Raw genomic sequence first — 112026 nt, 5'->3', positions numbered from 1 at the left:
AACTTCCGAACGAAACAAGCTATCGACTTGAAACTTGGTACAAGTAGTTGTTATTGATGTAGGTCGGATGACATGCAAATGGGCCATACCGGTCCACTTTTACGTATAGCCCCCCATATAAACGGGCCCCAAATTTGGTTTGCGATTGCTCTAAGAGAAGCAAATTTGATCCGATCCGGCTGAAATTTGGTACATGATGTTAGTATATGCGCGGATGGAAAAGACTGTTTTTCATATGTTTGGCTATAAACATTATATGTTTGGAACACAAATTTTTAAACACAATATTTTTGAGTGCAAGCATATAATGTTCATAAACTAGCATAACATGTTTGGGACATATATGTTAATATGTTAGAACATATTATGTTTGGGACATAAAATGTTTGTAAATATAATATGCTTGGATGCAAACATATATTAATTTAGAAATAGCCTATAAACATATATGTGTTTAGTAGCTTGGAGCGCTATTTAACAGGGAACGATATTGACTTAAGTTGGTGGTTGTTGCTTGTTATTACAAAATTAACATTTTATTTTTCCTTGGGCAATTGATCTGTTACTTCTTTGATCCTTACATACTGTGTGGTCCGCTGTTCGAATCCCCGTCTGGCAAAAGGTAAAATTAAAATAAAAAAAAATCATAAAATTGAATAATTTCTTCTACAATGTTTGTATCACAGAAAAAAGTGCTAAGAACTAAAAAATCTCGTGGAAGTGAGAAAGATGTGGGGGAATATACAATTAGGCAGAAACAAAATTTTGAGCATTCAGGTCGAAAACCTATGTTGTTAGCACCTATATTACCTGTTTATTTTCGTAATTCATTATGATTGTAAATATATAAATAAATAAATAAAATTTTGAGCACAATATTGTTTGGGAGAATTTTTTTAAGCATATAATATTTTTGGGTGCAAAATGCTTCCAAACATATTATATGTTCACATAATAACATATTATTTTTTGGAAGACAACATTATTGAATTTGGATGCAAAAATACAAAATGTTTGGAACTTAGACTACCCAAACATATATTTTTTAGACCAATATGCTTTCAAACATATTATATATTGGAAGAGATCAATACCCAAAAATGTATATGCTTGAAGCAAAATATGTTTGGGAGTATATGTTACAGAAGCGATTTTTTGTAAGGGTGTGGTCTCTAACAACCATGCAAAAATTGGTCTATATCGGCCCATAATTACATATAGCCCCCATATAAACCGATCCCACGATTTGGCTTGCGGAGCCTCTAAGAGAAGCAAATTTCATCCGATCCGGCTAAAATATGGTACATGGTGTTAGTATATGGTCTCTAATAACCACGCAAAAAGTGGTCCACATCGGTCCATAATTATATATAACCCCCATATAAACCGATCCCAAGATTTGACCTCCTGTGCCTCCGATCTGGTTGAAATTTGGTACGTGGTGGTAGTATATGATATTTAACAACCATGCCAAAAGTGGTCAATATCAGTCCATAATCATATATAGCCCCCATATAAACCGATCCCGAGATTTGGTTTTGGAGCCTCTTGGAGGAGCAAATTTCATCCGCGTTGAAATTTGGTACATTGTGCTAGTATATGGCCGTTAACAACCATGCCTAACTAGGTCCATATCGGTCTATAGTTATATATAGCCCTCAGATAAATCGATCCCCAATCACACAAAAATTGGTCCATATCAAGTTCATAATCGTATATAGCCCCCATATTTCATATTTCAATTTCCATGTCCATAATATATACCACGTATGGACTAACTCACAATTTAGAAAACGATGTTAAAAAGTTTTAAGATACCACAACCCAAGTAAAGGGTGATTTGTTAAGAGCTTGATAACTTTTTTTTAAAAAAAACGCATAAAATTTGCAAAATCTCATCGGTTCTTTATTTGAAACGTTAGATTGGTCCATGACATTTACTTTTTGAAGATAATTTCATTTAAATGTTGACCGCGGCTGCGTCTTAGGTGGTCCATTCGGAAAGTCCAATTTTGGGCAACTTTTTCGAGCATTTCGGCCGGAATAGCCCGAATTTCTTCGGAAATGTTGTCTTCCAAAGCTGGAATAGTTGCTGGCTTATTTCTGTAGACTTTAGACTTGACGTAGCCCCACAAAAAATAGTCGAAAGGCGTCAAATCGCATGATCTTGGTGGCCAACTTACCGGTCCATTTCTTGAGATGAATTGTTCTCCGAAGTTTTCCCTCAAAATGGCCATAGAATCGCGAGCTGTGTGGCATGTAGCGCCATCTTGTTGAAACCACATGTCAACCAAGTTCAGTTCTTCCATTTTTGGCAACAAAAAGTTTGTTAGCATCGAACGATAGCGATCGCCATTCACCGTAACGTTGCGTCCAACAGCATCTTTGAAAAAATACGGTCCAATGATTCCACCAGCGTACAAACCACACCAAACAGTGCATTTTTCGGGATGCATGGGCAGTTCTTGAACGGCTTCTGGTTGCTCTTCACTCCAAATGCGGCAATTTTGCTTATTTACGTAGCCATTCAACCAGAAATGAGCCTCATCGCTGAACAAAATTTGTCGATAAAAAAGCGGATTTTCTGCCAACTTTTCTAGGGCCCATTCACTGAAAATTCGACGTTGTGGCTCGTTAGTAAGTCTATTCATGATGAAATGTCAAAGCATACTGAGCATCTTTCTCTTTGACACCATGTCTGAAATCCCACGTGATCTGTCAAATACTAATGCATGAAAATCCTAACCTCAAAAGAATCACCCTTTAATTAGATTTTGGGGCTGACAGTCTTTCGTAGAAGTTTCTACGCAATCCATGGTGGAGGGTACATATGATTCGGCCTGGCCGAACTTACGGCCGTATATACTTGTTCTTATATTAATTATTTTTTTGCTTACTTTACCTTTCAACATGAAAAGTAATAGGCAACAATAAACCAGTCGTCAAATTGAAAAAAAAAACACTACTAACAGGTTGGCTGATAAGTCCCCGGTCTAACAAAGAAAAACACAATTTTTTTTGTCAAAATTCGTTTTTATTATTCAACATAGTTCCCTTCAAGAGCGATACAACGATTATAACGACCTTCCAATTTTTTGATACCATTTTGGTAGTACTCCTTCGGTTTTGCCTCAAAATAGGCCTCAGTTTCGGCGATCACATCTTCATTGCAGTCAAATTTTTTCCCTGCGAGCATCCTTTTGAGGTCTGAGAACAAGAAAAAGTCGCTGGGGGCCAGATCTGGAGAATACGGTGGGTAGTTCGAAGCCCAATTCATGAATTTTTGCCATCGTTCTCAATGACTTTTTTCTTCTTCATATGGGGCCGTTTTGCCGCGATTTCGACCCTCAAACGCTCCAATAATGCCATATAATAGTCACTGTTGATGGTGTTTCCCTTCTCAAGATAATCGATAAAAATTATTCCATGCGCATCCCAAAAAACAGAGGCCATTACTTTGCCAGCGGACTTTTGAGTCTTTCCACGCTTCGGAGACGGTTCACCGGTCGCTGTCCACTCAGCCGACTGTCGATTGGACTCAGGAGTGTAGTGATGGTGCCATGTTTCATCCATTGTCACATATCGACGGAAAAACTCGGGTGTATTACGAGTTAACAGCTGTAAACACAGCTCAGAATCATCAACACGTTGTTGTTTTTGGTCAAATGTGAGCTCGCGCTGTCCCCATTTTGCACAGAGCTTCCAAATATCCAAATATTGATGAATGATATGACCAACACGTTCCTTTGATATCTTTAAGGCCCCTGCTATCTCGATCATTTTTTCGAACATTTTAGGGTCATTCAATATTATTTTGTGGATTTTTTTTATGTTTTCGTTGGTAACCACCTCTTTCGGGCGTCCACTGCGTTCACCGTCCTCCGTGCTCATTTCACCTCGCTTGAATTTTGCATACCAATCAATTATTGTTGATTTCCCTGGGACAGTGTCCGGAAACTCATTATCAATCCAAGTTTTTGCTTCCACCGTATTTTTCCCATTCAGAAAACAGTATTTTATCAATACACAAAATTCCTTCTTTCTATTTTTTTTTTCACAATAACAAAAGTTGCTTCACAAAAGACGCTCTATCTCACAAACTAATTGACTTACAGACGACAAATTTTGACACGAAACTTTTGAAGGTTGGTACTATATAAAAATAATATGCATTTAATACTAGCAACGTCATCTATGTGTCAGACCGTGGACTTATCAGCCAACCTGTTAATGTACTCGATAGAATAGAATAAATACAAATCATGCCAAAAACACTTCTAATGTACTCGTTAGAATTATTTTTGTCTCCGTTAATCGCTTGTTTCGCTATCAGGCTAACATAAAAAGTATTAGGCAACGATGAGCCTACAGTCAAATAGGAAAAAAAAAACATTACTAATGTACTCATAGAAAAGAATAAATAAAAATCATGCCTTTGGACGTTAATTGCTTGTTTCGATATCAGACTACCATGAAAAGTAACAAGCAACTACGAGCCCGTCGTAGAATACCAAAAAAAAAAAAACACTTCTAATGTACTCTTTAGAATTGTTGTTGTCTCCGTTAATCGTTGTTTTTGGTATCAGGCTACCATGAAAAGTAATAGCCAACAATATCGTTGTAAAATATAATAAAAAAAAACATCTAATGTATCCGTTAGAATTTTTTGGTGTCTCTTTAATCAGGCTATCATGAAAAATAATAGGCAACCATGACCCTATCGTAGAATAGAAACACGACTACTAATGTACTGGTTAGAAATGTTTGTGTCTCCGTTAATTGCTTTTTTGATATCAGGCTACCATGAAAAGTAATAAGCTATAATGTCGTCGTAAAATAAAAATAAAAAAAAAAACAAAACACTACTAATGTACCTATTAGAATTTTTTGGTGTCTCCTTTAATCGCTTCTTTCGATATCAGGCTGTCATAAAAAGTAATAGGCAACTATGAACCCGTCGTAGAATTGAAAAAAAAACACTACTAATGTACAGGGTAGAATTGTTGGTGTCTCCGCCAATCGCTTGTTTCGATATCAGGCTAAAATGAAAAGTAATAGGCAACCATGAAGAATAATAGGCAACCATGACCCTATCGTAGAATAGAAAAAACGCTACTAATGTACACGGTAGAATTTTGGTGTCTCCGTTAATCGCTTTTTTTTCTTTGTTATCAGGCTTTCATAAAAAGTAATAGGCAACGATGTCGTCGTAAAATCCAAAAAAAAAAAACACTACTAATGTAACCGTTAGAATTTTTTGGTGTCTCCTTTAATCGCTTCTTTCGATATCAAGCTACCATGAAAGGGAATAGGCAACACTAGTAATGTACTCGCTAGAATTGTTGTTGCATCCTTAAAACGAGTTTCAGTAAAGGGCACCTTATACGGTCGGATAAACCTTGCGACACAACACGTTGCGGTGACAAATCCGATAGTATAAGGTCATGTTCGCATGTTGCGGGGTTGTGTTGGCATAAAATCAAAACAACTTTATTTTTTCTGGTTGGGTAGCACAAATCATTAGGTGTAAGGGGATGTTCGCCAAACATTGTCAAAAACAAATCTATTTATACCCTTCACCACTACTGTGGTACAGGGTATAATAAGTTTGTGCATTTGTATGTAACGCCAAGAAGGAAAAGTCTGAGACCCATAGTATACCGATCGTCTTAGAATTAAATTCTGAGTCGATTTAGCGATGTCTGTCTGTCTGTCTGTCTGTCTGTTGATGTATTTTTGTGTGCAAAGTACAGCTCGCAGTTTTAGTCCGATTGTCCTAAAATTTGGTATAGGGTCCTGTTTCGGCTCAAAGACGATCCCTATTGATTTTGGAAAAAATCGGTTCAGATTTAGATATAGCTGCCATATATATATTTCACCGATTTGGTCATAATTGGCGTGTATATCAACCGATCTTCCTCAAATTCCTTGCAAAATATCAGCCAAATCGGTTCAGATTTAGATATATCTCCCATATATAGCTTTCGCCCGATTTACAATCATATGACCACAGAGGCCAATTTTAGCTCCGATTTAGTTGAAATTTTGCACAGTGAGTAGAATTAGCATTGTTGCTATGCGTGCCAAATTTGGTTGACATCGGTTCAGATTTAGATTTAGCTCCCATATATATGTTTTTCTGATTTCGACCAACATTTTCCTTGTAAAATCGCCACTGCTTAGTCGAAAAGTTGTAAAAATGACTCTAATTTTCCTAAACTTCTAATACATATATATCGAGCGATAAATCATAAATAAACTTTTGCGAAGTTTCCTTAAAATTGCTTCAGATTTAAATGTTTCCCATATTTTTTTACTAACATTGTGTTCCACCCTAGTGCATTAGACGGCTTAAATTTTGAGTCTATAGATTTTGTAGAAGTCTATCAAATTCTGTCCAAATCGAGTGATATTTAAATGTATGTATTTGGGACAAACCTTTATATATAGCCCCCAACACATTTGACGGATGTGATATGGTATCGATAATTTAGATCTACAAAGTGGTGCAGGGTATAATATAGTCGGCCCCGCCCGACTTTAGACTTTCCTTACTTGTTTTACACTAAAAACAGGCATTTCTGCAATGAAATTAATGATATACTGCCAATTCTGGTTGGAAATTAAAGAAATATACAAATCTGAACCAGAATTATGGCAAAAACGTAGAAAAATTCCACTTCCATTCAATGGAAAACCAGGCGAGAGGTATTTTGAAATTCATAAAATAATTTGTAATATATTAAATTTGGATTACTTCAGGAATCATTGTTTTGCAACATATACCCGGATTATTATTAATTTCTTCCATTTTTTCAGTAAAAAACTGTTTCTCCTATAACTCTTCATACATCTTCGTTGCATGTTTATGCTTCTTCTTATTTTTCATGTTGTCATCGTATTTGTTCCTGCAGTGTAAGGGCAAAACTTGAACGAACACACAACAAATAGACGAACCTCTGTCGTAGTGTTTATCCGACCGTCTAAGGTCCGCTTAAGTTATCACAAATTGTTTTTGATGAGTAAAGAAACAAGGAGATGAACTCAGCAATGAATGGCCTCTCAAAATGGAATTGGCATTGTTGTTGCATTTGTGAAGTAACAACAAAATAAATTAATATATAAATAAAATAATTAAAATCATGCGTTTGGACGTTAATAGCTGGTTTTGGTATCAGGCGAACATGAAAAGTAATAGGCAACGGTGATCCCGTTGTAAAAAAGCAAAAACAATGTCTTCTTTTTTTAGTCAACAACAATTTGTGATAACTGTCTCAAATCTGGTTTTAAGGAGACAACAACAATTCTAACGAATACATTAGTAGGGTTTTTCCTATTCTACGATGGCCTCGTAGTTGTCTATTATTTTTCATGCTAGCCTGATATTGAAACCAGCGATTAACGTCGAAATATATGATTTTTATTTGTCAGTAATTTTTTATGTCGTTACTTCACTAATACAGCAACACGAATTTCATTTTTAGAGACCAACAACAATACTAGTAGTATTTTTTTTTTCTATTCTATGACGGGCTCATTGTTGCCTATTACTTTTCATGATAGCCTGATATCGAAAGAAGCGATTAAAGGAGACACTAACAATTCCACCAAGGACATTAGTAGTTTTTTTTTAATTCTACGATAGGGTCATGGTTGCCTATTATTTTTCATGACAGCCTGATATCAAAAGAAGCGATTAAAGGAGCCACCAAAAAAGTCTAACGGGTACATTAGTAGTGTTTTTTTCTATTCTACGACGGATTCATAGCTGCCTATTACTTTTCATGATAGCCTGATACCAAAAAAGCATTAACGGAGACACGTGTACATTAGTAGTGTTTTTTTTTTTGTACTCTATAACAGGCTCGTAGTTGCTTGTTACTTTTCATGGTAGCCTGATATCGAAACAAGCGATTAACGTCCAAAGGCATGATTTTTATTTATTCTATTCTATCGAGTATATTGTAGCGTTTTTTCTATTTTACGACGACATCGCCGCCTATTACTTTTCATGGTACCCTGATACCAAAAAAACCATTAACGGAGTCACAAAAATTCTACTTTGTACATTAGTAGTGTTTTATTTTTTTTGTATTCTACAACAGGCTCGTAGTTGCTTGTTACTTTTCATGGTAGCCTGATATCGACACAAGCGATTAACGTCCAAAGGCATGATTTTTATTTATTCTATTCTATCGAGTACAATAGTAGAGTTTTTTTTCTATTTTACGACAACATCGTTGCCTATTACTTTTCATGTTATCCTAATAGCGAAACAAGAGATTAACGAAAACAACAAAAATTCTAACGAGTTCATTAGTAGTTTTTTTTTGTATTCTACGATAGGGTCATGGTTGCCTATTATTTGTCATGATAGCCTGATACCAAAAAATGATGAATGGAGACACCAAACATTTTAACATTCTAGTAGTAGTGTTCCTTATTTTACGACGACATCGTTGCTTATTACTTTTCATGGTGGTCTTATTACTTTTCATGGATTTTTCTATTCTACGACGGGCTCATAGTTGCCTATTACTTTCCATGGTTGCCTATTACTTTTCATGTTAGCCTGACATCGAAGCAAGCGATAGACGGAGACACCACCAAAAAATTCTAACGGGTACATTAGTAGTGTTTTTTTCTATTCTACGACGGATTCATAGCTGCCTATTACTTTACATGATAGCCTGATACCAAACAAGGATTAAAAGAGACACCAAAAAATTCTAACGGGTACATTAGTAGTGTTTTTTTCTATTTTACGACGACATCGCCGCCTATTATTTTTCATGGTACCCTGATACCAAAAAAACAATTAACGGAGTCACAAAAATTCTACCGTGTACATTAGTAGTGTTTTTTTTATTCTATAACAGGCTCGTAGTTGCTTGTTACTTTTCATGGTAGCCTGATATCGAAACAAGCGATTAACGAAGACAACAAAAATTCTAACGAGTTCATTAGTAGTGTTTTTTTTTTTGTATTCTACGATAGGGTCATGGTTGCCTATTATTTTTCATGATAGCCTGATACCAAAAAAAATTATGAACGGAGACACCAAACATTCTAACATTATATTAGTAGTGTTTCTTATTTTACGACGACATCGTTGCTTATTACTTTTCATGGCGGCCTTATTACTTTTCATTGATTTTTCTATTCTACGACGGGCTCATAGTTGCCTATTACTTTCCATGATTGCCTATTACTTTTCATGTTAGCCTGACATCGAAACAAGCGATAGACGGAGACCCCAACAATTCTACCCTGTACATTAGTAGTGTTTTGTTTTCAATTCTACGACTGGTTCATAGTTGCCTATTACTTTTCATGACAGCCTGATATCGATAGAAGCGATTAAAGGAGACACCAAAAATTCTATTGGGTACATTAGTAGTTTTTTTTATTTCACGACGACATTGTTGCTTATTACTTCCCATGGTAGCCTGATACCAAAAAAAAAAAAAAAACAATTAACGGAGACACAAAAATTTCCAACGAGTACATTAGTAGTGGTTTGTTTTTTCTATTCTACGATAAGATCATAGTTGCCTATTATTTTTCATGGTAGCCTGATACCAAAAACCAATTAACGGAGACACCAACAATTCTACTGTGTACATTAGTAGTGTTTTTTCTATTTTACGACGGGCCCATAGTTGCCTATTACATTTCATGGTTGCCCATTACTTTTCATGTCAGCTTGATATCGAAACAAGTTGTAGGCGGAGACACCAACAATTCCAGCGTGTACATTAGTAGTGTTTTTTTTTTCTATTCTACTACGGGCTCATAGTTGCCTATTACTATTCATGGTACCCTAATATCGAAACGATCGATTAACTTCTAAATGCATAATATTTATTCATAGTGAATTTATGTTATTCGAGCTTTAGGGATTTACAGTTATATGAAGAGATAATGCACAGTGGTTCATATTTTGTAGTAATGGTTTGAAGAAAAGCCATAAAATATTGAATTCGCGGCCTCAAATGTGAGCTATCAATTCGGCAAAATTTTGCGTATTCCGATGGCTGGAACACGCCATATTCGGATGTTAGAACATGCCCACTAGATATTGTTGGTATTGTGCAAGATGGCAATAATTCCTTTTTCGAATAAAAACGGAAATTGTACTCATATATGAACATATTTAAAAAATTATGGGTCGAAAACCTTTGTAGTTAGTACCCTACATTCTGTCATTATTTATATTCATAATTTATTATGGTTATAAATATTAGAAATAAATAAAAAATAAACAAAATCTTTTTTTTTTTTTAATTTTAAAATTTTGTTTTTATTAAAAAAAAAAAAAAATCTAATTCTAGACACAAAAAAATATTTTATGATATTACACATAAGTCGAAAGTTCAAACTTATTCAATTCGAAATAAGTACACATTTATAAGAAAGTAGATAAAGTTGAATAACCAAAAAAACAAAAAAACAAAAACTCCCGAAAAGATCAACTACGATTAAATAGAGATATTTACATATGTATCAACTTATAATTAAAATAATAACAAAAATAAAATAAATCACACACAAGACAAAGGAGTATGAGCTCAGCTCTCTCCATTTTCGTTTTACAATTTGTATTAAAACCTAACCATTATACAAAAAAAAATTAGCATGACCTAAGGATTTGGGGAGGAGGTAGGACAGGAAAAATACACCCTGGAATAGTATAGCAAATATAACTAGACATTCTACTAAAGTTAAAATTTTCAAAAAAAAAGCTAACATTTACACAAATCTTTACCATACATTTTTTATATGATTAAAAAGTGGAGAAAAAAAAAATATATATATAAAATTAAAAAATATATATAATAATTAAATAATATTTTACATTATAATAAATACAACACACATGATTTATACTTTGATTTGTAATCGATATGGGCATTATTGCTTATATACGACGGGTGCCACAATTCGATTACTCCATGTGTAAATGTAAAGGCACAGCCTGGTTGTTTTTTCTTTGTTGCTTAGTTTGTTTTATATTCATAGAAAACTTTTAAAGGTTTCATGTTTCCGTTTCCACATAGCAAGTATGAATGTAACCGGTCGATGGTGATCCTATAGCAGCTACATCACCGATATTATTGAATGATCCCTTTTTGAGATTATTCTGTTCACTTTTATCCAAAATGCGTTCAAATACAGCATCCAGCTTACATCGATTTACCGCATAACGCACCGAACTGGAAACTTGTGGCAATGTACTCAAATCATGGAAAAGTTGTGACAATGTAAGACTTTCTTTTGTTGAGGTAGATTTTATAAGGGCATCATTTTCTGACTTTTTCAATTCTTCGGGTAAGTCGATACCATTCTGAAAGTAGTACAGGATTTTAGTTTTTTTCCCTTCATTGGAACTAAGAGAATTTTATTAGGTATTTACCTCCTTTTCCTTGCCATTTATATTATTTGGATTCTCAATTTTAATACTGAATTTGATGGAATGAGCGTACAATTGTAAATCCTTACCATGGGGGAATTGGCGGCGAATTTCCTGAAATTGAAAAAAAAATGTTTTTTATTGAAGCCCATATAAGAATTCCCAGCAAAAAAAAAATTGGAACTTGTTCCACAAACATTTCTTTTAAAGGGCATCCCGGAATCCCCCATCAAATTTTTCCTTATGGGCAGGTCTTAGAAAGTACGGAATTAGACCTTTTTAAGTGAAACTTTAAGTTTTGGACAATTAAATTTCGCAAAAACGAATAGAAAATCAATAAAAAAGTGAAAAAGTAAAAAAAAATCATCCACTCTGGGATTTGAACCTGTGCCGTTTGACTCTTTTCACTTCCATGGTAGTTCTTTTGAGAAGGTTTTGAAAATTACAATCATTTTTATTTTTTTATTTTTTTTTTTTTTGATTTTTAATGGAAAAAAATATTTATACAAAAATATATGCCGACAAAAAAAAGAGAAACAAAATAAAAACGACATATAACTTAAAAAACATTTGAATAGACGTTTTGATGTATCGTGTTCAATGGCGTTCTGTTATTGTGCCAACAGACCCAAGTTCAACTCTCGGTGGAAGCGAAGAAGTTTTTCAATTTGTAAGAATTAGATAATAGGAAAATAAAAGTGTAACAAAAATACTGATAACGAGTACATACGGCCGTAAGTTCGGCCACGCCGAATCTTATGCCCCCTTCATCATGGATTGCATAGCAATTTCAACTAAAGACTGTCATCCACAATTGAATTACTTGGGTTGCGGTAACACTTGCCGATGGCAAGGTATCTTAAAACTTCTTAACACCGTCTTCTAAATTGTAAACTAGTCCATACGGGGTATATATTAAACAACAAAAAAGGCCGATTAAATATGTATATAATTCAGTTTGACAAAATTTTCTATAGAAATAAAATTTTGACAAAATTTTCTATAGAAATAAAATTTTGACAAAATTTTCTATAGAAATAAAATTTTAACAAAATTTTCTATAGAAATAAAATTTTAACAAAATTTTATATAGAAATAAAATTTTGACAAAATTTTCTATAGAAATAAAATTTTGACAAAATTTTCTATAGAAATAAAATTTTGACAAAATTTTCTATAGAAATAAAATTTTGACAAAATTTTCTATAAAAAAAAAAAAATTTTGACAAAATTTTCTATAGAAAAAAATTTTAACAAAATTTTCTATAGAAATAAAATTTTGACAAAATTTTCTATAGAAAAAAAATTTTAACAAAATTTTCTATAGAAATAAAATTTTGACAAAATTTTCTATAGAAATAAAATTTTGACAAAATTTTCTATAGAAATAAAATTTTGACAAAATTTTCTATAGAAATAAAATTTTGACAAAATTTTCTATAGAAATAAAATTTTGACAAAATTTTCTATAGAAATAAAATTTTAACAAAATTTTATATAGAAATAAAATTTTGACAAAATTTTCTATAGAAATAAAATTTTGACAAATTTTTCTATAGAAATAAAATTTTGATAAAATATTCTACAGAAATAAAATTTTGACAAAATTTTCTATACAAAAAAAATTTTGACAAAATTTTCTATAGAAATAAAATTTTGACAAAATTTTCTATAGAAATAAAATTTTGACAAAATTTTCTATAGAAATAAAATTTTGACAAAATTTTCTATAGAAATAAAATTTTGACAAAATTTTCTATAGAAATAAAATTTTGACAAAATTTTCTATAGAAATAAAATTTTGACAAAATTTTCTATAGAAATAAAATTTTGACAAAATTTTTTATAGAAATAAAATTTTGACAAAATTTTCTATAGAAATAAAATTTTGATAAAATTTTCTATAGAAATAAAATTTTGATAAAATTTTCTATAGAAATAAAATTTTGACAAAATTTTCTATAGAAATAAAATTTTGACAAAATTTTCTATAGAAATAAAATTTTGACAAAATTTTCTATAGAAATAAAATTTTGACAAAATTTTCTATAGAAATAAAATTTTAACAAAATTTTATATAGAAATAAAATTTTGACAAAATTTTCTATAGAAATAAAATTTTGACAAAATTTTTTATAGAAATAAAATTTTGACAAAATTTTCTATAGAAATAAAATTTTGACAAAATTTTCTATAGAAATAAAATTTTGACAAAATTTTCTATAGAAATAAAATTTTGACAAAATTTTCTATAGAAATAAAATTTTGACAAAATTTTCTATAGAAATAAAATTTTGACAAAATTTTCTATAGAAATAAAATTTTGACAAAATTTTCTATAGAAATAAAATTTTGACAAAATTTTCTATAGAAATAAAATTTTGACAAAATTTTCTATAGAAATAAAATTTTGGTAGATTATTTTTGGCGATATGGACCAATTTTGTGAGATTAGCGATCCGCTATATATAACTATAGACCGATATGGACCAATTTTTGCATGGCTGTTAGCGGCCATATACTAGCGCAATGTACCAAATTTGAACCGAATCGGATGAATTTTGCTCTTCCAAGGGGCTCCGGAGGTCAAATCTGGGGATCGGTTTATATGGAGGCTACATATATAATTATGGACCGATATGGACCAATTTTTGCGTGGCTGTTAGCGGCCATATACTAGCGCAATGTACCAAATTTCAACCGAATCGGATGAATTTTGCTCTTCCAAGGGGCTCCAGAGGTCAAATCTGGGGATCGGTTTATATGGGGGCTATATATAATTATGGACCGATATGGACCAATTTTTGTATGGTTGTTATAGACCCTATACTCCACACCACTTACCAAATTCCAAGCGGATTGAATTTTGCAACTCCAAAAGGCTTCGCAAGCCAAATCTTGGTTTTATATGGGGGATATACGTAAAAGTATTCCAATATCGCTCATTGTGCCAAGTTTCAAGTCGATAGCTTGCTTCGTTCGGAAGTTCGCGAGATTTCAACAGATGGACAGACGGGCGGACGGACATGCTTAGATCGAGTGAGAATTTCACCACGACCCAGAATATATATACTTTATGAGAAGTTAATATACCCCCCATTCTATGGTGAAGGGTATACAAATTAACGGCCATTTTCATGTATCTCCGTTAGACTTTAACTCCCAGTTAACAGAAAGTAAAATCGAAATATCTTCTCTCCGGTTAACTTTAACTGAAAAATGTTTAGCAGTTAAGTTCCTAACTGGCATATGGAATATATAGACATGATGACAGACATGCCCATAGTACGGTTTAAAAGTTCGTTAGCTAGCGTAGTACTAACGGAGCTTCCTGAAAATGGGGGTAAAAGTGAAATTTGGAAAAGAAAAATGTTTTTTAGTTTTTTAAATTTCTTCATCCAAATGAACTTCCAATGCACAACTTCTAACGAAATGGAAATAATCCAAAAATGGAGATGACCCAAGTTTGCTCTACATCCGGATCACAAATTTGGGATCCGAACTACTTTTTTGGAAGCTCTTTTTTGCTGGTACCTAGTATTGTTTGCAGTGTTTAGTAGGCTAAACATCTATACGTGGAACTTGGAAATGTACAATAATCTAATTTGGAACAAATTTCATGTAAATGTACGCCCATACAAAAATAAAATTATAACCTTACTTACCTTTTCCAAATCGTTCATTTTATTTTGATCACAATAGACAGTGACATTGTAGTATCCACCAAATTGAGCTTTTAGGCTTTCCGGACTGCTGCATGTCAACATTTGACCATCCTTTAAAACTGCAATGCGATGACAAATTTGATCAATTTCCGATATCGAATGGGAAGTCAAAACAATAGCTCTCTTTTCGGCCAACAAATCATCAATGGTGCGATAAACAATGGCTCTGGTAACAGGATCCATATCACTGGTAGGTTCATCCATCAATACCACCGAAGTACGACCACAACAAGATGTGGCCACAGTTAATTTACGACGATTGCCACCACTCAAATTCTTGACAAGCACATCACGATATGACTCCAATTGAAAAGACTCCAGAATACCAGTAACTAACTAAGTAGGTTTAGGAATTAAAAAAAATAAATAAATAAGTAAATAAAAATTATTATTTTGAAAAGACATCATTAATCGAATAGAAAATTTTATTTTGTTTCCAAATTAAATTTTATTTCACATTCACTATAAATTTTCAAAAATGTCCCATCCATGTAATATTTGTGAAAATTTGCATGAAGAATCCAATGGCTCGGCACCTAATCGTCAAAATTTTCAGCAACCCACCATGTATGATCATTTTGCAAGCTATCAAAGTTTTAAACAACTCAAAGCGGTACAAACTAAAATATCCAGAGAATATGAAGAGAATTATACAGAAACCGTGAAACAAAAATTAAATCCTAGCAGTGACACAAAGGAAGTCTTAGAAAAGAAAATTCCATCCGATACCAAGAAAAAATCATTGCTGTCCATTATTCCAATACCTGTTCTGTGTCCCATAAAAGATTGTAACTGCTCTATAAGTTCTACATCACTGTTCCAACATTATTTACTGGATCATCATAAGCCTTTAGGTGTGAAATGTCAAGAGATTTATTTGGGTAATAGTATCCGTTTGATGTTTTATCCAAATGACATTGAATATGGCAAAAATATATGCTTGGGTATACTAGCCTATGGAGGCAATGCAGGAGATGGGTAAGTAAATAATGAGATTCTGAATTTAATCTGCACTTAACATAACAAATATTAGTACACACAAAACGACAATTTTGACACAATTTTCTACAAAAATAAAATGTTGACAATATTTTCTATAGAAATAAAATGTTGAAAATATTTTCGATGGAAATAAAATGTTGACAAAATTTTCTAAAGAAATAAAATGTCGACAAAATTTTTTTATAGTAAAATAATATTTTGACCAAATATTTTATAGAAATAAAATTTTCAAAAGAAATAAAATTTTGCTAAAATTTTCTATAGAAATAAAATTTTAATAAAATATTTTATACAAATAAAACTCTGACAAAATTTTCTATAGAAAAACTATTTGGCAAAATTTTTTATAGAAAAAATGTACAAAATTTTCTAAAGAAATTAAATTTTAACAAAATTTTCTATAGAAATAAAATATTGACATATTTATCTATAGAAATAAAATTGTGCAATAAAATTTTGAACTTATGTGTACGCTCATTGAACTTTATACTCATGTTTAGTTCATACAATTTTTGAGACATATTTACTTAAAAAAGTAAGATTTCATAATGCTGTGGAAAATTTCGATAAAAATGATAAAACTTAACTACAAGAAAATAAATTTTTTCAAATAAAAATAAGTTAAATGTATCGTTACAGAAATGTTTTTCTGTGTAGAAATAAAGTTTTGACAAAATTTTCTATAGAAATAAAATTTTGACAAAATTTTCTATAGAAATAACATTTTGACAAAATTTTTTATAGAAATAAAATTTTGATAAAATTTTCTATAGAAATAAAATTTTGATAAAATTTTCTATAGAAATAAAATTTTGACAAAATTTTCTATAGTAATAAAAATTTGACAAAATTTTCTATAGAAATAAAATGTTGACAAAATTTTCTATAGTAATATAAATTTGACAAAATTTGCTATAGAAATAAAATTTGACAAAATGTTCTATAGAAATAAAATGTAGACAAAATTTCCCATAGAAACAAAATTTTTCTATAGAAATAGAATTTTGCCAGATTTTCTATAGAAATAAAATGTTGACACAATTTTCTATAGAAATTACAATTTTGACACATAAATGTCAACACATAAATTAGAAATAAAATGTTGACAAATTTATCAATAGAAATAAAATTTTGACAAAATTTTCTATAGAAATAAAATGTTGACAAAATTTTCCATAGAGATAAAATGTTGACCAAATTTTCTAGAGAAATAAAATGTTGACACAATTTTCTATGGAAATAAAATTTTGACAAAATTTTCCATAGAAATAAAATTTTGACAAAATTTTCTATAGAAATAATATGTTGACAAAATTTTCTATAGTAATAAAATTTTGACAAAATTTTCTATAGAAATAAAATGTTGACAAAATTTTAGTAATAGTAATATAAATTTGACAAAATTTGTTATAGAAATAAAATTTGACAAAATTTTCTTTAGAAATAAAATTTTGACAAAATTTTCTATAGAAATAAAATTTTGACAAAATTTTCTATAGAAATAAAATTTTGACAAAATTTTCTATAGAAATAAAATTTTAACAAAATTTTCTATAGAAATAAAATTTAGACAAAATTTTCTATAGAAATAAAATTTTGACCAAATTTTCTATAGAAAAAAATGTTAACACAATTTTCTATAGAAACAAAATTTTGACAAAATTTTCTATAGAAATAAAATTATGACAAAATTTTCCATTGAAATAAAATTTTGACAAAATTTTCTATAGAAATAAAATGCTGACAAAATTTTCTATAGTAATAAAAATTTGACTAAATTTTCTAAATAAATAAAACTTTGACAAAATTTTCTATAGAAATAAAATTTTGACCAAATATTCTATAGAAATAAAATTTTGACAAAATTGTCTATAGTAATAAAAATTTGACAAAATTTTCTATAGAAATAAAATGTTGACAAAATTTTCTATAGTAATATCAATTTGACAAATTTTGCTATAGAAATAAAATTTGACAAAATGTTCTATAGAAATAAAATTTTGACAAAATTTTCTATAGAAATAAAATGCTGACAAAATTTTCTATAGAAATAAAATGTTGACAAAATTTTCTACAGAAATAAAATTATGACAAAATTTTCTATGGAAATAAAATTTTGACAAAATTTTCTATGGAAATAAAATGTTGACAAAATTTTCTATAGAAACAAAATTTTGACAAAATTTTCTTTAGAAATAAATTTTTGACTAAATTTTCTATAGAAATAAAATTTTGACAAAATTTTCCATAGAGATAAAATTTTGACCAAATTTTCTAGAGAAATAAAATTTTGACAAAATTTTCTACAGAAATAAAATTATGACAAAATTTTCTATGGAAATAAAATTTTGACAAAATTTTCTATGGAAATAAAATTTTGACAAAATTTTCTATGGAAATAAAATTTTGACAAAATTTTCTATGGAAATAAAATTTTGACAAAATTTTCTATGGAAATAAAATGTTGACAAAATTTTCTATAGAAATAAAATTTTGACAAAATTTTCTTTAGAAATAAAATTTTGACTAAATTTTCTATAGAAATAAAATTTTGACAAAATTTTCCATAGAGATAAAATTTTGACCAAATTTTCTAGAGAAATAAAATTTTGACAAAATTTTCTACAGAAATAAAATTATGACAAAATTTTCTATGGAAATAAAATTTTGACAAAATTTTCTATGGAAATAAAATGTTGACAAAATTTTCTATAGAAATAAAATTTTGACAAAATTTTCATTAGAAATAAAATTTTGACTAAATTTTCTATAGAAATAAAATTTTGACAAAATTTTCTATAGAAATAAAATGTTGACCAAATATTCTATAGAAATAAAATTTTGACAATATTTTCTATAGTAATAAAAATTTGACAAAATTTTCTATAGAAATAAAATGTTGACAAAATTTTCTATAGTAATATAAATTTGACAAAATTTGCTATAGAAATAAAATTTGACAAAATGTTCTATCGAAATAAAATGTAGACAAAATTTTCTATAGAAACCAAATTTTTCTATAGAAATAGAATTTTGCCAGATTTTCTATAGAAATAAAATGTTGACACAATTTTCTATAGAAATTACAATTTTGACACAATTTTCCATAGAAATAAAATTTTGACAAATTTATCTATAGAAATAAAATTTTGACAAAATTTTCTATAGAAATAAAATTTTGACCAAATTGTCTATAGTAATAAAAATTTGACAAAATTTTCTATTGAAATAAAATTATGACAAAATTTTCTATGGAAATAAAATTTTGACCAAATATTCGATAGAAATAAAATTTTGACTAAATTTTCTATAGTAATAAAAATTTGACAAAATTTTCTATAGAAATAAAATGTTGACAAAATTTTCTATAGTAATACAAATTTGACAAAATTTGCTATAGAAATAAAATTTTGACAAAATTTTCTATAGAAATAAAATTTTTGTTTTGTTTTGTTATTGTTGGTTTTGTTCTTTAAGTTGTTGTTGTTTTTTATTGCAGCTTAAAACCATACATTGACTAAACTACAAGTGTAGCTTAACCAACAGAGGAAAAGAATGTTTGTCAAATTTATTTGGGCAAAGCCCTACAGACTGCAAGATGGTTGGATGGACGCACGTTTCGGAATTACCACATTCCTCATCAGCATCCTCTACTTGCAGCAAAACTATCAACCAATTATCAGAATAAATTCAGGCAGTTTATTAAATCCAACAAAAACCACACTTGAACCCTCCGAAAAAAGGTTTTACATTGATAGCCGACTTATGCTGAAATTTTGACAAAATTTTCTATAGAAATAAAATTTTGACAAAATTTTCTATAGAAATAAAATTTTGACAAAATTTTCTATAGAAATAAAATTTTGACAAAATTTTCTATAGAAATAAAATTTTGACAAAATTTTCTATAGAAATAAAATTTAGACAAAATTTTTTATAGAAATAAAATTTTGACAAAATTTTCTATAGAAATAAAATTTTGACAAAATTTTCTATAGAAATAAAATTTTGACCAAATTTTCTATAGAAATAAAATGTTGACACAATTTTCTATAGAAATAAAATTTTGACAAAATTTTCTATAGAAATAAAATTTTGACAAAATTTTCCATAGAGATAAAATGTTGACAACATTTTCTATAGAAATAAAATTTTGCAAATTTATAAAAAGTCGAATATCTAAAATAATAACAAAATTTTTTAATCTTTTTCAGTGCCAGTCGTCCTGCCAAACGAGGCATCTGCCGTCCGAACTCATTTCTATCCAAAGAACATATAAAACTTGCAAATCATTTGCCTATTTTGGTAATGATGCATCGTACTTCATGGTCGGCTTTATTATCGCAAAAATCAAAATCGAAGATTAGCTATCCGGTCGAATTACAAATCTTAATAATATGGCTAACAAGTGCAGAGACGACAAAACCAATTCATTGTACTGTCACCGCTTATGATAAATTTATGAGTTCTTCACGAAGTTCTATAGTAATGATACGAAATTTAAATGGCTCTCAAATTCCCAAGGAGTTTATATTGAATGATATCGATTATTTGCGTCTCAATTATGGTGACATCGAAATTTTATCTTGTAAACGTAAAGAACCAATTTTCTTGGAATTTATTATGAATGAATATGACGATGATCTAAATGAACAAATATTGGAAAAATAAAATTAATAACATTACCTTTGGTAGATCATTTATACGCCTGAGTTTACCATAGAATTCGATGCATTCACGCACTGTAAGTAAATCATCCAAGGTATTCGTTTGAGGACAATAGGAAATTTCCGGCTGAAAAAGAAAAGGTAAAATTAAGAAATTAATATTGGGCTGATTACTTTAACATTTGTTTGAATATCTATTAAAATCCTAAATATTGACCACATCATAGGTTTTGAACACATTGTAGGATTCTCTTCAAAAATTGACTTTTAAAATAAATAAAAATTTTATCTGAACGGTAACATAGTGGTGATTCTATATGATGATATGATATGATATGATATGATATGATAAATGGAAATTGAAAATAAAAATTGGATAAATTGCATCCATTTCGACTAAAACTAGTGTTCAAACAAATGGAGATTTTTATGATATGGTTTAATGGCCAAATTGTTTAAACTACATGTTTATACTATATTTATTCGAGCTTATGGCACAAGAAGATTAAGAGAATTTATATTATAAAATTATTGAAAATAAAATGCCAGATACCCATCTACACAAGTCTGACTATACAAATGTTCCATCGCTGGTTAACTCGAATTTCCATAGCCTTTAATGTAGATTGTCTAAAATCTAAAAAAGAAAAGTTTTCTTTTAGTTGTACAAGGCACTGAAGTCTTTTAGTCTGATCTCTAGCATCAGTAAACAAGTATTTTCAGCGACCGAAAAATCGAGCTAGCATATAACATATGCGCCGGACATAATTAAAAACTGGCCTATTTGTTTTTGCAGAATCCAAATCACTAAAACAATTCATGAAATCCATAAAACACATAAACATCTTCTACTTACATTTTCGTAGACAATATGTCCGTCACTTGGTCTCAATTGACCCGAAAGCATTTTAAATATAGTCGATTTGCCAGCTCCATTTTTACCCAAGAGACCAAAACATTCGCCAGATTTAACGGCAAATGTAACATTCGACACAGCATACAGGCGACTCTTACCATAGCTCTTACTCAAATTATCCACTTTCAAGGCAAACATTTCATTTTTATCATTACGCTTCAATGAATTCTGAATTGAGATCACTTTTAATTCTTCGATGTGTTTGTGTTTCTGTGATCCTAGAAAACTGAAACGTTCCATTAGTTTTTCCTTCCAATCACCCAATAAACCACTTTCCAATAGGACATTTAAAACCAAAAAGAAAATGCCCACAATGGTCAAAGAGGTAAAGTGGACTTGTAAGAGATCACTATTGATTGGATTCTTATATGAATCGATACCATAGCGTCTAAATGTCAAAGAGACCATATAATTTTTACATAATTCCAAAAGACCATCGCCCAATGCATGTTGTGGGAAAATAATAAATAGTCGATGATTAAGAAAATGTCGCCAATCATCCCAGGCAGGGCTATCGCCTACAACACCCAAGAGTACTACGGTGGATAGAGTGAAGAGCGGAATGATGACGTTTATAATAAATATTCCCACAATGGCCACACTGGAATCATTAAAGCATTTCTCGAAGACATGAACAGCTGGTATGCAGGCAAATCTGAAAAGAGGAAATAAGTGAAATAAATTAATCGATTTGTTAGTTATTATTTTGGATACCCTGGTTTATAGATTCTGGTAACCCTAAGAGTCGATATTCAACCAACCTCTTTAAGAAATATCTTAATCATAGGTACAAGGCGAAATGTAACCTCGCCTAGATACATTTATTCATGAGAGGAGTTTCTCCTAGGGATACGAAAGTCCAAGTCGACTTTTTACAATCTTCAAAATCACATTTTCATGCTGGCCAAAATTGACTTTCAAGAAAAAGTAGAAAGTTGAGATGTTACCTGTGCCTTAGGTGGAGGGAAGTAGTCCATGAAGATGACCATCATCAAAAACAGAGACAAACGGGATGTTTGATGGGAGAAGGGCATGTCATTCTCTTATCAATCTATCTTCTATGAGAAACGCAAACTTAATGATATTATAGTGACAGAGACCTCTGGTTCTTCAGTTTTGTTATGAAAAAACTGCGTCTTCTTCTATATTGTTTTTGTTTGGCCTTAGAATCACGGTTGCAAAAGTTGGTAGAATTCTACCCAAATTGGTAGATTTTTTACTGTTTGGTAGATTTGTAGAATTCTTGATGTTTTGGTACTTCCCAAATTTTCTATAGAACAAATTTTTTATTTTCTATAGAAGTAATATTATTAACAAAATGTTCTATAGAAATAAATATTTGGCATAATATTCTATAGAAATAAACTTTTGGCATAATTTTCTATAGAAATAAAATTTTGGCAAAATTTTCTATAAAAATAAAATTTTGACAAAATTTTCTATAGAAATAAAATTTTGACAAAATTTTCTATGGAAACAAAACTTTGGCAAAGTTTTCTATAGAAATAATATTTTGGCAAAATTTTGGCAAATTTTCTATAGAAATAAAATCTTGGCAAATTTTCAATAGAAATAAAATTTTGGCAAATTTTCTATAGAAATAAAATCTTGGCAAATTTTCTATAGAAATAAAATTTTGGCAAATTTTCTATAGAAATAAAATTATGGCAAAATTTTCTATAGAAATACAATTTTAGCAAAATTTTCTATGGAAATAAAATTATTGACAAAATTTTCTATAAAAATAAAATTTTGGCAAAATTTTCTATAGAAATAAAATTTTGGCAAAATTTTGTAAAGAAAAAAAATGTTGACAAAATTTTCTAAAGAAAAAATTTTGAAAAAATTTTCTAAAGAAAAACATTGACAACATTTTCTATAAGTTTGACATAACTTTTTATAGAAATAAAACTTTCTACAGAAATAAAAGTTTCTAATTAAATAAAAGATTGACAAAATTTTCTATAGAAATAAAATTTTAACAAAAAATTCCTATAGAAATACAATTTTGGCAAAATTTTCTATACAAATAAAATTTTAACAAATTTTCTTTGGAAGTAAAATTATTGGCAAAATTTTTTATGGAAATAAAATTATTGAAAAAATTTTCTATAAAAATAAAAAGTTTGACAACATTTTCTATGGAAATAAAATTATTGACAAAATGTTCTATAGAATTAAATAATTGGCATATTATTCTATAGGAATAAACTATAAAATTTTGGCAAAGTTTTCTATAGAAATAATAATTTGGCAAAATTTTCTATAGAAATACAATTTTGGCAAATTTTCTATAGAAATAAAATCTTGGAAAATTTTCTATAGAAATACAATTTTAGCAAAATTTTCTATGGAAATAAAATTATTGACAAAATTTTCTATAGGAATAAAATTTTGACAAAATTTTCTATAAAAATAAAATTTTGGCAAAATTTTCTATAGAAATAAAATTTTGGCAAAATTTTGTAAAGAAAAAAAAATGTTGACAAAATTTTCTAAAGAAAAAACATTTTGACAAAATTTTCTAAAGAAAAAAAAATTTGACAAATATTCTAAAGAAAAAAATTTTGACAAAATTTTCTATAGAAATACAAGTTTGACAAAAATTTCCTATAGAAATACAATTTTGACAAAATTTTCTATACAAATAAAAATTTAACAAAATTTTCTATGGAAATAAAATTATTGACAAATTTTCTATGGAAATAAAATTATTGACAAAATTTTCTATAGAAATAAAAATTTTGACAAAATTTTCTATAGAAACAAAATTTTGATAAAATTTTCTATGGAAATAAAGGCCGATTAAATACGTATATAATTCAGTTTGACAAAATTTTCTATAGAAATAAAAATTTTGACAAAATTTTCTAAAGAAATAAAATTTTTGACAAAATTTTATATAGAAATAAAATTGTGAAATAATTTTCTGTAGACATAAAATTTTGCAAAATAAGTTTTTTTGTTTCGTAGTTTTTTTGTAAAATTTTCTTCAAGTTTTGGTATATAATCTACCAAGTGGCAACCGTGCTTAGAATTCATTCAAATTTAAAAATGTTGTTACTTTGTTTCTTGATCATAACCGTCATCGAGGTAAGTATCGAAGATACTCCCAGTCACTACACATCAGAGCAACGTAAGAATTAAAGCAGGATACGATGTTCCCAAGTTAGGTGCACAGTATAATCAAAAATCGGTACTTTTATCACATCTTGTAGTTGTAGATAGGTATATCCCCATACTTCAAGTTCATTGTCTTCATTTCATTGTCATTATCAATTTTTTACTTACCCAAAGAATAAGGCCAAAACAATAACACCCCATAATTGCTGGAGATCCGTAAACACTGGCATATCAAAGGCCAAAATCACAGAGCTACAAACCATAATACCCAATATAAGGATCTGTCAATAAAAAATTATTCAAATTTAAAAACAAATTATTCAAGATTATTCAAAAAAAAACTCATACCAAGAAATCCCATATAAAGGCCACAGCCCAATAAGTAACGGAATCAACTCCACACAAACGTTGTTGCAGTTTTTCTCCCTTAACACGTTCATTGACCAAGTAGACAGAGGCAACAGCAACAATCATGGAAAAGGCAATCAGTAGGATAAAGGCCAAACAAGAATCTCCAGCTTGACGTAATCTGAAACGGAAACATGTAAAATTGCTGAATGATATAAAAAGATTGCAAAAATACCCGTCAGACTTACATAGATGTGGTACTCAATTCCAAAAATCCCAATTCCCATGGTTCATTGTATGATGTAATTTTGAAATTTGTATCATTCATTTCCACTTGCATTAAATAGCTGTTCATGTCATTCAACCAAGCCAACATGGCATGATAGCCTTTATTATTATACCATACCATGGACTTGGTGTCGTTAAATGTGAAACCACCATAACGCTTCTCCTGATAATCGTTGAGCGTTTTCAATACCCAATAGAATGATTTTTCGGTATTGGGGAATTCTTTGCAACTCAAATCGGCTCCTCCACTACAATCCTGTTTCATGTTGTCATAAACCTCTTGGGTAAATGTTAGAGGTTTCTCCATGCTCAACAATTGAGTAGTTTTGGGATATAATTGTCGCGATAGATTTATGGTTTTATCGAAATCATCCTCCAAACGTTGAGCCACAAACCACATTGCACAAATTTCGAAGAGGGCTGGCAAAACTATTACACACAATAACATGCGATAGTTTCGACTGAAATGGACCAAACGTTTCCAGAACAGTTGACGTATGGCAGTACATTTGTTTAAGGTTCTTTCGTTAACCATATCCCAACCCAATTCACGTTTCAGTTTAACATTCTTCATCGAATCAGTGGGGGCAATATGACCATTATTTTGTGTTGTACCATTGACATGTTTGTCTAGATTTTTGAATACATGCTCCAGATTCTCCGATTCTATGCACAAGTCTTTAATTCTACCATCACCTTGTAATTCCTGTAGATATTCCAAATATTCCGATGAATTGTAATTTTGTTGATCATAAGATATTCGAAGACTCAGATCGGTAGGTGATGTCTTATCCAATTGTCTGAAGTTGGTCAACAGCTTATTCGCCTTGTCCACTACCATATCTGATGTTTGGGAATCGCAACTATTCATGCTTACTTCATAGAAAGAAGTGCAATGGTTTTTCAATGTTTCCGGATTATGTTTGGCAATAATTTTACCCTAAAATTTGAGATAAAGATGAAAAGATTCCTACTCCAGTTGCATACAGGGAAAACTTACATTCTTCATAATTACAATCACATCACTTAAGTATTCGGCTTCATCCAAGAAATGTGTAGCAAAAATTACAGCTCTTCCTATGCGTAGACGTTCAATTAAATCCCAAATATCCTTGCGAGCCTTATTGTCAACACCGTTACAGGGTTCATCGAGAATGACAACATTTGGAGATGCTGAAAATAAACCAATCAAATGAATTCAGGAATGCCTCTAAAAATAAATTTCGATTTGTTGCTGCATTAGTGTAGTAATAAGTAAATATACGGCCGAAAATTTTATTTCTAAAATTTTATTTCTATTTATTTCTATAGAAAATTTTATCAAAATTTTATTTCTATAAAAAATTTTATCAAAATGTTATTTCTATAGAAAATTTTGTGCAAATTTTATTTCTATAGAAAATTTTGTCAAAATTTTATTTCTATAGAAAATTTTGTCAAAATTTTATTTCTATAGAAAATTTTGTCAAAATTTTATTTCTATAGAAAATTTTGTCAAAATTTTATTTCTATAGAAAATATTTTCAAAATTTTATTTCTTTTGAAAATTTTTTCAAAATTTTATTTCTATAGAAAATTTTGTCAAAATTTTATTTCTATAGAAAATCTTGTCAAAATTTTATTTCTATAGAAAATTTTGTCAAAATTTTATTTCTATAGAAAATGTCGAAATTTTATTTCTATAGAAAATTTTGTCAAAATTTTATTTCCATAGAAAATTTTGTCACAATTTTATTTCTATAGAAAATGTTGTCAAAATTTTATTTCATTAATTTATTTATTTAATATTGATTTTAATAACCTGCACAACAAGAATTGATTCTTATATTTAATTACAATACAGGCATTTAGTGCCCAACAATAACATCCTTATATCCCTATTACATTTTGTCAAAACTTTATTTCTATAGAAAGTTTTGTCAAAATGTTATTTCTATAGAAAATTTTGTCAACATTTTATTTTTATAGAAAATTTTGTCAAAATTTTATTTCTATAGAAAATTTTGTCAAAATTTTATTTCTATAGAAATTTTTGTCAAAATTTTAGTTCTATAGAAAGTTTGGCCAAGATTTTATTTCATAGAAAATTTTCTCAAAATTTTTTTCTATAGAAAATTTTTGTCAAAATTTTATTTCTATAGAAAATTTCATTTCTATAAAAAATTTTGTAAAAATTTCATTTCTATAGAAAATTTTGTCAAAATTTATTTCTAAAGAAAATTTTGCCAAAATTTTATTTCTATAGAAAATTTTGTCAAAATTTTATTTCTATAGAAAATTTTGTCAAAATTTTATTTCTATAGAAAATTTTATTAAAATTTTATTTCTATAGAAAATTTTATCAAAATTTTATTTCTATAGAAAATTTTGTCAAAATTTTATTTCTATAGAAAATTTTGTCAAAATTTTATTTCTATAGAAAATTTTGTCAAAATTTTATTTCTATAGAAAATTTTGTCAAAATTTTATTTCTATAGAAAATATTGTCAAAATTTTATTTCTATAGAAAATTTTGTCAAAATTTTATTTCTATAGAAAATTTTGTCAAAATTTTATTTCTATAAAAAATTTTGTCAAAATTTTATTTCTATAGAAAATTTTGTCAAAATTTTGTTTCTATAGAAAATTTTTGTCAAAATTTTATTTCTATAAAAAATTTTGTCAAAATTTCATTTCTATAGAAAATTTTGTCAAAATTTTATTTCTATAGAAAATTTTGTCAAAATTTTATCTCTAAAGAAAATTTTGTCAAAATTTTATATCTATAGAAAATTTTGTCAAAATTTTATTTCTATAGAAAATTTTGTCAAAATTTTATTTCTATAGAAAATTTTTGTCAAAATTTTATTTCTATAAAAAATTTTGTCAAAATTTCATTTCTATAGAAAATTTTGTCAAAATTTTATTTCTATAGAAAATTTTGTCAAAATTTTATCTCTAAAGAAAATTTTGTCAAAATTTTATATCTATAGAAAATTTTGTCAAAATTTTATTTCTATAGAAAATTTTGTCAATATTTTATTTTTATAGAAAATGTTGTCAAAATTTTATTTCATTAATTTATTTATTTAATATTGATTTTAATAACCTGCACAACAAGAATTAATTCTTATAATTACAATACATGCATTTAGTGCCCAACAATAACATCCTTATATCCCTATTTCATTTTGTCAAAACTTTATTTCTATAGAAAGTTCGTCCAAATTTTATTTTTATAGAAAATTTAGTCAAAATTTTATTTCTATAGAAAATGTTGTCAAAATTTTATTTCTATAGAAAATTTTGTCAACTTTTTATCTCTATAGAAAGTTTTGTCAAAATTTTATTTCTATAGAAAATTTTGTCAAAATTTTATTTCTATAGAGAATTTTATCAAAATTTTATTTCTATAGAAAATTTTGTCAAAATTTTATTTTGATTACGATCATGTGCCTACAATAAAATAATACTATTCTAGTGAAAAACTTACCAATAAACGATATAGCCACACAAAGTCTTCGTTTATATCCTCCGGACAATTGGCTAGCCTGATAATTCTCATGCTTTCCAAAATTTAAATCCCTGAGAGTTTTTTGAACTTCACCTTCATAGTTACGTTTCAATTTTATCTTAGCATAGAGTTCCAAATGTTCACGAGCTGTTAGATTAGGTATCAGAATATTATCCTGGGCACAAACACCAACTTTATCGTATTCTTTGCTATTAGACATAGAGTGGGCCAATATTACTCTACCGGTACTCTGAACCACTTGACCAGTTAACATTTTGCTGAAATGTAGAATGAATATGACAAAATCTAAATAAGATTGAAAGCAAATTTGAAATGGTCACTTACATTATTGTACTCTTTCCAGCTCCATTACGACCCAGAAGACAAGTGACCTTATTCCTTGGGAATGAAAGGGAAATGTCAGTGACAGCATATTTCGTTTCATTGTAAATTTTTGTAACATTTGTCAGAGTGGCACCGACACTTGAATCCAGCTCCTCTCGTTGGACTTCAACAAAGCGATTGTCATCTGTAAGGGATGAAAGAGCGTTAGAGCAAATTTGGTACAACAACGAAAAATTCAAAATTCTATTTTTGTTCCAATTATTTTTTAATCAAAACGGAAAAAATGAAGGGAAAACCCGAAACTTTTATTTATTTCAATTAACAATTTAATTGACTATCAAATTTTTAAATGAATTAAGAAATAATCACCAAATATTTATATCAAAAATTTTAAAAAATTTTAAAAAAATTATCAAAATTTTAAAAATTGTTGAAGCTTTTCAGGTAATACAGGTTAATGCGATCGTATTTGCGATTAATTAGATTAACAAATGTTATAATCAAAGTCTCTCACAAAAATTATTTTTAAAAATTATCCAAAAATTTAACAATTAAATACTTAAATATCCATACATAACTTTTTTCATATACAATTAAAATTTTAATCCATAAATGTCTGCTGATATTTTTCTGTCTGTACACGACGAGCAATTCATATCTTACCATCTTTAAATCTTTGATGCACATATCCTACTACACCATATATGATTGTATCCAAAATTATCATGAAAAAGGCAAAACCATATTCGCCTCTTAGGCCCTCACGAAATACAGCATCAAAACTCAAACCAATTTCTTGCAATTCCATACGCATTATATGACTCCAGCCATGCGAATAGGCAGTAGTAAAGGACAAATTAATAAGGAAATTTTGCAGCGAATTCAATTTCGAATCAAATATCAGCACAATAATATATGGACAAAAACTAATGAAGAAAAGCACAGTGGTGGCAACAGCTCCTATAGTTGCAGTAACGAAGAATGTCGAACACATAAAACTGGAAATTTAAAGTTCAGCATTAATGGACCAATTTATTCGTACACAATTTTCACTCAAAAATCTTACCAGAATGAAATCAAACAAACTCCAAAAGCACACAAATAGATCATTGTAAATATCCATTTGGTATAAACGACCATACCACCTGTATAGAGAACTATGGACACCATTATAAAGATAGCCAACAATTCCAAGAAGGTAACTAAACACCAAGAGGTCATTTCAGAACATGATTTAAGGCCCATAGCACGCATAATCTGCAAAAAATCAAATTTAATAAAGGTGAGATATAATTTCGCATAGAAAACTTATCGCAAATGAGACATAATTTTTGTATTGAACATTTGTCGCAGCTGAGATATAGTTTTCGTATAGAAAATTTGTCGAAGCTGGGACATAATTTTCGCATAGAAAATATCTCGCACCTGAGACATAATTATCGTATAGAAAATTTATCGGAACTGAGACATATTTTCGTATAGAAAATTTGTGGCCGATAAGACATAATTTTCGTATAGAAAATATCTCGCAGCTGAGATATAATTTTCCCATAGAAAATTTGTCGAAGCTTCGGCATAATTTTCGTATAGAAAATTTGCCGGAGCTCAAATATAATTTTCGTATAAAAAATTTGCCGGAGCTCAGATATAATTTTCATACATAATTTTCGTATCCGATAAGACATAATTTTCGTATGGAAAATATCTCGCAACTGAGACATACTTTTCGTATGGAAAATATCTCGCAGCTGAGACATAATTTTCGTATAGAAAATTTGTCGACGCTGAGACATAATTTTCGTATAGAAAATTTGTCGACGCTGGGACATAATTTTCGTATAGAAAATTTGTCGAAGCTGAAACATAATTTTCGTATAGAAAATTTGTCGAAGCTGAGACATAATTTTATATTATATATAGAAAATTTGTCGACGCTGAGTAGGGTTTTCTTATTCCCGGACTTTTTGCATTCCCGGGAAAGCGGGAATTTTTTTCGAATTTCCCGGGATCCCGATCAAAGGGAAACCTGCTTTGATGTGGAATACATTTAGATATTTGAATAAATTAGAAATCGCCTAAAGCTAGGTTATAATGTCGGTTTAAAGAAATATTACAATCATAAATTAGGAAGTGCAAACTTCTTTTTAACAATTGGGAGCCCGTTGAATTCTGGATTAGAACCCACGACTATGTATGTTCCACAAGGCAACTACTACTACTTGGTTCCATAGTTATTCACATTACACTTCCAAAATCCACTTTAACTAGATTTCAACTGTCATTTGCCATATAAAACCCTCTATTATACATAAAATATTGTAAAGAAAATTTCCCGGGAATTCCCGCACTTCATTCCCGGGAAAGCGGGAGCGAAAAAATAACAATTTCCCGGGAATTCCCGGGATCCCGTTCCCGGGGAAAAAACCCTAACGCTGAGACATAATTTTCTTACAGAAAATTTCTCGACCCTGAGACATATTTTCTTACAGAAAATTTCTCGCAATTGAGACGATACATATTTTCATAAAGAAAAATTGTCGCCGATGAAACATAATTTACGTATAAAAAATTTTTCGCAGCATAATTTTCGTATAGAAAATTTGTCACAACTAAGACATATTTTCGTATAGAAAATTTGTCGTAACTGAGACACACTTGAGTATAGAAAATTGGTGAAATCTCTGATACAAATTTTACATAGAAAATTTGTCGCATCTGAGACATGGTTTTATATATAAAATTTCTCGCAGACACAATTTTCATATAGAAAATTTATCGGAGCTCAGACACAATTTTCGTATAGAAAATTTGTCGAAGCTGAGACATAATTTTTGTATAGAAAATTTATTGGAGCTCAGATATAATTTTCGTATAGAAAATTTGTAGCCGATAAGACATAAATTTCGTTTAGAAAATATCTCGCAGCTGAGACATAATTTTCGTATAGAATATTTGTCGAAGCTGAGACATAATTTTCGTATAGAAATTTTGTCGAGGCTGGGACATAATTTTTGTATAGAAATTTTATCTAGGCTGGAACATAATTATCGTATAGAAAATTTATTGGAATTGAGACATAATTTTCGTATAGAAAATTTGTCGAAGCTGAGACATAATTTTCGTATAGAAAATTTGTCTGAGCTCAGACATAATTTTCGTATACAAAATTTGTAGCCGATAAGACATAATTTTCGTATAGAAAATTTGTAGCCGATAAGACATAATTTTCGTATGGAAAATATCTCGCAGCTGAGACATAATTTTCGTATAGAAATCTTCTCGAGGCTGGGAAATTTAGAAAATAGAAAATTTATCGCAACTGAGACATATTTTCGTGTATAGAAAATTCCCGCAGCTGAGACATATTTTCGTAAAGGGCGATACGAAAATTTATCGCAACTCAGACATATTTTCGTATATAGAAAATTCCCGCAGCTGAGACATATTTTCGTAAAGGGTGATACGGTCAAAATTTGGTCAAGGGAAAACGCGTGTAAATCGGTGAAATCGTTTATTTAAAAAATCAAATTAAATTTCTTTTTCAAGTTCAATTAGTATAAAATTTAGGAAAAATATTCAGTTAGGCTTTCGCTTTTCCAAATCCGAATTGCCGGTCCTCACGCTTGACACCTGCTATCAGATTTTGTACAGCCACCTTGTCCACCTTCTTCGCCGCAGAAAGCCAGTTTGCCTTGAACTGATGCTCGTCCTCAAGGCCGTATTCAGGGGGGGATGAAGGGGATCAAAAAAAATTTCAACAAAAATTTCACTGGAAGATTATTGTCAAGAGACTGAATTTTAAAGAAAATAAAATTTTGAAAAAATTTTCTATATAAATAAAATTTTGCAAAATTTTTTCTACAGAAATAAAGTTTTGCAAAAATTTCCTATAGAAATAACATTTTTACAAAATTTTCAATTGAAATAAAATTTTGACAAAATTATCTATAAAAATAAAATTTTGCAAAAATTCTATATAGAAATAAAATGTAGACAACATTTTCTACCGAAATAAAAAATTGATAATATAGAATCGCATTCTTTTTTCGACTAAAACATTCTTGAAGTTCAATAAAATCCTGTTTTTTGACTATATCTTTTACAAAATCGAGATTTTCTTCCCACATGAACATGGCTGTTTTGCCATATTTGTAAAAGACTATTAGCAAATAAGGTTGATAAAGACTTTCTCAATATATTAAAATATTTTGTCAAAGTACTAAATCATTCGCGGGGGTACTACGGTACTGACCGGGGTGAAAAAGTATTGAAAAAAGTACTTTAGTACTGCATTTTCCATCCCTGCAGTTACTACGTGCTCATTCGAGCGTTCATTTTCAAAAATGAAGAGATTCAAGACGTATCTTAGAAATTCGACTGGCGAGAGTAAACTCAATGGATTGGCATTAATGTCGGTTCATCGCCGAATAAATGTGCCGACTGAAGAAGTCATTGATCAATGGCTCAATTTAATATTATAAAAATATTGTATACATACCTTTGCATAAATAACATTTTCTACACATGAAATTATATGAATATTTTTTTAAAGTTGAACCAGATATTTCTTTGCGAACTTTGACAGTTTTATGTGCTTGAAAATATCTACTACCTTTCCCCTTCCTTTTGCCGTATAAAACTCCTGTCCCGGAAGCTGCTTGTAGTCGGCTTTGACGTAGGTTTCGCCGTCCATTACCACGCAGTCAAACTTCGTCAGCATCGTCGTGCACAGCCTCCGGGATCGCGCTTTGGTCGTCGTATTTTGTTTATCATCGCGATTTGGAGTCACTACCTTCTTGTAAGTCGATAGTCCGACTCGTTTTTTGGCTCGATGCACGGTTGTAGACGATACACCCAGCTTATTTGCGGCATCTCGGAGAGAGAGGTTAGGGTTTCGCTTGAAACTACCGGCAACTCTCTTTGTCGTCTCAGCGGCTTCCGGTTTTCGATTTCCCCCCGATCCATTCTTCCTGGCTGTCGACAAACGTTCCCCAAACACTTTAATTACATTTGTAACGGTTGATTTGGCAACTTTTAGCGAGTAGCTCGGATTTTCGCGATGCGCGAGCAAAATTTTGATACGATGCTCTTCTTGCTTGGACGCCATTTTGACAACTGAAGAGTGAATTCCAAAATAGGAGCAACATTCTACACACACACACCTTCAAAATGAGGGGTGTTCAGGTTTTTTAAATGCAAAATTGAAAGAAATACGTCAAGTTTATATTGACCAAATTTTGACCGTATCACCCTTTACAGAAAATTTGTCGCTGCTCAGACATCATTGTGGCATAATTTTCTTACAGAAACATCATCATATTCGTAAGAGAATTTCTCACAGCTGAGATATATTATCGCATAGTAAATTTCTCGCAGCTTCGACATAATTTTAGTATAGAAAATTTGTCGCAGCTGAGCAATATTTTCGCATAGAAAATTCCCGCAGCTGCACGCAAAGAAAAAAAACGTTTGGAAAACGTGTACCGAAAACGTTTTTCTTTTGTTAGAGTTTTTTGAATTGCTTCCAAAATTTTAAACTTTTATCACCAAAAAAATTCGTTTGTTACAAAATTTTTATTTTTTCAATAAAAAAAGTTATTTTTGAAACAACAACACAGTCCATTCGTTTATATCAAACACTGTTCTTTTCTCACTTTAGGTCTTTAATAAGACACATTTTACAGTTTAAAATTTAATATACTACAATGGAATGTTGAACATTTTTTCGGAATCTTCCGAACATATCTGGAATATATGTAAAAAAAAAAAAAAAACTTTGGTCGAAGCAGGGATCGAACCCACGACCCTTGGTATGCAAGTCGGACGTAGCAACCACTGCACCACGGTGACAAACTAAATGTTTGTTTCTGTTAAATAAACTTTGTTTATTCGGTGGTTAGTGTGTTGGCTTACAAAGTGCATGGTCCGCGGTTCGATTCTCCGTCCAGGCGAAAGGTAAAAAAAATTTTAAAAATTTATAAAATCGTATAATTTCTTCTACATTGTTGGTATTACAGGAAAAGGTGTTAAGAACTAAAAAACATCGTGGATGTGAGAAAGATGTGAGGGAAAATGCAATTAGCAAGAAAACAATGTTTTTTTTTGTTTTTTTTTTTGAGTTTGTCCTTATGAAATTGTTTTTACATCCTGGAAAAGAATAAACGTTTATCACAAAAAGTATATACTTTTCTCCCAAATACACTTCCTTACAGCGAAAAGCAAATGAGAAACGAACTTTGTTTGTCTAAAATTTCGTTTGGGAGGAAAGAATTATTTTTTTGCGTGTGTGACATATTTTCGTATAGAAAATTTGTCGCAGCTCAGACATCATTGTGGCATAATTTTCTTACAGAAACATCATCATATTCGTAAGAGAATTTCTCACAGCTGAGACATATTATCGCATAGAAAATTCCCGCAGCTAAGATATATTTCCGTATAGACATTTTCTTGCAGCTGGGACATATTTTCGTATAAAAACAATTATTTTGTATATCGAACATTTTTTTGATTTACTTACCATAGAATTTTTCGATTCTCTCATCCAAATTAAATGTCTAACACTGGATGCAATTTCCGCTACCAGGCCAATGAAGAAAGCCAGCTGAATAGCTTGGGCCAAATAAATACCAGTTTTGAAGCTAAGAGTGTAATATGAAGTAAGCAAATATTTTTCGTAAATTACATTCCATACTTACTCATCTCTTGTATAGGCTGGATAGGGGAATTGCTTAGTGAAATATTTCAATTTGTCTATATCATATTTATTCGTTTCTTCGATTTGATTGCTAAAACTGCTAAATAAGTCTGCTAGTCCCTGTCGTTTTTGTCTGCTCAGTATTTCTCTGGTATCCAACAAGGAATCTGGGAGTTCATTAGGAAACAGTGTAGTTTCATCTTCGCTATCCATGGGTTCGGTAGTTGTATCGAGAGGTAGATTTGTGGTTGTCTCTGAAGAAACATCTTGTTTGGGTAAATCGGTAGAAGATTCTGACATTGAGTCATCATTAAGTGTCATGGTAGTTTCTTCGGCAGTGGGTTTATCTGTAACATTTCCAACATCTATTCCAAGACCCGATACTACTGAGGATATCAGTGTTTGATTTTTGGGTTTGGTCGCACTAACAGGTCCCGTGGTGCTATTGGAATTTGTAAACCATTCATCATCATCATCGTCTTCCTCATCTTCATCTCCTGTGTCTATTTGCACAGTAAATAATGGACGTGGAGGCCTTGGTGTTGCTGGAGGTTTCAAGATACCAAGTTCCCTTAGTTTATCCTTTTTATGGCGAATAATACCCAAATCCAATGAATGTTTAATCTGTACAAAACCTCGATGGTATTTCAAATCCAACAGCATAGATCCCGAAGGTCCCGGGAACCAAAATCTATTTCTATTTTCAATTGTGGGCTGTGTATTTTGGGTATCCATATGAAGTTTATAGGCAACATTATCACTTTTGGTATCATTAAAATAGATTGCGGCATAGAACATTTTCTTCTGATTCATTTCGAAGGCATGGTGTCGTAATTCATCTTCGGTGTCAAAGGGTATGAAACGATCAACAGAGAAACACTCTAAAAGTTTTCTCACAGTGGTGATAACATCTTCCACCACAGGATCCGTACGAATTCGATGAATCACAGCTTCAACTTGATCAAGATCGATTTCATCACCAATAATGCCACGAACAAAGGGTGTTCGTGCCAAGTCGAGTAGAGAATCAAAACCTTCTTGAAATTCTCCGGGTGCTTTTAATTTCAGAAGAATCTGTTCGATGGCAACGGATAACATTTTCAGACGATTTATTTCATGGAATGTTGAATTCGACTGCAAAGAAAGGAGAACTTGTGTAAGCTTATGGTTTTACATAAAATATCCTGAAAACAAATACACCACCGCATGATGTGGGCGATTTTTCCAGAACTGTTCAGGGAAACTTTCTAATTCCAGCTGGTTGGGAGCTGTACTCCAGGTCATAGCCCGTATACAGAAACATTAAATTATATGGACCGATTCAAATAAAGATTTCAAAAAAAATTTTTTTTTGAATTCTATGCAATTCTTTCTGTTTTAGCTCTTAAAATTCCACCCACATATTCAAAAAAATTTTGGTTTATAATTAAAAACTGTAGACAATCGATTTCGCCATTCTCTTTTAAAAACTTCATAAAATGTGAAACTAACTTACCAACGACATAATTGAATTTGTATCCTCGTTGTTGGGAGCGAATAAAATCTTTCCTTGTATGATAGGCTTAACGGATTCCCATGTAATTTTACCATAATTTGATCGGGTTACATCTAGATAAAGCTTTTTACAATAAGGAGCTGAAATTAAAATAAAAAACATTTTTCATTTCCTAAAAAAAAATAATACAGCGTTTCAATAAAACTTACTTGGCATAGAATTAATTTCATCATCATTAGCTTTGGAAAAATCTTGTGATTCCAAAATATCAGAAACTAATGGTATGGTATCAATGCTAGGGAATGGATAACCACAAATTAAATTGCCAGCCTTAACGAATGTTTGACGATCTATAAAACCAAAAACAAAGATGACAAATTTCAAGTGGTTTTTAAAAAGGAATTAAAAAAATCAAAATCCATAGAAATGAAAAGAATTTTTTAAAATAAATATAAAAATTAAAAAAAATCTATTTTTTATCCAGATTTTGAGTAATTAACATACTTGAAAATAATTGTTTTATGTCGAAGGTGCCATTTAATGCTTTCTCCACTTCAGGGATCATATCCACTACCTTTTCGATATTAGCTGAAAATATAATTTATATTATTATTATTATTTTAAATATATTTAATTTGGTTAGTCCATAACTTACCTCGTATTTCACCAAAATGTGAATTTGTTACTAACGTTGTTACTGCACTAATAAAGTTAGCCTTTTGTGGTAATTCAACTAAAATTTTGAACAATCCTTCGTCATTGATGAAAATTTGAACGATATCGATGATAGGTTTCACCCTGTAATTAAATTTGATTAATTTGTTTGTAAAATAAAAAATGGGCAAAAATCAATAAATAAAAATTCGTTAAATAAAAAATGTAAACGCATCAAAACGTTAGTTTTTCTTTGTAGCTCTCCGAAAAGTTCAAGCTTTCATCTCCAAAAAAAAAAGTTTAAAATAAAATGATTATTTAAGAGCTTTCTAGATTTGTATCTGGCGTTTTCTTTTCAATGATCCAATTGATAAAGTTCCTTAATCTTCGTTATCCACAAAACTCGTATAATAATTAATTATAAAAAAAAAATTATTAAATCAAGAGATGTTCTTTTCTGAAGAACGAATATCACACATCTTGTTATTTCGTATTAAACATTTAATATAGTTTTATACAATACGAAAACATCCTAAATTTTCCCTTACTAAATTGTATACAAATTTTTTGGAATTTGTTGGAAAAAACTACTATTTCTGTTCTTTATTTTTGTTCTACCCAAAAGTTTTATCGTTTTTAAGAAACGGAAACATATGTTTGCAACTCATGTTGTTTGTTTTCTTTAAACGAAGTTTCTTTAAATGTGTTTTGTGTGTGCATTACACACTGGTCTATAAATAGATCTACTTGGCTGTATGCGTTACTTGAGTTCTCATGACTATAGCGATATTTATGTGTTAGTGAAAGATCTACAGAACGCAGTGGATAGTCTGTTCGCTTACAAAGCGAATGGTCCGTTGTTTGATTCTCCATCCGGGCAAAAGTAATGAATCCTTAAATATGTTTCATGAGGATAAGGTTTTTTTTAGACGGAGAAGATGGAATATTTTAATTTCAAAAATATTGTTTCCTTTCCAAACATAAAACATTTGCGGTAATTATATTACATGTTCCCCTCCACATATAACATTATGCTCTTGAAACATGTTTGAGATATTCATATCCATTTTCATGGTGAGGTATTCTAGGTTTAAAATACTGAGCCCCCTTTCAAAAAATTGGGCAAAAAAATTGTCCGGTCCATATCCACAGTTGCCACAGTTGGTAGAATTCTACCAAAAATGGTAGATTTTTTACTTTTGGTAGATTGGTACAATTCTTGATGTTTTGGTGGATTTTCAATTTTTTGCAGAAATAAAATTTTGACAAAAATTCCTAAAGAAATAAAATTTTGAAAAATTTTGTAAAGAAATAAAATTTTTAAAAATTTTGTATAGAAATAAAATATTGAAAAATTTTGTATAGAAATACAATTTTGAAAAATGTTGTATAGATATAAAATTTTAAAAATAGAAAGAGGAAAGAAAGAAAAATTTGAATTTTCTTAAAGAAATAAATTTTGACAAAATTTTCTATAGAAATAAAATTTTTGGCAAAATGTTCTTTTTCGTCCACAAAAAAACACCCAATGTGAATAACAATCCTGAACACGGATTCCACAGTTGATAGAATTCTACCAAAAAATGTAGATTTTTTGCTGTTTGGTAGATTCTTAAAATTCTTGATGTTTTGGTAGATTTAGGAAAGAGGTATTTCATAAATTTTCTATAGAAATTATAAACTTATTATAGAAATAAAAATAAAATTTTGACAAAATTTTCTATAGAAATAAAATTTTGACAAAATTAGAAATAAAATTTTGACAAAATTTTCTATAGAAAAAAATTTTTGCAAATTTTTCTATAGAAACAAAATTGTTGGCAATATTTTCTATAGAAATAAAATTTTGGCAAAATTTTCTATAGAAATATAATTGTTGGCAAAATTTTCTATAGAAATAAAATTTAGAAAAAATTTTCTATAGAAATAAAATTTTGGCAATATTTTCTATAGAAATAAAATTTTGGTAAAAATTTTCTATAAAAATAAAATTTTGACAAGATTTTCTATAAAAATAATAAGGGAGCCACCGTGGTGCAATGGTTAGCATGCCCGCCTTGCATACACAAGGTCGTGGGTTCGATTCCTGCTACGACCGAACACCAAAAAAGTTTTTCAGCGGTGGATTATCCCACCTCAGTAATGCTGGTGACATTTCTGAGGGTTCAAAACTTCTCTAAGTGGTTTCACTGGAATGTGGAACGCCGTTCGGACTCGGCTATAAAAAGGAGGTCCCTTGTCATTGAGCTTAACATGGAATCGGGCAGCACTCAGTGATAAGAGAGAAGTTCACCACTGTGGTATCACAATGGACTGAATAGTCTAAGTGAGCCTGATACATCGGGCTGCCACATAACCTAACCTAACCTAACCTATAAAAATAAGCTAACCATTGCACCACGGTGGCTCCCTCCACCATGGATTTCAAGAAACTTGTACTAAAGACTGTCATCCACAATCGAATTACTTGGGTTGCGGTAACACTTGCCGATGGCAAGGTATCTTAAAAATTCTTAACACCGTGTTCTCAATTGTAAGTTAGTCCATACGGGGTATATTAAACAAAACAGGCCGATTAAATACGTAAATAATTCAGTTGGACAAATTTTTCTATAGAAATAAAATTTTGACAAAATTTTCTATAGAAATAAAATTTTGACAAAATTTTCTATAGCAATAAAATTTGAAAAAAAAATCTATAGAAATAAAATTTTGACAAAATTTTCTATAGAAATAAAATCTTGACAAAATTTTGTATAGTAATAAAATTTTGACAAAATTTCCTATAGAAATAAAATTGTTGGCAAAATTTTCTATAGAAATAAAATTTTGACAAAATTTTCTATAGCAATAAAATTTTGGCAAAATTTTCTATACAAATAAAATTTTGGTAGATTATTTTTGGGGATCGGCTTTATATAACTATAGACCGACATGGACCAATTTTGGCATGGTTGTTAGCGGTCATATACTAGCGCAATGTACCAAATTTCACCACGAACCAAATTTCAACAGGGTCGCATGAATTTTTCTCCTCCAATAGCTCCGGAGGTCAAATCTGGGGATCGGTTTAAATGGGGGCTACATATAATTATGGACCAATATGGGCCAATTCCTGCATGGTTGCCAGAGACCATATACTAACACCACGTGCCAAATTTCAACCGGATCGGGTGAATTTTGCTCCTCCAAGAGGCTCCGCAAGCCAAATCTGAGCGTCGGTTTATATGGGGGCTATACGTAAAAGTGGACCGATATGGCCCATTTGCAATACCATCCGACCTACATCAATAACAACTACTTGTACCGAGTTTCAGGTCGATAGCTTGTTTCGTTCGGAAGTTAGCGTGATTTCAACAGACGGACGGACTGACATGCTTTGATCGATTCAGAATTTCACCACGACCCAGAATACATATACTTTATGGGGTCTTAGTGCAATATTTCGATGTGTTACAAACGGAACACATCGAAATATACCCTCCTCCTATGGTGGAGGGTATAAAAATTGAAATTATGAGACCATTTTTCTACTATACGTCTCTAATAAATGGACATTCGTACAAAAACTATAGTTGATTTAATTTAGGATTTTTTTGTGTTTGTTTTTTCTCACACTTCGTAAACCCATTTGGTAAAAATCAAAAACATTTGTTTAAATATACTTACGGTGATTTTGGCAGATATTCATATTCATCATAGACATCTGTAGATTTACACTTATTTTCAAGTGTGCAAAGGTATGACAGCATACCAGGAAGCGTTTGATGAACTGTGGGCAATTGACGTGTGGGAAATTGGCATGAATCTTTGTGAATAGGAGTAAATTTGAGACGAATCAAATACGGGAGAAGGAATATTACTAAGGGCCACAATAATTGCAAACCCATTAGCCACTGAAAAGAACAAACGGACCAATTGATATAAGGATAATAAAAAAACTAAAAAAAAACGTCTTACCTTTTGTCTCCATCTTACTAGGAAATCTTTTCGTAAGATAGCCTGGATTTGACTCCAACTTATGTTGGCCTTTAAGTATTTCATGGTTTAACAGAGAGTCAACCAGCCTTTGGTATATTTAGCAGATTTTATAAAAAGTCTTTGGTATAGTTAATGATGTATTTATCATATTTTCGGAATCGTTACGTTGATGTGGGGACCATTAAGATCAATTTGTTGCTATAGTTGGAAGATGTCTGGAATGAAAAACAAAGAAGATTGTCTTTAATAAAATTGTTTGAGTAAACATATAATATATATGGCTCCGAATCAACACCAAAACCCTTAAGGGAAGGTCAAAATCTATGGATCCAAGTAAACTTGTTTTTGAGTGGATAGTTCGCTCTGCCCGAGTCCGAACGGCGTTTCACATTGCTGTGAAACTACTTAGAGATGCTTTCCAACACTCAGAAATATCACTAGCAGTACTTAGAGGGGAGCCACCGTGGTGCAATGGTTAGCATGCCCGCCTTGCATACACAAGGTCGTGGGTTCGATTCCTGCTTCGACCGAACACCACAAGTTTTTCAGAGGTGGATTATCCTACCTCAGTAATGCTGGTGACATTTCTGAGGGTTACAAAGCTTCTATAAGTGGTTTCACTGCAATGTGGAACGCCGTTCGGACTCGGCTATAAAAAGGAGGTCCCTTGTCATTGAGCTTAACATGGAATCGTGCAGCACTCAGTGATAAGAAAGAAGTTCACCAATGTGGTATCAGAATGGACTGAATAGTCTAAGTGAGCCTGATACATCGGGCTGCCACCTAACCTAACCTAACCTAGAGGGGATAATTCACGGCTAAAAAAACTTTTTGGTGTTTGGTCGAAACTGCACTGATAAAAATATTTACGTGATATTAAAGATTATGCAACCTAAATTTTAGAATGCACAATTTACAAAATATTAAGGATAAATTTAATTAAAATAAAGACATTTTAATTGAAACAAAGTTTATAATCTTTACTTCAAATATTTTTTTTCATTAAATTTAGGACACAAATTTTGTAAATTTGAGTCCCTCCGTTAAAGTCCCATGTCTTTGAACTAAGGCTAATTTTCCTTAAAGTAAATAAACACATTTTTGATTTAAAGATATTGTCCTTAAATTAACTGAAATATTGAATCTTTAGATTTAAGATAAAAAAGCTTCAAATTTAGGCTATGACTTATTTTGAGGATTTAGCATCTTTGGTTTAAAGTTTTTTTTTTTTGAATTAAAAAACTGTTTTCTTTGAGGTATCCGTTATAATTTGAATTGTTAAACTGGCATTTGTTTGTACGTAAATAGCTTTTTTAATATAACGCGAAAAGAAAATGAGAAATCGATAAATGAGATCTGAATCCAAATTTTAATTTTTTAATTTTATTGATCCTAGATTTTAAGGCCACATATGTCGCTAAAAATGTCTTTATTTTAAAGAAGCCGCATCTTTGGATCGGAATCAATACCACAATGCTTAAGAGAAGGTCAAAATCTTTGGATCCAAGTAAACTTTTTTTTGAGTGTGGTATTGAACCCATGACCCAAATTTTAATTTTCTAATTTTATTGATCCTAGATTTTAAGGCCACATATGTCGCTAAAAATGTCTTTATTTTAAAGAAGCCGCATCTTTGGCTCGGAATCAATACCACAATGCTTAAGAGAAGGTCAAAATCTTTGGATCCAAGTAAACTTTTTTTTGAGTGTGGTATTGAACCCATGACCCTTTGTATGTAAGGCGGGCATGCTAACCATTGTATCACGTTTATGAAATCACATGCAAATTAACTACGTTTATAAAATCAAATGCCATGTTTATGAAATCAAATGTAAATTAATCGGTAACTGCGATTTTTCGGTTCTAAAAGAAAAATGAAAATTTTTAAAGAGGCCGCATAGAAAACAATATCAAAATCCTTAAGGAAAGGTCAATATCATAGGATCCAAGTAAACTTCCGATATTTACATTTTATGTATGACCAATAATTATTAATAACCTAATATAGACGCTTTGCAAACCAATCCCTCAGTTTTGACTTTATGAATATTTCTTTAGGCGGCCCCATTTTCATAAAATTTCATAAGTCAAGAAGTTCTCAATTTCAATGCAATCTAAGTCAAGAAGTTCACTTTTTTATCTGCTAAAACTTTTGGCTGAAGAAATTCTTAATATGTCAATAACATATTAATTGAAATAGTTGATCATTGTTAGAACATCCATTCCACGTTACGAGTTGTACAATAAATCTTTAATTCAATTTGGCATAGCATACTTCTGGGCTGATTGAGAATTATTCCCTTTGTTATTCAAATTGCATGCGTAAATCTAAAATTCTGATAAGCTTGGTTGTTTGAGAATAAAAAGTATTTGATGATTTTTAGCTGATAACATAATTTGTTCATTATATTATTCATATAATCTGCAGTTAGGGGACATTGACATATAAAGGAAATCGAGATTAATATTAAAGAATATTTGTAACAGTTTGAAATTCAGTGTTGTCAGTATATTCCTAACTCTTGTCCCCAAATCAAAACGCTTTCGTCCACAAATTAACACCCAATTTGAACCGAATAACAATCCGGAACACGGTTTCCACAGTTGATAGAATTCTACCAAAAAAGGTAGATTTTTTGCTGTTTGGTAGATTCGTAGAATTCTTGATGTTTTGGTAGATTTCGGAAAGAGGTATTTCTTAAATTTTCTATAGAAATACAATTCTGACAAAATTTATTATAGAAATTATAAATCTTTTATAGAAATAAAAATAAAATTTTGACAAAATTTTCTATAGAAATAAAATTGTGACAAAATTAGAAATAAAATTTTAACAAAATTTTCTATAGAAATAAAATTTTGACAAAATTTTCTTTAGAAATAAAATTTTGACAAAATTTTCTATAGAAATAAAATTTTGACCAAATTTTCTGTGGAAATAAAAGTTTGACAAAAGTTTCTAAGAAATAAATTTTTGACAAAATTTTCTAAGAAATAAAATTTTTACAAAATTTTCTAAAGAAATAAAATTTTGACAAAGATTTCTATAGAAATAAAACTTTGACAAAAATAGAAAAAAATTTTGACAAAATTTTCTATAGAAATAAAATTTTGACAGAATTGTCTAAAGAAATAAAATTTTGACAAAATTTTCAATAGAAATAAAATTTTGACAAAATTTTCTATAGAAATAACATTTTGAAAAAATTTTCTATAGAAATAATTTTTTTTTTCTGTGGAAATAAAATTTTGACAAAATATTCTATAGAAATAAATTTTTGACAAAATTTTCTATAGAAATAAAAACTTGACAAAGTTTTCTATAGAAATATTATTTTGATAAAATTTCCGAGAACAGCAACATATCAATAAAAAAAAGTAATGAAAAACAACAACACCAGCATTTTCCATTAGTCCATGACCTCAAGCCAAACGAATAATCCCAAAATTATAGAAATAACATTTTGACAAAATTTTCTATAGAAATAAAATTTTGACAAAATTTTCTATAGAAATAAAATTTTGACCAAATTTTCTGTGGAAATAAAAGCTTGACAAAATTTTCTAAGAAATAAATTTTTCACAAAATTTTCCATGAAATAAAATTTTGACAAAATATCCTATAGAAATAAAATTTTTTCAAAATTTTTTATAGATATAAAATTTTGACAAAATTTTCTATAGAAATAAAATGTTGACAAAATGTTCTATAGAAATAAAATTTTGACAAAATATTCTATACAAATAAAATTTTGACAAACTTGTCTATAGAAATAAAATTTTGACAAAATTTTCAATAGAAATAAAATTTTGACAAAATTTTCTATAGAATTAAAAATTTGACAAAGTTTTCTATAGAAATAAAATTTTGACAAAATTTTCTATAGAAATGAAATTTTGACAAAATTTTCAATAGAAATAAAATGTTGACGAAATTTTCTGTAGAAATAAAAATTTGACAAATTTTTCTTTAGAAATATTATTTTGATAAAATTTCCGAGAACAGCAACATTTCAATAAAAAAGTAATGAAAAACAACAACACCAGTATTTTTCATTAGTCCATGACCTCAAGCCAAACGAATAATCCCAAAATTGTAGAAATAACATTTTGCCAAATTTTCTATAGAAATAAAATTTTGACCAAAATTTCTATAGAAATAAAATTTTGAAACAAAATTTTCTATATACGTCTTGATTTGATTATATGTGCACATATCACTTTATTTTGTATTCAATCATGAAATTTATTAATCCAATCAATTTGAATTTTAAAAATTAATCGATTTAATTGAAAAAGTAATTGATACATGTAAAAGGAGCCACCGTGGTGTATACATAATTTAAATCCCAGTTTCGACCAAACATCAAAAAAATTTTCAGTTGTAGATTATTTTTCAAATTTCAATTAAATATCAATAGGAAAAAATTTCGTAATTTTTTTTCTATGTGGTGTAAGATAACATCAAATAATAATATTTAATTTTTGTTCAATATTTTCTAAAAATTCAATCAAAGTATTAATTGGCAAAATTTAAAAAAAAAATTCTATGTGTTGTAAGGTATAATAACATCAAGTAATACACTTTTTATAGTCATCGATTTTATTTCCATGCTTTACGCTATAAAACTTAATTCCAAACCCGAAATATTATAATGAAAATGGCCCATATATAAATATCAGTTTAGTATAATTTTCGAAAGCCACATGTCTATATAAAGGGTGATTCTTTTGAGGTTAGGATTTTCATGCATTAGTATTTGACAGATCACGTGGGATTTCAGACATGGTGTCAAAGAGAAAGATGCTCAGTATGCTTTGACATTTCATCATGAATAGACTTACTAACGAGCAACGCTTGCAAATCATTGAATTTTATTACCAAAATCAGTGTTCGGTTCGAAATGTGTTTCGCGCTTTACGTCCGATTTATGGTCTACATAATCGACCAAGTGAGCAAACAATTAATGCGATTGTGACCAAGTTTCGCACTCAGTTTACTTTATTGGACATTAAACCAACCACACGAATGCGTACAGTGCGTACAGAAGAGAATATTGCGTCTGTTTCTGAGAGTGTTGCTGAAGACCGTGAAATGTCGATTCGTCGCCGTTCGCAGCAATTGGGTTTGTGTTATTCGACCACATGGAAGATTTTACGCAAATATCTTGGTGTAAAACCGTATAAAATACAGCTCGTGCAAGAACTGAAGCCGAACGATCTGCCACAACGTCGAATTTTCAGTGAATGGGCCCTAGAAAAGTTGGCAGAAAATCCGCTTTTTTATCGACAAATTTTGTTCAGCGATGAGGCTCATTTCTGGTTGAATGGCTACGTAAATAAGCAAAATTGCCGCATTTGGAGTGAAGAGCAACCAGAAGCCGTTCAAGAACTGCCCATGCATCCCGAAAAATGCACTGTTTGGTGTGGTTTGTACGCTGGTGGAATCATTGGACCGTATTTTTTCAAAGATGCTGTTGGACGCAACGTTACGGTGAATGGCGATCGCTATCGTTCGATGCTAACAAACTTTTTGTTGCCAAAAATGGAAGAACTGAACTTGGTTGACATGTGGTTTCAACAAGATGGCGCTACATGCCACACAGCTCGCGATTCTATGGCCATTTTGAGGGAAAACTTCGGAGAACAATTCATCTCAAGAAATGGACCGGTAAGTTGGCCACCAAGATCATGCGATTTGACGCCTTTAGACTATTTTTTGTGGGGCTACGTCAAGTCTAAAGTCTACAGAAATAAGCCAGCAACTATTCCAGCTTTGGAAGACAACATTTCCGAAGAAATTCGGGCTATTCCGGCCGAAATGCTCGAAAAAGTTGCCCAAAATTGGACTTTCCGAATGGACCACCTAAGACGCAGCCGCGGTCAACATTTAAATGAAATTATCTTCAAAAAGTAAATGTCATGGACCAATCTAACGTTTCAAATAAAGAACCGATGAGATTTTGCAAATTTTATGCGTTTTTTTTTTTAAAAGTTATCAAGCTCTTAACAAATCACCCTTTACCTCTCCATTATTATGTACACATATCTATACATTTCTATTTCAATTTAGGTTAATTCGATGGAACACTTATTTTCGGTATAAATTCTTGCCTATCATCTCACATGGCAATAGCCAATGAAATTGTAGTACAAATTATACAAAATTGCTAACAACATTTTTGTCACGATAAACAGATCAAATATCCGTAACCTTTGCATCTGGTTTTAACAGGTAGACCTGGATTGATGCGGTGATTTATTTACGTTATTTTAGTATATGACAGGTGTGATCTAAACAACAGTTTTAAATTAAGCGATTATTTGCAATCTCAATTTGATGCGTCAAACGAGGTCTACCTGTAGGTATATGAACATATTTTTTACTGTTTGTTTGGTAAACAATATTGACGGGAGAACAATATTGTTTTAATTTTATACACGAGTTTTTCATATTTTAATCCATATTTAATTGTATGCTTAAAACTATAACAAAAAATAGTTCAAATAGAATCTAAAGAAGAAACCTCATATTGTTTTTTTATGGTTATGTCATTTAAGAAATTTAGGTCCATTGCACACTGAAAAAAATATTGACGTGAGGCCAAAGATTTCAAGTCCTTAAAATACGAATGCAAATTTTGCTTAGCATAGAAGACGCATTTCTATAATATAAAGTTTTCTTTCTTGTCCAAAAGTCAATGAACTTTTCATTGAAGTCATGTTGTCCTTATAATTAAGTAATTTGACTTAAAAATGGGTATCACAATACGAAAGAAAACTTTTTTGGGGTAAGGTCAACTTGACTTTAATAACTAAAAAAAAATTCTTTAAAATTAATGAAATTATCTTTAAATTTGTTGTATTTTTGCATCTTGACTACAAAGCAAAAAATCTTTAAAAAATGGTGCATGTTTTTCAACACCTTATTTTAAAGACGTTTTTTACTTGAAACATAGCATAATTTCTACTGGAAGTCGAGTTCGCATTTGGAAAATATAGTTGTCGTTAACTCGTTTTTAAAGGACTTTGATTTTAACCAAACTCTGTTACAAACGCAGATGTCACGTCGATTTTGCAAAAAAGTAAATAGTTTTCCACAAATTAAAGAAAATGTATTAGACATATTTTTTCACTTTGAAAAGAAAATCGTAGTGTGAAGGAAAAAATTAGAATACAAAATTTCAAAAATGTGCCAAACTATGGGCGATTTATATTAGTAAAATTTACAAATTTTAAAAAAATTCTGAATTATTTTATGGGAGATATAATTTTAGTAAATCTCTATACAAATTTTTTTTGTTCAATCACGAAATTAATTGAACCATTTCCATTTATTAATTAAAATGTCTTCAATCACAAAAATGATAGTATCAATCGCAATTTGAATTGGGCATAAAATACTTGATTAAAATATTAATTTTCATAAAATTTCATAAGCAAATTTCATTTAATTTTTTAGTTGATTCAATTACAAATTTTATTGATGTTGATTGCAACACTCAATAAATTGTTTAATTAAAAACGTAACTATTTTCAATTACTTTATAAACGGACTTTATGTCTTTAGTTTGATTAAAAAATTGATTGCTTTAAATAAATTTTGAATTAAAAATTAAAAGAAACAAGTATATACGGCCGTAAGTTCGGCTAGGCCGAATCTTATGTACCCTCCACCATGGAGGGTACATGGCTAGGCCGAATCTTATGTACCCTCCACATTGGATTGAAACTTCTACGAAAGACTGTCATCCACAATCGAATTATTTGGGTTGTGGTATCTTAAAACTTCTTAACATCGTTTTCTAAATTGTGAGTTAGTCCATACGTGGTATATATTAGACAAAAAAGGTATGTATAGGTAAGTCTACAAATAATCACGAATCGATATGGACTTTTGCACGGTACGTAGAGAGCCAGAATTCAAACATGGGGGTCGCTTATATGGTGGCTATATACAATTATGAACTTGATATGGTACAATTTTAGTGTGATTGGGGATCGATTTATCTGTGGGCTATATATAACTATAGACCGATATTGACCTCGCTAGACATGGTTGTTAACGGCCATATACTAGCACAATGTACCAAATTTCAACTGAATCGGATGAAATTTGCTCTTCCAAGAACAAATCTCGGGATCGGTTTATATGGGGCCTATATATATGATTATGGACTGATATGGACCACTTTTGGCATGGTTGTTAAATATCATATACTACCACCTATATCTATATCTATCTATCTATATATAAATATATATATATATATATATATATATATATATATATATATATATATATATATATATATATATATATATATATATATATATATATATATATATATATATATATATATATATATATATATATATATATATATATATATATATATATATATGATTATGATTATGGACTGATATGGACCACTTCTGGCATGGTCGTTAGGTGAGGTTAGGTTATGTGGCAGCCCGATGTATCAGGTTCACTTAGACTGTTCAGTCCATTGTGAGTGCTGCCCGATTCCATGTTAAGCTCAATGGCAAGGGTCCTCCTGTTTATAGCCGAGTCCGAATGGCGTTCCACATTCCAGTGAAACCAATTAGAGAAGCTTTGAAACCTTCAGAAATGTCACCAGCATTACTGAGGTGGGATAATCCACCGCTGAAAAACTTTTTTGGTGTTCGGTCGTAGCAGGAATCGAACCCACGACCTTTTGTATGCAAGGCGGGCATGCTAACCATTGCACCACGGTGGCTCCCTTGGCATGGTTGTTAAATATCATATACTACCACCACGTACCAAATTTCAACCGAATCGGATGGATTTTGCTCTTCCAAGCGGCTCCGGAGCAGAGAATGAAGCCGCCGAGTCGCGCCGCCGATTTTAGCCGCCGCCGACCAGTTTCTTCCAGCCGAAGCCGCCGCCGAATATATCGACTCATCTCGACTCATAATTAGCCGCCAAGTAATCAAAATTATTGATTTAAATCAGAAAAATTTATTAATAATTGTTGTATTTTTTGTTAAAATGTTTAACTTTCAACCCAAAATCCATCAGTATCATGTTTCTATAATAGCTTTGCAACCATTTAGCTCAGAAAATGTAAATGAAATGAAAATTTGATTGTAAGTTTGGTTGTACAACTAATCTCATTACCATTCGGATTACCTCAAATCGATTTTATAATGGATAATTGTCCGCCGCCGAATAGACGAATTTATATCGGCTTAGTCATCAAGCCGCCGCCGCCGGAGGCAAAAAATTAGTGTCAGCCGCCGCCGGCAAAAATGGGTCGGCTTCATTCTCTGCTCCGGAGGTCAAATCTGGTGATCGGTTTATATGGGGGCTATATATAATTATTGACCGATGTGGACCAATTTTTGCACGGTTGTTAGAGATCATATGTTGACACCATATACCAAATTTCAGCCGGATCGGATGAAATTTGCTTCTCTTAGAGGATCCGCAAGCCAAATTTGGGGGTCCGTTTATATGGGGGCTATATATAATTATGGACCGATGTGGACCAATTTTTGCATGGTTGTTAGAGATCATATGCTGACACCATGTACCAAATTTAAGCCGGATCGGATGAAATTTGCTTCTCTTAGAGGCTCCGCAGGCCAAATCTGGGGATCGGTTTATATGGGGGCTATATATAATTATGTACCGATGTGGACCAATTTTTGCGTGGTTGTTAGAGACCATATGCTCACACCATGTACCAAATTTAAGCCGGATCGGATGAAATTTGCTTCTCTTAGAGGATTCGCAAGCCATATTTGGGGGTCCGTTTATATGGGGGCTATACGTAAATGTGGACCGATATGGCCTATTTGCAATACCATCCCACCTACATCAATAACAACTACTTGTGCCAAATCTCAAGTCGATAGCTTGCTTCGTTCGGAAGTTAGCGTGATTTCAACAGACGGACGGATAAACGGACGGACGGTCATGCTCAGATCGACTCAGAATTTCACCACGACCCAGAATATATATACTTTATAGGGTCTTAGAGCAATATTTCGATGTGTTACAAACGGAATGACAAAGTTAATATACCCCCCATCCTATGGTGGAGGGTTAAAAATTTTAAATTGTAAATTTTATTGTATAAATTAATTTATTAATTGAAAAATTTGTCATCTTGAATCAATTTTCACTTGTGTATAATATTTCCCCTTTTAAGTTCGTTTAACGAACGTACGCAAAAAATTATTACAGTCAAGAAAACTTTTTCAAAACATAATTCCATGAACTAAAATATAATTAAATTGGCTTTAGTGCCATATAGGGTTTACTTTTTTTGTTGAGTGTATGATACCTTAATCTTATTTTCGGTTTGTTACTACACTAATGCAATAATTAGTTGCATGATTTTCAATTCAAATTTATCTTTATTTATATATGCTTTAATTCAAAATAAATTTTAAAATATAAAAATGCACATTTATTTAGTGACCTTTCTATAGATATTTCCGTTCAATTTTGTTGGGTCTTCTGAAAAAAAAACGTGTTTGTTCGAAACTACTCTCGCATATTTGATATGCAGACCAGTTTAAAAATCAAGTATTGACTGATTTCCTTTACCATAATCGAATCGATATCAAACAAAAACCTTAGAGCTAAAATTTTAATAATAATTCTGTAAGTATTTATGTGGAGCACGATATTGCTTTGAATATTAAATCGCCAATCAATTAAAAAGTTTGAAGAAAAGAAGCCATGATTTTAATATCAGGCATCAATGCCGCATCAATACAAATCTCACGAATTCACAATCATTTCAAAAAAAACACTAAATTTTCCAAAAATAAGATACCAAACTAATTTTATTTACGAAAATATGAGAACTAATAGCACACAAAATGAATTTGCATTATATCACGTTTCTAACTGAAAAGTCACGACGTTATGACGTTTTCCCCTATTCACTGTGTGTGTTTACTGTCTTTGAGAGGCCATAAATTCAAATTCCAATTTAAATTGATGCAAATGTCATAGCTACTGCAAGCAGCAACAACAACAACAACGAATATTGGTGATGGTTGTTTAGATGGGTTTTGGCAAGGTAATCTTTGATACTCATGTATGTGTTTATAAATGTTTCGACCATTTATACTATAGCTCTCTCCATTAAAATTTAGCGAGAACAATAGATGTTCGGCCTAAGATAAGTCGAAATGCCAACGAATAATAATCGCGTCTCTTTCAGTTGTTGTTGTTGTAGCATAGATGTTAGTTACGCTCCAACAACACTGTAATCAGTTAGTGTGGGAGCCTTTTTTCATCACTGTCTGTTATTCGGATTTTAAGTTAACATTTACAGTTAACGACCGGAACTATGTTTGGCTTTTGCATGAAAAAAAAGAGTAAGACGCTGTCGACTTAGAGTCACGCCAATCTACAATATGTATAAAACTCTAAAAGGCAAAATTGGAATAGTTTTTTTTTGTTCTGGAGCACATTTTTTTTAATTATGTGTATAAATCAATCTCCCGACATATCGTTTAGGCACCTAAATATGCAATTTTGTGGAATGTGTCAGGCATTTGGAATAGAGTCCACTTTTGATGTAGACCGATATGCCAATTTTACTTCTTGAACATATTTATTTATATCTGATTAAGCTGAAATAATTCTGATTTATCGTAGCTAGCTGGCCCGATAAGTTCTTAGCATATAAAAAATGTAATAGTGGCGATTTATGTACACTCTTTAATTTCTTATATCTTCTTCAAAATGTTTCGGTAGAGATTCGGTGGCCAGATTTTTGCTTCCTCTATTATTGTAGACAGCCGAATCGCTGTCAATAGAACCGAATGCAAGGCCGGCAAATCGGCCGTATCAAATAGTTACCATGTTGTCGTACTAGCAATAATTAATCACATTTCAATTTACACTAACACTGGCAAAACGACACCTTTACAATAATAGCCGCCTATCTATTGTGATAACAAAAACAAAATATGATTAAATTGAATAGATGTTGTTTTTGTTGTTGTTTATTTTTGCTACTGCTAATCGAAGTAATTAGAAGAAGAAAAGAAAAAAATAGACTCTAGATGAATGATTAGAGATCGGTATTATTCTGTTCGAATTTTGCTTAGTCAAAAACCAGTTTCTATTCAGCAATTGCAAGCATTAAAATAAAAACAAATAAATAAAATACAATAGCTTAGTATAAAACTAATAAGCTTATAGTATTAAAAAAATTACAACAATCACACGCAAACGTAAGTGCCAAGAAATATTTACTAAGCACTTCAATAACTCAAGCGCATTTACCGCAATAGACAATAATTTCCTGACTCAATTTTTTTTTTTGCAGCCGCTAAACATACTAAATAACATCGTGACAGATTTGTGGATAGAATTACCTGAAGTTCCTCTGTAAATTATTAGGCTATTAATGTCTCCATAAAGGCAGTAAATATTTGAATAACAAATTGTTTAAGGAAAAGCGTATGGGTAATTTTTGATTACTGCTTAGTATTGGACCCACAGCAATGGAGTACCATGATCAGGTCTTCTATGTTATTAGATTTTGGTATTGGTTCACACGTTATATCTTTCTATAGAAAATTTTGTCAAAATTTTATTTCTATGGAAAATTTTGTCAAAATTTTATTTCTATAGAAAATTTTGTCAAATTTTTTTATAGAAAATTTTGTCAAATTTTTTTATAGAAAATTTTGTCAAAATTTTAATCTTCTAAGAAAGTTTTTCAAACTTTTATTTCTATAGAAAATTTCGTCAAAATTTTATTTCTAAAGAAAATTTTGTCAAAATTTCTTAAAAATTTTAATATTCTAAGAAAGTTTGTCAAAAATTTATTTCTATAGAAAATTTTGTCAAAATTTTATTTCTATGGAAAATTTTGTCAAAATCTTATTTCTATGGAAAATTTTGTCAAAATTGTAATTCTATAGAAAATTTTGTCAAATTTGTTTTATAGAAAATTTTGTCAAATTTGTTTTATAGAAAATTTTGTCAAAATTTTAATCCTCCAAGAAAGTTTGTAAAAATTTTATTTCTAAAGAAAATTTTGCCAAAATTTCTTATCTATAGAAAATTTTGTCAAAAGTTTTTTTATAAAAAATTTTGTCAAAATTTTATTTCTATAGAAAATTTTGTCAAAATTTTGTTCCTATAATTCTATATGTTATTAGATTTTGGTATTGGTTCACACGTTAATCTTTCTATAGAAAATTTTGTCAAAAATTTATTTCTATAGAAAATTTTGTCAACATTTTATTTCTATGGAAAATTTTGTCAAAATTTTATTTCTACAGAAAATTTTGTCAATTTTTTTTTTTTTAAAGAAAATTTCGTCAAAATTATATTTCTAAAGAAAATTTTGTCAAAATTTCTTAAAAATTTTAATCTTATAAGAAAGTTTGTCAAAAATTTATTTCTATAGAAAAATTTGTCAAAATTTTATTTCTATGGAAAATTTTGTCAAAATTTTATTTCTACAGAAAATTTTGTAATTTTTTTTTTTTTTTATAGAAAATTTGTCAAAATTTTAATCCTCTAAGAAAGTTTGTCAAAATTTTATTTCTATAGAAAATTTTGTCAAAATTTTATTTCTAAAGAAAATTTTGTCAAAATTTCTTATCTATAGAAAATTTTGTCAAAAGTTTTTTGTATAAAAAATTTTGTCAAAATTTTGTTTCTATAGAAAATTTTGTTCCTATAACAATTTTATTTTTATAGAAAATGTTGTCAAAATTTTGTTCCTATAAAAATGTTTCTCAAAATTTTATTTATATAGAAAATTTTGCTCAAATTGTATACTAAAACTAACTAATTTTCGTTAACTAAAATAAAGTTATATCAGCTTAGAAAGTTGTGTTAACATTTTTTAGGGTAGCGTAAAATTAGGCTCTAAAAAATTAAAACTAGGACATAGAACTAATTCATGGAATTTTCATTGAAATATCGATTTCGAAATATGTAAAGTATAAATATTTGTGATCACGCTAAAGCCTTCAACAATGTCAATATCGTCCACCGTGGTGCAATGGTTAGCATGCCTGCCTTGCATACACAAGGTCGTAGGTTCGATTCGTGGTTCGATCGAACACAAAAAGTTTATCAGCGGAGGATTATCCCACCTCAGTAATGCTGGTGACATTTCTGAGTGTTTCAAAGCTTCTCTAAGTGGTTTCTTTTTATAGTCGTTCGGACTCGGCTATAAAATTGAGTTTAACTTGAAATCGGACACCACTCAGTGATAAGAGAGAAGTTCACCACTGTGGTATCACAAAGGACTGAATAGTCTAAGTGAGCCTGTTACATCGGGCTGCCACCTAACCTAACCTATCGTCCTGAAATTGACTGACATATCCATAAGGGGATATTTCAAATTTGGTGTTTGATATACTCTTCTATACCAGACAATGAAACCGACCCATTTTTGTCGGCAGCGGCTAGCACTAACTTTTACCTTCGGCGGTTTGACGGCTAAGCCGATATAAATTTGTCTTTTCGACGGCAGGTATAAAGGTTTGTCCCAACTACATACATATAAATATCACTCGATCTGGACAGAATTTGATGGACTTCTGCAAAATCTATAGACTCAAAATTTAAATCGGCTAATGCACTAGGGTGGAACACAATGTTAGTAAAAAACAAGTAAGGAAAGTCTAAAGTCGGGCGGGGCCGACTATATTATACCCTGCACCACTTTGTAAATCCACATTTTCGATACTAAATCAAATTCGTCAAATGTGTTGGGTGCTATATAAAGGTTTTTGTCCCAAATACATACATTTAAATCTGACTCCATCTGAAAAAAAAAATTATAATCTATAGACTTAAAAATTAAGTCGGTTAATACCCTGGGATGGTACACTATGTTAGTAGAAAACAAGTAAGGAAAGTCTAAAGTCGGGCGGGGCCGACTATATTATACCCTGCACCACTTTGTGGATCTAAATTTGCAATACCATATCACATCCGTCAAATGTGTTGGGGGCTATATATAAAGGTTTGTCCCAGATACATACACACAAAGAAAATTTCATTAAAAGTCACCCAACGAAAAATGTTCATTGATATAACGAAACATGTTCATTAATACAATGAAAATATTCGTTAATAGTACGAAACGTTACGTTGATTGAAAGAAAATTCGTTATAATAACGAAAAATTTCGTAGTATTAACGAATTTGTTTCATTGGCTGACTTTTAACGACACATTTCGTTAATATAACGAAACTTTTTCTATTAGTGTACATATAAATATCACTCGATCTGGACAGAATTTCATAGACTTCTACAAAATCTATAGACACAAAATTGAAGTCGGCTAATGCACAGTGTTAATAGAAAATATGGGAAACATTTAAATCTGAAGCAATTTTAAGGAAACTTCGCAAAAGTTTATTTATGATTTATGGCTCGATATATATGTATTAGAAGTTTAGGAAAATTAGAGTCATTTGTACAACTTTTCGACTAAGCACTGGCGATTTTACAAGGTACTTTGACCATTTTTGTCGAAATCAGAAAAACATATATATGGGAGCTATATCTAAAACTGAACCGATTTCAACCAAATTTGGCACGCAATGCTAATTCTACTCCCTGTGCAAAATTTCAATTAAATCGGAGTAAAAGATTGGCCACTGTTGTCATATGAGTGTAAATCGGGCGAACGATATATATGGGAGCTATATATAAATCTGAACCGATTTCATTAAAATTTGGCACACTTGACACTACACTACCAATTGTACTCCTAGTGCAAAATCTCAACCAAATTGGGGTAAAACTCTGGCTTCTGGGACCGTATTAGTCCATATCGGGAGAAAGATATATATGGGAGCTATATCTAAATCTGAACCGATTTTAATAAAATTTGGCACACTTGACTATAGTACTAATTGTTCTTTTTGTGCAAAGTTTTAAGCAAATTAGGCTAAAACTCTGGCTTCTGGGGCCATATAAGTCCAAATCGGGCGAAATATATATATGTGAGCTATATTTAATTCTGAACCGATTTCTTCCAAAATCAATAGGGTTCTATTCTGAGCCAAAACACATACTTGTGCCAAATTTGAAGTCGATTGGACTAAATGTGTTCACGGACAGACGGACATGGCTATATCGACTCAGGAGCCCACCCTGAGCATTTTTGCCGAAGACACCATGTGTCTATCTCGTCTCATTCTGGGTGTTGCAAACATATGCACTAACTTATAATACCCTGTTCCACAGTATGGCGCAGGGTATAAAAAGAGGAAGCACGCTCAAAATAAACCCAGCCAACTTCACTCAAATCGATGATTTGATGGTGGCAAAGAAAAAGAGAGATGTTTGTACGAATTTATTTCGGCATAAGCCGGCTATCAATGTAAAGCCTTTTGTCGGAAGGTTCAAGTGTGGTTAACTTTTGGGTTTAGTGAACTGCCTGAATTTATTCTGATAATTGGTTGATAATTTTGCTGCAAGTAGAGGATGCTGATGAGGAATGTGGTAATTCCGAAACGTGCGTTCATCCAACCATTTTGCAGTCTATAGGGCTTTGCCCAAATAAATTTGACAAGCATTATTTTCCTCTGTTGGTTAAGCTACACCTGTAGTTTAGTCAATGCATGGTTTTAAGCTGAAATAAAAAAAAAACAACAACAATAACTTTAGCGAAATTTTTAAGATTCCAGTGAAGACTAACAAAAATGGTTTTTATAAATCCACATAAATCTGATGTAGTCTCCATATATAGAAACTTTATTTTTCAATTCGAAAAACGCCCCATTTGAACAGATCTTGATGAGACATGTAATGCAAAACCAAATAAAAAATTTTAGAGGCATTCACTTGATTGGTGAAATATCATGCCTTGTTTCTAAAATTGGATTTAAGAATACAACAACAACTAACGACATACTTTAAACGATGAGACTTACTAGTCATTTGTTACCATTTTTAGACAAAAAATTCTTCAGTTTAAAGGTAATTCAGTTAAAAGGTAATGCCAATGTCCTTTACAATCATTTATCCCCAAGCAATGGTTACAATTTCTGCTCTAAATTCAGAGGATTCTATACTACGATTCCAAGCAACAACATAAATTATTCCAGGTTAGTTTACCCCTAAAATACCATCTGGTTAGAAATACATTTCTTTTGTAAAATGAAATTGCAACAATTAGGATTCATATAGATTTCGAAATGTATTCAGAATTTGTAATGTAATAGCAAATCTTATACAATTATATCCTAAATAAACAGTAATCGGGAAATAATTTTTAAAACAACAAAATATTTACATTAAAACATGAAATAGTAACCTTTGTACGCACTTAGTAGTAATGCCCATTTGCAACATTTTGACAATGAAATTGGATTTAAATTTGTATGTACAGTAAAACGCTGATGATCATTTAAAATAAAATCAAGCAGCAGGAAGTAAATCTTTCAGCCTCAATATGCCGTTGATATTAGTCACTAGCAATTAGAATAATTGTATTACGATTTGTAGAGTATTGTATTATTATTATTAACAATAAGAGTTCAAAACAGTGTAATTGTAGTTCATAAACTAATGTTGAACTCTATACGGTGATTGACTTTGTGTTACGCTGAAGCTGATGCTGCCGTGAGAACGCTTCAGTAAAAATTATACGCATACACTAAAATTTTCCACATTAACCGGTTCAATATTAATATTCATAATATTCTAGTTACTTATCAATATGGCGAAGCGAACATGTAATGTAATAATAAACTAAGATTTAAAAAAATAATTCAAGTCACTTAAATACATGCAGAAAAAAAATGTTTGCGGTCGTCATGTTCGAAGAAAAATAAGAAGAACTATTGAATACATTTCCACATTAAAACACTTTAATCCCCATTCCCTTAAAATCATTCCTTTAAATAGACAAGAACGATTTGATTACATTTACCCATCACCATTTGCGTAACCAGGGGGTGCTGGGGCCACCGCCCCTATAGAAAAATTTTAATCCCCACACAGAAAAAAAAGTGTCTCGTAAATTTAAGAAGATTTTTACAATAATTTATTACTAGAATTTTCCAGAATTTTAGTTCATTTTTCGTATCTTTAACGAAAATTAACTACTCGAAAGGAAATTTTACAAATTTTAAGTAGCAATCGTTTAGTTCATACCCTACAAAATACGATAGAAATTTCCTTAAAAATTTTCTTAACTGGTAGTTAAAAAATCTTTCGTCATACTATAAAACTACTAATGAAATGTAAAATACTTTCTAAATAATAAGTGTAATTTACTATAAAGAGTTTTTGTATGAGAAAATATTTTTTTACGAAAATTGAACTTGAAAGCGGATAGCAATTTCTTACTGGCAATTCCTATAGCTAATAATAGTTGGTACAACATTTCTCAATGAAATATTTTTAGTTCACATGTAATTAAATTTATAGACATTTTCGTTAAAAATGTGTAGATATCATTTCATGAAGTTTTTGCTAATTTTAAGTAAAACGTTTCATCGTTCTTATACTGATATGCATTTAAGAGTATTGTTTTTAGAGTAAATTGTGGACAGATGCGATGAACTAATGCATAGTACAGAGACCTTTCTCGTCAAAGTGGAATATGTTTAATGTAAAGATGATGTTACTTGAAATTTTTTTGAGAGTGAGAGCATGCAATGCAATAATGAGAAATGGTAGCGAGTGATGGGGATGTTGTGTATATCTGAGCGTGGGGTTGTTTTTATTTTTGTTCATTCAGTGGTTTGTGTGTGTGCGTTTTTTATTCGCGAATTGTTTATTTGGCTGGATGAGGTGTTGTTTTCAATGAAGGCACATGTGTTTTTGTTGTTGTAGAAATGTTTTGGTTTTGCTTGGTTTTGTTTTGCATGCTTCAGTTGTATAGTTGGCGTTGGCGTGGGCTGTTGCACCTTTTTAGCAAGTATGTAACAAGGGAATATAAAGGTATGGACTATTTTGGTTTATTGCGACATATATTGGTGTTTGTTTATTAAAACTTTTAAATGAAAGTTATTAATATTTTAGCGATGAGGTGTACAATGGCGAAGTGATGATCGGTAGCTTAGAAAGAAGTTATTAGGAATGTTCAATATTTAAGAAAAAATGCTGAAATGGAAAGTATATTGAAATTGTTTTATCTAATTTAATTTTTATTATTCAATGTAAAAAATAAATATTCAAATTCAGAGTAACTCCAGATGAATTTGGAAAATTGTTTGTTACACCTCAGCGTATAGTTTAATCATAAATAGGTAAGTGTTCTTTTTTCAATGTGGTTTTCTTTTAAAAAATTATATTCTTTATGAATATTTTTATTTGCTAATTATTTTTAATATTTTTTACCAGTTTCATGATTTTCTTTGTTGTAAAAAAATATTTAATTTAAGAGCAACCCCAGATGGATTCGGGCAAATTTTTATATTTCTCCTCAGCGTATAATTTAATAGAGAAGTGGTAAGTTTTCTATTAAAAATTGGCTTTCTTTTCACTAGAATATTTACGTTTTTATGACCTTTTTATTATCAAAAATACAGGTTTTTAATACCTTATTTTAGTCTTACTTTAATCAAATATTTTTGGAAATCAATTTAATATTTTTAATGTAAAAAACAAATATTTAATTTCAGAATAACAACATTTTTATGAATTGGTAAGCTTTAACATTCTTTTAACCAGAAATTTACTTTTTTTTGCATATTATTTCTTTAAATAGATTTTTTGGAAACAAATTTAATGTTTTTTATTTAATGTAAAAAATAAATATTTAATTTCAGAGTAACCCCAAATGAATTTCGATAACTTTTTAACCTCAGCGTACAATGTAATAGAGAATTGGTAAGTTTTATATTAAAACTTTGGCTTTCTTTTAACAAGAATATTTATTGTATTTTGTCCTTCACATCGATAACAACACAGTTTTATGAGTTAATATATTACTTAATTCATTATTTCTCTAATTGTTTCAGGTACAAACTTTAAGAGGTACGTTTATTCCTTACACCATTTAATAAAATGCCCCCAAATATGGTAAGATACAAGCAAATTTAAAGAGCTAAAAAATTATATTTTATTACATGTTAATTTTTAAAAATTTTCATTATTCCTTCCATTTTTTTCAGCAAGATATGTGAAAAATATACTTACGATGAATAAAAAACTAAGGAAAAGTCAAAATGTCCAAAAAGCGAGTTAAAATAAACTACTTTCTTGTTCCACGTGGTCATAATTTTTAATCACAAAAACATTGTATTAAGAACTTTCATCATAAGTTGTTATAATAAAGTACTTTTGCTTAAAGAAAGTTTAATTTTATTGTATGAAAATTTTCATAATAGTAAAACGGTTTGTTGTTCCTTTAATTATTTAATTTCTCTGTACTGTGGAATGATTGATTTAAAAATAGTTTAGTCGTCGACATTTTGAAGAGACTGTTAACCAATTTTTATTATAGGGTTTCCCAAAAAATAAGCAAGTAAACCAAAATAATACTGACTTTTTAACTTGGTAGGGGTATATAAATCTGATGGTGTTGTAAAAATGAACTAAAATACAATGTTATAGGTGAATTAAAATTTAAGAGAATTATAAACTAGACAAGTTGAAAAAAATCTTAAGGGCTAAATCATGGTCAATATTACTACAGTTTAGTTCATTTTGCAATGGAAAAGGGTTCACTGTTTTTTCAGTGCACAGAATATTTATCGGTACAATTTGTTTTAGTCTTCATACCTTAAATATTATCCGAAGAGAACTTTCAAATTTCTATATATGTTTCTGGCAAAAGAATTTTTAGACCAAAAAAGTTTTCATTTATTGTTAGAATTTGAAGCCAAACAAAGTTCATTAACGGTAAACGGGTACCATGAACAAAGATATGAGTCATGCTTGATTTATTTCTATAGAAAATGTTGTCAAAATTTTATTTCTATAGAAAATTTTGTTAAAATTTGATTTCTATAGAAAATTTTGTCAAAATTTTACTTCTATAGAAAAAATCTTCAAAATGGTATTTCTGTAGAAAATTTTGTCAACATTTTATTTCTATAGAAAATGTTGTCAATATTTTATTCCTATAGAAAATTTTGTAAAAATTTTATTTCTATAGGAAATTTTGTCAAAATGTTATTTCTATAGAAAATTTTGTCAAAATGTTATTTCTATAGAAAATTTTGTCAAAATGTTATTTCTATAGAAAATGTTGTCAAAACTTTATTTCTATAGAAATTTTTGTCAAAATTTTATTTCTATGGAAAATTTTGTCAAAATTTTATTTCTATAGAAAATTTTGTAAAAATTTTATTTCAATAGAAAATTTTGTCATAATTTTATTTCTATAGAAACTTTTGTTAAAATTTTATTTCAAAAAAAATTTTATTCAAAATTTTGTCAAAATTTTATTTCTATAAACAATTTTGTAAAAATTTTATTTCAATAGAAAATTTTATAAAAATTTTATTTCTATACAAAATTTTGTAAAAATTGTATGTCAAGAAAATTTTATAAAAATTTTATTTCTATAGAAAATTGTATCAAAATTTTATTTCTATAGAAAATTTTGTCAAAATTTTATTTTAATAGAAAATTTTGTCAAAATTTTATTTTAATAGAAAATTTTATCAAAATTTTATTTCTATAGAAAATTTTGTCAAAATTTTATTTTTGTAGAAAATTTTGTCAATATTAAAAAAATTTGTCAAAATTTTATTTCTATAGAAAATGTTGTCACAATTTTATTTCTATAGAAAATTTTGTAAAAATTTTATTTCTATAGAAAATTTTGTCAAAATTTTATTTCTATAGAAAATTTTATCAAAATTTTATTTCTATAGAAAATTTTGTAAGAATTTTATTTCTATAGAAAATTTTGTCAAAATTTTATTTCTATAGAAAATTTTATCAAAAATTTGTAACTATACAAAATTTTGTCAAAATTTTATTTCTATAAACAATTTTGTCTAAATTTTATTTCTATAGAAAATTTTATTTTACAGAAGATTTTGTCAAAATAAAATTTGTAGGATATCTTTATAAGGATCATACAAAAGAGTTCTGATATAATCTGTATAGCCAATGAATCTTTCTGGTTCAAAAAATTTTGTCAACATTTTATTTCTACAGAAAATTGTGCCAAAATTTTATTTCTATAGAAAATTGTGCCAAAATTTTATTTCTATAGAAAATTTTGTAAAAATTTTATTTCAATAGAAAATTTTGTCAAAATTTTATTTCTCCAGAAAATTTTGTCAACATTTTATTTCTATACAAAATTTTGTCAAAATTTTATTTTGTAGAAAATTTTTTCAAAATTTTATTTCTATAGCAAATTTTGTCAAGATTTTATTTCTATAGAAAATTTTATCAAGATTTTATTTCTATAGAAATTTTTGTCAAAATTTTATTTCAAGAGAAAATTTTGTCAAAATTTTATTTAAATAGAAAGTTTTGTCAAAATTTTATTTCTATAGAAATCTTTGTCAAAATTTCATTTTCATAGAAAATTTTATTTCTATAGAAAATTTTGTCAATTTTTTTTTCTATTGAAAATCTTGTCAACATTTTATATAAATTTGACAAACATTCTGTTCCTCTGTTGGTTAAGCTACTCTTGTAGTTTAGTCAATGCATGGTTCTAAGTTGAACTCAAAAACAACAACAAAATTTTATGTCTATAGATTTTTTTTTTTCAAAATTTTATTTCTATAAAAAATTTTGTCAAAATCTTATTTCTATAGAAAATGTTGTCACAATTTTCTTCCTATAGAAATTTTTGTCAAAATTTTATTTCAATAGAAAATTTTGTAAAAATTTTATTTCCATAGAAAATTTTGTTAAAATTTTATTTCTATAGAAAATTTTGTCAAAATTTTATTTCTATAGTAAATTTTGTCAAAGTTTTATTACTATACAAAATTTTGTCAAAATTTTATTTATATAAACAATTTTGTCAAAATTATATTTTTATAGAAAATTTTGTCAAAATTTTATTTCTATAGAAAATTTTATCAAAATTTTATTTCTATAGAAAATTTTGTAAAAATTTTATTTCTATAGAAAATTTTGTAAAAATTTTATTTCTATAGAAAATTTTGTAAAAATTTTATTTCTATAGAGAGTTTTATCAAAATTTTATTTCTATAGAAATTATTGTCAAAATTTTATTTCTATAGCAAATTTTATCAAAATTTTATTTCAATAGAAAATTTTATCAAAATTTTATTTCTATAGAAAATTTTGTCAAAATTTTATTTCTATAGAAAATTTTGTCAAAATTTTATTTCTATAGAAAATTTTATCAAGATTTTATTTCTATAGAAAATTTTATCAAGATTTTATTTCTATATAAATTTTTGTCAAAATTTTATTTCAAGAGAAAATTTTGTCAAAATTTTATTTCAATAGAAAATTGTGTCAAAATTTTATTTCTATAGAAAATTTTGTCAATTTTTTTTTTCTATAAAAAATTTTGTCAACATTTTATATAAATTTGGCAAACATTCTTTTCCTCTGTTTGTTAAGCTACACTTGTTGTTTAGTCAATGCATGCTTTCAAGCTGAAATCAAAAACATTAACAAAATTTTATTCTATAGATTTTTTTTTTCAAAATTTTATTTCTATAAAATTTTTTGTCAAAATCTTATTTCTATAGAAAATGTTGTCACAATTTTCTTTCTATAGAAAATTTTGACAAAATTTTATTTCAATAGAAAATTTTGTAAAAATTTTATTTCAATAGAAAATTTTTGTCAAAATTTTATTTCTATAGAAAATTTTGTCCAAATCGTATTTCTATAGAAAATTTTGTCAAAATTTTATTTCTATAGAAAATGTTGTCAAAATTTTATTTCTATAGAAAATTTTGTCAAAATTTTATTTTTATAGAAAATTATATCAAGATTTTATTTCTATAGAAATTTTTGACAAAGTTTTCTTTTTATAGAAAATTTTATCAAGATTTTATTTCTATAGAAATTTTTGACAAAATTTTATTTCAAGAGAAAATTTTGTCAAAATTTTATTTCAAAAGAAAATTTTGTCAAGATTTTATTGCTATAGAAAATTTTGTCAAAATTTCATTTTCATAGAAAATTTTATTTCTATAGACATTTTTGTCAATTTTTTTCTATAGAAAATTTTGTCAAAATTTTATATAAATTTGACAAACATTCTTTTCCTCTGTTGGTTAAGCTACACTTGTAGTTTAGTCAATGCATGGTTTTAAGCTGAAATTAAAAACAACAACAAAATTTTATTTCTATAGAAATTTTTTTCAAAATTTTATTTCTATCAAAAATTTTGTCAAAATCTTATTTCTATAGAAAATTTTGTCAACATAGTATTTCTATAGAAAATTTTGTCAAAATTTCAATAGAAAGTTATGTCAAAATTTTATTTCAATAAATGAGATTTTGATTTTCTCAAAATAAAACTTGTAGGATATCTATATAAGGATCATACAAAAGAGTTCTGATATAATCTGTATAGCCAATGAATCTTTCTGGTTCAAAAATGTTTGTCAAAATTTTATTTCTATAGAAAATATTGCCAAAATTTGAATTCTATAGAAAATTTTGTCAAAAGTTTATATTTATAAAAAATTTTGTCAACATTTTATTTTAATAGAAAATATTGCCAAAATTTTAAATCTATAGAAAATTTGGTCAAAATTGCTTTTCTATATTGCATTTTATCAAAATTTTATTTCTCTACGATTTATTTCGGCTTGAGATTTTTTCTAATTGTTAATTGTCAACTAACTCTCTTTAGGAACAAAGGACAAAAACATTGTCTTCTTTTCTTCTTTTTCTTTATCTGTGAAAATGTTAATTCCCCCTTAATTTAAAAATTAAGTACAAAAATATTCTTATTGTTATGAAAACACACTTTGTTTGCTTTAGTAATTCTGAAAAAATTCTCAAAATTAATGAAATCGTCTTGTTTATTTGTTGACTTTTTGTATCTTGACCTCAAAGCTAAAAAACGTTCAAAAATAGGAGTTGTCGTTAACGCGTTTTTAAATGTTCTGATGGCACATAAAGAAAAAAATCAGAAAAAAACTTATGAATTCTAATTTGTCTCCTAGTGACATGTATTCCAAACTCAAATTTAAATGTGTCATAATTGTATCCTTCTTTCGTTTCTCTTTTTCTTTGAATCGGAAAAATATTTTAGGGTAAAGATAAAATTGTTAAACTCGTACGAGTTTTTTCCGTGTACAATTTTATTAATCACTGCTTTCATTTGCAATTTTTGAGTAGAAAATTTCAATGCGTTGGCTGGGGTAGGGGCTTAGGCCCCCCAGAGAAATTTTCTATCTCAGCCAAGGCCCATCTCGAACATTTTGATTACAACCATAACACTTTTTTTTTTGCGTAAAAATCTCTTTTCAGGAAGACCAAATAGACGTTCTTTGACATGTGCATTTCTCTAAATGTAAATTTTAATTTTTGTTTACAGAATATATATGAATAATACTATGCTTTCATATCATATACTACAGTTTAGTCTCTAAACGAGAATAAGAAATTCAGATTATTAAAGACAAATTTATGAATGAAACATTTCTTGTAAAGAGTTTTATGGATTTGAAACCATCGCCGTTTATATAGGAAACCTCCTAACAACTTTGTAATTCATAAAACCTAGCAAAGTTCCACGTTAATTAATTCTATATTGAAAAAACTATTACACTATTATTTCTGAACTCTTCTTCGAGATAAACAATTCCAAGAACTAAACAATAATTACTATATATGCAAATTTTTTATAAAAAAACAACTTCTCAGCTTTGAGTATGTAAATAAAAACAAACATAGCTAATTCCATCAATAAAATTAATATTGACCTTGAATTTCTAATGATTAGCAACTAAAATTGAGCGATTTAAACCAAGATGTTAGCAATTTTAATTAGCACCTGTTTAATACATTTGGCCAATAGGAGAAGTTTCGTGACGATCGATGGATGATTATCTCAATTTTTTTTTTAATTATTTTAAATACAGTGTAAAGGAAGGAAATCGTAAATAAATGTCTATCAAAACGAGAAAAACTCCCCGATACGTAATAGAGCTGTGAAGAAGTTTTTATACCTTCCACCATAGGATGGGGGTATATTAACTTTGTCATTCCGTTTGTATCACATCGAAATATTGTTCTAAGACCCCATATAAGTAGTTAGTTGTTATTCATGTAGTTCGGATGGTATTGCAAATGGGCCATATTGGATCACTTTTACTAGCCCCCATATAAACCGATCTCCCGATTTGGCTTGCGGAGCCTTTAAGAGAAGCAAATTTCATCCGATCCGGCTGAAATTTGGAACATGGTGTTGATATATGGTCTCTAACCACCATGCAAAAATTGGTCCACATCGGTCCATAATTATATATAGCCCCCATATAAACCGATCCCCAGATTTGGCTTGCGGAGCCTTTAAGAGAAGCAAATTTCATCCGATCCGGCTGAAATGTGGTACATGTTGTTAGTAGGTCTCTAACAACCATGTATTTAATACTAGCGACGCCATTTATGTGTCAGACCGGGAACTTATCAGCCAACCTGTTATGATACCCATTTTTAAGTGAAATAACTTAATTATAACGACAATACTACTTCATTAAAAAGTTTATCGACTTTTGGACAGTATGCCCTAAATACACTGGTAGTAATGTATGCCCTAAATACACTGGTAGTAAACATTTTAATGAAATTTTCTTTGTGTGGATATATTTTTAAGGCGCCAATTGGTTACTTCCATTATTTTACTTGCAGCATACTCTCTAGTTCTCTCTTTCTAAACACATATATGTTTATATTTCCAAATTAATATATGTTTGCATCTAAGCATATTATATTTACAAACATTTTATGTCCCAAACATAATATGTTCTAACATATTAACATATATGTCCCAAACATGTTATGCTAGTTTATGAACATTATATGCTTGCACTTAATAATATTGTGTTAAAAAATTTGAGTTCCAAAAATATTATTTTTACACCCAAACATATGAAACAAATTCTTTTTCGTCCATGTATATAAATAAATAAAACTGTATTTAAAATGTATGTAAGCAATTCTAATTTTGAAGTAATAGGTTAACCACAAATATATAAGATTTGTCCACATGAATGAAAAAAGTTCAACAAAATCATTGCATATATGAATTCAATTCAGTTATTTTTTTTATTCTGTAGTATAGTGTTTGTGTACCACTATACTACAGAATAAAAAAAATAACTGAATAGGAAAATCTTTACTAATATATAGAACACATTCTTCCTAATTTCTACGAAAATTACATCGTTCAAACAAATAAAAATGTCTTTGGCGCTATACAAAGTTCAACTTTCTTCAAAATTAGTTCATTTTAACTTAATGAAGGACCAGTGTTGCCAGTATTGGGGATTTTTCCCCAAATCGCGGATATTTTTTCGTGGATGGGGACAAAATTTTTGAATTGGGGACTTGGGGATTTGGTGGGGAAATTCCACAAAATTGGGGATTTTTGTGGGGAATTCTGGTCAGTATAACAAATCACGTTTTGAGTTATGGTTTATGTTATATGAAATTCTTTACTTCTACACTCAAAAAAAGTGAACTCTCTATTTCACTAAAGCCAATTTAACTTTATTTTAGTTCATGGAATTATTATGTTTGGAGAAAGTTTCCTTTACTCTAATAATGTTTTGCATACGTTAAATAAATTAACTAAAAAACAGAAAAAATTATACATAAATTAAGCAGAAAGATTTTCTAAATTCGTATTTCTTACAACATAGTTCATTATTTCTTTAAATTTGTAAATTTTAATAGAAATGCGTTCATTATGAACTTCGTATGTCACTAAAGACATTCTTGCAATTTTGAGCTCCATTTTTTTCCTTCAAATTACAAAATTTTCTTTAACAAGTGAAAAAACTTAATTATGTCTAAAAAGTTTTATTGAATTTGTCGAAAAATATTAACTTATTTTTTTGATATCAAAAACTGTATTGGGGATTTCTGTGGGGAATTTTAAATTAAATTGGGGGTTTTGGGCATGAAAGCATCTTATTTTTGGGATAAGAGCCAAAAATACTGGCAACACTGTGAAGGGCTCACTTTTTTCTGGGTGTACGAGGGGATTGATCGTTACCACTTCGTTTACCATTGAACACCCACCCACCCAATTCAACTCCTTGTTGGTCAACAGGCACAGGTTCAATCGCCTTGGGAAATTTTTAATTTTATTTGAATTGTTTTTACTTTTTCCTTTCCTTTCCTTTCCTTTTTTGTGGCATTTAATTGTCGTAAATTTAAATTTTGACTTTTAACCAAAAAATAGCGTATTTTCTAAGACTGGTCCAAAAGAACTTCATGGGAAGTGGAAAAAATTTATGGGGTACACAAAAAAAAAATTCATGAAAATTTTTCCAATTAAAATCATAATTGAGTTTGAAAAAATATTCAAATAGAAATTTAATTGAATCAACAAATTTGTTAACCCTTTCGACCCTAAAGTTGCCTGTGGGCAACTTTTTGTGTTTTGAGACTCACTGTCAGCGTTGTTTTTGTTTTTGTTCATAAAACTGTAACGGTATCGAAAGCTACAAGTGTTTTCTTCAAGTTGAATGAAAAATCAGCTAATTTGGTTGTCAATTAGCAAAAAATTTTTCATTAATACACACGTACCTCAAGAAAAAAATATTTGCGAATTTAAAAAGAAGTTTTTATACATGTGACTTTTTTCAAAAATTACAACTAAAATGTTGAAAGTTGTTATTAAATCTATTGTAGTACATGGCAAATAAAATATTTCTGGAAGTCAAATCTTAGAATTGCAAAAAAAACAACAAATGGAAAATTTTTAAAATTGAAAAGTTGCCTGTGGGCAACTTTGGGCAATTATGGTAGTAAAATTACATATTTTTGAACATAAGACCTGGAGAAAAAAGGTTTGAAAAACAATGATTATGAAAAAATTTTGAACTTCAATTGGGATGTCCCAGTGACGAGAAATGCGGCGATGATGTGGAAAACATATCTGCAGTGCAGTGGGGAATTTGGAAGGAATCGTAAAAAGGGAGGAAGCCACTTCTTGGCAACATACTAGTGGATTAGCACGAATATTGACGCTTTATAATACTTTGATTTTTTACACCGCCAGTTAAATTGACATGGGTTAAAAACAAAAAAAAAACAAAACATTTACGTGAGTCACGCGTGATTCACGAGAAGCCGTGAATGAAATTTAAACGAAACCTCGTGAATGTCCGTGAACGGGATTAAAGAAAAATGTGTGGCGCGTGAGCGTGAGTAAAAATCAAATTGTGTTCGTGATTGTAAGTGAGTAAACTTTCTCCGAAATCACGCTCCCGATAAAAATTTACTTTCACGATCCAAACCACGCTCACGATCCAACGCACGCTCAAGATAAAATTCACGTTAACAATAAAATTCATATTCACGATAAAATTCGCACTCACGGTAAAACAGACACAAACAGTCACAATCACGAACAAATTCACGTTCACGATTAAATTCAAGCTCATCGATTTTAATAATCTTTACATATTTAATCACGCTTAAGATTTCAATAGCATGAGTCACTAGAAATTTCGTTAATTACCAGAATTTTATTGAGCCACTAAAATTGTCGTGTTCCGAAAATATTCGTGACTCACGAGATTTGTCGTGAATTACGAAAATTGTCGTGAATCGTGCGAAAGCGTGAGACATAAACGTTGTTCATGTGTGAACGTGCGCAAGTATGACTTTTCATTTCGTGACCGTGAATTCCTACCCACATGACATGCGTGAGTACAAATATTTCTTCGTGAATGTGTTTGAGCGTGATTGAAATTCCACTCACGCGCGCATCTAAGTATATATTTACTGTAAAATAACAAAAAACTTAACAAAAATCCAATAAAACGTAATACGTCTATCATTACAATACAAACTATTTTGTAGTCACAATTGCCCAAAGTTGCCCACAGGCAACATTCTCTACCGCCTAAACGAATGGACGTGGCGACCCGAAATTTTGGCTAGACGCTTCTTAAATGACTTCAACATGATTAAAAGTAAAAAAAAAAAATTTAGCGATACCTATAAAAATTCGGGGTCGAAAGGGTTAATTGAAATAAAAATCAATCACACAAATTAATAGTATCAATTAATTTTTTAATTGGGTCAATTAGTTTTTTAATTGATACTATCATTGCTGTGATTGAAGACATTTCAATAAAAAAGTTAATAGGATCAATTAATTTCGTGATTGAATCAGAAAAGCATTTGTTGTATGTATCACGGGATGCTCTTGAAAAGAAATATTTGTGGAAAAACTTTAATTTTTTTCCTGGAAACGTAATACTTATACTAGACAAATTAATAAATACTAGTAGTCTTTGAGTTTACTTATTTCAATATAAAATATGTTACAAGTCTTGTTTGCTTTTATATGCACATGTCCTATGATTTTGGTTTTGTTTTTTTTTTTTTTTGTGTTTAATATCAATTTTAGAGCATATAGTATTTTGCACTTTGTAAATCGTATCAGTTTTTATTTTGTGCAATCATCATCAAATATTGCTTATTAAACATGTACTTAAAAAATGTAATTAAGAACTTAGTAATTAAGTCCAGAGTGGTTGACCATATGGTTCGAAATTTTGTTATTTTTCTCTTTATTTTTCAGTTGACTGATTTCGATGAAGGTTACATAATTATTTCACTGGCTATGACGATGACAACAACAAACCATAACCAGTAATCAGAAATATTCAATGACAATTTTAATATAACACAAAAAAAAACAAAGTTATGCACAAAACGTTTGCAAATATAATATTTAAAAAATATACATATAACTTTTTGCCACTGTGTGTCATTCTACGGGTCCTGTACGAAACTAAACTAAACTTTAAAAAATTTAATTGAGTGAGAAAACTGCATGGAAATAATCAGTTCCCAAAATACCAACATTTTCCTTGTAAAATCGCCACAGCTTAGTCGAAAAGTTTTAAAAATGACTCTAATTTTCCTAAACTTCTAATACATATATATCGAGCTATAAATCATAAATAAACTTTTGCGAAGTTTCCTTAAAATTGCTTCAGATTTAAATGTTTCCCATATTTATACCCTGCGCCACACTGTGGAACAGGGAGACATTACGATATGTTATCACTTCCCACCAAAAAAAAAAGCGTTGCCAAAAAAGTAGTGAAAATGTTCTTCTTTGATTCGGAAGTGGTGCAAAATTGCCGTAGAAGCGATGAATTTTACTTGGGCTTGTCATAAGATGGATGCCCACCATTTCAACAGCCGTTGCACTGAATATGTATCAATTCTTAATGTGTGATCCGAATTCACTGTTTTGGATGTGAACTAAAGAATTTTGTAAAATTTGGTAAATAAATAGTTTTTACAATTTTTTATGATTTTTAATGCATTCTGAAACGCTTAGAAAACGCTTCGCAATTTTTCTAAAATCGATTTAGAATTTTTTTTCGGGAGGTTCAAGTGTAGTTCACTTTGGGTTGAGTGAATTACCCGAATTTATTCTGATAATTGGTTGATAGTTTTGCTGCAAATAGAGGATGCTGATGAGGAATGTGGTAATTCCGAAACAGCTCTACATCCAACCATCTTGCAGTCTATAGGGCTTTGCCCAAATAAATTTGACAAGCATACTTTCCCTCTGTTGGTTAAGCTACACTTGTAGTTTAGTCAATGCATGGCTTTAAGCTGAGATCAAAAACAACAATAATAATTTTTTTTTTGACAAAATTTAAATAATTTGTACCATTTCATTAATCCTTACTCTATTTTTAACCTATTTGAAACAAAAAAAAAATTTAAAATTACACTTTAAAAATATAAAAAAGCGAGTTATAAAAAAATTAATTAAAAGAACTTCCTGAGTTAAAACATCTTTGGGAGGACATTTTTGGAAGTGTTTTTGAAGTTGTGAATTTAGAAGTACTTCCAAATTTTTTTGCTGGGTTGATGACCTGTTTGTTTGTAATTACATGTTATTGTTTTTTTTTTTTTTTTTTTAATTTTCTACAACTTAATGGAATCTTTCTCTTTTTAAGTATGTCTCAAAAATTTTTTTGAACTGAACGTGGGTATAAAGTTCAATGACCGTACACATACCATAAGTTCAATAGAAACTAAAGCAAAAGAAAGAAAAGTAAAAATTAACTACGGTATAGTTAAAACGGTCATGATTTGGCGCCAATGTTTTCCTTCTATACATTTAGTTAATTTTTCTTCGTGAACTGCAGTTGAAAAGTACAACGGGCATTAAAATCTCAAATTTTCAATTTTCGCACGAGTTACTTCATTCCTCCCATAAAACAGTTTAATTAATTTTCCGCACTCAAAAAAAGTGAACCCTCTATTTCACTAAAGCCAATTTAACTTTAATTAAGTTCATGGAATTATATGTTTGGATTTATAATACATGTAAACATGTGTGCGAGGTGGTAAACTTTACCACCACGTGGACAGTTAAAGGTTAACTGTGCCCACAATCGCTGTAGAGATTATTATACCCTGCGCCACACTGTGGAACAGGGTATTATAAGTTAGTGCATATGTTTGTAACACCCAGAAGGAGACGAGATAGACACATGGTGTCTTTGGCAATAATGCTCAGGGGGGGTCCCTGAGTCGATATAACCATGTCCGTCTGTCCGTCCGTCCGTCCGTCCGTCCGTCCTGTCTGTGAACACATTTTTGTGATCAAAGTCTAGGTCGCAATTTAAGTCCAATCGCCTTCAAATTTGGCACATGTTTCTAATTTGGGTCAGAATAGAACCCTATTGATTTTGGAAGAAATCGGTTCAGATTTAGATATAGCTCCCATATATATCTTTCGCCCGATATTCACTAATATGGACCCAGCAGCCAGAGTTTTAAACCGATTTGCTTGAAATTTTGTACAAACATAACTCTTAGCCGTATAGTCAAGTGTGCAAAATTTGATTGAAATGGGTTAAGATTTAGATATAGCTCCCATATATATCTTTCGCCCGATATGGACTTATATGGCCCCAGAAGCCAGATTTTTGGCCGAATTTGGTTGAAATTTTGCACTAGGAGTACAATTAGTAGTATAGTCAAGTGTGCAAAATTTGATTGAAATAGGTGTAGATTTAGATATAGCTCCCATATATATCTTTCGCCCGATATGGACTAATATGGTCCTAAAAGCCAGAGTTTTGGCCCAATTTGGTTGAAATTTTGCACAGGGAGTAGATTTAGCATTGTAGCTATGCGTGCCAAATTTGGTTGAAATCGATTCAGATTTAGATATAGCTCCCATATATATATATTTCGCCCGCTATGCACTTATATGGACCCAGAAGCCAGAGTTTTATACCGATTAGCTTGAAATTTTGCACAAGGAGTACAATTGGTAGTATAGTCATGTGTGCCAAATTTGATTGAAATCGGTTCAGATTTAGATATAGCTTCCACATATATTTTTCGCCCGATATGGACTTATATGGCCCCAGAAGCCAGAGTTTTGGCCCAATTTGGTTGAAATTTCGCACTAGGAGTACAATTAGTAATATAGTCATGTGTGTCAAATTTGATTGAAATCGGTTCAGATTTAGATATAGCTCCCATATATATGTTTTTCTGATTTCGACAAAAATGGTCAAAATACCAACATTTTCCTTGTAAAATCGTCACTGCTTAGTCGAAAAGCTGTAAAAATGACTCTAATTTTCCTAAACTTCTAATACATATATATCGAGCGAAAAATCATAAATAAACTTTTGCGAAGTTTCCTTAAAATTGCTTCAGATTTAAATGTTTCCCATATTTTTTTACTAAAATTGTGTTCCACCCTAGTGCATTAGCCAACTTAAATTTTGAGTCTATAGATTTTGTAAAAGTCTATCAAATTCTGTCCAAATCGAGTGATATTTAAATGTATGTATTTGGGACAAAACTTTATATATAGCACCGAACACATTTGAGGGATGTGATATGGTATTGAAAATTTAGATTCACAAAGTGTCGGCCCCGCCCGACTTTAGACTTTCCTTACTTGTTCTTTTTTGAAAACTGTCAAGAAAAAAGCAAACTTTCAAGAAAAATTTTATTTATTAATATTTAATAAGAATAAAAAACCAAAAATAATAATTTTAAAAATGGAGGGTCTCAGCAGGATTTTGGTCTACACAGGTAAGTTATTACTTTTTAAATCCCGGGTAATACTACAAGTAGTAAATTTTTGATTACCAGTATTACTGGAAGAATGAAGAATTTTCTTGAATTTGACGAAAAATATTTACTTATTTTTGTGATATCGGCGTGATATTAGCGTTTGCAATACTCTTTAGTTAAAATTTTCTAAAATTGACCGAAATTTTTTCTTCCTATTTTTTGCATCGCTGTTTTTTCAGTGCGGTGTGCGTAAATACAAGGACAAGAAGAAACATATTTCCCCATGTTCCGAAAATCGCAATAGCAAATGTTCGCAAAATTTTCATTTTGACCTTTTCTTAACCATATATACAGTAAAACCTGAAACTTTTTAACGTCTCTTTAATGAGAAGTTCAAATTAAAATTGTATTGGAGTCCGATAGTGTCTCTATTTTTTCGTTACAAGAAAAATAAATTCTTGCGATTTGCGATTCCTAATAAAAAAACTTTAAAAGCACTTCCAAAAATGACCTCCTAAATATGTTATTGTTTTAACTACACTGGAACTAGTTTTAATTAAATTTTTTACAACTCGCTTTTTTTTCATATTTTTAATGGGTAATTTTAAAATTTTTTGTTTAAATAGGCTAAAAAAAGCTATATATATTCTAGAAAAATTAGAAATTTTCGAACATATTTGAGAACAAACGTTTCAGATAGGCATTAGAATGCATTAAAAATCATAAAAAATTATAAAAGTTATTTATTAGACAAAATATCACAAAACGTTTTAATTTACATCCAAAACACTCAATTCGGATCACACCTTAAGATATGAAGAAAATTTAGCGGAACGCCTGTTGAAATGGTGGACATCCGTCCTATAGCAAGTCCATGTTAAATTAATCGCTTCTGCGCAAATTACGGATCCAAAAAGAACATTTTCACTACTTTTTTGGAGACACTTTTTTTTTGCTGGAATTTAGTATTTCGTCAAATTATTTATTTTAATTTCATTTCATTATTGAAAATATGTTTTTGTTTCACCATTCTAAAATATTTGTGCGGAAACTTATATTTCGATTTATCACCTACACTGGTGAGTTAAAAAACTCGTGTTGATACAATATAGTCAATGCATTTAATTAAATCATTTTGCATCATTTAAGTTTGTTTATCGTTACTTTATCTTTATTTATTTTTTTAATTGCAATTCATTAAGAATATAAATATGTATTAATTCCAAACTGAGACTCTTAAGTGATGGTTATGTACGTTTACGATACGGTTAATACAGTTTGAACAAACGAATAAAATCAAGTGTTATAATTTTTTTAAAATTATTTTTCTTAATCTTGGAGTTTGATCGAAAAAACAAGCCGCTGAATCAAGTCGTTTAAAGACACCTAATATTTCGATTTACGTCTATCCGCAAATACATCTGAATTTATTTGTTTAAAACTTGGGAATTGCTCTTACACCCTCAAAAAACGCTTCTGTAACATATACCCCAAACACATTTTGCTTCAAGCATATTATTTTCAGGATTGGACCAAACAAAATATTGTTTGTATTGCTCAAATATATTATGTTTCACCTTAGGGCATACAAAAATAAATTTAATGCAATTTTCTTTGTGTTGATATATTTTTAAGGCGCCAATTGGTTACTTTCATTATTTTACTTGCAGTACACTCTATAGGTTTGGGAGCGACCGTGGTGCAATTGTTAGCATGCACGCCTTTTATACACAAGGTCGTGGGTTCGATTCCTGCTCCGACCGAACACCAAAAAGTTTTTCAGCGGTGGATTATCCCACCTCAGTAATGCTGGTGACATTTCTGAGGGTTTCAAAGCTTCTCTAAGTGGTTTCACTGCAATAAGGAACGCCATTCGGACTCGGCTATAAAAAAGAGGTCCCTTGTCATTGAGATTAACATGGAATCGGGCAGCACTCAGTGATAAGAGAGAACTTCACCAATGTGGTATCACAATGGACTAAATAGTCTAAGTGAGCCTGATACATCGGGCTGCCACCTAACCTAACCTAACATATATGTCCCAAACATGTTTTGCTAGTTTATGAACATTATATGCTTGCACTTAAAAATATTATGTTAAAAAATTTGAGTTCCAAACGTATAATTTTTACACCCAAACACATGAAAAACATTCTTTTTCGTCCGAGTAGCATCACAATGAATTTGAAGACATTTGACTACAAGCAAACAAATGTTTAGAAAATGGAATTAACTAGCCTCCAAAGGCTCCAGAAGTCAAATTCAATTTGGTTGAAATTCGACATTCCCTATCGGTATAACATTGTATAATTGTATATTGTGTATGTATAACAGGTTGGCTGATAAGTCCCCTGTCTAACAAAGAAAAACACATTTTTTTGTCAAAATTCGTTTTTATTATTCAACATAGCTCCCTTCAAGAGCGATACAATGATTATAACGACCTTCCAATTTTTTGATACCATTTTGGTAGTACTCCTTCGGTTTTGCTTCAAAATAGGCATCAGTTTCGGCGATCACCTCTTCATTGCAGCCAAATTTTTTCCCTGCGAGCATCCTTTTGAGGTCTGAGAACAAGAAAAGTTGCTGGGGGCCAGATCTGGAGACTACGGTGGGTGGGGAAGCAATTCGAAACCCAATTCATGAATTTTTGCCATCGTTCTCAATGACTTGTGGCACGGTGCGTTGTCTTGGCGGAACAACACTTTTTTCTTCTTCATATGGAGCCGTTTTGCCGCGATTTCGACCTTCAAACGCTCCAATAACGCCATATAATAGTCACTGTTGATGGTTTTTCCCTTCTCAAGATAATCGATAAAAATTATTCCATGCGCATCTCAAAAAACACGAGGCCATTACTTTGCCAGCGGACTTTTGAGTCTTTCCACGCTTCGGAGACGGTTCACCGGTCGCTGTCCACTCAGCCGACTGTCGATTGGACTCAGGAGTGTAGTGATGGAGCCATGTTTCATCCATTGTCACATATCGACGGAAAAACTCGGGTGTATTACGAGTTAACAGCTGCAAACACCGCTCAGAATCATCAACACGTTGTTGTTTTTGGTCAAATGTGAGCTCGAGCGGCACCCATTTTGCACAGAGCTTCCGCATATCCAAATATTGATGAACGATATGACCAACACGTTCCTTTGATATCTTTAATCATTTTGTGGATTTTTTTTTATGTTTTCGTCGGTAACCACCTCCTCCTTCCGGCGTCCACTGCCTCCGTGCTCATTTCACCACGCTTGAAAACCAAGCGTCATTTCACCCACATGAAAACTAATCCCCAGTTTTGACTTCCTGGGGGGAAATTTAATCTGATCGGGCTTCTGGGCTAGCAAATTATAAATTCGTAGTTATATATTGTCCGATCCTCAAATTTTACTTCTTGAGCGTGCTGGAAGCTGATATGAATCCGATGCTCCCGATACTCATCTTCCTACAACAACTCAAAAAAAAAAGCAAAATCACTGTATTTCTACAAAATAAAACTATCCATAATAATTTAATAATAAATTGGATAACGATCGTTAGAAGAACTTCTAACGTTATCCATAGTGGAACGTACATAAAATTCGCCCTGTCGTACTTGAGTCCTGATATAACTTGTTCAAATTTCTTTCCATTAACGCCCATTTTCATGAAGCTCCGTTAGTGCTCCGTTAACTAACGAAATTTTAAACCGTATTATGCTCCATATATACTCCATATGCCAGTTAGGATCTTAACTGGCAGTTAAAGCATAACAGAGCTACATGAAAATGGCCGTAACTCTACTTAAAATTACAGTAAAATTATATCCAAGTTTTTGGCATTGACAAAGAATAAAATATAAACAGGTTGGATTTTATTATATGCGAAATTTCAATCGAAGAAAAAACCAAATTACCAAGAAAAATATATTATTTATTCAAATGTCTTTTTTTTATACGTGATCAGTATTTTGTCGTTCATATCACCAGATACATTCCTGTAGAAAACTTACTTCGAACACGTTTTTCAACCAAATTTTAAAAAATGCATTTTATTACAAAGAAAGCTATTAAGTATCAACAATCTTTTGCCGAATTCAACATGTATCGAATTCCAGTTAAAACAAAAAAAAAGTGTATTTATATATAGACCAGATTATTTGACGACAGGTTTTGGTTTGTAATAAGAAAGAATAGAATTGGAAAATCCAAAAATAAAATATAAACTTTCAAAAAGCTGTTGTAACAACTGAGAAAACATAGCAATTTTGTAGGTCAGGGTCAATGCTAGTGATGATGTTAAGACGTAAGTTTACTTTGAAAATTGTTTACTACTTACCAAATATGATATATAAAGTTGTTGTTAAAAATAGAAAACAAATAAAAATAAAATAAATGCGAAAATTCTTACAATAATGGAAATTATTTTTAAAAGCAAAAAAGAGCTAAATCCAAACGGAGCCAACTATGCCATATAATCACGTTTGTCACTCGAGACAAAATAAACTACCAAAATTTGGAAAAAAATATACTAAAAAACAATCAAATAAAATCTTATTTATATAGAAAATTGTATCAAAATTTTATTTCTATAGAATCTTTATTCAACATTTTATTTCTAAAGAAACACTGGTCAACATTTTATTTCTATAGAATCTTTTCTATAGAAATAAAATGTATTTCTATAGAAAATTTGGTCAAAAATATATATCTAAATATATTTCCATAATTTGATCAAAATTTTATCGCTATAGAACATTTTGTCAACATTTTATTTCTATAGGAAATTTTGTCAAAATTTTATTTCTATATCAAACTTGATAAAAATTTTATTTGTATAGTAAGTTTGGTCAACATTTTATTCCAAGAGAAAACTTTGTCACAATTTTATTTCTATAGAAATATTTTTCAAAATTTTATTTCTATTTCTATTTGATTTTGTCTAAATTTTATTTCTATAGAAAATGTTGTAAACATTTTATTTCTTTAGAAAATTTCGTCAAAATTTTATTGATATAGAAAATTTGGTCAACAGTTTGTTTCCATAGAAAATTTTGTCAAAATTTTATTTCTAAAGTAAATTTGATTAAAATTTTAGAGAGTTTTGTCTATATTTTATTCCTAGAGAAAATTTTGTCAAAATTGTTATTTCTATAGAAAATGTTGTCAAAATTTTATTATACCCTGCTCCACACTGTGGAACAGGGTATTATAAGTTAGTGCATATGTTTGCAACACCCAGAAGGAGACGAGATAGACACATGGCGTCTTTGGCAAAAATGCTAAGGGTGGGCTCCTGAGTCGATATAGCGACGTCCGTCTGTCCGTGAACTCATTTTTGTAATCAAAGTCTAGGTCGCAGTTTTAGTCCAATCGACTTCAAATTTGGCACAAGTATGTGTTTTGGCTCAGAATAGATCCCTATTGATTTTGGAAGAAATCGGTTCAGATTTAGATATAGCTTTAATATATATATATTTCGCCCGATATGGACTTATATGGCCCCAGAAGCTAGAGTTTTACCTTAATTTGCTTAAAATTTTGCACAAGAAGGACAATTAGTACTATAGTTAAGTGTGCCAAATTTTATTGAAATCGGTTAAGATTTAGATATAGCTCCCATATATATCCTTCGCCCGATATGGACTAATACGGTCCCAGAAGCCAGATTTTACCCCAAATTTGATTGAAATTTTGCACAGGGAGTAGAATTAGCATTGTAGCTATGCGTGCCAAATTTTTGCTGAAATCTGTTCAGATTTAGATATAGCTCCCATATATAGCTTTCGCCCGATTTACACTCATATGACCACAGAGGCTAATTTTTTGGTCCGATTTAGTTGAAATTTTGCACAGGGAGTAGAATTAGCATTGTAGCTATGCGTGCCAAATTTTATTGAAATCCGTTCAGATTTATATATAGCTCCCATATATATCGTTCGCCCGATTTACACTCATATGACCACAGTGGCCAATATTTTACTCCGATTTATTTGAAATTTTTCACAGGGAGCAGAATTAGCATTGTAGCTATGCGTGCCAAATTTGGTTGAAATCGGTTCAGATTCAGATATAGCTCCCATATATAACTTTCGCCCGATTTACACTCATATGACCACAGAGACCAACTTTTTGCTCCGATTTAGTTGAAATTTTGCACAGGGAGTAGAATTAGCATTGTAGCTATGCGTGCCAAATTTGGTTGAAATCGGTTCAGATTTAGATATATCTCCCATATATAGCTTTCGCCCGATTTACACTCATATGACCACAGAGACCAATTTTTAACTCCGATTTAGTTGAAATTTTGCACAGGGAGTAGAATTATCATTATGGCTATGCATGACAAGTTTGGTTGAAATCGGTTCAGATTTAGATATGGCTCCCATATATATGTTTTTATGATCTCGACAAAAATGGTCAAAATACCAACATTTTCCTTGTAAAATCGTTACTGCTTAACATAGTCGAAAAGTTGTAAAAATGACTCTAATTTTCCTAAACTTCTAATACATATATATCGAGCGATAAATCATAAATAAACTTTTACGACGTTTCCTTAAAATTGCTTCAGATTTAAATATTTCCCATATTTTTATACCCTGCTCCATAGGATGGGGGTATATTAACTTTGTCATTCCGTTTGTAACACATCGAAATATTGCTCTAAGACCCTATAAAGTATATATATTCTGGGCAGAGAATGAAGCCGCCGAGTCGCGGTCGACGCCGCCGCCGAATATGTCGACTCATCTCGACTCAAATTTAGCCGCCAATTAATTTAAAATATTGATTTATATCAGAAAATCGACTTGAAACTTGACACAAGTAGTTGTTATTAATGTAGGTCAGATGGTATTGCAACTGGACCATATCGGTCCACTTTTACGTATAGCCCCCATATAAAGGGACCCCCAAAATTTAGCTTGCAGACCCTCTAAGAGAAGCAAATTTCATCCGATCCGGCTGAAATTTGGTACATGGTGTTAGTATATGGCCTCTAACAACTATGCAAAAATTGGTCCACATCGGTCAATAATTATATATATCCCCCATTTAAACCGATCCCCAGTGTTGACTTGCGGTGCCTTTTGGAGAAGTAAAATTCATCCGATCTGGTTGAAATTTGGTACGTGGTGGTAGTATATGACATGGCAAAAGTGGTTCATATCAGTCCATAATCATATATAGCCCCCATATAAACCGATCCCGAGATTTGGTTCTGGAGCCACTTGGATCCGTGTCAGTTGAAACTTCATAATTGTATATAAGCCCCATATAAGCGACCCCCATATTTCAATTCTGGCTCCCTACGTACCGTGCAAAAGGCCATATCGATTCGTAATTATTTGTAGACTTACCTACACATACCTTTTTTGTCTAATATATAAAACGTATGGACTAACTCACAATTTAGAAAACGATTTAAGATACCACAACCCAAGTAATTCGATTGTGGATGACAGTCTTTCGTAGAAGTTTCTACGCAATCCATGGTGGAGGGTACATAAAATTCGGCCTGGCCGAACTTACGGCCATATATACTTGTTTTTTACTAACATAGTGTTACACGCTAGTGCATTAGCCGACTTAAATTTTGAGTCTATAGATTTTGTAGAAGTCTATCAAATTCTGTCCAGATCGAGTGATATTTAAATGTATGTATTTGGGATCGGATCGGATGTGATATGGTATCGAAAATTTAGATCTACAAAGTGGTGCAGGGTATAATATAGTCGGCCCCGCCCGACTTTAGACTTTCCTTACTTGTTTATTTCTATTTTATCAAAATTTTATTACTATCAAAAATTTTGTCTTAATTTTATTGCTATAATAAATTTTGTCAAAATGTTATTTCTATAGAAATAGTTGCCAAAATTTTATTTCTATAGAGGTCTACATTTTATTCCTAGAGAAAATATCGTCAAAAGAATATTTCAATGAAAAATTCCGTCAAAATTGTATTTCTATAGAAAACTTTGTCAATAGTTTATTTCTATTGAAAATTTTATCAAAATTTCATTGCTACCAAAAATTTTGTCTTAATTTTATTGCTATTGAAAATTTAGTTAAAATTTTATTGTTATAGAAAATTTGACCAAAATTTTATTTCTATAGAAAATTTTGTCATAATTTTATTTGAAAGAAAATTTTGTAAAATTTTGTTTCTATAGAAAATATTGTTAAAATTTTATTTCTAAAGAAAATTTTGTCAAAAATTTATTTCTGTAGAAAATTTTGTCAAAATTTTATTTCTATCGAAGTACTACTTTTATGCAAAATCTATTTAAAACATTACAAATTCCACCAATCTACCAAACAGTAAAAATTTTACCATTTTTGGTAGAATTCTACCAACTGTGGCAACCGTGATCAAAGGGCGATTCATGCAGTAGGTATATTTTAGCTTTCAGTGTAAGTCACAAAAATTTTTGTGTGTCACGTGCACACCTCTAATTTTCTACACAGTTGTTGCACCCCAACAACATAGTGGTTTAGATTGTAAACAGATATTGTTTATTTGATTTATTGCTTCTCTCCAACTACTATATTTTACATTATTTACTTAAATCATAAAGACAATTATATGATTTTCGTAAATGCAAATGCATTTTGTAACCTTCATACCATGGTTTCTCTGTAAGCCATGCGATTTGGAAATGACTGTAGATAACACATGGAGATGTATTCAAAGACAAAAGATTTTCACGCTATCCGAAATCAATAAAAGGTTATCTAATTAGCCAGGAGATATAAAATTTCAATTCAAAAATTTTCTTTCGTATCTAATAAAAGATCTATGTTCATGAACAATAATCCACTAAGATGTTAAATTTTCTCACAATTAACTGCTATAAAATAATAAAACAAAAAATTCAGAAAAACTTGCAACAAATGAAGTAAATAAAAAATTTGGAAATTCATACTCCCACCATGCACGTTGTTAATTTACACTCAATGGTGTTGGGTAAAATACCAGTGGGATAAAAAATACAATTTGTTTATTTTATATTCATATATACCGTAACAATTTGTATATAGGAAATTTTATATTCGATTTAATGAGAACAAAGAAAAAAATTTTACGAAAATTTTTCCAATTAAAACCTTAATTGAGTTATTTTTAAAATTTTTTTTCTTAATTTTTTAATTGGACGAATTAATTTTTTAATTCACTCAATGAACTTTTTAAATGATACTATCGTTATGTGATTGAAGACATTTCAATTAAAAAATTAATTGGATCAATTAATTTTGTGATTGAATCAGAAAACAAAATTTGTGTGAAGTTATAAAGGTAGATCTCTTCCCTTCCATTTCATCAATGAGTGCTGCGCCATTCTATGTTTCTCATAGAGGTCCCCCTTATTATAGCCGAGTTTGAACGACGTTTCGCTTAGAGAAGCTTTGTTCGGTCGAAACTGGGGTTGAACCTACTACGCATGAGTGTATACATCGCAATGACGGCCAATGGGCTCTTCAATATGTGGAGTTGGCAAAACAGATAAGTTGAAAGCAAAAGAACGTTCGTTCGTGAAATCGAGAACTTTGATGAAGGTTTTTTTCGATTTGATGGACATCCGTTCACTGCATTTCGTTCGTTGATTCATTCGTGTGAACGGGCGATTACATTTAAAGAATATTGTAAACGACAAAAATGGCTCCTTACATGATTGGGAGACATCGTGGTGCAATGACTTGAACCCAAAGGTTCGTGGGTTCAATCTCAATTTCGACCAAACACCAAAAAATTTTTCAACGCTGAACAATCCCCTCCCAGTAATGCTGGTGCATTTCTTAGTGTTTCTAAGCTTCTCTCGGTTTTTGAAATGTCGGACTCGGCTATAAAATGGAGGTACCTTGACTTGTGCTAAACATAGAATCCGGCTGCATTCAGAGAAATTTACCACGTGTGGTATCACAATGGATTTGCTTCAAGCATATATATTTTCAGAATTGGTCCAAACAAAATTTTGTTTGTTTTGTTCAAACATATTATGTTTCATCTTAGGGCATAGACTGGTAGTAAACATTTTAAATAAATTTTGAGTGGATATATTTTTAAGGCGCCAATTGATTATTTTCATTATTTTACTTACAGCATACTCTCCAGGTCTCTCTTTCTAAACACATATATGTTTATAGGCCATTTCCAAATTAGTATATGTTTGCATCTAAGCATATTATATTTACAAACATTCTATGTCCCAAACATAATATTTTCTAACATATTAACATATATATTCCAAACATATTATGCTAGTTTATGATTGCACTTAAAAATATTGTGTTAAAAAAATTGAGTTCCAAACATATAATTTTTTGCACCCAAACATATGAAAACAGTCTTTTTCGTCCGTGAGTGTAAGATCTGGATTTTATGTCATTCTTAATAATTTTTTATTAGAGTTCTAAAATTTTTATTTGATTATTTTTTCTTTTATTTAAAACATTCCAAATTTTATTTTAAATTTTATAATATTTGTATTTAATCACATCTATGATTTAACATTTATTTAGTTTTTTTTTTTTACCTGCCAAAAAAATATCCATAAATTTACAATTCTTTCCAATAATGTTTTTTGCCAGAAAGATGAAATAACTTGTTAGAAATTGAATCAATATTCGTACCCTGAATTTAAAAACAAAATTGACGTATAATGTAAATATCAAACACTATCACTAGTTTCCACGAGTTGAACCAAACGTCAATGGACCTTAGGTTTTTTTCTAAAAAATGTTGTTTGATACTTGTGTAGACAATGAGGTGCTATGCAATTTCCCTGACAAATCAATAATTTATAATATAAAGGGACAAGGAATTCATTCATGCGATAAGACATAGAAATTCTGAACCCGAGAGATAAATCTTTTTTCTTTATTAAATAATATTTTTTCAAGGTTAAATTAAGTTAATTAAATTAATTTAATCAAAATTATGTAAATTATTCCATATAATATAATCAATACAAATTATAATCTAATTAAATTTAACTTAAATGAATTAGTTCATATAAAGAAAATACAATCATATTAATAGCAATTTTTACATAATAATTTCCTTCATAAATAATATTGTTGCGCAATCAAATTAAGTTAAATTTAAAAATTCAAATAAATCAAAATTTACTATCTACTTTTAATGCCATTAAAATTACTATTGTAAAAAAACAATTTTAATTTTTTTTTACAAATCCACTGTTAAAATGTTCTAATTACTTTGTTAAATTAAAAAACAAAATAATTCAAAATAATTTTTGGATGTACATTGAAAAAAATTCCAAATTTGTTTGCTGGGTATGAAAAAAATTTGTCCTATTTGTAATATGGTATAAATTATGATATGCAAATTCCATGCGAAATCGTTGACGTAGTTATTGATAAACATCCTCTTAGGAAAATGTCATTTGTAGTCGATTAAATCTTATTTTAGTTCATGTATTTCAAAAATTAATTTATTTAAATTTGTCTAAATGTGGGAAAATTACCTTACCTTAATGACTTGAAGTAAAAATGAGAAAAAAATAAATAAAAATGAAATACACAACTGTACTAAATTTTAAATTCGAAATTCGCACAAAATAGTTCATATTTCATTGAGTAAAATTTACTTAAATTGTTACCCTCTAGTTGCAAATAGGTGCCCGTATAAATAAAAATGTATTATAATTATTATAATAACTAATAATTAAATTACTTAAATTATGCCTTTCTTGATCTTTATATAGCGCTAAAGACATTTTAACTATTTTTAACTCCAATGTTTTCCTTCAAAATATGAAATTTTCTTAAACAATAGAAAAAATTGTATTTAATATTCTTCAATTTGACAAAAAATATTAACTTTTTTGTAATATTTTGGTTAAGATTTTCAACCAAAACTAAATGTTCTGGGTGGATTCACTTTTGTAATCTTTTAATATGTCACTCTCAATTCTCCCACAATAAGAGAGTAAAACACTGACGTTCTATCATCTTCCTACAAATATATATTAAATGCATTTTATATTCACAAATAAAGACCAAACAAATTAACATTTAAATTTTTTGAATTTATAACCACAGCCTTAGTCATTTTGCAAATTTTCCACATAGTCTACCAAAGTCAAAACAAAATGCTCAAGAATTAAAAATTCATCAGAGTGTGTATACGGAAGTTTTTCTTGATTCCTTTTTAACATTGTAGACATTCTTCATAATAAAACACAAAAAAACCAATAACTAACATAAAATAAATGATATACAATATACACTTCGAAAAATCTCAACATAATTCTAAGTGAACAGCAGAAACGTAAGGGGAAAAGAACTGACGAAAACAACTAGAGGCAATGGGGGCACGGTTGACACTCGATACGAAAATAATCTACCAAAATTTGGAGAACATTTTACCAAAAATAAAATACCCAGCAACAAAATCTTCTTTTGCAAAATTTTATTTCCATAGAAAAATGTGTCAAAATTTTATTTCTATAGAAAATTTTGTCAACATTGAAATTCTATAGAAAATTTTATTTCTATAGAAATTTTGTTAGAATTTTATTTGTATAGAAAATTTTGTCAAAATTTTATTTCTATAGAAAATACTCGTATTGTCAAAATTTCATTTCTATAGAAACTTTTCTCGAAATTTTATTTCTATAGAAAATACTCGTACTGTCAAAATTTCATTTTTATAGAAAATTTTCTCAAAATTTTATTTCTATAAAAAATTTTGTCAAAATTTTATTTCTATAGAAAATTTTGTGAAATTCGAATATTTTATTTCTATGAAAATTTTGTAACAATTTTATTTCTATAGAACTTTTGTCAACATTTTATTTCTATAGAACTTTTGTCAACATTTTATTTCCATAGAAAATTTTGTCAAAATATTATTTCTATAGAAAATTTTCTCAAAATTTTATTTCTATAAAAAATTTTGTCAAAATTTTATTTCTGTAGAACATTTTGACAAAATTTTATTGCTATAGAAAATTTGGAACAAATTTTATTTCTATAGAAAGTTTTGTCAAAATTTTATTTCTATGGAAATTTTTGTTAAAATTCTTATTTCTATTTGGTCAAAATTTTATTTCTATAGAAAATCTTGACAAAATTTTATTTCTATAGAAAATTTTGTCAAAATATTATTTCTATAGAAAATTTTGTCAACATTTTATTTCTGTAGAAAATTTTGTCAAAATTTTATTTCTATAGAAAATTTTGTCAAAATTTTATTTCTATAGAAAATTTTGTTAAATTTTTATTTCTATAGAAAATTTTGTCAAAATTTTATATATATAGAAAGTTTTGTCAAAATTCTGATTTCTGTGGAAAATTCTGTCAAAATGTTATTACTATAGAATTTTTTTTCAAAATTATACGTCTATAGAGAATTTTGCCAAAATTGTATTTCCATAGAAAATTTTGTCAAAATTCTAATTTCTATCGAAAATTTTGTCCAAAATTTTATTTATATTTTGTCAAAACTTTCTTTCTATAGAACATTTTGTCAATATTTTATTTTTATAGAAAATTTTGTCAAAATTTTATTTCTATAGAAAATTTTGTCAAAATTTTATTTCTATGGAAATTTTTGTTAAAATTCTTATTTCTATTTTGTCAAAATTTTACTTCTACAGAAAATTTTGTCAAAATTTTATTTCCATAGAAAACTTTGTCAAAATTTTTTTTCTATAGAAAATTTTATTTCTTTAGAAAGTTTTGTCAAAATTTTATTTCTATAGAAAATTTTATCAACATTTTATTTCTATAGAAAATTTTGTCAAAATTTTATTTCTATAGAAAATTTTGTCAAAATTTTATTTCTATAGAAAATTTTGTCAAAATTTTATTTCTATAGAAAATTTTGTCAAAATTTTATTTCTATAGAAAGTTTTGTCAAAATTTTATTTCTATAGAAAATTTTGTCAAAATTTTATTTCTATAGAAAAATTTGTCAAAATTTTATTTCTATAAAAAAAATTGTCAAAATTTTATTTCCATAGAAAATTTTGTCAAACTTTTATTTCTATAGAAAATGTTGTCAAAATTTTATTTCTATATAAAATTTTGTCAAAATTTTATTTCTGTGAAAAATTTTGTCAAAATTTTATTTCTATAGAAAATTTTGTCAAAATTCTGATTTCTGTGGAAAATTTTGTCAAAATGTTGTTTCTATAGAAAATTTAGTCTTCATTTTATTTTTTTATAGAAATTTTTTTCAAAATTTTATTTCTATAGAAAATTTTGCCAAAATTTTATTTCAGTAGAAAATTTTGTAAAAATTGTGTTTCTATAGAAAATTTTGTCAATCATCTTGCAGTCTATAGGGCTTTGCCCAAATAAATTTGACAAACGTTCTTCTCCTCTGTTGGTTAAGCTACTCTTGTAGTTTAGACAAAGCTGAGATCAAAAAAAAAAAAAAAAAAAACAAATGTTAATTTTATTGCTATAGAAAATGTCAATATTTTATTTCCATAGAAAATTTTGTCAAAATTTTATTTCAATAGATAATTTTGTCAAAATTCTGATTTCTGTGGAAAATTTTCTAATTTGTCTATTTTGTCAAAATTTTATTTCTATAGAAAATTTTGTCGTTTTATTTGTTTTAGAAAATTTTGTCAATATTTTATTTCTTTAGAAAAATTTTCAATCCTCTATTTCTACAGAAAATTTTGTCAAAATTTTATTTCTATGGAAAATTTTGTTAAAATTCTTATTTCTATGTTGTCAAAATTTTATTTTTATAGAAAATTTTGTCAAAATTGTATTTCTATAGAAAGTTTTGTCAAAATTTTATTTCTATAGAAAATTTTGTAAAATTTTATTTCTATAGAAAATTTTGTCAAAATTTTATTTCTATAGAAAATTTTGTCAACATTTTATTTCTATACCCAGGAAACAAATTTGGAAGTTCTTCCAAAGGTACAACTTTAAAAGCACTTTCCGAAGATGTACTCCCAATGATGTTCGTTATTTTAACTACACAGGAAGTTCTTTTCATTCAATTTTTTATAACATGCTCTTTTCATATTTTTAAAGGGTAATTTAAACTTTTTTGTTTTAAATTGATTAAAAACAGTTTAAGAATTCATAAAATGGTACAAATTATTTAAATTTTGGCGAAAAAATGCTAAAACCAATCTGAAAAAATTGTGCATTTTTGAAAATATTTGAGACCAAACATTTCAGACAAGCGTTAGAATCCATTAAAATTATAAAAAATTACAAAAATTATTTATTGGACAAAATATCACAGAATTTTTTAATTTACACCCAAAATATTGAATTCGAATCACATTTAAAGAAGTGATGCAAATTCAGTGCACCGGCTGTTGAAATGGAGGACTTCCGTCCTATGACAAGCCCATGTTAAATTCATCGCTTCTGCGTCAATTTTGCACCACTTCCGGATCCAAAAAAAAAACATTTTCATTACTTTTTTGGCGACGCGTTTATGTTTATCAAAAGTTTATATATATTTATATTTAATCGATGTTTACCAATAAAACCCAAACAAGAAAAACGCTGTAGAACTACTCTCGGAGACTAGGACAACAGCCAGGAACACAACCTTGGTCTCCGTCCTGCCTTAGTAAAGGCGAAATAGTTAACCATATCGCCCTTAAAATAAAGTGTTAAAAGACATCTCCTATTTTTGAAGTTAAATTTATGAAGAAATTTAAAAAATCTATAGACGATTTCATTAATTTTCAAGAGCTTGGTCAAACAAAATGTTCTTTCATGTAAAAATGACAATTTTTAAGACGAATCAATTAACTTAACTAAAAGTACAAAAGGACTTCATCGAATATTGGAAAAGGAAAAACTTTATATCAGAGAAATGAGGTTTCTATGCTAAGCAAAATTCGCATTCGTAATTTAAGAACATGAAATCTTTGGCCTCACTGCAATATATTTTTCAATGTATGTTTTTCGTGGGTTGTATATACAGTAAAATTCTGAAAGGTGTGGGTGTCACGGTCGCCAAAATTTTGTCCATCTTTGAGAGGTGTCCAGGTATGAGGGGTTAATTTTAATGTGTTAATATAGCAGAGTTTCCAAGTTTGAGAGGTTTCATTGTATATCTAATTTTATTGGCACATGTAATCCTTTTGAAAATATCTTTATGGCGAATTTTCTTGCCTAATTCTTATTCACTTAAAAAAATGGCATTCGTATTTTATTTTCCACAATAATTATTTCTCAGTGTATGCACACATGGTATCGAAATACATATAAAAAAAAAACAAACAAACAAAGGTATATTCCCTCCATCACCTTCTTATTGTAGTAATGAGCAAAAATAATCGCTTAAAACCAAATTCATTAAATATGCTCGAATGAACTTCAATATCTAAACCTAAGCACGTTTACTTTCAAATGAAATATTGCATATGAGAGACGAAGGTAACCATAAAGAATAAACGACTTTTGAATTAATCCTAAATAGTAATTAAAAACGATCAAGAGAATGCAAAATATAAAATTTTAACTACATACACGGAAAATAATGTTGGTTTTTAGGAATGTGACTATGGCCTAAATGCAACAGCTAACAACTTTCAGAAGCTATAACATTCCAGCATTTAATAATAATTGAATACATTAGATAGATTAACAATCTTTACTAATAGGATATAATGTGCATATCTAATCATATGTTCCAAGATAAATATATTAATGGATGCAACAAACTGATAAACTTTGTTTCTATTTTAAAAGCCATTGTATGACATACTCGTACACCCATGATCTGAAAACATAGTGGTTACGAATTTATTATCAGGCAGGTACACTGAAACAAAGGCTTGCCCGGTTCCAAAGTTTTTGTCTTTACTTTAATGAAGATATTGATTCCGAGCCAAAGAAGCGGAGAATTGAATTAAGGATACATTTGAGAAACAATTTGAGTTTGCATACTTGATTGTAGGAAACAAATTTTAATGTATTCAATTTTCAGACTTATTAAATCCAAGTTGGCTGAAGTCAAACAAAATGTTCTTTCTTGTAAAGTTATGCATTTGTAAGCCGAAAGTTTATCGACTTTCGGTCAAGAAAAATGCGTCTTCTACGCAGAAAAAAATTTCACGAAAAATTTTAATTGAGTTTTAAAAAATATTCAATTAAAAATTTAATTGAATCAACAAATTTTTTAATTGAAACAAAAATCAATCACAAAAATTAATAGTATCAATTAGTTTTTTAATTGGATCAATTAATTTTTTAATTGACCTTCAATTAATTTTTTAATTGATACTATCATTTCTGTGATTGAAGACATTTCAATTAAAAAATTAATTGGATCAATTAATTTCGTGATTGAATCAGAAAAAAAAATGTTTGTGTGTATGCAAAGGGAAAACGCATTGGTATTTTAATGATTGGTCTCACGACAATTATTTTGAAAAAATGTGAACCCTATATATCACCCAAGCCAATTTAATTATATTTTAGTTTTGATAAATTTTCGTTGACTTGCAGTTTTGAACTCCAATTGTTTCCTTCAAACTACGAAATTTTCTTTAACAAGCGAAAAAAAAATAATTATAATAAATTTTCTTAAAATTGTCCAACAAAATTTATTTGTGTTTGTGAAATCGGCTTGTCATCTGCGTTTTTAATACAGTTTAGTTAAAGTTTTCTAAAATTAACCTAAATCTTCCTTTTGGTGGGTTCACTGTTTTTTGAGTGCAGTGGAAAACAAGAGCTATTGAGACGCAGGTTCGTCTCGGCCAAGTTTTTTATTACTTATTTATTTTTATTATTGTATTTTTTTTTCACTTTTTTAGCTTTTTAAATACTAACAAGTAAGGAAAGTCTAAAGTCGGGCGGGCCGACTATATTATACCCTGCACCACTTTGTAGATCTAAATTTTCGATACCATATCACATCCGTCAAATGTGTTGGGGGCTATATATAAAGGTTTGTCCCAAATACATACATTTAAATATCACTCGATTTGGACAGAATTTGATAGACTTTTACAAAATCTACACGCAAAAAAAATAATTCTTTCCTCCCAAACGAAATTTTAGACAAACAAAGTTCGTTTCTCATTTGCTTTTCGTTGAAAGGAAGTGTATTTGGAAGAAAAGTATATTTTTTTGTGATAAACGTTTATTCTTTTCCAGGATGTAAAAACAATTTCATAAAGACTAACTCAAAAAAATTTTTTTCTGGCTAATTGCATTTTCCCTCACATCTTTCCCACTACCACGAAGTTTTTTAGTTCTTAGCACCTTTTTCTGTAACACAAACAATGTAGAAGAAATTATACGATTTTATAAATTTTTAATTTTTTTTTACCTTTCGCCTGGACGGAGAATCGAACCGCGGACCATGCAATTTGTAAGCCAACACACTATCCACTGAGCCATGTAGCCGTTATTGTCATCAATAGACAATTACCAATATAACTAAGTTATATTTATATAGCATAACTTGCGGCGCCCACGAGCCGATTAAACAAAGTTTATTTAACAGAAAAATACATTTAGTTGGGCACCGTGGAGCAGTGGTTGCTACGTCTGACTTGCATGCCAAGGGTCGTGGGTTCGATCCCTGCTTCGACCAAAGTTTTTTTTTTTTACATATATTCCAGATATGATCGGAAGATTCCGAAAAAATTTTCAACATTACATTCTACTATATTAAATTTTTACTATGAACTGTCAAATGTGTCTTATTAAAGACCTAAATTTAGAAAAGAACAGTGTTTGATATAAACGAAATGGACTGTGTTGTTGGTTCAAAAAAAAACTTTTTTTTACTGAATAAATAAAAATTTTGTAACAAACGAATTTTTTTGGTGATAAAAGAGTATACTTTTCGAAGCAATTCAAAAAACTCTAACAAAAGAAAAACGTTTTCGGTACACGTTTTCCAAACGTTTTTTTTTTCTTTGCGTGTATAGACTAAAAATTTAAGTTGGCTAATGCACTAGGGTGGAACACAATTTTAGTAAAAAAATATGGGAAACATTTAAATCTGAAGCAATTTTAAGGAAACTTCGCAAAAGTTTATTTGTGATTTATCGCTCGATATATATGTATTAGAAGTTTAGAAAAATTAGAGTCATTTTTAAAACTTTTCAACTAAGCAGTGGCGATTTAACAATGAAAATGCTGGTATTTTGATCATTTTTGTCGCAATCAGAAAAACATATATATGGGAGCTATATCTAAATCTGAACCGATTTCAACCAAATTTGGCACGCATAGCTACAATGCTAATTCTACTCCCTGTGGAAAATGTCAACTAAATCGGAGCAAAAAATTGGCCTCTGTGGTCATATGAGTGTAAATCGGGCGAAAGCTATATATGGGAGCTATATCTAAATCTGAACCGATTTCAACCAAATTTGGCACGCATAGCTACGATGCTAATTATACTCCCTGTGCAAAATTTCTACTAAATCGGAGCAAAAAAATTGGCCTCTGTGGTCATTTGAGTGTAAATCGGGCGAAAGCTATATACGGGAGCTATATCTAAATCCGAACCGATTTCAACCAAATTTGACACGCATAGCTACAATGCTAATTCTACTCCCTGTGCAAAATTTCAACTAAATCGGAGCAAAAAATTGGCCTCTGTGGGCAAATGAGTGTAAATCGGGCGAAAGCTATATACGGGAGCTATATCTAAATCTGAACCGATTTGGCTGATATTTTGCAAGTTTTTCGAGACTCATAAAATATTCGGATGTACGGAATTTGAGGAAGATCGGTTGATATACACGCCAATTACGACCAGATCGGTGAAAAATATATATGGCAGCTATATCTAAATCTGAACCGATTTTTTCCAAAATCAATAGGGATCGTCTTTGAGCCGAAACAGGACCCTATACCAAATTTTAGGACAATCGGACTAAAACTGCGAGCTGTACTTTGCACACAAAAATACATCAACAGACAGACAGACAGACGGACATCGCTAAATCGACTCAGAATTTAATTCTAAGACGATCGGTATACTAAACGATGGGTCTCAAACTTTTCCTTCTTGGCGTTACATACAAATGCACAAACTTATTATACCCTGTACCACAGTAGTGGTGAAGGGTATAAATATGGGAAACATTTAAATCTGAAGCAATTTTAAGGAAACTTCGCAAAAGTTTATTTATGATTTATCGCTCGATATATATGTATTAGAAGTTTAGGAAAATTAGAGTCATTTTTACAACTTTTCAACTAAGCAGTGGTGATTTAACAAGGCAAATGCTGGTATTTTGACCATTTTTGTCGCAATCAGAAAAAGATATATATGGGAGATATATCCAAATCTGAACCGATTTCAACCAAATTTGGCACGCATAGTTACAATGCTAATTCTACTCCCTGTGCAAAATTTCAACTAAATCGGAGCAAAAAATTGACCTCTGTGGGCAAATGAGTGTAAATCGGGCGAAAGCTATATATGGGAGCTATATCTAAATCTGAACCGATTTCAATCAAATTTGGCACACTTGACTATACTACTAATTGTACTCCTAGTGCAAATTTTCAACCATATTCGGCCAAAAATCTGGCTTCTGGGGGCCATATAAGTCTATATCGGGCGAAAGATATATATGGGAGCTATATCTAAATCTGAACCGATTTCTTCCAAAATCAATAGGGTTCTATTCTGACCCAAATTAGGAACATGTGCCAAATTTGGAGGCGATTGGACTTAAATTGCGACCTAGACTTTGGTCACAAAAATGTGTTCACAGACAGACGGACGGACGGACAGACGGATATGGTTATATCGACTCAGGGACCCACCCTGAGCATTATTGCCAAAGACACTATGTGTCTATCTCGTCTCCTTCTGGGTGTTACAAACATATGCACTAACTTATAATACCCTGTTCCACAGTGTGGCGCAGGGTATAAAAATGGGGAAAACATATTTTTAAACATGTTTCTTTTTTTGGGGTTTTTTAATCCTTCAAATTTAATTTTGTTTCCTATAATTTAAAATCATTTCATTCAATCCTTTGGCCTGGCGTGATTTTTACTATAAATCGGCCTGTGTATATTGAGATGCTCAATGATCCTGACCTACAATATGTGTTAAAGATGCGTAATAATTCTTTGTGATCTATAAACACTTGTTCAGAATTATCAATGGTTTGATAGCAAAATTGTCATGCAGCTATAAATGAACACTTGTACAAAATGCGTCATTTTCATGAAATTAGGTCACTAAGATGCAATAAAAATATTCAATGCTAATGTGAGAAATTATGTTATTTTTCCTATGTTTAATATACTATTTGATGTTAGTATACAAATGTTACCATTTGTATACCCTGCGTCACACTGCGGAACAAGAAATTTTTTCTGGACATTTATTTAAATAATGTATGCAAAAAATTTATTGGAAATGAGCTAAATTAAAGTTATAACTTTATATAGTTATAACTTATATATAGTGGCTTTAGTAAAATAGAGAGTTCACTTTCTTTTTGAGTGTATACGGCCTTTAACAACCATGCAAAAAATTAGTCCATATCGGTCCATTATTATGAATATAGCCTCCATATAAACCGATCCCCAGATTTGACTTACGGAGCCTTTTGCTAGAGCAAATTTCATCTGTTCGGGTTAAAATTTGGTATGCGATTTTAGTATATGTCCTCTAACAACTATCCATAAATTGGCCCATATCAATCCCTCATTTATGGCGAACGCCATAAATCCGTCAGGGTGTTGTAGGATATCACATAGTGTAACAATAATAAATCAAATTATGTTTTATATAAAAAAAACTCATGGACCATAAAGTAGATACTAATATTTTAAATTTTATCTAAATTCTCTTAATAATCTTGTAATAACAATAGGAAAATACTAAATTTATTATTATTTATAGTCGAAAAATATCATTTATCAAAGTCAAGTTTTAAATTTATCAATAATATCCATCAATCAAGCACTATAATTGAATATGAATAATTTTAGTATTATAAAGTTTTAAAGGGCATTTTATGAATAATAAACACTGAACTTTGTCCAAGAATACTAAACCACCTGTAATAAAAATATAAACAAATCGAGTAAATCTATCTATCTATCTATTTATATCGATCGTCAAACCTATTAAAAATCAATATTTCAATTGTATGTTAATGGTAAATGAAAGTTCAAGACTTTTATGAATTACATATACTGAAAAAATACTGACTTAATGGGAAATATTAATTAATTGGGATTTTAATGAGAATAAAAATTCGACATTTGGAAAAAACGACATTCGAAAATCGACATTTTTAAAATTTCTGATGATGCACTGAAAAAAAAGCATGCCCGGTTCCAAAGATTTTGTCCTTACCTTAAAAAATTTGGTATTGATTCCGAGCCAAAGAAGCGGAGAATACAATTAAGGATACTTTTAAGAGACAATTCTCTTTTAAATTTGGGTTTTGTGTACTTGCTTCTAGGAAGCAAATTTTAATTTTTCGCTTTCTCAGCTTTTTTCTCCATATGCTATCAAAGTCCTTTAAAAACGAGTTAACGACAACTTTATTTTCCAAGTTAAGACTCGACTTCCAGTAGAAATTATGCTATGTTTCAAGTAAAAAGCTTCTTTAAAATAAAGTTTTTGAAAAACATGTCCTATATTTGAACGATTTTTTGCTTTGTAGTCAAGATGCAAAAAGACAACAAATTTGAAGACAATTTCATTAAATTTAAAGAATTTTTCTGAATTATTAAAGTCAAGTTGACCTTAGCCCAAACATTTTTTCTTTCATGTTATGATACCCATTTTTAAGCCAAATCACTTAATTATAAGGACAATACGATTTCATTGAAAAGTTTATCGACTTTTGAACAAGGAAAAAAACTTTATATTAGAGAAATGCGTCTTCTATGCTAAGCAAAATTTGCATTCGTATTTTAAAGACACGAAATCTTTGATCTCACGACAATATTTTTTTCAGTGTGGTGATGTAACCATTCGACTTTTCAAAATTTAAAAAATCGATTTTTTTAACTTTTAATCATATAATTTTACACATTAATATTCACCGTATATATCTATTATTATTTTGAAGTAAAAGAAACTCGATGTTTTTGCTTTAAAAATTTTTCATGAAATTTAAAAAGTCAGTATACAAAATTCTCTTGATGTAAAGAAAAACATGTTTCTTCATAACTTGTAGTTTAAGTGAGATATTGAATGTTTGGAGTAAAAATAGTACAGAATATTAGGTTAAGATTTATTTGCAGATCCAAGTAATTTTTTTTTAATTGTTTGAACTAAATTAACAAAATAAATTACAAAGATTTTTCTTAAATCGGATTCATTCACTTTGCAACTACCCGAGTGTACTTAATACTTAACAATAGATTACTAGTTATTATTTTAATAATTTATATATTTTTCGTAAGCGCTTAAGGTGCCTCGTTTAAGGTTAGGTTTGCAAATGAAGTGAATATTTTTTAGCACCCGCCATTCCAGTTTTGAATCTTTATTCTAATGCCAAGGTCATTTAAAAAATTAATAATAAACAATATTTACATATAAATTAATATGAAATTGCGTAAAAGTTTTTATATATTATCCTCACTGAAAAAAATACGTGATATTAAAGATTGCGCAACCTCAAATTTCTTTAAAATAATGAAATTTCTTTAAAATAATGAAATTTTAATTAAAATAAGGTTTAAAATCTTTGCTTCATTTTTTCATTAAATTTAGGACACACTTTTTGAAAATTTGCGTCCCTTCGTTAAAGTTACATGTTTTTAAACTAAGGCAAAATTTCCTTAAAGTAAAGAAGACATTTTTTATTTAAAGAAATCGTCCTTAAAGAACTGAAATATTGAATCTTTAGATGTAAGATAAAAGCGCTTCAAATGAGGATTTAGCATCTTTGGTTTAAAGTTTTTTTTAGAATTAAGCAAATATTTTTTACTTCGAAGTATTCGTCATAATTTGGATTTTTAAACTGGCATTTGTTTGTACGTGAATAGCTTTATTAATATACTGGAAAAATAGAATGAAAATTCGATAAATGAGATCTGTATCTTAATTTTATTTTTATAGATCCTAGATTTAAAGCCAGATAGGTCGCAAACAAATTTCCTTATTTTAAAGAACCCGCATCTTTGGCTCGGAATCAATACCAAAATCCTTTGGATCCAAGTAAACTTTTTTTTTGAGTGCTCCCAATATTTTAGCAATTAAGAAGATCTCAAAATTTTCAGTTAAATTTAATCAAAAATATTTTATTAGCAATGCGCAATAACAACTGTTAAACAATCCAAGCAAAAGCTCTCATTACCGAATAATCTTGGAAGTAACTTAGTTCAAAATTGCACCGAGAGAAAGAATATGATAACCTCAAACATATTTCAAGAGAAAAATGTTATTTTTGGTCGTCGCAAACATGCTATTTTCTCGAAAATTATGTATCTGTATATTCTGAAAAAAGTATTGTCGTTAGGCCAAAGATTTCATAGAATAGAAGATATACAGTTTTTTTCCTTGTCCAAAAGTCGATAAACTTTTCAAGCAAGTTGTTTTGTCCTTATAGTTAAGTGATTCGACTTAAAATTGAGTATTCTAAAATGGAAACTTAGTAATTCTGAAAATTTCTTCAAAATTAATGAAATTGCCTTAAATTTGCTCACTTTTCACATCTTCACTACAAAGCAGAAAAGCATTTTTAAGATTTTTTCAACCCTTTATTTTAAAGATTTTTTTGCTTGAATCAAAGCACAATATCTACTTATAGTGGAATATGAATTTGGAAATTTAAGTTGTCGTTAACATTATTTTAAAGAACTCTGATAGCACATGAAGAACAAGGATATACGGCCGTAAATTCTGCAAGGCCGAATGTACCCTCCACCATGGATTGCATAGGAACTTCTAATAAAGACAGTCATCCACAGTCGAATTACCTTGTTACCTTGTCATCGCGGGCATATATTACACTGAAAAAAATATTGTCGTGAGGTCAAAGATTTCATGTCTTTAAAATACGAATACAAATTTTACTTAGCATAGAAGACGCATTTTTCTAAAATAAAGTTATTTTCCTTCTCCAAAAGTCGATAAACTTTTCAATGAAGTCGTATTGTCCTTATAATTGAGTGATTTGACTTAGAAATGGGTATCTCAATATGAAAGAAAAAATTTATAGGCTAAGGTCAACTTGACTTTAATAATTCAGAAAAATTCTTTAAATTTAATGAAATTGTCTTTAAATTTGTTGTCTTTTTGCATCTTGACTACAAAGCAAAAAATCGTTCAAATATAGGACATGTTTTTCAAAACTTTATTTTAAAGAAACTTTTTACTTGAAAAAAAGCATAATTTCTACTGGAAGTCGAGTCTTAATTTGGAAAATAAAGTTGCCGTCAACTCGTTTTTAAAGGACTTTGATAGCATATGAAGAAGAAAGCTGAGAAAGCGAAAAATTAAAATTTGCTTCCTAGAAGCAAGTACACAAAACCTAAATTTAAAAGAGAATTGTGTCTTAAAAGTATCCTTACTTGTATTCTCCGCTTCTTTGGCTCGGAATCAATACCAAATTTCTTAAAGTGAAGACAAAATCTTTGGAACCGAGTATGCTTTTTTTTCAGTGTAAGCAAAAAAGGCCGATTAAAAACGTATATAATTCAGCTTGAAAACATTTTCTATAGAAGTAAAATTTTGAAAAAATTTTCTATAGAAATAAAATTTTGACAAAATTTTCTATAGAAATAAAATGTTGACAAAATTTTCTATAGAAATAAAATTTTGACAAAATTTTCTATAGAAATAAAATTTTGACCAAATTTTCTATAGAAATAAAACTTTGACAAAATTTTCTATAGAAATAAAATTTTGACAAAATTTTCAATAGAAATAAAATTTTGCCGAAATTTTCTATAGAAATAAAATTTTGACAAAATTTTCTATAGAAATAAAATTTTGACAAAATTTTCTATAGAAATAAAATTTTGACAAAATTTTCTATAGAAATAAAATTTTGACAAAATTGTCTATAGAAATAAAATTTTGACAAAATTTTCTATAGAAATAAAATTTTGACAACATTTTCTATAGAAATAAAATTTTGACCAAATTTTCTATAGAAATAAAATTTTGACAAAATTTTCTATAGAAATAAAATTTTGACCAAATTTTCTATAGAAATAAAATGTTGACAAAATTTTCTATAGAAATAAAATTTTGACCAAATTTTCTATAGAAATAAAATTTTGGCAAATTTTTCTATAGAAATAAAATTTTGACAAAATTTTCTATAGAAATAAAATTTTGACAACATTTTCTAAAGAAATAAAATTTTGACCAAATTTTCTATAGAAATAAAATTTTGGCAAATTTTTCTATAGAAATAAAATTTTTACAAAATTTTCTATAGAAATAAAATTTTGACAACATTTTCTATAGAAATAAAATTTTGACCAAATTTTCTATAGAAATAAAATTTTGGCAAATTTTTCTATAGAAATAAAATTTTTACAAAATTTTCTATAGAAATAACACTTTTACAAAATTTTCTATAGAAATAAAATTTTGACAAAATTTTCTATAGAAATAAAATGTTGACAAAATTTTCTATAGAAATAAAATTTTGACAATATTTTCTAAAGAAATAAAATCTTGACCGGATCGGCTATATATAACTATAGACCGATATGGACCAATTTTGGAATGGTTCTTAGCATTCATATACTAGCATAATGTATCAAATTTCAACCGGATCGGATGAATTTTGCTCCTCCACGATGCTCCGGAGTTCAATTCTGGGGATCGGTTTATATGGGAGCTATATATAAATATGGACCGATATGGACCAATTTTTGCATGGTTGTTCGATACGATATACTAACACCACGTGTTAATATATGGGATCGGATGAAATTTGCTTCTCTAAGAGGCTCCGTAAGCCAAATCTGGGAGTCGGTTTATATGGGGGCTATACGTAAAAGTGGTCCAATATGGCCAATTTGCAATACCATCCGACCTACATCAATAACAACTACTTATGTCAGGTTTCAAGTCGATAGCTTGTTTAGTTCGGAAGTTAGCGTGATTTCAACAGACGGATGGGCGGACGGACGGACATGCTTAGATCGACTCAGAATTTCACCACGACCCAGAATATATATACTTTATGGGGTCTTAGAGCAATATTTCGATGTGTTACAAACTGAATGACAAAGTTAATATACCCCCATCCTATGGTGGAGGGTATAAAAAAAGCTGAAAAAACGAATAAATTTAATTGTGTTTCCTAGAATCAAGAACGCAAAACTTAAATTTAATTGTGTCTTAAATTTGTCCTTAGTCCAATTTTCCTGCCTTGGTGAACTTCTCTCTTATCACCGAGTGCTGCCCGATTCCATGTTAAGCTCAATAACAAAGGACCTCCTTGTTATAGCCGAGTCCGAACGGCGTTCCACATTGCAGTGAAACCACTTAGAGAAGCTTTGAAACCCTCAAAAAAAAAAAATTAAAAATGTAACCATAAAACTCTACTCACATTGAAAATAGTATTGACCTAATATGAAAGATTATGCAACCTAAATTTTAGGAGAGGCAATTGACACAATATCAAGGATAATTTTTTTTTTTTTTAAATAATGAAATTTGAATTAAAAAAAGTTTATGATCTTTGCTTCTACATTTGTCTTTTTAATCTCGCAAATTTGCGTCCCTCCGTTAAAGTCGTATAACTTTTAATTAAGGCAAACTTTTAATTAAGGCCATAAAATAAAAAAAACACATTTTTGATTTGATGATTGGTATTAAGTTCGAATTTTTCGGCTAAAATCAAAAATAAATAAATAAAAGCAAAATGTCAATTTTATTATAACTTTGAGGGGAATGATCCAAAGCATCAATTGAAAAAGTTTATTCCCTTTAAAATGAATTATTAAAGTAAAATAACCTAAAAAATGGCAAGTTTAGCGCCAGTGTTGCCAGTATTGGGGATATTCCCTCAAATTGGGAATATTTTTTCGTGAATGGGGACGAAATGTTTGAGTTGGGGATTTGGGAATTTTGGGGATTTTTGTGGGGATCTTTTCGAAATCCATTCAGTATAATAAATCAGGTTTGCAATAATTTATTTTAGGGGCTCAAGCGCTAATTTATAATTTTTTGTTGTCCTGTTATCGGTGTTCATCACTGTTTTGGACAATATATTCCATAAATATAGATGGTTCACCTTCATATGTATCTATCACCCAATTTTATTGATTGAATATTTAGAAATAAATCTTCGTCCATAAATACATGGCCTCGAACTCCCATTTTCATTTTTCGAACATTTGGAAGGCAGTCGCCGGTCTCCTGGTATTGTGTTTCGAAATTTTGATTTTATTGCAGCTGATACCAATATTCCATCTCAGTGCCTATTTCCATCTCAGAGCCTATAGAAATAAATGTTCGTCCATAAATACATGGCCTCGAACTCCCATTTTCATTTTTCGAACATTTGGAAGGCAGTCGCCGGGCTCCTGGTATTGTGTTTAGAAATTTTGATTTTATTGCAGCTGATACCAATATTCCATCTCAGAGCCTATTTCTTTATTTTTTCCATAAAAACTTGTCAAAAATATATTGGGGAATTTTGCGAAGACTTTTGATTTAAATTGGGGATTTTTGGGGACGAAAGCGTCATAATTTGGGGAGAAGAGCAAGAAAAATACTGGCAACACTGTTTAGTGCGATAATGCGAACTTAATACCGGCCTTTACAAGCAAAAGTGTATCAGAATATTTGATATCCTCATAGCATAAAAGCAACTAAACCATATCGATTGGCCCACTGTATATGTAAATAACTACATCAATAAATTGTTAAGTAAAAATTTTATGCAACATGTAATAACAATTGTATTCTACTCACTTTGAAACCTTCACCACAGACACAAATGACGATGAAATCTGACTTCAAGATTTGTTGATACCGGTTGAACTTGTAAAGACTATTGGTGGGAAACACTGACGACAAATCACGACAAAGACTTAAATCGATGAGAAACGGATGCCAATTAATCCACAAAATAGATATTCAATATTTTTGACACTTATGTCTACACCGAGAAGAGGAAACGAATAAAGCAACACAAAAAAATACTTAATTAAATTTTAACTTGATTAACTTGTTAAGAAACTTTTGTTTTAATGAAAATGAATTATAATGCATCTACATACATTGAAAACAAGAATGACAGTTTATAGCAACTATAAGCGTTCTATTAAAAATGCGTGCAGTGTCGTTTTTTGCAATTTAAATGGATCTGCCATAGACGATCAATCAACTATGGCGTATGGCAAAGGAACTCTATTTTTAGAATAATCTATAAAGCCTCTCCCTTCTCTCTTTCACTACAAGAAGCTCTGCTATTATGATTAGTGTGTAACACTTGTTGTTGTGTTTTTATTTGTATTTTTTTAATGCTGTCTTTATTTATGTTTTTTTTTAGTTTTCAAGTAAAAACACAAAAACCGGGCTACCGTATATATGCGAAAATTATCGATGAAGCGCTCACACGACGCGATGAAGACACAGAAATATCGAAAATAGCACAAAACAATTACATATGACGACAACAATGCTCGATTACAACAACAACAACGGCAAACAATCAACTACTAAAAGAGCCAATATTGTATAGTTGCGGCTTAAATACCAGTTTCACTTTCCGTTGATTGTTTTCGGTGTTTTTTTGTTTAGGTTTTCTGGTATTGTTTTGATTTGCTTTTTGTTCATACGATTTTGTTTAAGGTAAATTACAACAACGACTCTATTACATTAAACCAAATATACTACAATCATTTGAGCTTGTCACACTTTCCGTAAAAGAAAAATCAACACTAACGAATATCCCAAACGCGTTATTGATTGACTTTAATAGTTGATGACCCTCGTATTTCATTTGATTTAATTCAAAAGTTCATAATCTGTATTTAAATATTTTTTTTTTGTTTCTCTCAAATACCTAATTAAAATAAAAAAACACTTGTTAATTTTTTTTTTTGGTTAAAAATTTTCTTAGTTTCTTTTAAGCCTTCTTCCACTGGGGCTCTTGCATATACCCAACCCACTAACCGAATATGCAGCACAATAACAACAACACTCTACCGATTAACCAAACACAAAAGAAATATCAAACAGGGAAGATAACGTTTCGTCGTTATTATTCCGCTCACAACAACTGTTGCCACCGATCGCCGCTATTGAACTGAGCTTAAAGTTAGTACAGAGTTATTGTAAACAACCGTAAGAAACTGAAAATAAGTATCATCACTGCTAGCTAACAGCAGCTTGACAATATGCAATGCGATTGGTGACTCTCACTCTTAAGCCAATCAACTCTCAGTTTTAACAGCTTACCAACCATAAAATCCATTCAATAACGAATATGCAGTATATATAGAGATATTCTCTAGAGCCAGTTATGACAATCTCAATAACATTGACTGTAATGTAAATGTTGCCAATGAATATGTTTACAACATGTTGATGGTATGTTGATAATGCATGCAAATGTTAATGTGTAACGGTCAAATTCGTAAACTGAACTAGCAAGCAAAAATCAATAAATGAAACTGTCTTTATGTACACACGAAAATAATATTTAGCTTCTACCAAACGAATCTTCGAGATTTCATGTCCTTAAAATACGAATGCAAAATTTGCTTAGCATAGAAGATACATTTCTCTGATATACAATTTTTTCCTCGTCCAAAAGTCGATAAACTTTCCAATGAAGCCGTTTTGTCTTTATCGTTAAGAGATCCGATTTAAAAATTAGGTATCCTAATATGAAAGAAAATTTCGTTTTACTAAGGTCAACATGGCTTTGATACTTCAAATTTGTTGACTGTCTACATCTTGGCTACTGAGCTAAAAATCGTTTAAAAATAGGAGATGGTTTTATCAGTTTATTTTAAAACCTTTTTTACTTGAAGCCTAGCCTAATTTTTACTTGTAGTCGAGTCTGAATTTGGAAATTTAAGTTTTAGTTAACAAGTTTTTAATGGACTTTTATAGCACATAGAGAAAAAAAGCTAACAAAAATAATATATTAGAATGTGTTGCCTAGAATCAATTATCCATACTTCAGTTCTCCACTTCTTTGGCTCGGAATCAATAGCACAATCATTAAAATTTAATTTTATATAAAATTTTCACTTCAAATGAAACTATCTACATTTCAAATATAATCATTTACAATTAATAAAAACCCTGTACACTCCCAAAAAATTTACAAAGATGTTGAACTGCCCTTAAGGATTTTGGCATTGATTTTAAAATAAAGGCATTTTTAGGAACCTATCTTACTTTAAAACTAGAATCACTAAAATTAAAAATAAGGATACAGAGATCATGTATTGAATTTTCGTTTTCTTTTTGCAATATAAAGGGTGATTTTTCAGCTATTATCTTTTTGACAACACTGATTTAAACAGATGACGAAAGACACCACGTTTCGTGGGGTGTTTCACTGTCAAAAATCTTCATCTTGGGAAACGGTCAATTGGCAGCTTAGATCGTGCGATTTAACGTATAACTCTTTTTTTTAAAGAAAACGACGAAGAAGAAAATTTTATGCATTTTTCAGATTTTGTTTAATTTTCTATAAGCTCTTCAAAAATCAAATGAAAGTTGAAAAATCCAAATTATAACATATACTTCAAAGTTAAAGAGGTTTAATTAATTCCAAAAACAAAACTTTAAACTAAACATACAAAATCCTCAAAATAAATTTTAGCCTTTAAAAAAACACACTTAATATTATAGAATAACAAGTATATACAGCAGTAAGTTCGGCCGGGTCCATAATCGAATTATTTGGGTGGGGGTAACACTTGCCGATGGCAAGGTATCTTAAAACTTTTGAACATCGTCTTCTAAATTGTAAGCTAGTCCATACAAAACAAGGCCGTATATAATTCAGTTTGACAAAATTTTCTATACACTCAAAAAAAATGAACTCTCTATTTTTCTAAAGCCAATTTAACTTCATTTTAGTTCATGGAATTATCATATTTGGAAAAAGTTTTTTTTTACTCTAATAGTTTTTTGAGTACGTTAGTTAAATTAACTAAAAAACGAGAAAAAATTATACACAAATTAAGCATATAGATTTACAAAATTCGTATTTCTCACAAAATAGTTCATTATTTCTTTAAATTTGTAAATTTTACTACAACATCACCCATCATGAACTTCGTATGTCACTAAAGACATTCTTGCAATTTTGAACTCCATTTTTTCCTTCAAACTACAAAATTTTTTTAACAAGTGAAAAAACCTAATAATTTTGTCTAATAAATTTTCTTGAATTTGTCGAAAAATATTTACTTATTTTTGTGATATCGGCGTGATGCCAACGTTTGTAATACTGTTTAGTTAAAATTTTCTGAAAATATTAAAATTTTTCTAAAATTAATCGAAAGTTTTCTTTGCTGGTGGGTTCACTGTTTTTTCAGTGTAGAAATAAAATGTTGACAAAATTTTCTATAGAAATAAAATGTTGACAAAATTTTCTATAGAAATAAAATGTTGACAAAATTTTCTATACAAATAAAATTTTGACAAAATTTTCTATAGAAATAAAATTTTGACAAAATTTTCTATAGAAATAAAATTTTGACATGAAATAAAATTTTCACAAAATTTTATATAGAAATAAAATTTTAACACAATTTTCTATAGAAATAAAATTTTCACAACATTTTCTATAGAAATAAAATGTTGACAAAATTTTCTATAGAAATAAAATTTTAACAAAATTTTCTATAGAAATAAAATTTTGATAAAATGTTCTATAGAAATAAAATTTTGACACAATTTTCTATAGACATAAAATTTTGACAAAATTTTCTATAGAAATAAAATTTTGACAAAATTTTCTATAGAAATAAAATTTTGATAAAATGTTCTATAGACATAAAATTTTGACAATATTTGCTATAGAAATAAACTTTTGACAAAATTTTCTATAGAAATAAAATTTTGACAAAAATTTCTATAGAAATACAATTTTGACAAATTTTTCTATAGAAATACAATTTTGACAAAATTTTCTATAGAAATACAATTTTGACAAAATTTTCTATAGAAATAAAATTTTGACAAAATTTTCTATAGAAATAAAATTTTGACCAAATTTTCTATAGAAATAAACTTTTGACAAAATTTTCTATAGAAATAAAATGTTGACCAAATTTTCTATAGAAATAAAATTTTGACAAAATTTTCTATAGAAATAAAATGTTGACAAAATTTTCTATTGAAATACAATTTTGACAAAATTTTCTATAGAAATAAAATTTTGACAAAATTTTCTATAGAAATAAAGTTTTGACACAATTGTCTATAGAAATAAAATTTTGACAAAATTTTCTATAGAAATAAAATTTTGACAAAATTTTCTATAGAAATAAAATTTTGACCAAATTTTCTATAGAAATAAAATTTTGACAAACTTTTCTGTAGAAATAAAATTTTACAAAATTTTCTATAGAAATAAAATTTTGACAAAATTTTCTATAGAAATAAAATTTTGACACAATTTTCTATAGAAATAAAATTTTGACAATATTTGCTATAGAAATAAAATGTTGACAAAATTTTCTATAGAAATAAAATGTTGACAAAATTTTCTATAGGAATAAAATTTTGACAAAATTTTCTACAGAAATAAAATTTTGACAAAATTTTCTATAGAAATAAAATGTTGACAAAATTTTCTATAGAAATAAAATTTTGACAAAATTTTATATAGAAATAAAATTTTAACACAATTTTCTATAGAAATAAAATTTTCACAACATTTTCTATAGAAATAAAATGTTGACAAAATTTTCTATAGAAATAAAATTTTAACAAAATTTTCTATAGAAATAAAATTTTGATAAAATGTTCTATAGAAATAAAATTTTGACACAATTTTCTATAGAAATAAAATTTTGACAAAATTTTCTATAGAAATAAAATTTTGACAAAATGTTCTATAGAAATAAAATTTTGATAAAACGTTCTATAGACATAAAATTTTGACAAAATTTTCTATAGAAATAAATTGTTGACAACATTTTCTATAGAAATAAAATTTTGACAACATTTTATATAGAAATAAAATTTTGACACAATTTTCTATAGAAATAAAATTTTGACAAAATTTTCTATAGAAATAAAATTTTGACAATATTTGCTATAGAAATAAAATGTTGACAAAATTTTCTATAGAAATAAAATTTGACAAAAATTTCTATAGAAATAAAATTTTGACAAAATTTTCTATAGAAATACAATTTTGACAAAATTTTCTATAGAAATGCAATTTTGACAAAATTTTCTATAAAAATAAAATTTTGACAAAATTTTCTATAGAAATAAAGTTTTGACAAAATTTTCTATAGAAATACAATTTTGACACAATTTTATATAGAAATAAAATTTTGACAATATTTGCTATAGAAATAAACTTTTGACAAAATTTTCTATAGAAATAAAATTTTGACAAAAATTTCTATAGAAATACAATTTTGACAAATTTTTCTATAGAAATACAATTTTGACAAAATTTTCTATAGAAATACAATTTTGACAAAATTTTCTATAGAAATAAAATTTTGACAAAATTTTCTATAGAAATAAAGTTTTGACAAAATTGTCTATAGAAATAAAATTTTGACAAAATTTTCTATAAAAATAAAATTTTGACCAAATTTTCTATAGAAATAAAATTTTGACAAAATTTTCTATAGAAATAAAATTTTGACAAAATTTTCTATAGAAATAAAATGTTGACAAAATTTTCTATAGAAATACAATTTTGACAAAATTTTCTATAGAAATACAATTTTGACAAAATTTTCTATAGAAATAAACTTTTGACAAAATTTTCTATAGAAATAAAATTTTGACAAAAATTTCTATAGAAATACAATTTTGACAAATTTTTCTAAAGAAATACAATTTTGACAAAATTTTCTATAGAAATACAATTTTGACAAAATTTTCTATAGAAATAAAATTTTGACAAAATTTTCTATAGAAATAAAGTTTTGACAAAATTGTCTATAGAAATAAAATTTTGACAAAATTTTCTATAGAAATAATATTTTGACCAAATTTTCTATAGAAATAAAATTTTGATAAAATTTTCTATATAAATCAAATTTTGACAAAATGTTCTATAGAAATAAAATTTTAACAAAATTTTCTATAGAAATACAATTTTGACAAAATTTTCTATAGAAATAACATTTTGACAACATTTTCTATAGAAATAAAATGTTGACAACATTTTCTATAGAAATAAAATTTTGACAACATTTTCTATAGAAATAAAATGTTGACAAAATTTTCTATAGAAATAAAATTTTGATAAAATTTCTATAGACATAAAATTTTGACACAATTTTCTATAGAAATAAAATTTTGGTAGATTATTTTTGGCGATATGGACCAAAACTATAGACTGATATGGACCAATTTTTGCATGGCTGTTAGCGGCCATATTCTAGCAGAATGTACCAAATTTCAACCGAATCGGAGGAATTGTGCTCCTCCAAGAGGTTCCGGAGGTCAAATCTGGGGATCGATTTAAATGGGGGGGGGGGCTATATATAATTATGGACCGATATGGACCAATTTTTTGCATGGCTGTTAGAGACCATATACTAACACCACGTACCAAATTTCAACCGGATCGGATGATGTTTGCTCCTCTAAAAGGCTCCGCAAGCCAAATCTAGGG

At 29.3% G+C, this 112026-nt stretch overlaps 2 protein-coding genes and 1 long non-coding RNA gene across 5 annotated transcripts; 2 read left to right on the top strand and 1 right to left on the bottom strand.

Annotated features, from left to right (window-relative positions):
- Positions 1-10272: 10272 nt before the first annotated feature.
- ldd (lipid droplet defective) lies at positions 10273-106517 on the bottom strand. Of its 3 annotated transcripts, none has more exons than XM_075298949.1 (23): positions 106362-106517; positions 105156-105342; positions 42127-42362; positions 41836-42062; positions 38168-38310; positions 38017-38100; positions 37722-37862; positions 37513-37652; positions 36019-37151; positions 35841-35961; positions 30387-30577; positions 29984-30318; positions 29321-29504; positions 28955-29253; positions 26483-26655; positions 25443-26422; positions 25195-25375; positions 25015-25127; positions 21664-22378; positions 20827-20934; positions 15079-15474; positions 11417-11527; positions 10273-11347 (listed from the first exon to the last, which is right to left on the bottom strand). In XM_075298949.1, the coding sequence occupies exons 3-23, from the start codon at positions 42208-42210 to the stop codon at positions 11039-11041; spliced, it is 6168 nt and encodes a 2055-aa protein (XP_075155064.1). In that variant the 5' UTR covers positions 42211-42362; positions 105156-105342; positions 106362-106517; the 3' UTR covers positions 10273-11038. The 3 variants fall into 3 exon arrangements, with proteins under 3 accessions (XP_075155064.1, XP_075155065.1, XP_075155066.1); XM_075298950.1 differs by having other exon boundaries at positions 106395-106498; XM_075298951.1 differs by lacking the exon at positions 105156-105342 and having other exon boundaries at positions 106362-106500.
- LOC142228510 (uncharacterized) lies at positions 15508-20843 on the top strand. The gene is made up of 2 exons (XM_075298953.1): positions 15508-16116; positions 20355-20843. Exons 1-2 carry the CDS (start codon positions 15617-15619, stop codon positions 20809-20811), a joined length of 957 nt encoding a protein of 318 aa, XP_075155068.1. The 5' UTR covers positions 15508-15616; the 3' UTR covers positions 20812-20843.
- On the top strand, positions 54263-73094 carry LOC142232031 (uncharacterized). The gene is made up of 3 exons (XR_012720994.1): positions 54263-54393; positions 54489-54628; positions 72835-73094. It is a non-coding gene; the product is annotated as an uncharacterized LOC142232031 (long non-coding RNA).
- Positions 106518-112026: the final 5509 nt, after the last annotated feature.

Source organism: Haematobia irritans, chromosome 3, assembly GCF_050003625.1.
Source record: "Haematobia irritans isolate KBUSLIRL chromosome 3, ASM5000362v1, whole genome shotgun sequence".
Classification (NCBI taxonomy): domain Eukaryota; kingdom Metazoa; phylum Arthropoda; class Insecta; order Diptera; family Muscidae; genus Haematobia; species Haematobia irritans.
Note: the sequence above shows the minus strand (reverse complement) of the source record. Positions and strands in the feature narration are given on the sequence as shown.

Coding starts and splice junctions, on each gene's coding strand:
- LOC142228510 (XM_075298953.1), top strand. CDS start 15,617: ATGTCCCATCCATGTAATATTTGTGAAAATTTGCATGAAGAATCCAAT. Junction 16,117..20,354: donor GGAGGCAATGCAGGAGATGG/GTAAGTAAATAA, acceptor AATCTTTTTCAG/TGCCAGTCGTCCTGCCAAAC.
- ldd (XM_075298949.1), bottom strand. CDS start 42,210: ATGAAATACTTAAAGGCCAACATAAGTTGGAGTCAAATCCAGGCTATC. Junction 42,063..42,126: donor TAGTAAGATGGAGACAAAAG/GTAAGACGTTTT, acceptor TGTTCTTTTCAG/TGGCTAATGGGTTTGCAATT. Junction 37,653..37,721: donor TGAAATTAATTCTATGCCAA/GTAAGTTTTATT, acceptor TTTTAATTTCAG/CTCCTTATTGTAAAAAGCTT.